Source organism: Eschrichtius robustus, chromosome X, assembly GCF_028021215.1.
Source record: "Eschrichtius robustus isolate mEscRob2 chromosome X, mEscRob2.pri, whole genome shotgun sequence".
NCBI classification, from domain to species: Eukaryota; Metazoa; Chordata; class Mammalia; order Artiodactyla; family Eschrichtiidae; genus Eschrichtius; species Eschrichtius robustus.
In genome coordinates this window covers 13,357,798-13,501,976 of record NC_090845.1, presented here as the reverse complement: position 1 = coordinate 13,501,976, position 144,179 = coordinate 13,357,798, and the positions used below count along the sequence as shown (strand labels likewise).

Here is a 144,179-nt window from a genome sequence, read left to right as displayed (position 1 = left end):
GGTCCTGCTACGAAACAGATGGCAGGGGAGCAGAACAGGCTACTCCACAATGTGCCACTTTGGCGTGTGAACTGTTTTGAGCTGGAGGCAATCAAGACCCAGCAGATTCAAGAAAAACTTTTACCTCTCCCTTAACTACCTAAAAGAATTTAAATAGGGGGCCTGGCCCAGAAAGAGAGCTACTACCAGAGATAACTTTTTATCTGAATGACCTATCTGTATGGCAGGGCAAACATCTGCCCTTCTTATCATCCTGTGAATTACACCCCTCCCCTTTTTATCAACTTTTTTTTTTTTTTTTTTTTTTTTGCCACACCACGTAGCTTGCGGGATCTTAGTTCCCCGATCAGGGATTGAACACGGGTCCTCCACAGTGAAAGTACGGAGTCCTAACCACTGGACTGCCAGGGAATTCCCGGCCCCCCTTCCCTTTGAAGCCTCAGGTTCCTATCCCATTCCTTAGCTTGGGATGGGCTATAAGCCTCAATTGCCTGACTTACCCTTGGGTCTCATTTTTTTTTATGGTGCTCCCTTACATACAAAATTAAATTTGTTTTTCTCCTGTTAATCTGTCATATGTCAATTTGATTCTTAGACCAGCCAAAGAACCTAGAAGGGAAGAAAGGAAAAATTTTCCATCCCTACAGCCATGGGGTAAGTGAGAGGGTTTAATGAAGAACTCTCTAGGGCAAGGTTAAGGTAAACCAAAAAGGAATGGTGCAGTGTCATGGGGTGAGCAACTCCCTGAAAACTGAGCTCTGGGAGAAGGGCGCCCAGGCACAAAAGCCATCATCAGTGCAAGAAGGTAGCTAATGGGGCTTCCCTGGTGGTGCAGTGGTTGAGAGTCCGCCTGCCAATGCAGGGGACACGGGTTCGAGCCCTGGTTTGGGAGGATCCCACATGCCGCGGAGCAACTGGGCCAGTGAGCCACAACTACTGAGCCTGCGCGTCTGGAGCCTGTGCTCCGCAACGGGAGAGGCCGCGACAGGGAGTGGCCCCCGCTTGCCGCAGCTGGAGAAAGCCCTCGCGCAGAGGCGAAGACCCAACACAGCCAAAGTAGATAAATAAATAAATTAATTTAAAAAAAGAGAAGGTAGCTAATGACAATCCATAAGGAGAGAAGGCGTGAGTCAGAATATATCACCCATCTCTCTCTACTACCCTCCTCCAATGTCCTGCTTGTGCTTCCCATTGCCAGAGGGTAAATGAGCCCAGTGATGAGGGCCACAGAGCAAGGCAAAGAAGCATCGGGAGTAAACCCAGAGGGGCAAACAGAGTAGCCAACGCAATCATTCAAAAATTATGAGTATATGCAAAGATTTAGCTACAAGGAAGTTCATCACAGCGTTTGTAAAAGCAAAAATATGGAAATGACCTAAATATTACATAGAGAAAATAATTATGTTACCCACATGAGGGCAGAGACAATCTTGCCTATTTTTGTATATAAAGTGCAGCAATTGGAATAATGCCTTGCATAGAAAATATTCCTTAAGCATTAAAAATGCTAGTGTAGGGGTATATTTATGGACATGGAAAGATGTTCATAATTCAACATTAAAAAACAGGTTACAAAATAATGTGGTAATGATCCCATTTTGTTTGATAGCTAGCTACATAGATAGATACGGGATGCAGGTTTGGAAAAACATACAAGGAGATGGTTATAATAATTAACGATGCTCTGAGGGAGACTGTGTTTTGTTTTGTTTGATTTGTTTTTATGCTTCATTTTCTGATATTCCTGTAATGAATACAAATTGCTTTTATAATAAGAAAATACAGCTTTTTTCAGTTTTGTTTATAAAACAGTGTTCATTTTCCTGGTGTCTTCCTTTCTCTTCCCTGTGTCATCTCTTGCTCCATAACCTTGAGAGTGGCAGCAGATGGCTGGGCAGGCATGTAGATCGAGGGGAAGGGAGGGAATCCCACCATATGGGAGTCATGACTCACAGCTTTCCCAGCTTGCGGAGCACCGAAGACCAAAATACAGAAGAGTGGTAGGGGCCTAGGAAAACCTCCTGTTCCCAAGGCTTAAACCCTAGGAAGCTGAGAATTATAGTACATGCTGAAGATGACTGAAAAGTATTTTTAAGCTGCATTGGAAGCAAGATGAACAAGCTGGGAAGAGCATCACTGCTAAGGAAAGATGTCACATTACCAGATAGCAGGGAGAAGAAGCAGTCAACTCCAATTTTGCTTTCATGTCAACCATAAATAAGGCTTTCTTCTCCTTTTCTCTTTCTTGGCCATCGTCATCATCACCGTCACCATCAACACCCCCATTATTCTTGTAACCTCCTCCAAAATCACTACCATTATCATCGTCCCCATTCCAGATAGTAAACTTCCTAAAAGCAGTAAAATATGCCTTACGCTTATATATACACTGGAACATTTAGCGCATGATTCTACATAGGATAAACACAAATTGAATTGACAAGGATGAAGGCACTCTTATCAAGTAAGCAGAAAACATGACGCTGGTAGGAAGAGTTGATATACTGCATGAAAATTTTATAAACTTTAGTGAGCCAGTATCGCAAAGGGCCAGAACTTTTTAATCACGTACACTTCCCACAGTATATTTACATGTGTTTAGTTATAAATTTTATACATGGTCTACCTTATTAAATATTTACATATAAAATAAAAATTTTAATGAAACCGGTAATATTTGTTTTCCACATCCCAATGGATCATTTTGGGGTTTACACACCCCACATGGGAGACCACTGTCTTAGACAACAGAATCAGAATCAAAAGTTTCTGAAGCAAATCTATGATGGTGGCTGTAACCAATAACAGGAGATTAAATATAGATGAAGGTCAAATGTTGCATCTGAATTCCCAAATTGAGCCCAAGTTGAGGAATTTAATATGCAGGTACACTCTTGTAATACTAAGACATCACCACCAGATGACTTCTAGGTCTAGTAATTGAAGATGGGTGGACTGAGCAATAAGCAGCATTTAAAGAAAAGCCAACCTTGACAATTAATCAAATGCACCAGATGGTGCCCCATTCTTGCTACTATCACTATTTAACATTGCTGTATTAAATTAGTGTGTTTTCTTTCTAGGGATTTCTTGAAACAAAATAAGGTTTCAGAGGATAGGAGCAATATGTGCCTGCTTCCATCACTTTTGGAAACTGCTTTGATACCAAGGCAACCAGAAATTCTCGTGTACCTGGGAGAGCCCTGCTTTTCATCCCTTTGGGACCAGCATCCCAGCTCTGGGTTGCTGGTTATTAACTGCAGCAGGAGGGGAGAAAGGAGGAGGCATCCTTACTAGTTCATCAGCGAGCGTGGTTTCCTTGAACAACTCCACCCAAATCTGAACGCTTATGTCATAACTTCAGGTCAAGTTATAGAAACTCTGTAGAAACTGCCACCCCCAAAAAGTGGGGTTGGGGCAACCAGAGTGTGTTCTGGGTAGAATAACCTTTGGGCCACAGTGGCTTTGTAGAAGGTTATGGTAGGACAGAGTAGAGAGAACAAAGGCTTTGGAGTCAGACAGATCTGGGATGGAATCCATCCACACTGCCTGTGTGACAATGGGCAAGCTACTGAACTTCTCTGTCACAAAAGGCAGTTAGTAAAATGCCGTAAGATTTTCTAGGCTTATTGTGAGCACTGGAAAGAATATTTATAGAGCATCAGGCACAGGATCCAAGCTCTCCATTCACTCAGCCATGCCTGTGGATGTGAATACCTGAGGCACTTATTAAAAATACAGATAAAAGTGAGAGAGTGGCATGGACATATATACACTACCAAACGTAAAATAGATAGCTAGTGGGAAGCAACCGCATAGCACAGGGAGATCAGCTCAGTGCTTTATGACCACCTAGAGGGGTGGGATAGGGAGGGTGGGAGGGAGGGAGACGCAAGAGGGAGGAGATATGGGGATATATGTATATGTATAGCTGATTCACTTTGTTATAAAGCAGAAACTAACACACCATTGTAAAGCAATTATACTCCAATAAAGATGTTAAAAAAAAAAAATACAGATATTTCTCCCCTAGAGTTTCAGATGTCACAAGCCCAGAGTGAACAAAGGATAAACCAGGGTGAATATTCCATAATTCCCTGCCTCTAGAGGAAACTTTATGTTTTAAGAAGTCCCCCTCGTCCCCCAGGTGATTATTATTGTCAAACAAGCTTAGGAATCCCCTCACCAACAGTTATTTACCATTGTTGTGCCCACTGCTGTGTCACTGCTATTTTGTTCCTCCCTGCCTACTCCAGTGTGCCGCCGTTATGGAGTCTGCCTACTTTCTTCCACCAAGGAAAATTCCCTGCATTTTCTACTCCACTTCCCTCCTCCCGCCCTCACTCCTCAGTCAACCTACTCTTTGCCATCTGTCGAGTTGGAAAGGCCTGAGTGGATGGATTCACGTGAAGGCTTTGAACTGAAAATGACTTACTTAGTTACGCAGGCCAGGGAGTTTTTCATAATAAGTGGCTTAAACTAGAGAGATTCATCCTAAATAATAGCAGTACTGGCCCGGTGGCAGACGTTTTGAGAAAAAGGATCTCTCAATTCCTGCCATGGCGTACTTGCTGATTCATCTGCATGTATGAAAGAATCACTGGAGAGCTCGTTAAAATGCAGATTCTGTTATTAGATACTGGATCTAAGGTGGGGCCCCAGATTCTGCATTTCTAACAAGCTCCTGGGTAAGCCGATGCTGGTGGTCTAAGGACATTCTGAATGTCAAGCAGTGGGTAATGGTGAAGAAAAGACCTACATCCCCAAAGGCTTGGAAATATACCAACACCTAGAGACTAATGTGATCATGAACGTCTAGAGTCTCTTAACTTAGGAAAGCACCAAGAGATAGGCCTGTTACCAGTACACACACACAACCCACAAACACCAAGTCAGAACTTTTCAACACCTTCAACAACTTAAAAATCATTACTTTCCATGAGGGAACATTTCCTCAGAGAAATGACAACTAAGAGCTCCAAAGTTTATCGTAAAAGCATTTTATGCAGTTATTTTAAAAATTACATCTCAACGTTCATAAGAGGTAAGTAGAGGTAAATGTGCTTGTTTTACACATGACAGACAATACAAGAACACCAAGATAACTGTTGACAGAGCCAGCCCTCCTGGAACAAAGAGATTTCCATTCACCTGTGTGGCACAGTCAGCTCCACAAACGTAAAAGGTTTTGAACATGTTCAACTGGCTTCTGCTGTTAACTTCCTGGAGGAAGTTAAAGCACAATGTGAAACAATAAAATACTGAATGTGAGAGCTGGGGACAATGGAGGACAGTCCTGGTGTTCTGGAATTTGAGCAGTAACCCATTTGTAAACCTGGAAGGTTTCTGCAAAGCGGCCACAGGCTGATCTAAAAGGTCACACGGTGCAAACTCCTTAAGTGCGATCATCTTTCGAGAAGACAAAGCTCCACCTTGGGTGTGTGAGAGTGATGCTTCTAGGGACACTGACATCCATGGTTACAAACATACCATTTGACTCTAAAGCTCCATACATTATCTTTTTTTTTAATTAATTAATTAATTGATTTATTTTTGGCTGCGTTGGGTCTCGCTGCTGCGCGCGGGCTTTCTCTAGTTGCGGCGAGCGGGGGCTACTCTTCATTGCGGTGCGCGGGCTTCTCATTGCGGTGGCTTCTCTTGTTGCGGAGCACGGGCTCTAGGCGCGCGGGCTTCAGTAGTTGTGGCGTGTGGGCTCAGTAGTTGTGGCTCATGCGCTCTAGAGCGCAGGCTCAGTAGTTGTAGCGCACGCGCTTAGTTGCTCCATGGCATGTGGGATCTTCCCGGACCAGGGCTCAAACCCACGTCCCCTGCATTGGCAGGCAGATTCTTAACCACTGCGCCACCAGGGAAGTCCCCATACACTATCTTGAAAAGCCAGCTTTGGCACTTGCACAGATCCAAAGCCTCTTCCTAGGGCAGCTGGAACTTTCTAGATCAACATGACAATGTTGGTTTACGACCTGTTTAGAACGGCCACCACTCACAAGAGGACCCCGGCTATGCCCCTGATCTGGAGCCCATATTGCCCCGTCCCCAGAAAGCTTTCCTCCTCTCCCGGGAAACCTGGGTTTTTAGCCTGCAGCTGCTGAGCTACCAGGCGGAGAAAAACAACATCAAGCAATGTCAGGCAGAAATTTTCACTGTGTCTGCAGTTCTGGTGGTACTGGTGGGAAGATAATATTATGTCAACCTTACACAGGGATAATCTTCTTTGTACGCTCCCACTCATTAGATTTTAACCTCTAGTGACTTTCTGAACTAGAAAAGACAAAGGAGGAGTAGCCTCTTTGCTGTTTAGGTTGGGATAATTGTGTAGTTTATCTCTGGTACTAAATGCATCACTCAGATTTATTTTTCTTTTGTGTTTTAGTTTTTGGTTGACCTATAACACACATACAGATAAGTGCACAAATCATTTTGTATGAACAGCTCAGCAAGTATTCACAAACTGATCACATCCTTTGAATCAGCACCCAAACAGGAACTGGAGCACTGGAGCATCCCAGAAGTCCCCTTTGTGCCCTCTTTCAGTCACTATATCCTCCCCCTCCCCAGGAATGGCTATCCTGACTTTTAATACTCTATAGTTTGGTGTATTTTCGAACTTTAAATAAAATTCTAAAAACTGACTTATTTTTGAAACATGAAATTAAAAGGTAATAATATTAATACCAAATTTGTTTAAGTTGGTTGTTTTCATGGTAATTTGAGAGTCCGAAAATTAAAGTGTCTCTTTTAGTCCATTCCAATTGCTATGGACTGGACTGTATCCCCCCAAAATTCATATGTTTAAGTCCTGACAACCAAAGTGACTGTATTTATAGATAGGGCTTTTAGAAGATAATTACGGTTAAATGAGGTCATAAGGGTGGAGCTCTGTATAGGACTGTGGCCTTATAAGAAGGGGAAGATCTCTTTCCCTCTCCCCTGTTAGAATACAGCAAGAAAACTACAGAAGGCTACCATCAACAAGCCAGGAAGAGAGGGCTCACAAGGATCCGAATCACCTGGCACCTTGATCTTGGACTTCCCACCCTCCAGAACTGTGAGAAATTAATTATTATTGTTTAAGCCACCCAGTCTGTGGTGTTTTGTTATGGCAGTCTGACCTAATACATCCATTTTCCTAAAAATGTATTTCACTCTTTTGAGTAGTAAGTTTATCACTGAAGACCAGCCTCTACATTTCAAAGTAATGCTTTTTTTTTTTTTTTTAGTTTTAAGAGAAGTTGGCACACAAAATTAAATTGCTACTGCCCAGTAAGAACACAAGGTTTATTAGATAAACATAAGGAGATCTATACGCTAAGTGCTGGGGTGCAAAGACAAAAAGGCAAGATCTCTCTCGTCCAGGAAATTCACACTTTACTTGGGAAGTTCAATCATTCCAAGCCAACGGCAGATATTAATGGCATCGCTGACATAGGTTTAGGTGCCCTGACTTTGAAGTAATGTAATAAAACCCTGTCCTTGCCACCACCTTTGAAATCAGGGTGGTAGCTGCAGTGCCTCACACTAAAAGTAGACATCCAACACATGTTGATTAAAGAGGTGGCTGGAGGATTTTGAAGTGTAGCTGGAGCAAGAGAGGTGCCAAGAGGTGGCTCTCTTTAATTAACACTCTGTTGGGAAGAATCAGGCTCCCGGTGGAATCACCCATAGTACCCAAAGGGAGTGCAGTGATCCTATTTGCAAGCCAGTGTGACGAGAAGTGTTTCCACTGAGTCATATTTTCAAAAGCCATCGTTTTCCCCTCCTGTAAACAAATGCCAATTAATGTGTAGGATGTGACTTTCTTAGAGTCGAATAAAAGTAACACAGCAACCAGGTGGTATGCAATGTGCCACTTGTGCTTTTTATTTACAAACCTATTGCATGCCACTTGTGTCGTCAGAGAAACAGGAAATAATTAGAAAGGTAGACTAATAGGGAAAATAAGATGTTTGTGATATCTGGGTCCTCCTCATAGCTCAAAAGGCACTGTTTGTTATACTGCATCCAAATATAAAACAAATGATCTGTCTCCAACATAAACTATTTAGACTGAACACCAGCCAAATGAAAGCAGCTGCCACTAGATTAAAAAGTCATTTTCTCAGCCAACTCAGATTAAAAAAGAAACATTTTATGAACATATTTCTTCAACTCAAGCAGATTTTTATTATTCTGTGTTTCAGCTGCACATAAAAATAAAAACAGCATCTCCTGGCGTGACCATTTGTCAGAAATTTAATTTCAGATAAACAGATGGTGCTAAACTAAAAATATTAGTAGGGTATCATCTGTAAAATTCAAATCATTTTAGTATGTGTTGTCTTTAGTCTTTTTTTTTAAACAAAGAAGTTTCTTTTTCTAAATTGATCACACCAAAATATAGCTCATATTCATTTTCAAGGGTCTTGAAGAAGGGTCTCTTATGTCCCCATCTCTAGGGGCTCTTGACAAGAAATAAACTTAGAATATACTGTTCCTTCTTCACTTCACGGCCTGGAGATAAATCTGGATAAAATTTTAAAGGCTACAAATTGAAGTTAGAATTCTCTTTACTGGTTGATTTACTTGCTATTCAAGACTTGGGCACATTTTGGGCAGCTGGGGGTCCAAGTTCTACACGACCAATGTCAGTGAAATGAAAGGAAACAGATAAAGGAGAAAAGGACTGGCACAGCAAATAGCTGAAAGACGACTTTCCCAACTTCCATTAGTTATTAAAACAAAAAATTAAAACAGTCCCTCCAACCGCTCAGTGAAAGTTCTACCCCAGGACCAATAGGCACAGCAACTCTGGGGACCAACCAAAGCTCTCACTGATTCGAAGCACAGATTGGATTAGAGTGCATTTCATTACGTACAGTCTTACCGCACAGCATATCAGGTCGAACCGCGTGAAATTGCCAATATTCAACCAGTTTTGACCAACATATATTTCAACCTAATACGGAGACTGCTTTCAAAGACCACTTCATTTCTAACCCTACCCCTAGTACAAATCAAGAACATTATTCAATATGTACCAAATCGCATAGGAGGTGCTTGGCCATTTTTGGCTGTTTCCTTGTACTTAGAAACCGATTCTTTTCCTCACTGGTCTAATCATATCTAATTCTCTAACACAACAGAGCTTTTTCACCAAGGCTGTGGACACCTTTGGAGTTTGTGCATAGGCTTCAGGGGGTCAGTGAAAACTTAGATATCGTATACATAATTGCGTGTGTATTTTGGAGTCGGGATTGGGCAAGAGAAGTGAGTCCACAATATTTACCAGCTTTAAGAGGAATGAGTGGGTCAAAATTGTTAGGTAGCTGCTCAAAAATCCTGCCTTTTCCCTGAAAACTCTAGCTTATGTTGATCTCACTCTGGAAGCAGTTCTGAAAGACTTAATGTACTTAAACATAAATTGGCTCACATGCTACTTGCTGGTTTGAGAAATAAATGTCTTCTCTTACAGATCAGATAGAAAGTTCCAAGAGGCATAGTTCTTTTATGCCTATTGTATCTCCCCTTAGTTTCTATCACAAGGGTTTAATCTTACAGGTTAATTAAGGTTTTTTGTTAACAAGTAACATGTATCATTGCTCCTTAAAATTATTAAAAAATTGAGTTTTCTAGTGAAAATTCATCTACCATCACATACTTCTACATTTCTATAGTTTACATTTGGACTTGCTTATTGTTCACAGGAATTATTTTATTTGTAAAAATAACAATAAAAATATATAAAAAATCATTATTCAAAAAAACATAATTAAGAGTGCAAATCTGATATCAAAAGTCGATTGCAATACACGGTAAAGTATGTAAAAATTTGAGTCTACTCCTGCTGCCACCAGCATCCATAATTATGAGTTACCTGGTTCAGATAAACAAACGGCTTTGATATTGTTTTTCTGAGAAACAGAAGAAGGCCAAGCCCTATTTGGAAATACATTGGTAGCCTTAAAGGGATTTAAAATACATATATATATAATTTTCCTGGATTTATACTACCTTAGATGAGTGATTCTTTTTTATTTTTATTTTTTTTTAATTTATATTTATTTTTGGCTGCGTTGGGTCTTTGTTGCTGTGCAGGGGCTTTTCTCTAGTTGCGGCGAGCAAGGGCTACTCTTCGTTGTGGTGCGCGGGCTTCTCATTGGGTGGCTCCTCTTGTTGCAGAGCACGGGCTCTAGGCGCACGGGCTTCAGTAGTTGTGGCACTCGGGCTCAGTAGTTGTGGCACAAGGGCTTAGTTGCTCCGCAGCATGTGGGATCTTCCCGGACCAGGTCTTGAACCCGTGTCCCCTACATTGGCAGGCAGATTCTTAACCACTGTGCCACCAGGGAAGCCCGATGAGTGATTCTTTAAGGCAAGTTTTCTCAACCTTGGTACTACTGGCATTTTGGACCAGATACTTGTTTGTGGTGGGGCTATCCTGTGCACTGTAGGGTATTTAACAGCATCCCTGGCCTCTACCCATGAAACGCCAGTGGTAAGCCCTCCTCCAGTTAGGACAACAGAATATATCTCCACTTACTGCTAAATGTTGGGAGGGGGCAAAATCACCCCCAGTTAGGACTTCAGAAGATTTCCTTAAGGTTTTTACTCAGTAGCCAACCTATCCCATGTGTTTCTCCTTACCTAATGAAGAGGAGAGCCTCGCTAGAAATAATAAGGTTTTTCCTCAAAGGTTTTGGGTTAGGGTTGCCGGATTTAGCAATTAAAAATAGAAGATGCCCAGTTAAATTTGAATTTCGGATAACAACGAATAATTTTTTAGTATAAATATGTCCCAAATATTGCACAGTGTTTAATCTGGCAAGCTTATTCCCAGTGAAGTACTAATAGAAATAAATGACTATAAATTGCTAGCTCCTGACAGGGGAAAAACAGGATTAAATAGTTACTGTGACTCTTTTCTACTCCAATGCTGTATTGAAGTGATGGGAACTAGGTTGTGTTGCAAATAAGTCATTTACTTGTTGTTTTTGCTGTTGTTGTCCTTTAAAAAAAAAAAGATAACATACTTCACAGTCAGCAAGTGACAGTGAAAACAGCACATACTTTGGAACCAGGCAGCTTTGAGTTGGAACTTGACAATGTCATTTTTGAAAGTGTGACCTTCGACAAGTTAACTTCTGAGTCTCCACTTCCTCTTTTATGAAAAAAAAAGTCCGGGGTTGGTGAGGGGATTATAATTCTGTTACTGAGTAGTTGTGTGAGTGTATGATGAAGTGAGGTAGCTTTTGAAAGATCAAGTGATTATACATAATGTTGCTGGCACTGGGCACTCTCTGGATGTGTGGGGCTGATGACCTAGGACTCTAGGAGGCTGTGGACAGGATGTTCTTCTGGCGCTGCACCTACCCCAGATGTAACCGCATAGGCTCCAGGCAGCACCTGCCCAGGGCAAAAGAGGAAGCCAAGGTTGCCCCTCACAGCCACCCATCACGCCTGACCAATAATAGCTCAACGACCCACTAGGGCTGGGGGGGGGGGGTCCTGTGAATAGGGCTGGGAGCAACAGTGAGCAGACAGGTGTGCAAAACCAAGGAAAAGAGAACCACAGCCTGACATTTGTAGGGCTATGGTGTTCAACTCCTAAAATGCTCTTCTCAAAAGAGCTTTTCACTCAAATTTTCCCCCTTGCAATTGGTCTGACAATGTAGAAAATATATGGAGCTTTTTTTTTTTTTAAAGATACTTCCCTATATCTCTATTTCTTCATCTGCAAAAGGAAGGGGTGGGGCAAGTGAACTCTAACATTCATTCCAAGTTTGAAAAATTATGTGATTCCTCCCTTCAAAGGCCCGGCTGAAGTCTCGGCTCCTCCTGAAGGGTTCTGCTCTGGAAATCCTGCCAGCACTAACCTCTCTCCCTTAGCTTTTACTGTCTCTACCATCCATTAAAGCAAACAATCTATCACAAGCTACTTCATATTTTAAAAGATTATATTACCTATATAATGTATACAGAATAATAAAACAAATATCTATGTATCCACTGCTCAATCTAAGAAATAATGTTACCAATGTTTTCAAGGTCCCATCTGCATCCCTTTCACTCCCAGCAGTAACCACTACCTTGAATTTTGTTAATTACGTATTCCCTTTTTACTACTCCCTTGCTTTTCTTAATAATATTACAACATATATATCTATCCCTAAAGAATATTTGTTTAGAGTTGCTTGCTTCTGAATGTTATATCTGTGTTTTCATACTTTATATTCTATATTCTGTGACTTCTTTTACTCACTAGCATATTCGTGAGACAGCCATGTTGATGGGTGAAATTGTAGTTCAACCATGATCACTGCTCTACCATATTCTATTCTGTGACTATATTACCATTTACTTATTCATTAGTCTGTCAATGGACTATTGGGTTGTTTTCAGTCTGCTGCTGTTTTGAATAATGCTGTGGTGGCCATTTTTTTCATGTTTCTTAGTGCACACAGACCAGGGTTTCTTTAGAGTATAGCAATAAGGCCATGGGGTAGGTGTATCTTCTCTTTTCTAGATGATGCCAAACTGTTTTCCAAAGGGGTTTACCAAGTCACATCCTCACCAGCAGCCTATCAGTTCTCCTTGCTGCATGTCTTCCACACTGGGTATTGTGAGGGCAAAAAAATTATTTTCTCTTACAGTGGGCAAAGAGACCATTCTCCCACCCACGCCTTTTCTTAGAGTACTTCGGAAAACTTAGGGACAGAGTGAATCTGAGCCCTTACTCTAACCTTTGGAACAGAGATAAATCTCTCTAGGGATTAAGCCGAGTCTCCAGTTTTTACAACAGAGTTATCTCCAAGGCCAGGACCAAACAGTCTCTAGATGTGTAAATAGGTGTACCTCCGGAATTAGCTAAGGGCTCTCTTGAGGGGTGGGTAGGAGACTTTCAGAAGGCACAGTCCTTTGTCTCTCTGGGAGATAAGAGAAGTCATTGTTCTTTCTTCTGCTGTGCTCTGTAAATTACATGAGATTTTGTCCTAACTTGTAGTCTCTTGCCTGGACCACCTGTGTCATGTGTTTTCTCTCTTCTATACTGGTACGGAGGGGGTCTTGCTGGCAGGATTGTTTTGTTTCTCCAACATATTATTCCTCCATCCATTATTAAAATAATTTTAAAATTTTTGGAATAAATTTAGATTTGCAGAAAAATTATAAAGATAGCATAGAGAGTTCCCATGCACCCCTGATTTTCACTCATTGGAAATTATTTAGTTTAATATCTAGTATCTTGTATTGCCTGCATATCATGTATATTATACATATATTATATTATATATTTGCTTATATGTATTTTTGTCTCTGTAAGGGTCTGGGCAAGGTGTTGCTCTATGTTTCAGTACTTACTATAAGACCTTAATTAAGTTTCTTTCCTAATAGTAACTGACCAAGGTAAAAATTCACCTCCTGAAGTCCAACGTTAGGTCGATGGTGATAGTGCAATTTCACTGAAGCAGGCTCACCAACCGAGCTTTGTGCACGGTTTAAAGAAGATAATTTCTGAATATTTTCAGGAGCAGCCTTAAGATTGTTTTTCTTGCTCTGGTTTTTTATTCCTAATATGTGTACAGCACTTACAATGCTTCACATGCTCACAGGAGATAAATTTGTCCTCAAACCTTGGACCTGGAAATGTGGCATTGGAGCAAATAATTGGCTTTCAAGATGACAAAACTATCTCTGAATCTCCACCTGCATCTCAGCTTTCATTGCATTCACACCAATTTCAGCATCTTCACTGGAGAAAAATGATGGAGGTATCTCTCCGGCAGGTCATGGGGAAAATACTTGCAGCTTCAAGGCACATCAGTCTGGTTAACTGCTTCAGTAGCTTTCAGCAAATAACTACCTTCTCTGCAAATAACCATTGGCTGCTAATAAGCCCTGCTATGTTGGTATCGTTACCTGCAAAATACAGAATTAAGGTTCCTTTGTCCAAGTAACATTTTTTAAAAATTCGTTAATGCTGCTTTTATATCTTGTTTGGCTTGCAGTTTGGAAAGCATCTTGCACACTGTTAGGGAAGGAGTTCTTATTTATTAAAAGCAACAATGAGTTAAATTAACACTTCCTCAACTTTAGTGATGCCCAAGGATTCTGATTTGGTAATTTGGGGTAGGACCCAAGAATTCACATTTTTAATGAGCTCCCAGGAGATGCAGCTGCTGGTGAGGGGCCCACACTTGGAACAGCTCTGAGTTAAATCATGACCTTGTCCCCGCCCACTGTCTTCAGCTGGGGGTCTGGTTTGCTGCAGGGGTGTCCGTCTGCTTTTCTTATTTTGCCAGTTTCTAAGCTTCTTTCCAAGGAAACCATTCAGTCCTCTATTTTTTTTTTAACAGCTTCATTGAGATATAATTCACATACCATATAATTCATCCACTTAAAGTGTACAATCCAACGGTTTTTAGTATATCCACAAAGTTATGCAACCATCATCATAATTTTAAAATATCTGCATCACCTCAAAAAGAAACTCTATATTCTTTAACTCTCACCTCCAACTCCCCCCAGCCCATGGCAACCACTAATCTACCTAATGTCCCTATGAATGTGCCCATTCTAGCCATGTCATAGAAACAGAGCCACACAGTCACCCTCTGTCCTTCAGTATTTTCTTGTCAGCAACACAGCAATATTTGTCACGACTAAACATGATTAGAAAAACAACTCCGTCGGGCACCATTCTTTAAGAGATGAGGCCCTGGGGACTTCCCTGGTGGTCCAGTGGTTAAGACTCCGTGCTTCCAATGCAGGGGGCCCGGGTTTGATCCCTGGTCAGGGAACTAGATACCGCATGCATGCCACAACTAAGATCCCTCATGCCACAACTAAGACCTGGCACAGCCAAATAAATAAATAAATATTTTTTTTAAAAAGAGAGAGATGAGGCCCTTGCGGATGACGTTTCTTCCTGAACAGGGTCATTGGCGTTAGTGGCAACGGTTATTTGGATTTTGAAGGTTTACTGCTGTGGTGGGATCTACTTATCTTACGTGGCCACCACCCCACCTTGTGAGAACGACTCATTCTTTCTTTTGGAGGACTCATCTTCACTGCTCCAACTGTGTGGTTTTAATGCCACTGCTAGCCATAATACCCTCCTCCCAGCTCCCATCACCCCGCCTCCTTAACCCACGTTATGGACTGAATTGAATGTTTGTGTCTGCCCAAAATTCAGATGTTGAAACACTAACCCCCACTGTGAGGGCATTAGGAGGCAGGGGCTTTCAGAGGTGATTAAGCCATGAGGTGGAGCCCTCATGAATGGGATTAGTGCTCTCATAATAGACGAGAGAGCTTGCCTCCTCTCTCTGCTCTGCACTACGTAAGGACACAGCAAGAAGGTGGCCATCTGTAAAGCAGAAAGAAGGCTCTCACCAGAACCCGACCATGATGGCACCCCAATCTCAGACCTCCCAGCCTTTAGAACTGTGAGAAATAAATGTTGCTTGAGCCACCCAGTATATAATATTCTGTTATAGCTGCTTGAGCTAAGACAACTCAATTCATAGGAGAGGGTATGTGACCCAAGCTTGCTCTGCCAGAGGCCTTCCCTGGACATTTTCAAATCAATCCTAAGGGAAGGGAACTGTGCTGGGAGGATATGAGCCCTTGGGCTGCCATCAACCAGTTTCAACATCCTGGTTGAGATGGGGAGGGAGTCAGAATCTTGAGGAGAGGGGGATCCAATCTTGTCCCGGAGGTTCTCAGGGCCACCGTGGTTCTTCTTGCTTCCCTAAGACTTGGTTTGTTCGTTCGGCCTCTATTCTAGAAGTATGGAATGGACCCCAGTCAGGCCTGAAGGCTCAGACCTAGCAACTCGTGGTAAATTCACCTTTAATGTCACCAGTCTCATGGCAAATGAGGGATGTACCTACTTCTTATATCTTCTATCCTCTTATATCTCTGTGTCTACTTCTTATATCTGGTGAGCAGGCAAGCAGGTACCCAGGCTCTCTCCAGTATGATTGAAAGGGACTAAGAGAGTAAAAAGACCCCAAGAGAAGAGAAGAGCAAAGTTCTCACTCTGTGCTCACTGTCCTTAAAGGGATCTTGGAGGAATCAGGATGCGAGCTGCGTCGTCTCCTGCTTTGTGAGGCTGTTGGGTGCAGCTCAGTTTCTGTATCTTTTGACATCAGAGGAAACATATTCCTTTAACCGTGTCTATGGGCATCTTTCCACCAATCGCATCACTGTCCCACTGAGACTCACTGTGCAATGAATTATCCCAAGATCATTCCAATAAATCCCTTTTAATCTAAAGTCCTTTTTGTTTGCTTTACCACCTGTTTTGAAAAGTTCCAACTATACAACTATTGATGCTAAGAAATTTAGTCATCACCCTGCTTATCTAAAGATAAGGCATTCATTACACTTTTGTGTAAGATGTGACTGTATGTAACTGTCAAGCTGAACATCAGGTACCGGCTACCAACCCCAGAGGAGGACTCCAAACACTTCTGCCTGTTGCGTGTTGGATTTGGGGTCGCCAAGTGAAACACAACACAGTCAAGCCCCAGATGGAATGGTGCTTTACCTACATAGAGAGGGGACAGAGCAAGATCAGCTTCGATGTGGGTGTTGGTCCCTCGTGGCCAGCAGGTCCCCAGGGCAGCCAACACGGTGCAACTGGCCTATGCACACCCCTCTTATGCTGCAAGAGGAGGACCCTGACCCTTCCCTGTAGAGTCTGAAATATTGAAAGCTGGGTGCATGCCTGTGGGCCGTTGACATACACACGTAAGCAGAATGAAGGAACACTCAGTGAGCATTAAACAGGGAAAGATATTTCACACAATGCAGAAAGCCCAGCACAGGCTGTGTGGGCCCTTTACCTCTTGGTGAGGAAGTGTTCCAGGCCCAAGGCCCTTTCTTATCTGGCTGAGCAGAGGGTCAAAAGATTGCCTCTTGACCCTGTCTTTCCCAACAACAACCATGTCCACTTGGAAACTGGCTTGCAAGGTATAGCCACCCCAACTCAAACAGAATTGGTTCACAGAACTGATAAAGTCCACTAGTAAGAGTCCCAGCTCCATTTATTTGTGACTCTTTCCTCTGCCTTCCTACACAATACTGTCACCATTTTAAGACTGGCATTCTTTATGGAAGCAAAATGGGTGCACACTTTGTCTCTCCTGACATTAAACTCTTCTCTACTTGGACAAACTCAGAAAAAAGGGGAAGGGATTAAGGCTGCCACTTGTTGTGAGAAACAATCTCAAAGTTTGCCATGTTGATCTGCGCTGTTTTGACTTAGTCTGATAATGGTTGAACTTCAATTGTACCAAGTACTGTCAATGAATGAACACAGCCCTGCCCCAAAGAAACTCAGTCTTCTAGTCAACACACAAATAGTTACTCTGAATATAATATTGAATGCTAATTTAAAGGTAACCCAAGAAACCCAGAAGAGGGTACTTAGCCTAACCTAGAGGGCTGTAAAGGCTCCCTAGTAAATATTTTACCTGCACTTTGAAGGTATTTCCACTTGGGACTTTAACTCCATGCAGACATTCGTGAGGGTAAGGACTGACCCCACAGTATCCACTTATCCTGGCAGGGACTAGCTCTCATGCCATCCTAAATCTGTTCCAGAAGAAGCCTTTGCATAATTGTATTTTAACTGGTTAGTGGTTTTCTTGTTTCCATTTTCAGCCAGTTGTTTGTTCTCTTCTTATATTCTCTTTCCTTAACTTCTGACAGTGTAACAATCCTATCCTGCCCTCCTCCATTTGTTCTAACAGCTCTCCACCCTCTCCACCTACATGTGAAAACTTAATTTTCATTTTCCAATGTATGGAGACACAGAAGTACTTTTCAGAGCAAGTCTGACAATACTGGGAAGGTGAGAACTGACATTTATTAAGCACCAACTATGTGCCAGAAACAAGAGTAGGCTTTTTTACACCCATTTAATTCTCAAAGAAGTCTGTGAGACAGATATAGTATCCCTGTTTTACAAATGAGGAAACCGAGGCCCAGAGAAGATATGTTACTCATAGAATGTTATACAGCTGCTTAGTGGAGGGGCCGAAATCTCTACTCAAGGCTATCTGATTCCAAAGTTTTTCCAAAGCTACGTTCTCTTCATTACCCAGTGATTTCAGTTTTGGCTGCAAGAAAAATCATCTGGAGAGTTAACACACACACACACACGCGCGCACACACGCACGCGCACGCACACACAAGCACACACGCGCACCCCAAGACCTTGGCCCCACTCCTAGAGATCCTTATTTTAAATGGGGGTGGGGCTCAGTATTTTCCTTCAAAGTTTCTTGGATGATTCTAATGAAAACCCAGGCTTAGAACAAATTGTACTAGAACATACTGCCTCCCAAACCATATCAATAAATTTCATGAAACCTAGCAGAGGCTGGAGAGCACTTCAATCTCAACAACTAAAAATAGCTAATAGTGGCACCAATACACAGTATTAAAGGAAACTCAGGGTAATCTCACCTAGGATGCTTCACCCATGCAAAGTGCTTATGATAGGCCTGGGACCAAGATAGACAGCACAAATCAGATCCCGGAAGCCTGCTCTTGACTTTGCTTCTGAGGCTGTGTATGATGGTTGTGTTCTCAGTACACACCGCAAATGCCCTGCCCCATGTGCCCTTGGCTGGGCCTGGGTTCACCTGCAGCTGCTGGGAAAGACAGCCTTGTACCTGCTGACAGCTCCGCACCTCCAGCAGCCACCCCTGTCTCTCTCCACCGCTGCCCCAAGGCTTCACTAGCACCTTCAGAGCTCGCTCAGCTGTGCAGGGCGTCTAGGTAGTGTCACGGATTTATCATCCCCAGGGAGCAGCCCTTAACCAATGAGGGACAGAAGCCTGTGGCTAAATACCTCCGCTTCCCATTCTCAGCGGGACGATTCAGAGGATGCTCAGTTCCCTTGAGCTTCATGTGCACACAGTTATAATACTCACAACTCACCCTTTTTGCTGACTTCTCCCTCGCCTGCCTAAAAGTCCCCCACTCCCTCACTTTATGCTTCCTGGGATCACCCCCTTAGTTTACTCCCTGTACCCGAATCCTAGTCTCAGGATCTGCTTTGGGAGAATCAGACTAGAATAACCTCCAGCCGCTTCATTTTAGCCTCAGATATAAATAAGCATTAGGCCGACAATGATACTAACTTATATATGAATATTACTCTACAGCTTACAAAGAGCTTTCACAAACACTCTCATTTTGATCACTAAAGGAGAACATTTCCTAACACCATCACAAGGGTTGGAGATGGATACAATTCTCTCTCATTTCTTGAGAGAAAAGTACACCATTATCATAATAAAGACAGGCATAGATTAATTTTTCCCTGTATGCATGCACTCTGCTGATTCTGAGTCTGCTAGTGGGTTCTTCATAAGAAAAATGGCCAATTTAAGCAAATATTAGAAATAATTCTATTGTTTTATACAGCGGATGCTCAAGCAATTAGTGCAACAATGTTAGTGTGGTTTTTTTTTAACTTTTATCGTGAATAGTCATTCATGCTTCATTATGTAAAATTATATGTTAAAAATGTGTGTTGTGGAAACATTTTTCACTGAGATAAATACACTTTAACATGGGTCACAGACTAGGGATAATGGAGAAATTCAACATTTTTTCTGTCTTCCTGTAAGTTAAATAAAAATGAGATAGAAAGGGGGAGATCATTGGGATTGCACCATAAAAAGTAACATACCTTTGCCATTTCTTTGCAACATACAAAAGATTCTGCTGAGTATTAGAGCTTACAGCAGTCTTAGCTATAGAAAACTTTAAATAAAATTGACTGGCTCAAGGAAAGGATACTATTATTTTGAGAATAAGAATGAGCAAAAATGCACAGCTCTCTCTCTGAGTCTAAATCCCTAATGAAATGGATAATCCTGCAGTAGAAGAATTCAATTTAAGCTATTATTGTCCCATCTGTGCTGAGTCAGGGCTGGCTACCTTGTACTTTTCTTCACAGAAAGTAGGTCTCCTTTACAGTAGAACTGCAATCTTTTTCTCTACTATTTGGACCTTTTTACTGCTGGTTGGATTTCTATTATTAGTATTTTAAGGAATTTTAAAGCATTTCCTTAAAAACAAGATTAGAAGTTTTAAGTTTATATGAGAGGTACCACATAAACCATGTAGGTAAGGTTCTTTTAGTTTTACATTTACCTTTACTTTTAGGTTTATATTTACTTTTCAAGAAAACCTAGAAGATTCCTTAAAATATCTAAGCTCTAACATCCACAACTGAAGCCTTGAACTTACGGAGTTTTTTTTCTTAATCCATTGGCCCCCAAAGAGAAGCTGGATTTGCTAGTGGCTGCATTTTTGACCTCCTCAGTATCATCACAGTTCCCCAAATACATAACAATTCCTGTTTTAGCCACCAATCCCTACTGGAACATTCCGTGTCAAAATGGGGAGACCAGTGGGTTGGGCTCGGTCTGTAGTCTAACATTTTTATTTTTGATAATAATAGTAGGGACATGTTCACATATTAATTAAGACAGTAGTAGTGTTCCTGATCATGACGCTAATTATTACTGCATGCTTAGGACAGACTGCAAAATAGTAAAATGTAAAAAGTACATATATTCACCCGTTTTCCTGTGCTAAATTAATATGACATTTATCTTGGGGGAAGTGGGAAGATGTAACGCTCTTTTTTTTTTTTTTTTTTTTTTTTTGGCCGTGCCGTGAAGCACGTGGGATCTTAGTTCCCCGACCAGGGATTGAACCTGCGCCCCCTGCATTGGAAGCACGGAGTCTTAACCACTGGACTACCAGGGAAGTCCCTGTAAAGATCTTTTCAACATTTTTCTTTGGAACTTTTCCTCTTTACCATTGGCTTTTGGATTGTAAATGGAAATCAGTTTTCTGGAAAAACTCGAAATGCATTCACATCTTCTTTGAGGCAGATTTTTATCTCAGAGGTGATTATTTATTAGCAGCATTCCAAAAGTGCTATCTATTGGGAATGACTGCCCTCATATGCACTTATTTTTATAACTTACCAAACACTAACATTCTAGTCTGCAAGTGACTTCAAGAGAAAAAAAAAGTGCTTGAAATGGATTGTACTGAAATTAATAGAGACTGCAATTTTGGTGTTTCCTAGCTGAGGACTGTCTGAGACTCAGTTTAGTTGTTTTAGAATCATCCAACGGCCCCACACTGACTTGAATTTTATGAGTGTTGCTCATGAAGATGTCATCTTATCCAGAGGAGGCATTTACATTTTACTCTGGGTTTTGGAACAATTCCTGCTTTTCTCTTTGCTAGGGTAGACATATTTTTGATACATGAATTTGTGAGGAGTCTGAAAAGTTTTAAGTAATCAGTTAACTTAAGTTCAAACACTACCACATAACACAGAATACTTGTTTGTGTTTTCAAACAGCAAATATTACTTTAAAATCATGCCTGCTGTAACGTTCAGATGAGTTTTCTTTCAACACTCGGAAACTATAATATTCTCGGATGTTTTATTTATCAGCTCCCTTTCTCCTACTGCTGTTTGCATGTTGAAGGAACAGTGCAAGACAAAAGATTTAAGTTTAACTCTGGTGAATGTTATAAATGGTGGTGACTGGAACTGGACCGGGGCACGGATATTCCTATGTCACTTCATGTAGATTTTTTTTCTGGGTCTGGCTAAGAGTTAGGTCCTTTGATATTAGCTAAAACTGTCAAAATAAAGTCAGTTGTGAAAAGTCAAGCCTTAGGAGGCATTCTTTATCTGAAAATCTGTAAGTATTATGCCCAGGCCCCCAGGAAATAATCTGGTGAACAAGACTTTGCAAGAGTAGATTCGAATTTTCTAATGCATGTTTCCCAGTTGGAAACAAATCACTTTTATTACCTTTTTCTTATTTTTCATCTGCAATTTGTGGACTCATAAATATTATACGCAGTTGAAAATTGAATGGAATTCTATGATTTACTTTTTCATAAATTTTTTAGAAAGTAATTGGCTTGTTCTTTGGTTCTCTCATGATATTGAAGGTGAAAAATATTATATAAGCATTTTGATGGATTTTGAGGTTTTAAAAAATTAATGGTGCGGAAGTTGACTCTGGAATAATACGGTTTCTGATTTGGTGTCTAAACTGTACTTTTTCTACCCCCACTCCCACCCTCATGTACTCACTCCGTTCCTTAACTGCATTATGTATGGCACCTGGAGGGGAAGGTGTTCAGTGAAAGCTGCTCCTAACAGAGGAGGAGAGAGATCAGTACATCAAGCAAAATATTTGGTAACCAGTGGTTTTTGAGTTTGCCGATTTAAATAGAAGGAGATGTATTATTGAAATTTTAACATTGATCTGTTATGGGATGTTGGAAATACATCCAGGCAATTTTAGTGCATTCCTTAGTAGGCTACCTGGGTAGCCTCTGGGTTCTTGTTAAGAGCACTAGTAGCTATTTTCATGTTGATTTTCCTTAAGCAGGCATTTATTCTTTCTAGCTTTTGTTACTCTTTGAAGGAAAAACTAAATCCTTAAAATTAATCCCGGGTTAAAAAAGATATATATATTAATGTGTTAACCGGCCTAGAAAAATCTCTGGTTTTTTTCCACAGGTGACCCATCTGACCCACTGATGTTACTCGCAAAAAAAAAAAAAAAAAAAAAAAAAATCACAAATAAATATTATCTGGTTAGGTTTTAACTCATCTTTCTGGTTTGCTTCAATCTTTTAAAACCCTGATTCTAAATTTGGTATCCCTTCCACTTGGGTGTCATCTGAAAATCTGATCAGTTTGCCATCTCAAGAGAGATGGATGGTCTGCTGGACGGGCCTGGGCCTTCCCTCAGGGAGCCTAGCGACATGCTGTCTCACAGGAAGGACCTCAAGGTATTCAGCTGAGAAAGATTTATGGTGTGCAAATTCCAGGTGCCTCACGTCCTAGATAAGGATGAGCCTCGCTTCAGCAAGGCCATTCCACTGACCATTAATCCAAGTTCTCCTAATTCCTGATGATGTGCTCCCGATCCAATGCCTCTTGCCCTTCTCAACTTCTCTAGAGGCACAGAGGAGCAGAGTCCTCCTGGAGCCAACCCTTGGTGCTTCCATCTGAACCCTGCCCCCAACACTTCCCATGGAAAGAGCAGCTGCTGTGGAAAACAGTTCAGTAGTTCCTCAAAAGGGTAAGGACAGAATTACCATATGGCCCGGCAATTCCACTCCTAGGTATATACCCAAAAGAATTAAGAACAGGTCTTCAAACAAAAATTGTCCACAAATGTTCAGAGTAGTACTATTCACAACAGCCCAAAGGTGGAAACAACCCTAATTTCCATCAACTGATGAATGGGTGAACAAAATCTGGTATATCCATAAAATGAAACATTAGTCAGCTATAAAAAGGAATGAAGAACGTTCCTGGTGGTCCAGTGGTTAACACTCCACACTTCCACTGCAGGGGGCACGGGTTCAAGCCCTGGGTGGGGAACTAAGATCCCACATGCCGCATGGTGCAGCCAAAAACTAGGAAAAAAAGAAAAAAAAAAAAAAGGAATGAAGTACTGATACAGGCCACAACATGGATGAACTTTGAAAACATTATGCTAGGTAAAAGAAGTCAGACAAAAAAGGCTGCATATTATATGATTCCATTTATATGAAACAACCAGAATAAGCAAATCCACAGACACAGAAAGCAGATTAGTGATTGCCAAGGAATGGGGGTAGGGGAAAATGGAGAATGAGAATGGGGGTTTCCTTTTGGGGTGATGAAAAAGTTCTGGAACTAGATAGTGGTGATAGTTGCACAACATTGTGAATGTACTTAATACCCCTGAATCGTATACTTCAAAATGGTTAAAATAGTAAATTTTATATTGTGTATTTTACCACCACAATAAAAAATAATAATAATAATAAAAAAGAACAAAGTGTATTTTACCACCACAATAAAAATAATAATAATAAAAAAGAACAAAGCCATCTAACAGGGTGACCATTCAGAGCATGTCCGTCCATCTTGTCTATGAGGGTACAAGACCTTGCCAAATACTTTGCAGAAATCTCTGTACACTATTTGTACCACATTACTTTGATCAACCGGCCTAATATCATTCGTGAAGGTACGACTAAAAGGAAATCTGATAACTTACGTGATATTCTTTGTGACCCCCACTATCCTAGCTCCTACAGCTCACTAAGTTCCTGTGTGGGTGCTTACAAATCATCCTTTGAGTACTGTAATCACCCAGGAGTAACATCAAGTACACTAGGCTGTTATTTTTGGCACTGTCTCCTTTTTCAGAATTAGGACACCCCTCCCCCACGCCCCTCCATTCCTCTGGTTTTTCTCCTCCTTCCCAACCATAGGCATTCAGGGTCTCATTTGTAAGTTTTCTCTGATGGTTTATCACATTCACCTGGGCCCAAATTCCAGCACTTACAGCCAATCCTCGCTGCACCTCGTGTGGTGGTGGTGGTGGTGTTCTTCTTGTTTTTATCTCACCTCTCACTACTCTCCTCTTCACTCACTTTACTCCAGCCACACTAGTCTCCTTCCAATTCCTTACATCAGATATGGCACGCTTCCTCATGCCAAGCTCTAAGATTTGGCACTCTCTGCTCTCTCTGCCTGGAAAGCTTACGCCCCAGGTTCCACTGGTTCATTCCCTCACTTTCTTCAACTCTGTGCTCAAATATCACTTTGCCAGAGAGGCCTCCCCTGACCAGTCTATCTGAAATAGCGGCCCCCAAGACCCCTCTCTGCCATTTCTCTCTCTCACTGTTTACCACCTTCTGACCTATTTGTTTATCTGCTTATTGTGTGTCTCCCACTGTCACTCTCTTCCCTCACCTCGCCACCTGACAGATTTATGTGTTTATATTTGGGTTGTCTGCCTCTCCTGCAATATCATGGGGGCTCAGTATTATTTATTTAATAAATCAAGATTGGCCTTCAACTCTCCCCTGACCTGTTCAGTCCATCAACCAGGAGTTATTGAGCAATCTTTATATGCCAGGCACTGTGTTAAGTCTCTGAGCTACGGAAAATGAAAAGACATGGTTCCTGCTTGTAAGTGGCCTCTGGACTAGTCAGAGTAGGTCACAGGAGAGGCCACGATCTAGGGAATGTCAAGGAGTCCTCACTGAAGAGGTGAAAAAGGCTGAGGTTTTCTGAAGGCCAACGAAGGTTTCCACAGGTGTTCGAAGTCATCATTGAGGTGGGAGAGAACATAGCTCGTTCAAAGAACTTTAATATTCTGAGGCTGGAGCCCCAGAGGCAGGGGAGAGAAGGGTAGCACGTATCATCACCTGATTATTTGTTTATTGTTTATCTGCCCCCACTCTCTTCCCCTTAGTTCTTGGGCTTATCACCTCCTGAGCAAGCCCCAAGGGCCTGACCCTGAAAGGCCACCGCACACAGTTTGACACCTGCAGGTGATGGAGCATGTGGTCAAGAAGACAGAAAGGGGAAAGGAGGCCTGGAGCCCAGCAGCTATGCTGTTTGTACAAAGCCCTCATTATTCCTGCTTGCAGACGGCTGTAGTACTTAAGAAAGCTGCCAAGTCAGATTAAACTCAATCAAGAATGTAGAATACGGGTCTTAGGTTCAACAGACAGAACTACTGGTGAGGGAGTCATTGCTATACAAAAGCCTCCCTGTTTCAGTGTAGGCTGGAGCAGGGCAGTGTTCAGGGAAAGGCTGGGTAACCAACCCAGCATGTAATTGAGTCTGTTCTTTTCTCTGTTCTACTAATGATTCATTAAGCAGAGTGTACTGCTCACTGTGATCCAGACTCATGACTTCAAATCAAACAGAGGAGGCCAATTTCTGCAAAGTACAGGAAGGAAACAATCAGTGCCCTGGGCTTGGTTAGGGCAGGCTACAGAGGCAGGAACCCTGCAACTGCTTTGCTCTGGGCAAGGCATTTTGGGAAAACTATAGCTTCTTCCTACAGAATGGGTTGTAGAAAAAGTTGAGGCTAATAATAAAGACACGCCTTGGACTTGGTTACCATCACACAAATTTTTTTTTCACAAACCTATAAATAATTAGGAAGTTAGGACATTTTAGCTATAGTTAAAGAATTATGTTAGGGAAAGAAACAGACAACTGGCACTAAATTTTTTAAAATAGAAATATTATACTGTTAAGAAATTACTTTACTGTTACTTTAAGGGAAGCTGAGGATTATCGGAAAACTACTGTGTGATGAATTAATAATAATATTCACATTCCATGGTATACCTACTATGAACTAAGCATTATGATAGGTTATTAGCATACTTTATTTCATCTTCAAAATAACTTCCTGAAATATACATATATTAATAACCTCATTTAAGAGATGAGGAAACCATGGTTCTGAAAGATTAAGCAAGCTGACTATGGTACCCAGAAAAGCCAGGATTTAAAGCCTGAGTCTGTCTGGCTTGGAAGGGCAAGTTTTATGGTTTGTATGTTGCCCTGAAAAGCTCTTCCAGCTTTTGTGGCAAACATCAAGTACCTTCCAAATCAAAGTCCTATTGGAGAGAGACTAGGATAAGAATTAGGAAAGTATTTTTACTTAATGTGAATTTGCAATGATGGAAATCATAGTAGGGAGGTGCAGTTTCCTTAGCAGTAAAAACACATGATTCTTCACTCTTAAATTAGGAGATATCCACAAGCAAAAAGAAAGCACTTGAAGGAGAGAAATCACCTCAATTCAAGGTTAAATCATGAATATAAATGAGGTATAAAATAAGAAAGCATCTTCATGAGAAACCCAGAGAAGCTTCAAGAAAAGACCCTCTTCGTTGAGTCCCTGTGTGTTGGGCATTATGGGGTAGATCCAAAGCAAATTCCAGACACTGGCCTTCTATCCCATTTGTGCCTGACTATTCTAGACTTCTGACATATAAATCAGGAAACATTTCATTTCTGTTTAAGGTGGAGAGAAACAACACCAATACGCATACCCACAAATCCCAAAACAACAGCTGCCCTTGAAGTGGGATTTTCTGGATCCCCAAATTGAAAAAAGCCTTAAGGTTCTGAGTGTCCAGCCCTTCACATAGCAGAGGAGTCCCCTCTGCCATGTCATTTGTTTGAACATCTCCAACAACCGGGCGCTCACCTACTTTGATTCGACTCCTAATTATTAGTAGTTACTTGTTTATATTTTATCTGAAATCTACCACCCCAGTAACTTTCATCCGTTGATGCTCATTTTCCTCTTGGAACTAAACAGAATTCTGTCTTATGTCCCATCTCTTTCAATGCTGTAAGAGAGCCATCCTTTTGCCCCTAAATATTTTACTCCCAAGCTAACCATCCTCACTCATTTCGGCTGTTGCTCATATGCCATGATTTACAGCACTCTATGATATGACTCCTATGAAGGAGTTGAAGTTGGTCTATGTCCCTCATGAAATATATTTCCCAGAATTGAACATAATAAATCAAAGTATAGTAAGATTGATTATCAAAAGCACAGAACAGTCAGAATGCTATGGATATATTTCTAATTAAACAGCCCAAGATTCCTTTGGGTTCTTTTTTCTTCTTTTGTTTTATAGCCTTATCATGCTCTTGGCTCTTATTGCCTTCAGGCCACTAACATCCCCAAGGCTTCTTTTCTACATGCTGCTATTTAGCAAGTTCTCCTTATATCCTTAACTTTGGTTCCAAGGACAGAACACTAAAACTTGTCCTATTTAAATTTCATTTTAACAGAGATGACCACTTATGCATTTATTTACATATTTATCCTGCCTTTTTGCAAAAGATACTAGCTGATACATCATCCCTGGGCCAATGCCAGTTTGGAATCTGCTTTGTCATCTGATTTATTCACAATCCCTCCCAGACTCTTGTTCTCTATACACTGATACCCAGGTCCACTTAGCCCATATTCAGGTTACTTAAAAAGGACCATGCTAGGAAAGCAACCCTGGTGGAAGCAGATCTTCAACAAAATTTGCCAGATTTGACAGAGATTCATTAATCAGCATTCTTAGGATAGAATGATTATGCTGCTAAATTATCCTATCATCCATCCAGTTTCTCCATCTTCTCAGCAAGGATGCCATGAAAGTGTTTGAAAAATGCCTTGCACAGAAGCACAGAAACTCTATGTCTGCAGGATTCCTTTGATCTACTAGCCTAATAAACATATAACAAAAGAAACCAAAGCCTGTCTGTCAGGCTGTCTCTTCTCAGTGAATTCGTGCTGGCTTCTTTAAGGATCACCTCCTCTCTCTCTGGGAGTTCACACACCACCCATTTGATATTCTTAATAGAGAATCAACATTTGCATCATCTACCTTCTCCCCATTTTTGAAAACCAAGACATATGCCCATCTCCTGTCTTCAAGAAGCACTTCTATTTCTAATCTATGGGAAAAATAGATTACAGATGATATTTTAAGGATCTCTTTAAAAAATTGTTTTCATATTCTCAGATATGACTTGTCCCAACCTGAAGACTTGCATTCTTTTAGCTTACATCCTTGGAATGGGAGTGATGGTGGTAGGGGGAGAGAACAGTTTCCCTGAAGAATGGGGGTACTGTTTTTAGAAGGAGTGAGGGATGCTGGGCAAACAAAAGAGATTCCACTGCAGCAGTGAACCTTCAAATTCAAATATACTTCAGCAAGCCTCAGTTCTCTCTAGCTTGTCTTTCTTGCATTAGTGTTACAGCTCTGTGCTGTTCTTGTGGTTTGAGTCTTTGATTGCTACCTCCCTCTTCCCAGGTTTTTATGTGTCCTTTACATTCTAAGCTCCTTAGAGAGACTTAGCCTCTCTCGCCAGCACATTTAGTCTCTTGGATTACTTCCTCCACTATTATTAATAAGAGGCTCTAGTCCGTTCATACAGACAACAGTCCCTTCTGCTTATTTGTAATTGACATTTCCTGGAAGTTGATGCATTTATTCAGTTTTATTGCTTTTAGTAGGCCCTGATCCCATTTTCGCAGTTTCTGTTACTAACGTGGTTGAAAAAAAATTAACCAAAGACCAGAGAAGATAAAGCCGTCGAGGGCTTCTGAGGTCAATAAGCTAGAAAATAAATTATTCCATTATCAGGATGAAAACTGAATCCTCGCATTAACCTTCCTAATTGCTTGCTTACCTTGTTTTCATACTTTCTAAGTGAACAGGAACAAAGCCACTTGCTGCTGTTCTCATTAACACTAATGATCAATAAGTGGAAAAAATTTTTTTTGCTGATTCTTATATTTTGTTCAACATTATGTAGGCTTAATTTAGAGCTTATTAGGGCATTGCCAGTTTTGCTCATTATCTCCTCTATAAGATGAATATGTTTCTTAGGCAAGCAGTTAACATGAAGCAACAATGACTGACTCAGTTTTTGTCATTAAGCAAGGCTTTCAGTTATGTTTACTGCTGGGGGTGGGGAGGGAAGAAGCAAGCATGAGCATTTAATATTGACTTATTTTAGATACTCCCAAGAAAAGGACAAGACGTACTTTACAACAATTTCGGCGCTGAATGTCAATGACCAGAGCTGACTTGGTATACAAGGGAAGTGTTTGCCTTGCATCCTCCCCTAAACTCTTTTGAGGTTCTTTCCAGCCATTAAAATAGTGCTCTGAAATGAAATTCCGATGCCTGCTACAACATGGATGATGAACCTTGAAAACACTATGCTAAGTGAAGAAAGCCATATACAAAGGACCACCTATGATATGCTTCCATTTATATAGAACGGCCAGAATAGGTAAATCTATAGACAGAAAGCAGATCAGTGGGGGAATTCCCTGGTGGTCCAGTGGTTAGGACTCGGCGCTTTCCCTGCCGTGGCCCAGGTTCAGTCCCTGGTCCGGAAACTAAGATCCCTCAAGCCTTACGGTGCGGCCAAAAAAACCCCCCCAAAAAACAAAAAACCAAACAAAAAAAGAAAGCATATCAGTGGCTGCCAGGGGCTGGGGGATGGGGAGATTGGAAGTGATGACTAAGGTGTGTGGGGTTTCTTTTTGGAGTGAGGAAAATGCTCTGAAATTGACTGTGGTGATGGTTGCACAACTCTGTGAATACACTAAAAGCCACTGAACTGTACACTATAAATGGGTGAACTGTGTGTCATGTGAATTACATCTTAATAAACCTTTTTTTTTTTTAAAATCACACCCTACTCCTCCTGCTGCCATTATATACCACTCCCTCTTTCTTTGGAGTCTTCAGCAACTGGGTCACTGTCACCTTTTCCATCAGGTCCTGCTACCATCCCGAATGACTCTGACATCCACATAGATGACCCACTACTCAACACCCAAGCGAGTCCCTTCCTGGGTCTGCTCCAGTGACCTTCCTCTCCTTTCTACTCGACCATCACTCCGCCCTTATTTGTTGCATTCCCCACCCAACCTCCCACTCCCCCACCTCTGAAACAATGCCGTCACAGGTCCCTCTCAGAACACGACTCCCAACACTTCCAGCTGGCTCTAATTCTAATCTGGCCCTGGTGGGCGTAGGGTTCTCCTCTTCCTCCACCTCATCACTTTGCCTCCTTCTGCTCTATCATATCAGCATCCACCACCTCCCTCCTGCCCTGAAACTCCCTGCTTTCACCACCACGGCTCTCCTTGTCTGGCTTGAATTCCACCACTTTGGTGTCTCATCCTTCTATCTCAGCCGTCTGGCAAATCTCAACCCTCCACCAATGCACCTATTTCCAGAATGACCCAGCCACAGTTCTAGTCTCCACTGCACACTCAGTGCCCTCAGTGATCCGTTCATATTGCGCCAGAAGCCTCTCTCCAGTTCTCCAAGGTTTCTAGGAGAAACCTGCTTCATGTTTCTCAACCCATCTCCACCTCCCTCTTCACGCCCAGCAGATAATCTTCCCTCCGCCTCTATGTCAGAGAGGAAGAAGCTGCTTCCCTAGCACCAAACTATGTGCTTGCCTACATCCTTTCTTCCTCCCCCACCATTCACTGGTCTGAGCAAAATGGAAGAAAAGCCCCTTTTCTTATTTAGCCTCTACTGTGTCTGGCTTACATCACCTCCTCACTACTCAGTGTCCTTGTAGGACTGAGTATTTAACTCCTTTCCCCCATATCTTCAACCTCTTCCCCTCTACTGACTCCTAGCTTGTCTCTCCCTCCTTAAGCAACAGCAGCACCTCCAACTTGATGCCACACCCCCCTCTCCAGCTCTCTCTCTTTCCTCCTCTTTAAATACAAACCTCGGGGCTTCCCTGGTGGCGCAGTGGTTAAGAATCCACCTGCCAATGCAGGGGACACGGGTTCGAGCCCTGGTCTGGGAAGATCCCACGTGCCGCGGAGCAACTAAGCCCGTGCTCCACAACAAGAGAAGCCACCACAATGTGAAGCCTGCGCACCGCAACAAAGAGTAGCCCCCGCTCTCTGCAACTAGAGAAAGCCCGCGCACAGCAACAAAGACCCAACGCAGCCAAAAATAAATAAATAAATAAATAAATTTATTTAAAAAATATATATACATTCCAACCTGCTGCAGTGTTCCTCCCAGAAAACAAAAAACTACATTCCATAGCCAGGCTTCTGGTTGTGATGTAGATTCCAACAATCAGGTGCACCTATGCGAGATTTGGAAGGGGGAAGTGATAGATCATGAAGAGGGTGCCTCACCTCTGCTATTTCTGCTGATGAGCATGGTTACGGAAGCATCTGGCTTTCAGTGGCAGTTGTAGAGGGAGTCCAATGTCCAGTCTCTAGCCACATGAGTGAAAAGAAGGAGCACCCATGGCATCCACTTTGCTGGCAGCAGAATCCTGATTTCTTGATCACAGCAGAGGAGGTATAGGCTTGAAGCCAGCAGTTATGAAGACAGCTTCTTAGCATTCCAGCTCACTGATCATGGCAGACACAGCGGCTCCCTGGCAGTCAAGTTCTGCAGTGTTATTCTGGAAGGTTTTCCTGGAAACTCAGCCTAGATTTTGCTCTTCCAATCATTTTTAGACTGCTTTTGTTTATATTAGTTAGAACGGTTTATTTTATCTGCAACTAAACTCGGACTACAGTATATCCTGCAGTTAACCACATTTCACCCTGAGTGATTTTTCTGAAACTCTAAAACTCAAATCCAATAATGGCACTGCCCTTGCTTAAAATCTTTCAGTGTCCCCCAATATCTTTATATAAAGCCCAAATGTTTTAATCTTGTGAAAAGGTCCTGTATAACCTGGTCCTCTTATTCTCTGCAGACTTATCTTTACCCAGGTACTCTCTGACCACACTGACCTTCTATTCAGGTCCTTCAGAGAGTCACACACTCATCTCTTTACCTTTGTACGTGCTACTCTCCCTGTGCGGAACACTCTTGCCCAACTCACTTGTTTTGTTTTGTTTTGCAATTTTGGCCTAAAGTCTGTGTCTTCCAGGGACCCTTCTCAGACTCTACCACCTATCACGATCACCGAAACTCTGGGTTAGGCCCTCTCCTATATGCTCCCTTAGCACCCTGGCCTTCCCCCTTTTGAAACACTTTACGTTACTGTATAGGGATTGCCAGTTGTAAACTGTGCCCTTCTGCCCTTATACCATATGCACCTGGCAGAAGGTTCCATGTCTAAGTTGTTCTCTATTTTATCCCCAGTACCCAATGAGTACCTGGCCCAGACATAGGCATACAAATTGAAGTAATAAAGAAACTGAAACATTCTAAGCAGAGGGTCTAATCTCTATTGGATTTATGTTTCAGAAAAAACACTCAGGTGGCCACATGCAGAAGGAATTGTAGTAATGGGATCAGATGGAGGGGAGGGGCTGAGACAGAAAGTCCAGTTTGTTGGTCTGACCTAGAGCAATATTAGTGGGGATGGAAAGGAGGAGATTACTTCGTATGCTATGGTAGGGGGAGGGAAGCAGAAAAACTGATAACACTCAAGAAGCAATGCGACAGGGGTTTATTAATTTTTCTTTTGGCGTCAAAGTAATTAACATTTCAAAGTAACATTTTCTGAGCGTCTACTCTATGCCAAGTATTGGATTAGGTTCTGTGATAGAAAGATTAGTAAAATACTTTCCCAATCCTGCAGATCGCAAGGGTTTCAGTCCACTAGTGGAGACACAAATACTCTAGTACCAGGCTGAGAGATAAGAGAAAGAAATGAAGAATTTCTTTATTTCTTCATTATGTTTTGAGGGGCTGTGGGTGTGTGGTTTTTCAGTTTATTTGTTTGTTTTTGTCTAAAGATAATGGGCTAGTAGTTTATGGGCGACAGACAGTGGACTATGGTGGGAAAACACTGGCTGGAGACAGAACACAGGGCTCTTAGTTCCTCATCTACCACTAATGAGGTAGTATGATATTGAGCAATTTGTTTACTTCTCTGGGGCTTAATTTCCTTATTTGTAAAATGAAGTTTTTGAGTGAAATCACCTTTAAACATCTATTATTTTATGTATTTGTTATATTTAAAATGTGTGCATTATTTCTAAAAGTTTTTCAAATCATTCAATTAAAATGTCTGTGTATTCTAAATAGTGCTTTAGGATAAATGTTTTAACTTTGTCCTATATTATTTAGAAGACAAGGATATAATCTGATCATAAATCAACTGTCATCTTTGGTTTCTTGGTTCTAAGAAACTGACATCATCCACTTTTGACAATTAGGGATAGTTCGCCAGAATATGCTCCCCCCGCAACCCCCATTTCCTTGGCTCTTTCATCCACATGATTTTTAAAATTTTGCATTATCTACTGCCTGGTATAAATGCTATGTTTTGCCAGAGGAATGTAAAGCTAATGAAAAATCTCAAATCAGTCTTTCCTGCCCCTTTGATAGATGAGTAGTTTTAAATTCTGGACTCAGATCGTATGAGGATTCTCTTTAAATTTCAACGGAAAGGAGACACAAGAAGGAGCACAAAAAGCAGGTTTAGAATCGAGACAAAGAGCTAGCCACTTGAAAATGCACCGCTCTACCCATCACTATGGCTCCCTCTCTTCGTAAGGAAGTGTGTAACAGCTTGCAAGGATGGCCAGTAATACTAACAGTTGTAACAGATGAACCCGGAAAAATTACTGGCTTAATACAAAGTTATTTCTCATTCACTTAAAGTACAATTGGTGGTAGGAATGATGATGGTGGTAGTGGCATGCGTGTCTGCTCCACGCAGTCATTCAGGAACCCAGGCTGACAGACACTCAGCCATCTTCAAAACCCTACTTCCAAGGACACCTGGATGTGTCAACATCCAGAGGGCAAAAGCAGGGTTGAGGAGGGAGGGAGGGAAGAGGCTTTCCTGTGGAGGGTTTTCTGGGCCCAGCCTGACAGCACTTCCATCCACATTTCATAGCCTGATCTCAGCTCCATGGGCACACCTAACCACAGGGGTGGCTGAGGAACAGGGTCTAGCCACATGTCAGGGAAGAGAAAGGGCAGATTTTGATTACTACGTAGTGGTTTCTGCCTTATCCAGGGATATGGATTCTGTCTACCTGGTCTCTCTCAACTCTCTCCTTTCCACCTCATGTCTATAATCGCTAACAAAGTATTCAGAGGTGATTCCTACTTGGCATAAGTAGTTGGAAAAAATTTTAGAGTAGTGATATTCATCATGTAAGCATCTGATTTTTATGGTGCAACCTTCAAGTTTCTCTAAGTACTCTAATCTCTAACTTAGACTATTACAGTACATTAGTTTGTACAGGGCACACCACGATCATAGGCCACTATGGGTTGTGCATATAGACTGAACTTCAGGTTCATATAACTGAGACTATTACTCTCCCAATGGTATCAGACTTAATGAGGTCAGCAATAAAAAAATTCAGATCTCAAGTTTCCTTTAGATCATTTGTCTGGGAAAATTATATCACAATTACTGGCTTTGAGAACTTTCCTGTTATATGTCATAGTTTTTTTTGGTATAGAGCAGTGGTTCTCAAAGTGTGGTCCCAAGACCAGCAGCATAAGCACCACCTGGGAACTTCTTAGAAATACAACTCTGACCATAAAACTCCTAGAAGAAAACATAGGCAAAACATTCTCTGACATAAACCATAGCAATGTTTTTTTAGGTCAGTCTCCTGATGAAAAAGAAATAAAAGCAAAAATAAACAAATGGGACCTAATCAAACTTAGAAGCTTTTGCACAGTAAAGGAAACCATCAACAAAATGAAAAGAAAACCTATGGAAATGGAGAAAATATTTGCAAAAGATGTGACAAACAAGAGATTAATTTCCAAAATATACAAACAGCTCATATAGCTCAATATCAAAAAAACAAACAACCCAATAAAAAAATGGGCAGAAGACCTAAATAAACACTTCTCCAAAGAAGACATACAGATGGACAACAGGCACATGAAAAGATGCTCAACATTGTTAGTTATTAGAGAAATGCAAATCAAAACGACAATGAGCTACCACCTCACACTGGTCAGAATGGCCATCATTAAAAAGTCTACAAATAACAAATGCTGGAAAGGGTGTGCAGAAAAGGGAACCAACCCTCTTACACTGTTGGTGGGAATGTAAGTTGGTGCAGCCACTATGGAGAACAGTACGGAGGTTCCTTAAAAAACTAAAAATAGAGTTACCATATGATCCAGCAATCCCACTCCTGGGCATATATCCAGAAAAGACAAGAACTCTAATTTGAAAAGATACATGCACCCTTATGTTCACAGCAGCACTATTAACAATAGCCAAGACATGGAAATAACCTGTGTCCGTTGACAGACAAACGGATAAAGAAGATGTGGTGTATATGTATATAAATACACACACACACACACACACACACACACACACACACGAGAATATTACTCAGCCATAGAAAGAATGAAATAATGCCATTTGCAGCAACATGGATGGACCTAGAGATTATCATACTAAGTGAAGTAAGTCAGACAGAGAAACACAAATATCATATATCACATATATGTGGAATCTAGAAAAATGATACAAATGAACTTATTTACAGAACAGAAACAGGCTCACAGGTATAGAAAACAAACTTATGGTTACCAAAGGGGAAAAGTGGGGGAACGGATAAATTAGGAACTCGTGATTAACAGATAGGCACTACTATATATAAAATAGATAAACAATACCTACAATGGAAAAGAATCTGAAAAAGAATGTATATATTCTGAATCACTTTGTTGTATACCAGAAACTAACACAACATTGTAAAACAACTATACTTCAATTAAAAAAAAGAAATGCAATTATCTGGCCTCACACCAGACGTGCTAAATCAGAAACTCTGGGGGTGGGGCCCAGCCATCTTGTGTTTTCACAAGTCCCCTAAAGAATATCCTAGAACCACTAGTCTAGTTGAGTTAGATTACTGCTGAAACATCTCATTTTAAGGACCAGGTCAAAAGAAAATTATTTGAAATTGTTTTGTTGAAAACATAGCAAATCTCTCTCTAATACTGCTGTGAATTAAGAGTGTTGTGGAAAACTGACAGAATGAAAAGACTGCTAAGAGCCCTGGGAGGTCATTAGGGCAAATAGTTTCCAGAGGTGTCAGTCACAGACATCTAAGGTTCTATGAAGCATCTCTAGGGGTTTCCTAAAAGAAAATGTATTCATATGTTTGATTGGTGACTGCTCCCCTGACCATCCAGAGTTTGTTGCCAAAAGACATGGAATTTTTTGTCAGGAGAAATAGTTTTGGAGCTTTAGGACAGAGTCAACATCTTACTCGTCTTTGTATCTCCATTACCTTCCACAGTGCCCAGCACAGAGCAAACACATAATAAACATTTATGTTAATAAATGAATGAATTGGGACTTCCCTGGTGGCGCAGCAGTTAAGAATCCGCCTGCCAATGCAGGGGACACGGATTTGAGTCCTGGTCCGGGAAGATCCCACATGCCGCAGAGCAACTAAGCCCGTGCGCCACAACTACTGAGCCTGCGCTCTAGAGCCTGAGGCCACAACTACTGAAGCCCATGTGCCCAGAGCCCATGCTCCACAATGAGAGAAGCCACCGCAATGAGAAGCCCACAAACCGCAACAAAGAGGAGCCCCTGCTCGCCGCAACTAGAGAAAGCCCACGCGCAGCAACGAAGACCCAAAACAGCCAAAAAAAATGAATGAATGAATGGATGGAATAGTCATCTCATGGATCTCGGTTCTAAATAACTTCCACTAATATTCCAGAATCACTTTGAAAAAAATCCCGTTTGGATAGTTTAGTCTAGTTACTTTGAAGAATACTGACTGCCTCATGTATGTGGCCAGTCTTTTCAGCAGTTAAGGATTTTACCTATCAAATATTAAGAATGCCTCCAACTCCAACTCCTCTGAGAGAAAACCAAACATATGAAGATAAGTGCTTGTTCCATTTCTTGAAATGTCTATCAAATATCTCCATTGCTGCATGTTAACCTTTTCAGTGACTAACTCAGGGTTTCTCAACCTCGGCACTATTGACATTTTGGGCTGGATAAATCTCTGTCATGGAAGCTATTCTGTACATTGCAGCCGCATCACCAACTCTTCCCCCACCCCCGCCCCCCTGCCCCACTGTGACAACCCAAATGTCTCCAGACACTGCCAAGTGTCCCCTGGTGGGGGATAAAATTGCCCAGCTTGAGAATCACTGCTTTAACCCAATATTAAAAGGAGAAGAGGGGCTTCCCTGGTGGCGCAGTGGTTGAGAATCTGCCTGCCAATGCAGGGGACACGGGTTCGAGCCCTGGTCTGGGAAGATCCCACATGCCGCGGAGCGACTGGGCCCGTGAGCCACAATTACTGAGCCTGCGCGTCTGGAGCCTGTGCTCCGCAACAAGAGAGGCCGCGACAGCGAGAGGCCCGCGCACCGCGATGAAGAGTGGCCCCCGCTCGCCGCAACTAGAGAAAGCCCTCGCACAGAAACGAAGACCCAACACAGCCATAAATAAATAAATAAATAAATAAATAAAATATTTAAAAAAAAAAAATAAATAAAAATAAAAGGAGAAGAGTCATTCTCCTGCATTTTATTCAAAGCTATGGAAACAGGCCTCAAGAAAGAACGTATGCTCCACATTTCCCTTTAGCTCATTGTTGAGGACGTCAGCAGTGACAGCTCTATCTGTTTGAAATGATTTGGTTCACAAATCCTCATTATTTTAGGCCAGTTTTCTCCTTGGAACAACTTTATCTTAGAAGATGCAAATTCTCAAACTCTGAGCATCTTTTTTACACTTACTGTGATCTTCTACAATGATTCAGCACTGAATTTCATTACAAGACATTTTTATTTAATAAATTTTAAATAATATATAGACTGGCTAAAGGAACACTGTACAAATCCTTAATACAGTGTTAGCACTAACAGAATTTTTATCTACTTCATTACAATATTTAAAAAAATTATCTAAGTAAAACCTACAATAAAATAAAATGTAATAATAACCTTTATTACATCCTACCTCAAGATTCTGCCTCTGGAAAGAAAGTCTTCATTGTATCTGGAATTTACTTCTTGGTATTGAAAGAATATGCTAATAATTCTATTTCTTGATTCATGTTGGATCGCATCTATTTTCTTACTGTTACCGCATGAGGATTTAGCATTATTTCAACATCCCCTCATGTCTGTCCTCCATATTCTCAAGATAAACATACTACAATTTTTTCTTAAATCGTCAGTGTTTAATCATGAGCCAATAGTGTACCCTGACATCCTCGCTGACATCCTCACGCTACTGTCCCCTCCCCTATTGTCCATGTGGGTCTATACTTTAAACATTCCTCTTCTTTTTTTTTCATTTAATGGCATTTTGAGAGGGAGAGGAGATAAAAGCATATAGTCATCACACATTTAACAGGAAACTAAAATTATTTTTGAAAACTTATAAAAGACTACATATAAAGTCTCAAAATTTTACTGTTAAAAGGTAGAATCTCTACTTTACCCTCACCTCTTGCATTTAGCACAAATAAAAGCTAGGCACTTTTGTTGTTGTTGTTTAAGAAACAAGTGATGTTAAATAGACTTACTCTGATCATTTTGCAATATATATATAAATATTGAACCATTATGTTGTACACCTGAAACTAATGTTATATGTCAATTATATCTCAATAAAAACGTAAATAAAAGAAAAGGCAGGTTACCAGAAAGACTTCAATTCTTCCCCTTCTGTACACTTGGGACACAGTTACCATTCCTATTTCATGATAAATCTGTTCTTCTCTCTTCTGACCTTGCCGAATTTTCCTTTATCTATCTGGGACATTGAAACCTGGGAAACATCTGGCAGCCGTGCACCATGAAACTACATGTTCTTGTTCCATGAGAAACGGTACTGTAATAAATGTTTCCTGTATCCAAAAAAAAAAAGTATAAAATCTGATTTTTAGTTTTTCATAAAAAATAATTTTTGCACCATCAATCAATAACAACCAAGAAATCAGGACCACCCAGATAAAAAAAGCAGAGGACTAAAAAAAGAGACCCTATTAACATGACAGATGAAGAAGATACCAGGTGAGAAGAATCAGCTATATAACAAAGCCCACAATTTGGAAATTGTGGGAACCAAAGTCAAACAGTTAATTACCAACAAAGACAATAACAGTGGTTCTTTTGTCTTTCACGGTGAATGTACAATAAGCTCTTAATACCAGGACTGGGAAATAAACCATCTATAATCTACTGAAAAAGACCATCTGCTTCTATAAATTTTGTTCTTATACACTTGCCAAAAGAAGAGAACATATTAACAAAATAATGGGCCCTGCACTGTTAATTGCTAGGTCGTTTGCAGTTGTGCTGTTGCTATTAGAATTTAATAAGCCATTCCTTCTGCTAAATTAATAAGCAGCCAAGATTATGTAATAGCTGCTTTCAGCTGCTAATTATTTTTCCCATAATTCCCTTCCCTCCCTCCCCCCAAACTCCACCTTTTCTTGGCTAGGAATACCAGAGACTGCCAATATGTCATCAGCAAGTCTCCCGTCCTCGTTTTCAGAACCACAGACCAACATCAGGAGCATAACCAATGAGCTTAAACTTGGAGGTAGTTATCTCAGGAATCTTGAGGACATGAGTTTTGTACAGAAAAAGAGAAAAGCAGCATTTGGATTCAGAGGGCGAGTTTTCATTACATAGTATTAGATCTGTCTTTGACTGGCTAATGGCATCTGTTTTGTGTAGTAAGGGAGAAATGGGGCATTAACATGTGCCTCTGGGGCAGGATTGGTCCCGTTGCTGAAATTTGGGCAGGGGGCCTAAAGACCTACAGAAAGCCAGCTCTGTGCTTTGTGTTGACCACTTCTTTAATACTACAGTATACGTTTAGCATACACGCTGGTAGGAAATTTTCCAAGCAGCATAGCAGCGTTTAAAAGGGAAGGTATTGTATATTTTTATTTTGCCAAAGAAGGGCATTGAAAAATGCCCCCAAGTTCCTATTATATACTATCTTAGTTTTATAGACATTTTAACACACACAAAAAGAACACAATCCCTAATAAAGGATTCCTTTAGATTGATTAAATTTAGCTTCCTGAAAAACTTAGCATCTCTTTTTCCCTTTGGGCCGTTAAAAAATTCGGGCGACTATGCTTGGGAACCTCTGCAAAAAGGGCATAGCTTAACAAAAGCAATTTTCTAGCATCCTTTGTAAGAACCGAGGTGACTGGGATAACGAATAGCATTCGACATGAGAAACCCGTGGCTGTTCAAGCAAGGTCACTTAATCCCGTGGGGCTCCCCTTTCTTCATCTGTAAAAGATGAGTAGGACTGGATGATTCATCCATTCTTTCATTCAAAAAAATATGTATATCCATTATGTGCTAGACACAATGCTCAGCACTATGGTTCTTAACAAATCTACAATTTTATAATCCTTATCTATCAGCTCACATTTATTAGTGGTGTTATATACTAGGCAGTGAACTAGGTTGGGATGCAAAATGAAGAAAATTCAAGATGTGCTAATGGGCATATGGATGAAAGAGGGATTCCTTCTTACAGGGTTTGAGGGTGAGGCTTCATAGGAGCTGTGACATTTGAGAGCAAGGGCATGCCAGGCAGAGCAAGTCGTCGACAAGACTAAACTGGAACCCAAGCGGATGTGGGGGAGGAGAGGGGAGACTCCGTGTGAAAGAAGCGGGATCTTGAAATGAGGTGCTTCTAGGCTTTTCAGATGAGAATGGACAGTAACTCCTCAGGTCCGCAGCACTGAGGATGGACGAGGCAAGCCCCGGGAAGAGACACTTGCACAGCTTGGGGCGAAAAGGTGTCTAGGGCTGTAGCAATGCGATGGGAAGAAGGGGTCGGATTCCGGACAGTTTTGAGGCAAAGTAATTGTAAAGAGCACTCTAAACGCGTGCACGAGCTCCAAGAAAGAGCTGACTTGTTTTCCTCAGAGTTGCAGCACACCCTCTCTCCCCTCAACAACATCACCAGCTATTACACCGCCCCGTCCCACCCTCTTGGGGCACGGAAAGTTATCCGAGCTCGAATGTGGTTCTTGGCAGTCCTGATCTTCCCTGCCCCGCATAGCAGGGTCAACAAAGGGCACCGCGAAACACTACCTTCTCACCACAAAACAGCCAAGACAGCTGCGCGCGCGTCCCGGTGGCACACTCAGGAGTGCGCAGGCGCGCCGGCCCCGGCAGCGGCCGCTTCCGGGTCACGTGGCCTGGCTTCCTGTTCGGACCACCCCTCTTGGTAGAGACGCGGCCAATCGGCTTCCTCGGACTGGGCGGTCACCTGAGCTGTCTCCGGTGCCGTTGGCAACAGCCGAGCTGCATCCCGCGCACCGCCCAGCCCGCCCCTCTGCTCGCCACAGCCAGGGCTCCTCCCCCGTCCGGCCCACGGGGCGGGGTCTGTCGGCTCGCCCTCCCCTCGCCGCCTAAGCCTTCACTCCGCGAACCGGGTCCTCTCCCCACAGCAACACGGCTTCTCTTCCTCAGCTCAGCGACAGGGGCTTCCCCTTAGCCGCCGCCGCCGCCGGCCGAGCCCCGCCGCGCCTGCGGCCCGCAGCCGCCGTAAGTCCCGGGAGGCGAGCGGGGGCGCCGGGGACGGGGAGCGGGGAGGGAGGATCGGGCGAGCCCCCCGCTGCCCCACGAGCGCCCCGACGACCCCACCCTGCGTCCGCCCGCCCGGCCCGCCACTGGGGCACCGTGCCTCGAAACTCACTTCTCTTCGCGTCCGCGCCCCTCTCCACTCGGCGCCGCGCCCCAGGATGCGGGGGCCAGTCTTGGACGCTGCGGCGGCCCCGCGGCACCTGTGGTTCGGGAATCGCCTCAAGTTTTGCGGGGCATTTGCGGGCGGGGTCGGCGGCCGGGGGCGGCGGCGACCGAGGACCCTTGGCTCCCCCTGCGCGGCGGCGGTTGCCATTGTCTGCCCCGCTCCTTGCCTGTCACCTTGCCCGGGCTCGATCGGTCAGTGATGGAGTGCGGCCCCCCGTGGGGCGGCGGGCAGGCATCGGAGACGGCCGGACCGAGGAACGCTGGCCCCGAGCCCGTTCCGCGGCCGAGCCCATTGTTTTTAATACCAATCTCCAGGAATTGAGGTGCCCTGTGATTTGTGGCAAAATCAGAGCGTTGGTTTTTAACTAGAGGAAAGGAATACTTGTCCCATGTTAACATATAATTTATTTTCAAGAGAGTGAATTATTTATTCGTCATATAAAGTGGTGGGGGGGGGAGGTGGCGGAGCCTGCTATAGACTCCCTTGAGTCCTTGAGTTCCGAAAGCAAACCCCCAGCCCTCCTGGTCATCGAGATCCGGGAATACGGGTCTGTTCTTTTCCAAGTTCTGCTAACGGGTTTGCATGAAACGTTGTCCAGTTTATGCTTTACTTGCTGTCCCCTTCTAATGCCGCTATCTTAACAGGACTTCTATGTGAGGCACTTTGACATCAATAAACGAATACTGTCCGTTTATTTCGTGCCAGGCATCCTTTTTAAGTGAGGTGTTTTCAGCCAATTTAAACTTTAATAAAGTTAAATTGTCGCATCGTAAATTTGTAAATATCTTGATGCCTGTTTGGATTATTACAAAAAGCGGCAATGATTTCTTAGCGAAATTTAGGGCCCATTTTATTCAAATTGATTGTATAAATTCCCCCACCCCATGTTCAAATTCGGCATGGTGTGGTGAATATTAAGAGTCAGGCTGAATCTTACTTGCAGTAACTAGTACTGGAACGTAGAATAGTTAAAAGAAAAAATATGTATATCTCCGAATTCTACCTTTAAATTACCTTTGTAGAAACAGTGCTTATCTGTTTACAGTTGAGAAGACCAGTTGAATTATTATACAAGAAGGTTTCCTTAAAAACTAAACATGTAGACTAATCATCATTTACAGATTCCAAATAAATATATACAAAATAGTTTGTGTAAAATACACTAGAATTCAGCATCCGCTCCATCTGTAGATGCTATGTTTTTTATCGTTTTAAATGAAGTATTTCGTGTAATGTATGAATGTGTGTAGCTCTTATTTTGGCTTTTTAAAGGTTTTATTCTCTTAGGTAAAATTATATTAACTCACTTTATTGTGTGTATATTTATGGTGGAATTTTTAAAATGAGATGAGAAGGGATACTTAAATCAGGCTTTTATTAAGAAAAATGCATTTATGGGATTTTTTTTTGGTTTATATTTTAGATCTTTTGTTTTGCTTAAAATATGTAAACATAAACTGAAAGAGCATTCTAAGTTATAGCAGTCTGTCTACAAGTAATTCGGTCTGGAACTAGGACAGCTTGTTCTGTTTAGGGTGAAAAATAGTAGATCTGTTTCTCTCAAATGCATCTAAACCAGTTGATGTCAACAATTCTCTTCTGATGCATATACATACATTCCTATAGCACAGGTACACAATAGTTTCTTAAATTGCAAGAATTATCTTTCTTTTTCATCAGAATTTTCACTTCACCTGTTTTTGTCCTCCTGTCCCGCACCCCCCCCCCCCCGCAACTTACATGGAACAGGGTGGGGTGGGAGGATTTGCATCTGGTGGGAAGATCTTTCTATAAGAATTTCCTTCTATTTTAACTGGCATAGAAATATTGATGGCTACTCATCATTTGTTAGCTAAACGCCCTGTCCCCCAAAGCTTCTCTGTGCAGCATGTCATCTTAACCTTAACTTTATTGAATCAAAGTATTGCCTGTAATCTTGGTTCTGTTTATCTTAACAGATGCAGTTTATGTTGCTTTTTAGTCGTCAGGGAAAGCTTCGACTGCAGAAATGGTACGTCCCATTATCAGACAAAGAGAAGAAAAAGATCACAAGAGAACTTGTTCAAACCGTTTTAGCACGGAAACCTAAAATGTGCAGCTTTCTTGAGTGGCGAGATCTGAAGATTGTTTACAAAAGGTATATTTTTATTTATCAGGAAGGTGAAATAGAATCAAATGTTAGATCATTTATAATGTGGAAATTGCAGACTTTTGAGGGATGACATTTATAAATAATGATTAATAAAGATATAGATGAAATAGTCTTAAGGTAAAGCTTTGTATTTTTAAGATAACTGCTGTTTTGATTGATTACCCAGGCTAAAATGTTAAAATCATGGAAATCTTTTTACACGAAATTATGTAACTGAAGGCATAAATGATACTTCATGTTTAATCATCTTTTTAGGAAATTTGAAAGAATTCATTTCTTTGAAGGGGAAAATAAGATCAGTGTTTTAAATTGTGTGAGTAATTCTCTGAATTTAGATAAGCATTTACCCTCCACCACCACCTTCTCCCCACAAATCTGTAAAGTAATGACTGATATTTGACATGCCTTTTAATCTGACTTTTAGGATCTCTTACTCACTTATAAACACCTTGGATACATAGACCATTTTAGTCATAGATGTAAAAACTGGATATATACAGGATTTGTTCGTTAGGGCTTATTAATTTGAAGTACACTTGTTGCTGTGGTGGAGGTGTGATTATAGCTGGTAGATAGATAATTTTGCCAAGAACAGACTTTTAAAATTTTGATGTTGCAAAATGACTCATAGGTTGGCTTTGAACACTAAGCTTTTTAAAAAATGCTATACATCTTTATTAATATCTGAAACTTTTTAATACCTTAAAATAAACTTCTCAAGATTGTTCTAATCAGGTTAAAATAAATATAATTACTTTGTTTCTTCCCCATTTCTGTTCCCTTACAAATAATTTACTGAATTTAAGATAAGAACATTCATGCATATAAAAATTCTTTCTTGTGAGGGATGTGCAGGGAACTGACTGTATGGGCTGCGAGGGGGGTCAAAGAGAAACCTAGGTTTTCTCTCAGTTTTCCTTTATTCCACTCCAATATGAGTGGGGTTTGTGGGGGAGATGGTAGAGGAAGTCATGAAGGTTATAGGACATCTAGAACTTTAAAAATACCATAGACTCCTCTTTAGAGTAGAATGAATATTAGTCATCTTTGGGTGATTTTGTATCCAGTGTTTGGTTTAGTATTTGTTGAGAAAAATCATAGCATTTTAGAGCTGGGAGATGTTTTAGAGTAATCTAGTCAAGTGATTTTTTTTTTTTTAAAAAAAAAGCTTTTTGCCCCAAGGATAGAACCTTAAATGAAACAAGTGGAAGTGGAGGTGCTCGTGTGAAATCAGGACTGTATCTCAACTCATTTGGCTTCCACCCTCTCTGTAGATGGTTCCTGAGTTTGAAAACCACTACTGTTGATCAAACTTCAGCTTTATAAAAAATGAGAATTTGGGAGAAGTGACTTGTCCAAGGTCAGTTGCTAGTGACTGCCATAGTGGTCAGAACTCAAATCTTAAGCCTGGAGGCAAGGGTTTTAAACTGGGATGAATAGAAAATTTGCATTTCTTTAAAGATCCTGTAGTTGGAGAATGGGTGGGGGAGGGCTGAGACTGGCACCTGAGGGATCTGTTAGGAGGCTGCCTCATCCAGCAGTCCTGAAGGAAGACCTCTGCTGTGGGCTCGCAGGTGGAAGAGCTGTTCCCGAGGTAAGTTTGGTAAGACTTGGTCACCGCTAGAAGCAGGGAGGGCAGTGAAAGAAGGGGAGGAGGGGGGTTATTCCACACTTCTGGTTCAGTTGATGGGGTAAATGGTGAAGTAGAAGGTTGACTTTGAGGGGCCTGTGTGACTTCCATTTGGAGATGCCTAGTTTTCTCAGGGTGGGCATAGGCATGGAAGTCTGGGGGAAAATTAGGCATAAAGCGTTAGATCACCAGCATTCAAGCAGCAGGCAAAGGATAAGTATAAGGTCAGTCACATTGGGGAAGGGGGGAGAGTTTCAAAAATAAGGCCACCAGTGCCAAAGCTCACGTGAAGGTCAACTAAAGTGAAGAATATTAGATTTTACAGTGAGCATTTCACAAAATGCCCTTCATCAGAACATTTTCAGTGGAATAGTAGAGACAGAACTCTCGAAGAAATGGGGCAAAGTGTGAAGAGGTGGAGACAATAAAACAGCAGGTGTAGACTATTTGGGGGAGCTTTGCTACGAAGGACAGAAGAGGTGATAACCACCTGTAGACAGGAGTGGGGGACAGGGTTAGAAAATGACATAAGAGACTTAAGCTTATTTCTAGATAGGGGAAGGAGTCCCCCGTGTGGAGGAGGAAAATACAAGCAAGGGAATCAGTCCCAGGAATCAAGATTCCTGTAGCTGAAGGAGATGGCCTGTCAAAAGAAAAGAAGGCACTAGTTGGTGCTCTGTGCACAGCATTCAGCCCATCCATGCTGGGCCACCTCTGTTAAAGGCTGTAAAGGGTAATCTCACCTGACTCTGATATTTACATCAAGCGCCTATAAATAAAGGTGCACTAAAAAAAAAACCAGCTTTACTGAGATGAAATTCACATAAAAAGTTAGAATTTATAATCAGTTTTCCTCTGCATTTCCCCATTTCATACTGAAAACTCATCTAGGGTACTTAAGGACATATTTTTTGTAGCTATGAACAGGTGATTTTTTTTCCCTAGACCAGCTGGAAGAGGAGACCTTTTAAGCAAACAAATTACCGCTTAGCTGCTGAGAAATTCTGAACTAGCACTTTTGCTGTTCATATCACCAAGTGATCTTTATGTCTGCCTTCCTCAAGTTGCCTCATCCACATTCTTCATCCCTGAGCCTTTCATTGCAGTTGCCCCTCTTGGGGAGGGAGAGGTGAGAGGGGAGTAAGGCTCAGACTGAAAATCTGGGGACTTGAGTTCTTTTCCCTTGGCCATTAGCTAGTTTTGTGACTTTGAGCAAGTCATTTTGCCTTTGTTTCCTCATCTCTAAAATAAATGCTCTTGAAGATCCCGTGAACACAGAAAACACTGTATGCGTTTTTGATTCCTATTTTGTGCAGCATGTTATGGATTAAAGTCTTAAAATTAATTCAAAAATACACACCTACCAATTACGAGCTTCAGAATTTGTTGAAGAGTACTGTATTGATTTTCTTTACTAGCAAAAGAATATTTAATGACATAGCAGTAGAATATTGAGAACGGTTTGGTTACAGTCACCCACAGTCAGCTGATATTTAGCTGACTGGGGAGAAGTCATGTGTTGTGAATATAAGAATAGGCACCTTCAGATGTTCTCTGAGTGCTAGTAATTAGAGTAAGCCTTAATCTACTCTGCTAAAAATAACCAAACATACCTTTCTTCTTACTAGTCTATTAATTTTACTTCAGATTTAGACTTACAAATACATACTAAGAGAACAAAATGAGCTCATTATTGAATTTTTTAAAACCACTTGGTTCTGAAAATAGGGAGTATACCTCAGGTTCTCCTGGTAATCTTTTACTAAATCAGGATAACAATTTTTATTTCTCTCTCTCTTCAAAGCACGCAAAATATTGCTTTGAATATGTTTTAATTTTTGCCAGTTGCAGGATTACTTTATTTAGCACAGTTCTGGGCCATAGTTTTTAATATAAAACTCAGGCTCTGGAGTCAAATCACTGTTCTGGAAGATTACTCAATTAAGCCTGAGTCTCCTGTAAATGCAAATAATAACGGTATCTCTCTGGAAGGGTTTTTTTGAGGATTAAAATGGTAAATTATGCCAATGCCTTAGGTAACATTTAGTGCCTTACTCAGAGTGAGGACTCAATAAATGTTACCTGTTATTATGCTTCTGTTTCTTTCTTCCTTAAGCCTTCTGAAAAGAGGTGCCTTCTTATAACCCTGATAACTGGATGCTCACCTACAGTGAAGAATTCATTTAATTTGATATTAAAGTAATATTTCCGAATGACTCGTATAATCTAGGACCTTTGACTAGTGTTTAAATGCTGTTTACTTGTAAGTAAAAAGTAGTACTGTGGATGAGGAGCGAGGATGGTGTAAGCATTAGATTGCTTAACAGTAGCATTGAAGAAATCTTGAAATTTAAAAAACAAATTAAATTTACCTGACGTTGCCTATTAGTAAATTCTTTCTAATGGAATTATTTAGCACTCTGTTCATAGCAGCTAGTCATGTCTGGTTTTTATCTACCAAATTTTTAATGTCAGCCCCTTTAATCTTTAGTTTCTTAATTCAGAGAATCTTATGTGTCATTTGTATCAGTTTTCCCAAATTTAAGACTATTTGAGGAGCATGGGTTAGGGAGGATGGAAGGTTGGAATATCCCATTGCTTTTTAAAGCGATAAACAAAACATAGGATAGTGCTGGGAAAGAGAGGAAGCACTTTGTTGGTAAGGTTGGAGGTAGTGCCTGTTATGTCCTTTATGATAATAAATGAATGTGTTTGAATGCCTTCTCTCTAAGACTGCAGGGGACCCACCATTTAAAATAACTTGGTGAGGGACTTCCCTGGTGGCGCAGTGGTTAAGAATCCGCCTGCCAATGCAGGAGACACGGGTTCGAGCCCTGGTCCGGGAAGATCCCATATGCCGTGGAGCAACTAAGCCCGTGTGCCACAACTACAGAGCCTGCGCTCTAGAGCCCGCGAGCCACAACTACTGAGCCCACGGGCCACAACTACTGAAGCCCGCACGCCTAGAGCGCGTGCTCCGCAACAAGAGAAGCCACTGCAATGAGAAGCCCGCGCACCGCAACGAAGAGTAGCCCCACCCCGCTCACCCCAACTAGAGAAAGCCCACGCACAGCAACGAAGACCCAACGCAGCCAAAAAATAAATAAATTAATAAATAAATAAATTTATTTTTAAAAATAAATAAAATAACCTAGTGAATGTAGAAATCAGGTGGAATGGACATGGCAAAAAGTGTAAGTGTATGACAAGGGAGTCAGTGTGGTGGAGTGGAAAAGGCCTGGAGTTAAGGGTCTGAAGATCAGATTTCTTGTCACAGTACAACCACTTGGCAGGCCCTTGTACTCTTGGGCCTCTTTTTTTTCCTTCCGTAATGAAGGATGATGCTGCTTACTGTTGGAAAAATCAAATAAGAGGAAATGTTTTTAATAATATTGAAATTTTAATAGAGTGTTATGAAAATACTAGTTATTCTCATACTGAAGAGCAGCAATTCCTTGAATTTCAAAACTGAGGTTGTGTGTGTGTGTGTTTGTATGTTATTTTACATTAATGCTATGAGCAGTAATTGCCCATTGTGTTTTCTAAAAATCACTTAAATGCTCCTCTGTGAAAATTACAATGGCAACTGAGACTTGTTTAGAATGTCTTAGGTTTTCATTTTGTTTCTTTTCAAAAGCCTTAAATACATTTAAACCCTTTGAAAATATTCTTTTAACCCTCCTCAAAGGACTTGGTTAGGTCATCCTTCGTTATGTATGCCTCAAGGTTGTGGCTTCCTTGGATTAAGGATAACCTAGTCCCATGTGCTAGAATCCTAGTTTGGAGAATATGAGTTTTCCAACCTTCTTATACCTTCTTCAAGGGTAAATAACCCGCGCTTTAATTTAACAGGGTAGAACTTGGAAAATTTGAGGACATGTCTCAGTTTCCCCTGTTCTCTTCCTCTAACGTCTATGATTACTTGGAACTGTTGTTTTTTTCTTGAGGTTTATTCCATAATCCTATAAACCTCCTTTAAAAATAATTCTGTGCTGTTAGAAGTCAAGATAGTAGTTACCTTTGGGGCTGGGAGGCTGTGACCAGGAGAGGTTAGGAGAGGGGCTTCAGGGGTTCAATAATAATTCTGTTTCTTGGTGCAGGTGCTGGTACACAAGTATGTTCACTTTGAAACTCATCAGGCTGTACATTTATGACTTGTGTTCTTCTCTGTGTGTATATTACACTTCAGTAAAATGTTCCAGAACGTTGACTTAACGTTGACAGCATCTTCAATAAGTCCTTCAGTTGGAGAGTTTATTTTCTTCCCTGTTTACTAGTGGTTTGAAATAGTCACACAGCACACTTTGTTTTAAGTAAACTTGAGAACAACCTGGGTCAGCTGTGTTTTAGAATATTCATAGAAAGGAGCCTGAATGGAAGAAGAGCAAAATAAGTAACTCTTTCTAGATGGTGTGATTTTTTTTTTCTTTTTTGCTTGCCTGTACTTTTCAAAATTTCTTTTTTGTACATTTATTACTTTTATAGTCTAGGAGAAAAATAGTCTACTGTTGTAAAGAAATAAATTGTATAAGCATGACATCTTTCACAATAGGATATGAAAATGTATTTTAGAAAACATGATTATAGGGTAAGTTTTTTTCTACATCTGTTTTTTGTTACAGATATGCCAGTCTGTATTTTTGCTGTGCTATTGAGGATCAGGACAATGAACTAATTACCCTGGAAATAATTCATCGTTACGTGGAATTACTTGACAAGTATTTTGGCAGTGTGAGTAGTATTTTGTTTTAGGAAACTGAATGCCACAGTGCTTTTTTTTTTTTAACCTTTTCTGTAACAAGTTTATTATTTGATTATCTTGGGGATTCTGAGTATTTGACAGTAACTGTGGGAGAGGGAAGGAATGACTGTTTATTGTCAGTGTGCCTAGTGAGTTAACTGCCAGAATTGCTTGACCCCACAGACCTACTCATTTAATTATGCTGGTGAGAACGAGGTTTAAAATAGTGAAATAGAAAGGGGTCCAACTGCAAAGATTAATATACTGGAAGTGCTTAGTATAGAATTTAGATTTGGTTAGCAGTTACAATCATATTACCCAGAAATATGTATTTCAAAAGATCAGTCTTTATGAGTAGAAAATTATTAAGTTGCCCATGTTAGGAGCTTGCAGAGTCTGGTCTTTCTTAGCCTGTAGGCATTAAGATTGATTCCCTCTGGTCAGATTTTACTGACTACCTGATAGTAGGTAAGTAGGTAAGTATCTTTTACTTTCTTCGGTTTTATTTATTTATTTATTTATTTTTGCTTTTCAGGTGTGTGAACTTGATATCATCTTTAATTTTGAGAAGGCTTATTTTATTTTGGATGAGTTTCTTTTGGGAGGAGAAGTTCAGGAAACATCCAAGAAAAATGTCCTTAAAGCAATTGAGCAGGCTGATCTACTGCAGGAGGTAAGCTACTCAGAGTTCTCTTGACTAGACACTAGCATGTTTTGCTCTTATAGCGAAGTCTCAGTCATCTTCCCTCATTCTTACAGTTTCAGAAATTACTCTGAAGCATGCTTGGCATGTAGTGTCCATGTGCAGTTTATTGATTGGAATATGTGTCAGCCACATCAACTCAGTTATCGGTGGATGGGTTGTTTACTTTGGAGGTGATCTGGAGATGGCCCATTTTGGGACCCCAAAACACCCGAGTCCAAACATTTAGAGGACAGACTACTTTAAGATGGGAAAAGTAACAGTAATTTGAGAACTCTCTGTCCATTGTTCTGAATTACTTAAGATAACCCCTTTTCTCACTAGTGTGTACAATGAGGAGTTGACTGTGAGATTATGGCATTTTCATTCCAAGTTGGTTCATATTTTCACCTCATGTCCATTAAGTGCAAATGTAGCCAAGCAAATGATAGTGTTATAATTATACTTTTTGTAGAATCCTCTAGTTTTGTGTTAGCAAAACTAACTAAAAAGTATTTCTATTTCTCTATGCTTTTCTTAAATAGCAAACCATGTTCTGTTAAACAGCTACATTCTTGTCTTGCCTTGATATCACAAGAACCATTGATAAAACCCCTTTCCCTTTCTAACTTCCACAGTTGTCTTGGGTTAATTGTATACTTGATACTTCTGTACCTTCAATTTCTGAGGTTAAAAATTTCATAGATAAGGCTACCTTTTCCTAAAAACTTAATGATACATTAATTCAGGTACCTAGTTGAATTATGCTTTAGTCATAATTGTGGTTTTATTCAAATAGAAAGTTTATAGCATGAGGAGAAGGAGCTAGTCGATATAAAAAAATGTAATTTTTTCATTATGGTAATTGTCTTTTTTATTATTAAAGGAGGCTTTAAATCAGAGTAAATCTTTTTCTTCATTATAACTTCTTAACTGTTGGCCTCAGTCAGGAGAGTGGGGAGCTCTCGGTAATCCCTCTGCATCAGTCACTGGCTAGGTCAGTTGTGGGGATTGTTTGAAGTTGGGATGACATCATCTGGAGCATACATAAATTAAATATGAGACAGTGCTTTGTACATTTAATTATCTTGAGTTACCAAAACAGGGGTTAAGGTGCCTGCAAAAGTGAAGTATTTTGTTGACAGCCCTAATGGCATCTGCTGTTCAGTAGTGAAATGAGCACAGCCCTTTTTCCATGTGTGTATGGTTTGCCACAGTTGTTTATTAATTGATTGCATACATGTCATTCGAAGATTTTTTTTTTTTTAATGTCAGATGTGCCGACTACAAGCTCATATTCTACTGTTGTAAAATTGCTTTAAAGTTAGCACCTCCTTATTCTGCTGTTCACTAACCAGACTTCTAAAAATTAGGTCAAGACCAGGGTCAGAAATTGGGAATTTTTCTTTTTTTTCTTTTTTTTTTGGCCGCGCCATGCAGCACGTGGGATCTTAGTTCCCCGACCAGGGATCAAACCCATGTCCCCTGCATTGAAAGTGCAGTCTTAACCCCTGGATTGCCAGTGCAGTCTGGGAATTTTTCCTTCCCTTGATCACTTTTATATTTCATTATTATGGAACTATATTCGGTTCTATCAGATCCTGGTATTTCCTCCAAGTTCTTCATCATTTCCTGATTAATTACATTTGCCTTGAAACATTTCTAAAGTTGTTGAAGTTCAGCTTTTAATTTTAATATTTTTTTCTGGAGAGTAATGTTTAGGGCATTGACGTCTCTTGTGTCTGGATTGTTTTTTAAACTCTACTGGGAAATCGCTATACACTTTACAATATGACATATGCTAAATTTACTTTATAGCATGTATTGAGTAATATACTAGAGGATCCAGAAGTTATTACAAGTACATGTTTGTTTGTAAGTGTGTATGTGTGTGTGTATCTCCCCTATAAAAGTATTTTAATAAGAAGTAATGTCTCTTTTTTTGAAGTACTATTTTTATATCTCTAATTGGGAAAAGTAGGAATGGAGAGAGAAGCATAGGATGTCCTTAGTTCCATGTAAAATTCTCCTTATCCCATCTCACCCTAGTTTAAAAAAAAAAACCTGACTACTGTTAATTACAGTTCCTTGTCTTTAGAAGAGAGCTTTGGCCCTATTTCTCATCTGTGACTACCTTTACATTGTTTTGTACATAAACCAAATTGATACTATATTAAGACATTTTCTATTCAATGGTCCAAGTGAACCATCTTTCTTAATTTAGCCATTCAGGTCTTGAGGAGGCAGAACGTGGCTGGTCCATTCTGAATTTAGAGTGAGGTTAAGGCCTTTATGAAACCAAGCTAAAGTTTGTATGGGGCAGTTAAGCTTCATTCAGGTTATTCTGTTCAGGTTAACTTGTTTATTCAGGTTATTCACCAACATACTGTCATAAGAAATCCAGGATGATAAGATGTTTGTTTCCTACAATAGAGTCATTTATATGTTGATACATGATACAAGTTTACATCTCTGGGAGAGTATTTGAATATTATGTTCATAAAATAGGTGATAGAATAAGATGAGAAAAAGCATTCCACAAACTGCTAAAAAAGATTTGTCTGGGCACCATGATAGCAAAAAAGAACTATGATGATAGCTAATGCTTATCGAGCACTTAGATGTGAGGCATCCTATGCTAATCATCAGGATTTCCTGAGAAGGGGTCATGAGAGCCTTTTTAACCAAAGAAGAAACAGAGGCTCTCGAGGCTCGGTGAAGTTCCAATGACTGGTCCTAGGTAGCAGTTGGCAAAACCAGGATTGTAAACCCAGATCTGCTAGACTCCAGAGCTGTATGAAATCTTAACCACTGTGCTCTGTCCGCCCCAACCCCCATTTGTGTATTTTCTTGGTATGTTTTAAACATTCTGTTTTAGACACCAACTTCTGTATGTCTCAGTAATATAGTAAAGAAATTCATAATTCTCCTGGAGGTTTCTCTATGTTGAACAAAGTAGGTTTCCTAAGACTGATGCTATCCTTTACTTTTTAGACTGGAAATTTTCATTGTCCAAGTTATCAATAGTTGGAATTTATTAATTGGATATATAGATATAAACAGTATTTTTCAAATAATTTCTTGTTGGATTTATCAAAATGCCTAGATCTATAGTAGCGTTTTTGGTCTTAAAATTTAGGGTATAATATTCACTTAGTCTATGTCATGAAATGATTTTGTTTCCAAAATTGTAAATATAGCTGTAAAAACACTTATCTAAATGCAGTCTTAAATTTGTAGAAGTCCTAATTAATTGATTTTAATCTAGTTTTTCATATATTGTGATTTTTTTTTTTTTTTTCTTTTTCTATTTGGTGTCAGGTCTTTTACTTGAGTTGATTTTTTCTAAACACCAAAGATGACTTTGAATTTATATTGAAAATATCTGTTGGCTTAAAGATATATGCAAATCACAAAATAATTTTGGTTTTAATCCTTTTTTAATCTGTGAAATACACATTTCTATCCTTAAAAATGTTTATTTTCTTTAGAAAAATTTCTTTAAAATGTCCCTTTTACTCAATTTGTGTAAATGTCATGTAGTTTGTTTAGGTAGTCCTTCATTTAATAGGCAAACAGGGTTAGAAAGTCAGTGCATAAAGTAGATTTTCTATTAGCATTTTATAGTCAGTAATGAGAACATAACATAAATGTGTATCTGAATAATAATTACTAAAATATCAGATATTGTGATTAAATAATAAAGATGTCTTATTTTACTTAATTACTTGGTAAGGAAGGGTTACAATTTTGATATTTCTAGACCGAACTCTATGTTAATTCCTTTTGGTATTCTGTTGTATGAATACATAATTAGATTTGGGGGTAAAGCCCAGAAAAATTGGTCTGTTATCCAATTTTTAACGTTTGACCGTTGGAATTTAAAACATATTTTCTTAACATGCCACTCGTACTTAACTTGATTCTTAAATTATTAAAGTGCAACATGCTGAGATTACTAAATTGACATTTTTTTTTGCAATACTTGGAACATTTTCCCCAGCACCAATTAAATACTTATTTTAAGCTAGATTTTTTTTGGAGGGGAGGGCATGGGGAAGCAGTACAGTTGGGTTTACTTTATAAACATTACATATGATGACAAAGGAAATATAGAGTGCATTTTCTTTGTGAAGTCAGGCACTTACCGGTTTTTCTCTGCTCCTTAATTTTATAGAGCCAGAATGAAGAATGGGGAGGTTTGTCTGAGGATATCTTATGATAAAGAGCAGTCTAAGGCTTTAGTCCCTTTGACCCCCACCTTATTTATTGGTAACTACTAAATTTACCATTTTCGTGGCATGGATAAAATGGGGTGTTATGCCAAAACTGTTGCACGTGAGATGATTTCAAGTCCTTGCTTGATCTGTGAAGATCAAATAGTTAAATACTGGGTGTTGGGCTTTAACCCTCAGCGGTAGATGCATGATGGTGTTGATCAGCGCTTTGAGATGTGTCAACCTTTTTTTTTATACTAACAGCATCATTTTCAAATTCGTGGGGGTTTTCCTTTTGAGCTTTGTTTGCTGTTGGTATTGTTTCTCACTAAAGTAATCTGAGAAATGAAAAATAAGTGAGGTACCAAAAGCAAGCATTACACTCATGAATTTGCTTCTACTTCAAGGTGGTCCACTTTATGAATAGATTTATTGGATTTACAGTTGTTAATTTGCCTCATCTAGAAAGTGGTGCTCTATGGAGAATTAGTGCTGCTAAAATTGATTTGTTTTAGTGCTGGGCCTGCATGATACATCTTAGTACTATACAACATCTTTGTGGAAGTAGTAATTAATAAATGTCTTGGACTGCATAAAAATGGAAAGGTAAGACTCTTAGGAGAAAAAGTGATTTCTTTAAAAATGAATCTTTTGTAACTTAAAAGTATTTTAAGTAAGTAAGTACTTATTGAAGTATTTAATAACATGCCTTTTAATAAGTTTGGGGTTTTTTAAAATTAAAATCTTGCTAATTAAGAATATTTGGACTTTGGGCAACGTAGTCAAACTCAAGAATATCTTACATTGTTTTAAAACAGATGCTTTAAAATACATACAGTAATATAACAGCAAAAAGCATTTTGATAAAAATCCTCGTAGGATTGGCTTTAATAAGACAAGCTCCTGTAATTCCTTTGTAATTACCACTGTTTATATTAAAACCTTTAAGCCTAAACCTTCTTCTTTTCAATTGGGTAAAAGTTAACAAGGCTATATAGTCTTTTACGCCAGCATATTTTAATTTTTTATGAGTAAACTTGATTGGGGTCTGCTAGACCAAATTCTGGATAAGTGAGGTTTAGTTACATTAATGCTTGAAATAGAAAATACAGAAGGGTAGATACAGAGAAAACAGAAGGCGGAACAAATCTTGCCTTTCACTTTGCATTTAATAAGAAACAATTTGGTCAATGCCCTTGGTCACTGGTTTTTAGGTTGTAATCATTTTGCTCTGTGTTTGTTTTTTGAGCTCTTCTTCTTTGTTTGCTTTTCAGAATTTTGAGGATTTCCCCCTTGCTGTTTCATTTTAATTCATTTTGAGTCCACTGTTGCTACTCTGGTCTGTTTGTAATAATGAAAAGTGGGAATAACTTAAAATATTCAGTAACTGTAAATCTGATTTTCAAAAGTATTTGACAAGAAGCCACAGTAATAAATGCAATTTTATATCACAATAGTTACATACACATAAACCAAAAAAATTTTTGGTTAAATAATATATACTTACTCATATTTCTTATTTTATAGTCTCATGTTTTCTATTCTATTCTTCTTTTTTTCAATGCTGGTCCTGATCCACTAAGTTGATTGCATGAGCCCTAGGATTGGGACCTGCACAGGGACCTGCAAAGAGCATATTCCTAGCTGGTGGTGCTGGTTTTATGTGTTTATTTATTTATTTATTAATTGAAGTAAGTTGACCTGATTTTTTTCTTTAAAAAGTACTTTCTGAAAAATTGCAGGGTTTGAGTTCTTTTTTCCCCTATTGAGACATTCTTTTTTCTTTTGTTGTTTCCTCTGCTGTCCTTTTTTTTTTCTTAATAAAAATTCCCATTATAGGAAAATTAACAAATACAGGCAAGCACATGAGAACATAATCTTACCCACCAACCAGAGACAATTTATTCTGGTTCTCAACTAGGTTTGGGGGTGGGGCAGTTGTGCCTCCTCAGGGGACATTGGGCAATGTCTGAACACACTTTTGATTGGCACTACTAGCCATGAGGTGCTACTGGCATCTGGTAGGTAAAGATCAAGGACGCGCTGTTAAACAACCAGCAGTGCCCAGAACAGCCCTCTCAGAATAAGAAATTATCCGGCCTCAAGTGTCAACAGTGCCAAGGTCCAGAAACCCTGGTTTAATTTAACATCATGTAACATATAAAAATTTCATTTATAGATTCCATTTACATTTATGGACTGCTACATCTTTTCAATATAATGTATAGTCCAGATTATAAATGACTGGCTAAAAATGAATCAAAAGTAGAAGGGGAAAAAAACCCCTAAAAATTGTGAAAGAAGGAGAAATGTGCTCAAGTAAATGGCTATAAGAATCACCTCTGTGATCCACCAAAATTACTTTTACTTGATAACCAGAGATAACCCGTAGCAAAACTTATGGGATGTCACTATATAATTTAATTTCCTCAACAACAACCAAATCTGTTAACATCTATTAAGGTAATTGAGTTTTTGCCTGAAAACAGAATTGAGCATACCCTGCAGGCAGTTAGAACACTTGAATTTTCTGCTTATTTCCCTATCCACCTTAGGGATTTGATAATTCCTTAAGAGAGAAATAGTTTAAATGACCAGAATTTACATATATAGACTTATGTTGTACCTATAGACATTTTTGTTGTTTTTCTTTTATACCCTATTAGCGTTAAAGAATTTACTTAGTAAAGATATTTAGAGTTTGAATATTTGAAATTCAGTGATTCCAAGAAATCTTTTCTATTTTGAAAACTCTGATTAAATTTAGGGCATTTCAAGTTATGATCCAAATGGAAGAACAGGGCAAATACAATACAACTACCCTAAAATGTGCTTAAAACTATTTCTTTATAGTTTAAAGTTATATTAGCTAAGTTAATTATTCTGCTTCTTTATTAAAAAAGTATAATTAACTGCCAGAGAAAGTAATTTCTCTTTACTATTTTATCACTAACGGGTTTTAGAGCAGGGTTTTAGGAAATGTAGTTAAAGTTTTCCTCATTATTATTTTTAAGGCAAATGTAATAGAAGTAGACCAACAGCACAACAGAATAAGACAGCAGGAGATATGAATAAGTAATCCATAGATGAAAGAAAAAACACATGGTCCTTTGACTAAGGGAATGTAAATTAAAATATCAATTAGCCTTTTTTTTTTTTTTTTTTTGGTTTCTTGGATTGGCAAAGAAGAATTGTTTGCTTCTTATGAACACATAAATTTGTATTCCATTTTGAAGGGTTAGTTTAGTGATATCTATTAACAGTTAAATGTGTACACCTTTGCCCCATTAGTTATACTTGAAGGAATTTTATCCAACAGAAATATACAAATGCAGCAAGACACATGCTCAGTATAATATTGAGCTATTGGAACCTAACCAAATGTCCATCAATGGGAAATAGGTTAAGAAAATTATAGTACAACCATACATGAAACTGTTAACCTGGCTTTGAAAGAAATGAGATCAATTTCTATGTAATGATATGGAAAGATACTCATCAAGTAAGAAAAGATCTAGGAGCAGGACATTAACTTAACAGTATTACCTCTGAAGATATTTGAGGTCCCTCCCTCCTGTTTTCTATAAGTGTAAAACATGTATTTTAAGTATAATTTTTTTAATTTATAAATTTTTTAAAAAGACAAAATGCTGCTCCGTGAATAGAAGACTACATTGTGTTGTTCCTTTAGGTGAAACTAGAGTAGAATTTGCTAAAAAGAAAGTTTCAGCAGGTAAAGTGAAGCACTTATGTTCTCTTGGCCATTTTGGACACTAACCATCTGGAGCAACCATATTGCTCTTGCCACATTGCTAACTTAATGTAAAAAAAAAAATCACTCGATTTTCCTAGTGCCTCACAAGTGCTTTTGTAATAAGACACCATGAGCCCTTTCATCTAAAAGGTACCTTATAAAGTGCTCTCTTTTTATTCATTGCTAAAAAGAGATCTTAGTGCATTTGGATACTCTGCAGCCCTTTGGTCTTTAGCTCAAGGAATAGAGTTCCAGAGTTGAGAATAAGGACTTTGCCACAGTATTCAGTGAGGGGCAATAAAAAGGACCATTGTATTCTAGAACATGAAGGACAAAGGATACAGTTCAAGGAATAAGTGAAGCCCCTTCAAGAAAAACTGGAGTAGAGCAGTAACTTCAAATTACACTTCCTTATATATATTTTTTATTAAATGTACATTATTTTCTCTTTGACTACATAGTGTACCAGAAAGAAAAATCAGGACACTAGGTTTTCAGTTTTGGATCCAATATCACTAGTTTACTTAAGCACTTCTCATCTCAACAAGACTTAAGCCTTCAGATAATTACTTGCTTACCAGTTTTCATTATAGTTTATCAGATCATTTTACTTTTGAGTCATTGGCCTAGTATAGTGAATATCTGGGAATTTTTAAGGTAATGAGGTTTGTCTTGTCTTAGGAACGTAGGTGGTTTTGAGAACAGGTGTAACTTAATTCCTTTCTGCTGTGTTTGTTCTACACTTCCCACTACATCTGGTCCTTTTTGTAGGGGATTAAGAAAAAGATTATTCTTAGTATGGAGGAAAGTTGAACATGCATGTATACTGAGGAGAGGAGCTAATGGAGAGAGCGATGAAAAACAGGAATGGCATAATGGGAAAAGTATATGCAGAGGGTGAATAGGAATGGAATCAAAAGCATTGGTCCTGAGTAAGATGAGTCTTCTCCCTCCTCTGTTTTGAGGAGATGAACGGGTTAAAGCTGTAATTTTTTTTTTTTTCCTCATGAGTTGGATGAGTTGAGAAACTGCATCTAGAGGAGAGCTGCAGGGACTGAGGAGAAAGAAGAGGTAGATAACTTGAGGAAAATGTTGAGGGTTTGGAATAGATTTGCCCAGGATTAAAGGCCCATTTCAGATTGAAAATAGTAAATATCTTATCTTTATTTAAAAAAATAGGTCTCCAAAGAATCTGTACTAAGGGCAACTTGTGGTTTATATTTGTGTAATACAACTTGATTAAATTTTTTTTCTCACTATTTTCATTCTGGTCTTTATTCCCACACAATCTAAATCACTGACATTTCAGTGTATTAAACTCAGTTTGCTAGGCAGTAGAAGACAGCAGGTCTAATTCTGCACAGGACTATAAAGTCTGTGTATTGTAACAGACTTCACTCTCACCCTCCCCAATTCTTAATTAATATAATTATTCCATGACTCATAAAATGTACTGGTGGTAAGAAGGCCCAGAATACTGGAGTTATATTTAATCCACTATAATGTTTTCCTCGTATATAAGAGAAAAAATAACTTGGTTAATTATGGGCATATCTGTCATTTAGCTAAAAATCAACCTTAAATGTTAAATGGTCATTAAGGCATTTATTTATAGCACAACTTTCTCAGCCCTTAGCAGTTTAAACTGGGCAAGTACTTAAAACGTGTTATAGCAACTTAAAAGTGGTAAAAGAATACATTTTTTTTTTTTTTTAATTTAAAAAAAAATTTTTTTATTATTTTTGGCTGTGTTGGGTCTTCTTTGCTGCGCGCGGGCTTTCTCTAGATGCGGCTAGCGGGGGCTCTCTTCGTTGCGGTCCGCGGGCTTCTCATCGCGGTGGCGTCTCTTGTTGCGGAGCACAGGCTCTAGGCGCACGGGCTTCAGTAGTTGTGGCACGCGGGCTCAGTAGTTGTGGCTCGCGGGCTCTAGAGCCCAGGCTCAGTAGTTGTGGCGCACGGGCTTAGTTGCTCCGCGGCATGTGGGATCTTCCCGGGCCAGGGCTTGAACCTGTCCCCTGCATTGGCAGGCGGGTTCTTAACCACTGCGCCACCAGGGAAGCCCAATACACTTATTTTTGTGGGTTTTAGAGTTGTTTTCTTCTTGAAGAATGTTTTTCCGGTGAGGAGGTTTTTGCCCTTTGAAGAGTATTCTTCTCAATTGATTGGATGGTAAGTTCTTAAGTACAGTAATATGGATCTTTGTTATAAAGAATAGTTTGGCTTTATCAACTCTTTTCTTTCCTAAAGGGTATTAAAGGTCTGTCAGAAATGCCTGGGGCAGTCACGGTTGAGATTGCTCCTATAGAATTGTTTGTTCTCTTTCATAGTTAAGTCTCCTCTGGGGAGGAACCGCTGTGTACTCAGCCCTATTTGGGAAACTACCTTTTTCTTTTCTTTTAATTGTTGGTTTTCACATGGTGTGATATAAAATTAAGAGAGAAAACAAAAATATAAAAAGCTGTAATATAAAGGCTCAAAGTACTGGTATTATTTAGGTGAAAGGTTATTTGATAGACTTAAATTTTTCTTGTTCTCTCTCCAGAAAACAGAACATGTATCACAGCAAGAGTTTCGTTGGGTGTAAGAAAGCATACTAGAATATGTGCTGGAGTACTTACATGCATCAAAATGTAGTAGGATATATAAATTCCGTTTGTAATTATAATTTTGTCAAGTTTGTTGTTTATAGTTTAGCATTACCTGAAAAGTTTAATTACATTAAATCCCAAGGGATAGTCCCAATTATTTCATTTAACTGATATTTTCATAGGGAATTTTGCTCTGATGATGATCTATCATTGGAGCTTATAATTTATTTTTTTTACACAGCGAATATTGAAATAGGTTCAGAGTTCATTGACCAAAAAACTATTAATACCATTGATACCGAAATCGAATTCCCTCATGAAAATGAAGCATTTAGGGGTTCAATTTATTATTAATATTATTTTAGCTTGCTGCTTCATTCCACAATATTCTGAGTGGGAGAAAAAAAGCAATTATATCTTTAAACTGTTTAGGAATTATCTGAGGATTAAAATTTAACTGGCTTTTTTCCTCAGACACTTTTGTATTTAATGGTTATTATTTAAGTATAAGGTATCTGTTACATATTTTATTGAAACAGTTTACATGAGTTTGTAGCCTAACATTTCAAAGTGCCAAGTTGAATAAATATTAAGTTGAGGATATCTTAAAAGCACTCAAATAAGCAGTTTTAAACTTTTTTGAGTCACAAGCCTTTTGGAGGGGTATAATCGCTTTGAGAATCTGATGGGCCGTGGGCCCTCTTCTCAGGAAAATCTGTACCTAATTTTGTCTCTAGTTTCAGGGAGTTTTTGGAGTCCCTAGACATTAATCTCTTCTGTGCACTCTAGGGTCAGTTTAAAACTTCACCTCAGGTTACCTTGTTGATGTGAGAAACATCCTTTTAGGTACATTTATAGAGAGAAGGCATAGACATTTAACAGATCTATTTGGAGAGTCCTTTAAAATCTATCTTGAGGATTATTTTAAAAGTAATATCCTTAGTCCCAAGGGCATATAGTCTTTGGAATTTTTTTTTTAAGCTAAGTGAACCATTGAAAAAACCTCTATTGCTACCAAATGGGTGACTACTTTTCTCCTTTTTTCTTGGGAAAGATTTTCCTTTAGGATCTGTAAAAGTTCATGGTCATTCTGGGATGTAATGATTTTCATTAAGGGATTAAATTCCTTTGCTTCGTGTGGTAAAATCCTGATGAACTTGAACACTGGCGGGAGGGAGTATTCTAACTGGATTTTGAGTTAACTCAGCATTTACCAGATGACTTATACTGAAAAATCTTTTCAGAGTATTTTTAGTAAATACAGTGCTTTCAGATTTTGTAGGACATATAGGTCATCATTTAGATTATCATTATATACAGTAAAGTTATAAAAGATGAATCTGAACTCCTGGGCATTGTTTAGAAGTTAAATATTCAGCCATGAACCAAAATTCTAAAAACAAACCAATTCTAAGTTTCAATTAAGATTTCTTTACTGTGCACTAAACATTCTAGAAATCTGATTGTGTCTATGTCAGTTTGTATACTGTGTGTAAGAATATATGCATTTCTTTTGTAGCCACGTCATGAATATTTTAATGTCCCTGTGTACTAAATGACTACTCATCATCGTGTATGCAGAATTTCACAGAGGAAATAGAGAGCTGATATGCTCATGAAAGAAAATATCCTGAGCTTGGTGACTGATTATCTTGTATAATAATAATAGAACATTTCAGAACCATTACCTTTATAATTGTAATAATTTTTCTGTTTTCATCCTCTTTTCTATTTTATTTTCATTCTATATGTGATCTTGATATAGCTTTTCCTGCTTCCAGCTGGTTTAATTTCTTCTTGAAAAAATATGACCTATGACCATTTTGAGTAATGTTTCATCTTAAGCACGTGCATGTCATCATTTATGAACCATCTGTGATTAATCGTGTAAGAGGAATACCTAGCAATTGTTAAAATGTTTACCAAAGAAAATATAGCTGAAACGCTAGGGCAGAATAAGCAATGCCATAATATAGTGTGGTTTGGTCTTCAAACGTTGGCGGGGGGCGGGGGGAGCTATATTTAGGGTGATTATATTATAGTCTATATGAGCAAACGTTTTCTAATGTATCACATAAAAGTGTATTTGGAAATAATACAAGAAAGTAAAATCTGTACTATTATATAATATTTAAGGTAAAACATTCACAGTTTCTAAGAAATTTATAATGCCACAATTATTGGATCACATTTGTGCTGTACAATATCAAACAGTCCGTTTAAGAACTATCAGAAAGCTATGTCAGAAAAGTCTCTTCTGCAATATCTATTGTTCAATAGTAAGTAATCCTTTCAAAGTATTAATATGGGCTTTATTTTATATAGTTAAGATTCTTATATTGCTTAAATACTAATATTTTACTAGTTATGGTTTTATAATTGTCTGCATTTAGATACTTAATGATTTGTTAAATATGGTTTTATATTTCTGAATATGAAAACCTTTAATATTGATCATTTTTGTGTATACTTTTAATAAAACATGCAACATATATTATTATAAAGGGGAAATTACCAAATAATTCATTATGTCTAGAGAGTTTAAAGCCCGAGTTAAGTAACTTATCATTAAACAATACATTCAAAAGATGCTCAAACTGATTTACCATTGAAAGAAGACCTGTGAAAATGTGTATAAGGCAGGTATGCAGATCAGTTGTTTCCATTCTCACTGTACTACATGACATTTGAAGCACCTGGGTGGGCGGTCAAATGAGAAATTTAGCATTATACATTGATAGCATTGGGAAACATTGGTCTTCCGTTTCCATTATTTTCCTCTATCCCTCCCCCAGCCCTGCAACATGTCATTCATGTGGTTTTTTTTTTTTTTTTTTGGCATTTAAAAGTAACTTTATTAAAGTTCAGGATAGCTGTTTATACACAGTTTGATGTAATAGGCTACCAACAGCCACCACTCGCAGCACATCACTGAGCTCGCCGCGTCGCTTCTGGGCTAAGGCTCAGCGCTGCGGCACTGGCCGGGCTTGCATTCATGTGGTTTTAATGCTGCATAAATATGCACTGTCTCATGCCTGTTTGCTTTGGATGCTGTGTGCCCACCTGTAACAAGATGTTGCTTCTTTTGTTATTTGTATACAGCTGCTTGCTTTAAACTAGTAGATTCTGAAATACCTTTCCTTGCATGTCTAAAATAAAAGTATTGCATGTACTTTGTCTCATGTGAATGACTTTTTTCTTCTCCATCCTTTTGATAAATAATATATTTCATATTTTAATTTTTCCAGGTAATTATTTTAAATTGTCTTTTAAAAATAACAAAATTTACTAGTTTAACCATTTTTAAGTGTACTGTTCAGTAGTGTTCAGTATGTTCACATTGTTGTGCAGCAGATCTCCAGAAGTTTTTTATCTTGCAAAACTGAAACTCTGTACCCATTATACACAACTATTCCCCACTTCCCCTCCCCTCAGCCCTTGGTAACCAACCACCTTTCTACTTTCTGTTTCTATGGCTATTACTAATTCAGATAATGGTTTTTCTAGGTAATTTTGAGCTACAATTTCAGTGTGAACATGTGAAAATTAATTTTATATTATAAATACAACTGATTAAAAAACTCGTAACGTACGGTTTGTATAAGTCTCAAAGGAAGAAAATGTGTAAATGATTCTTTGAAATTAGGCCTTTCAGAAAGGACAGATACTTTAAATAATGCATATTTGAGAAGCAACGTGGTTCTCTTCAAGAAATGCTATATAAGATTGCAGGCAGTGAACACATAGGGGAAGTCTGACCAGCTCCAGGGAATAGGATAGGGGGACATTTTTACATGGATAAGCTAAGAATGTTAACTATAGAATTCAATGTAGGCACCCTCTAATAAATACATTAAAGGTTATATGATGTTTTAAAAATTATTTAACATTAAATGGAAATGATTCTTTTTAAATAGTCCCCTTTATTTAATATGTATGTGATTCAGATGTCAGTCTTGCAGTGTATTTAATGTTTAAGGCTAAACATTATAAATGAAAGAGATTGGCTTACATCATTCTTGGGAGTGTTGCATCACTTCCATTAAACTTTCTTTTAAAGCTATATCATGAAAACTCTGAGACATACAAATAGAATAGTATAAGGAACTGTCATGTACACATCACTCAGCTCCAACAACCATCAACTCAATGCTAGTTTCATAAATCACCACCCCACCCTGCCTTTTTTTTTTCCACCCCGCCTTTTTTGCCTATTTTACAGCAAGCCCTAGACATCCTATCATTTCATCTTTAATACTTCACTATGTATCCCTAAGAGATGAGTACCACACCCCCCAAAATTAATAGTAATTCCTAATATCTTATGCGTGGTTGGTTTTTTTTTCCTAATTGTCTGAAAAATGCATTTTTATAATCGGTTTGTTAGAGCCAGATTCCAAACAAGGCTCACATTTTATCTGGTCTCTTTAAGTCTCTCTTAATCTTTAACAACTCCTCTGCTTTTACCCTCCTTTGCCTTTTTTGTTAAACTGAGTCCCCTATGCTGTAGAATTTCCTCCATTCTGTATCTGGCAGATTATAATGGTGATGTTTAACTTGTTTTCTTATCCTCCATGTATATTTAGGTCTGTAGCCTGGTTAGGTTGAGGTTCAATTTGGAGGGGGGGAGGGGGGCAAGAATACTTCATGAAAAATAGTCTTTTTTCACCAAAGCTGACTTTTACTCATTTTTCATTAATACACAAACATACTAAAAGGTCATCATATGAACTTTATATATAGAGCTGGTTTATAGTAAGGCTAAATACCTTCATTTAGATTTCAGTTGAGTAATGTATCAGCTAACATTTTTTGAGCACTTTCTGTGAATCAGGCACTAAGCCTTATCTCCCTTAATCTCTACATATGAAGGTAAGTACTATGATCCTTGTTTTCATAGTACAAGGAATAAGGAAACAGACCAAAGAGTTTAAATAATTAAGATTATTTCATGTAGTGCTTTACATACAATTAAATCTAACGTATGGATTTATGGTTCAATTAATTTTTCTTTTGTTTTGTGCTGTACCACAATTAGGATGCAAAAGTAAGTTATTTGGGTACAAAAATTGTTTTCCTCTGTTAAAATCTAGTATGCCTTTTAATTACAAACTTGTTGCTAGGAATACCTGAAATTTGACCTACTTGGTCCTTTTTTATTTTGTGCCGTGCAAAATTAGACACTTTGGGAAAACTTTTAATTTTTTTCTAGTATGCCTGCTTTGTTTAGTCTTCTTTTGACATTTAAAAATGAGTATTGGTTGTTACATAGAACAAAAGGCACTTTTGTCCCAGATCCCAGAGCATTCTTTCTGTATGTTGCTTCCACTGAAACCATTGGTTGCTCTGGGGAGGTCTGGGAAGGTGAGTTTCTGCAGCCTTGCTGCTGGGGACATTTAAGTCCAAAACTGAGTAAAAACTCAGAGAAGAATAAATACATATGACTTGAAAAAAGAGCAGGGGAAACAAAATATGTGAAGAATGGGGAGAACTCAGGGGGGTTTCCCTGGTCTTTATTTAGGGGAGGTTTTGAATTTTAACACTAAGGTAACTTACCTTTCCTGTAGAAATGTCGGGTAGCTGTGGGTTTGCACTGCGTTTGCAGTGGGCTTGACTGCTTTTTGTGTTACAGCAATGGAGCCCAGCACAATTGGTAGGTAATCAGTAGGTATTTAATGCATGCTGAAAATATCCTCCTGTGGTCTCTGATGTTTGGGGCACAAATTGCTAAATAAGCACTGGCTCTCCATAGAAGTGCCCATACTGCTGAACTGCTTGCCTTCAGCATTCTCTGAAACTTGCACGCCCTTCCGTGTCAATTTCACATTCTCAAGCCTCCCCGGATCTGCTTACCAAGAGTCTCACATTTTCCCTCCACAGGAAGCTGAAACCCCACGTAGCGTTCTTGAAGAAATTGGACTGACATAACTCTCCTCCCCTGTTGATGACTTCTTGTGGCATTTCACACACTGTAGATGGTCACTGCCTTCATGTCCATGTTAGCTAATGGTGTAAGATGACGTCTTGTCAGTATTACTGTTCTGCTAAGCTGCTTCATTCAGGCCTACACGATCTTTTTTTAAAGGGAACTTTGGTTAATCAAGTGATAAGGGACTTAAATATGAATTAGAACGAATGCAGGAAAAGAAAGGTACTTTTTCTGGCTATTTTAAAGTTTATAGATCTGTTTCTCTTGAATAGATTATTATCATTACCTTGATTATGTGTATCTATGAACATGACACAATCAGGCAATATACATTTATTAATTACTGTCTTTGGCAAAAAAATTAAATTATGTGAAACCTGGTTTTATGAAACCAAAGACTAGTGCATTTCAGTATATATGCAAATAAAGGGAATTGACATGTCACATATCAAATGAATAAAAATTTCACTCTATGTTGAAACTTTAGGAAAAAAACAAATGTATACCAAAGACCCTTATTAGAAACTAAACACCTTAAAACAAAGGGAATACACAAAAGACTAATGGAATGATGCTGTTTTACACTAAAAATTATTTCTTAGGCATTCCAGACCTGGGACGAGGAACAGAGATCAGCTGTTTCATAATAGTAAGCACGTTATTTTTAAGGCCAAGGAACATTTGACTCCTGAGCTAAGTTTCTTGTTGTCATAATCATTTAGTCACTTAGTTGTATTGTTTTTGATGCCCCCAAAATAAAATGGAAATGTTGACTTACCAGGGATTCTTAATAACAGTATGTTATGGAAAATGTTTTACTCCCTTCACAAAGTGTTGCATAAGTCATTGTTTAAAGCACGAATATTCCTTCCAGGGTGCTTGTTACAGCCAAATTTATTTTACTCCCCTATTGCTTCCCTCCACTTAGAAGTGCAGCAAACTTTAGGGCAGCTTCCGTCCCTTCTGTGGCACTGCCTAGTTACTGGAAGTGATAAATATAAAAACAGATACCACCTTTCATATGAAAGTGTGAGCTGAATGAGGTAAAATGGCACTAGTGGGCTCTATATTTTTTAAGGCTATACAGTTGTTTCAATGTCACTTTTATACATACTTCTATGTATGTAAACATGTCTTCACGGTTTACACTTTCATTTGTATCTGCTGGGCTGGATTAAGCTTTGTTGTGATTGTGACCAATATTCAGGCCACGTGAGCACGTCTTATCACATCGCCAATTAGTTGTAATAAATGTTCAATGTACACCACTGTCGTGTGTTTTTATCTGTCTCTTTCCAAAAGTTTGTCAAATTATGAAGAGCTGCTGAAGGAAGAATTTAAAGAAAAAATTTTTTGAGTAAAATGTTGAAAATTCACCCACGTTTGAACGTGGTGGTGGTTAAAAGCACACACAAGATAAATGGCGGAAGATTTAAGGAGTCTTCATGTACTTCAAGCTCATTAAAAAATAATATGGAGTCCATGCTACTGAGAGCTTATCTACACATTTATTTTCAATCAATAAATACTGCTTTTAAAACCTTGATGCAGTTGACTTTTCTCTTTCTGAATGAGCAACTCGGATCACTCCAGGTAATCAAAGGTATTCTAAATCAACTGGAGTCCCCCTCCAACTAACTGGAGGTGCTAGCACACTTGCTGATATGGACGGCTATGTGCCAACTACTGCCTAGTATAAGTAGCAAATCAAAATTTTGGTTATCATGATAGTTAAGGGACTGCCTATTAACTACAGATAGGAAATGTTACATACAAAAATGTGGATGTTTTTTTTTTAAGTATACTCTTTGATTTCTGGAAAAAATAGGAAAACAATGAAATGAGGATATTTAAGATCAAGGAAACAGCTACCATCAAACGAATTTGCTAGTCTGCTAAAAATAGATATATGTGCGATTAAAAGAAAAGGATACGTGTAGGTTTAAAGAGCCTCCAACATGCAGCTATCTCTTCACTGAAAACAGGCATATGGCCTTCTGCTGGCAATGTAGAGTTGGAATTTTTGAATCATAAATAGTAATCAAATTGTAAGTTTAAAAAACGCATTAATAAGTCTAAGTTCAAGATGGACATTTATCAGGATAATGACCCAGTCAGTGGTTTAAAAACTACTTCCTTCCATCCCTCTCATACTACCCATTAACACTTGAGGGAAAAGTCACCAACATCTCTACCTTGAGGACAAGCTGGTGTTCATCTCGTTTTTTCCTCCATGAGCTATTAAGATGAATATTCAGCTTTGAATGCCCACATTTAATTGTGTATGTCTTGGCTGTATTTAGAAAAGGACTGAAAAATTTTGAATTTAGTGAGAATTATTCAGCATTTGTGAATCCAGTAGATACTTACAGAAAATTTTCAATCATTTTTAGGGTAGAGGCATTTAAATTCTGGAACAAATCAAATTTTCTTTTACTTTCTTTTTTTTGGCCGCACCACATGGCCTGTGGGATCTTAGTTCCTCGACCAGGGATTGAACCCCGGCTCATGGCAGTGAAAGCGCTGAGTCCTAACCACTGGACCGCCGGAGAATTCCCACAAATCAATTTCTAAAGTAAAATGTAGGGGCTTCCCTGGTGGCGCAGTGGTTGAGAGTCTGCCTGCCAATGCAGGGGACACGGGTTCGAGCCCTGGTCTGGGAGGATCCCACATGCCGCGGAGCGACTGGGCCCGTGAGCCACAGCTGCTGAGCCTGAGCGTCTGGAGCCTCTGCTCCGCAACAGGAGAGGCCGCGATGGTGAGAGGCCCGCGCACCGCGATGAAGAGTGGCCCCCACTCTCCGCAACTGGAGAAAGCCCTCGCACAGAAACGAAGACCCAACACAGCCAAAAATAAAAAAATAATAAATAAAGTAAAATGTATTCTGGACCACATAATTCCTTTCCTTTAGACTACAGATTAAAGAACTTTCATTTTCCACAGATACCACTCAGAAATCCCAAGCTTGAAGAAATTTCTTTTCCTATTTCTGTTAAACTATTTTGTGCATCCTTAAGTCCTTATTTTCAAGTCTCAAGTTGCCAAATGCCACATACTCAGAAACTCGAGATCTCCAGTACGGCAATGGAGAGGAGATTACTAAGAAAATAAAAAATTTATAAGGAAGTATGAGAGCATCTTCTTTTTTATGATCTGAAACCTAAGAATGATATTTTGTCTCAAGCTTTTTATTTATTTTTTTGGCCATGCAGGGTATCTTAGTTCTCCAACCAGGGATCGAACCTAGGCCCTTGGCAGTGAGAGCATGGAGTCCTAAGCACTGGACCACCAGGGAAGTCCCTAATTTTTTTTTCAAGCAAGTTTCTCTGACCACTCTTTTTTACCAGAATTGCTTTTAACACCAGGCATATTCAGTAGCAACGAACTCTGTAACACTGTAAAAAAGACGAACATCCTAACGGAAAACTATGGGGTAGGAGGGAGGGGAAAAAAATTGACTCCACCCTTTAGTACTTTAAGAAAGTGAATTTTAAAGTAAAAAAGCTATTCGGCTATTAACATGTAAAAAATCCAACAATTATTAATAATTTGGGGCAACCAACCAAACTTATTGCCCATTAAATACAGAAAAAAGTGTTTGGCTTAGCCAATATGTACAGAGATGAATAAACACATAAAATTTACCAAACCGGCAAAGGTTACAGTAATTTGCTGCAGGAACAGCAAAATTTATTGTTGACGGTAAATTTTTTGGTAGTCTTTATGGAGGGCAATCTGGAAAGACTTCTGTATTCATATTTCTTGATGTAATTTATCCTAGGGAAATGACCAGTAATGTATGAAAGTATTTAAGGAAATCCACCACAGGACTGTTTATAGCACAGGATTCTTTAATAGTGCAAAACTTAAAATAACTTAAAAATCCAACAATAGGGATACTGTTGAATAAACTGATAGATCCACACTATGCAGTGAGTAAAAATAACAGTAACACTAGGGCTTGATGGAATAGGACAATGTTTGGTGTGAAAAAAAGCATATTCAACTGCAGCCATATGTTATCTTTGTGTAAAAAAAATGTGTACACACCCATACTCCCATAAGAGAGAAAAAGACTTAAAGCAATGCTCCAGTGTTAATTGGTTATCTTTAAGGGTCAGGATTATAAATAATTTGTGTTGTATACATTTTACGTTTTCTAGGTTTTCTATAGTAAGCAAAATGATTACCAGAGAATAAAAGTATTTTTAAATAGGGTTCCAGGCTACATAGGCTTTTGCCAGACTTGCTAACCCACATGAGCTGAGAGCCCTCTCTCCAACTACGCAGCCCCCATAACAAATAAGGTGTACAATCACTGAAGGACATGGTAAGTTTATTTGGATTTGGGACTCTGCAGAGTTCAGTCTCGGCTCCCCGACGTCCTCCTGCCGCGGCTCCTGGACCTGGAGGAGCTCCGGCTGCGGCTCCGGCGGCTGCGGCTGCCCCGGCCACGGCTGCGGCCCCTTTTTCTTCCTCTGCTTCGGGAACTGTGCCTCTCCCGGCTTTTGGACGTGTGCTTGTGAGATTTCTTGCCCCCGTGGCTCCTCCTCCTCCTCCTCCTCCTCCTCTCGGCCTCCCCGTTCCTCTTGTAGGAGTGGGCCGGCCCGGGGCTCCTCCTCCTCCTCCGTGGCCTACTGTAGTAGTCGTCGTGGCGGCCCAGCCGCTCCCTCCTCTCTGAGTTCTTACTGAAGCAGGAGCCAGTCCGATCCGGAGACAGGTACATGTCTCGATTCGCTTCCCAAAATTCATTGTTGGGATTTCTGAACACGTGAAGAAAGTTGCAGTGTTTCCCTCTTGGACACTGCTGTATTTCAAATAAACCTGCAGTGGCACAGTGAGGAAACGGCATTTACTGCTGGCACCTCATCCTTTTCAGAAGGTACATTTCTGATGTTCGCTTGTGATAGGACTATTTTCTCCTTACGTACATTGATGTCATAGTTTGGGTTCCCCGAATTTCAAAAATATTCAATGCTCTAACAAAGGGCACTGTGAAAAGTAACAGATCAGAACTTTTAATTAACCAGAATGCCCCGTTCCCCTACTGGATTATGGTGTGGAGTGCAACCGAACCAATGGCGACCACGTTATTTTTTCTAGGGTTTTACCATCCTGCTGACTGACAATGTAGATCCCTAATTAACACTGAAGAACCAGCCCTGGGAGTCCCCCTGGCAACATGCTTTGAGGGCACGGTGGTGGGAGGACCAAAGCACTGACCAAAAGAAAGAACCTATTATAAGTAAAAGATCCTGTATTTTCTTATACTTCAAGATGATAAACACTGGCCTAATGCTTTAAATTTACCAGGTGCTTTTAACATGGAAGATTTTTGTCAAAGGTGAAATCTACTTGAACAATTTAGAGATCTTTTGGGGATTTTCAAACTTTTTTAAAAGCGGTAAATTCCCTAAATATGTAAAAGAGTTAAAAGTGAAATACCTCCATACCACACACTATATACAAAAAGTCAGTCAACATGGATCAGAGTCCTAAACGTAAGCTATGAAACTATAAAACTCTTTGAGGAAAACATACAAGTAAATCTTCGTGACATGGGGTAAGCAATGGATTCTTAGATATGGCACCAAAAGCACAAGCAAAAAAAGAAAAAAATAGAAAAATCGGACTGCCTCAAAATTAAAAATTTTTGTGCTTCAAAGGACAACATCAGTGTGAAAAGATAACCCACATAATGGGAGAAAATATTTGCAAATCATATCTGCGATAAGGGACCTGTCTGTAGAATATCTCAAGAACTCTTACAACTCAGTAAGACATATAACCTAATGAAAAATGGGCAAAGCATCTGAACAGACATCTGTCCAAAGATGATATACAGTGGCCAATAATCCAATAATAAGGACACGACAAAATGCTCATTAGTTACTAGGAAAAATAAAGCTGTTATTTAAAAAATAACAAGTGAAATAAATAGTCTCCTGCTTTGGGGGAGTCAAAGTCACACTCAGAAGCGCCTCACTGAAATGGAGAAAAGAGACCCATCTCTTACAGCACCCCAGTCTTTAAATCAGGCATAATGGTTCTTCTGGTTTGCCAAAGCAAGGAATTCTAAATTCCTTTTTTTTCTCCCTTCAAATAAATGTTTTTTAAGTGAGAGCATCCATTAAGACCGGGTTGCCAAAGATTCAGACTTTATAGATTTTGAAATAAGAGGTTTTAAGCAGGTGAGTATAAAGCAAAGCAAAGCAAAGCAAAGGGTAAGGGGAAGTGGTCCCCTAAGGCACGGGCAGCTCCTCTCGTAGCTCCCGGAACACTTCAATAAGAAATGGTTCAGCGAAGCCCATCTGATAGAAATCAAAACAGAACGAGCCCTTCAAAATTGCCAGCTACTCAAAGGGCTGACTCATTTCCTGATTTGGCAGCCACTGCCTGATGAGTCAGCCCGACTGAATGTGCCCTGACCAGGTTCTACAGCTATAATCAATCTTTATGACACAAAAGCTTGTATTGCAATAAGGCAGGAAGTGTCATAGGTAATGTTTTAGGTGGCAAAGATGACAGAAGGTTCATTAGGGATAAAGATGGGGAAAAAAACCAGCTCAAGTGAGGAGCCAATGAATAGAAAACACTTCTGAGACTGCAATCAGGAGACGGTGTCCCTGATAGACACAACTTCTCAGGCTTCCTGCAGAGCCCAGGACTTCGAGCACCAACTTTGTCACCTATACATTGTGACCCCAGTCACCTCATCCATAAAGTGACCCACAAGGTCGGTTACAGGTCTAAAATGTGATGTACTTTATATAATGATCTCTGCTCATCTACCAGGTGAGGCAAAAGCTGTGCTTCACACCTTTAAAAGGTTGGTTTTTTTCCTAAGACCATCCCTTTATATGACAGTGGAACAGTGGGGAAAAAAGTCATATTGTATTTTACCACAAATTGCCATTTTCCATCGGGTCACTGGGCAGAATTCGCACTGAAGCTGTCGTCCTGCGTACCACCGTCCATTAAACAGAGCAAGGGCTGCTTGGCATTCTTCTTCCCTTTAAACCACAAATTAAAGGATGCACTTTAGAGTAACTTTCTAATATGCAAATTAACCCTATTGTTAATTAACCCTTGTATTTGTTTACTGTAGGACCACCTAGTTCACTGCTTTTGTGCTACCTAGGGAGTCCTCATTACAGCATTCAAGGTCCTGAAGCTCACAATTTATTCAGGAACCCTTTTGTTTTTTAGTTTTTTTTTACTAACCCTCCCAGAGGTTTTGATACAAGGAAATCGACTTGAGTCAAAGCTTCTTAAACCAAAAGATTGGACCATTAAAAATGCAGAAGTGTTTTCCATTGTCAGTGCCTGTTCCTTCTCAGCTCAGATCGCTGTCCTTCCTATTATGCAATTCAATGGTTAATTTATCCCATTAGCCATGGCGGCACAGGCAAACAGCAAGAGGAGCAGAAACAATACACTAACTGCTTGCTCTCTTAGCGGGCCAAATGCACACCGAAATTATTTGGGGTTCTCTATTCTAGTTACCCCTTTTCAGTTTGTGTTTTAATTTTAAAATTATATAAGTAAAAAATTAACTATATTGCAAAAAATTTAAAACTCTCTAAGTATACGAAGAATGAAATACAAATGTATAATTTTCTAATCCCGTCCATATTTCTAGGTCAGCTCTTAATATATACACTTTTAAAAATACCATGCATATGAAAGCTATGTATTCAGTGGAAAAATCCCAGACGTCAATGTAATCACAACACTATATTGTGACAAACGTGAAGATGTTTATGTTCAGAATACTTACGATTGATATTGAACATACACATTGCCCCTCAGATGAGGTTCCCAGTTGCAGCTGACCTAAGGAGCAATGAAGAATTGCATCATTAAAAAACAAACAGGGCTTCCCTGGTGGCGCAGTGGTTGAGAGTCTGCCTGCCAATGCAGGGGACACGGGTTCGAGCCCTGGTCCGGGAAGATCCCACATGCCGCGGAGCAACTAGGCCTGTGAGCCACAACTACTGAGCCTGCGCGTCTGGAGCCTGTGCTCCGCGACGAGAGAGGCCGCGATAGTGAGAGGCCCGCGCACCGCGATGAAGAGCGGCCCCCACTTGCCGCAACTAGAGAAAGCCCTCGCACAGAAACGAAGACCCAACACAGCCATAAATAAATAAATTAAAAAAAAAAAAAAACAAGACGAAAACCTAAGGAAAAGAAGCCCTCCAGTCATCAAATGCATTTTTTGTCCAGGCCAACATCACCAAAAGTTGTTATCAATCAAATATTCCAAAATTAAGATACTACCCCACTCTCACGTCTATTTAAGGCATACTTCAGCAGATAGTAGTGCTGCAGGCCCCAAATACCTGATCCCTGTTGATCCTGACTTTTTTGTCCAAAGATATGAAATATTTCACACGTGCATAAAGATACAGAGACTATTTTAAAAAAAGAAAAAAAAATACAGAGACTAGAAATCAGCCCCTATATACACCACCCAGATTTAACACTAACATTTTCCATTTTTGACTGAGAATGTTTAAATACATAAAACATGAAAGACCCAGTTGAAGCCTTTCCATCCTATTCTTCTCCCTCCTCCACCACATAGGTGAACACTATCCTGAGGTTGGGTGTATCCTTCACATTCCAAACACACACACACACACACACACACACACACACACACACCCCTATCTACACAGACACGACACCCACAGCCATACATACACACAGACAGGCATATACACATATATCATATGTGTGCCATAAAATATATACATATATTATGTACAGACATACAAAGAAGTGTATGTCTGTTATGCACATATGGGTATACACATATTTATGTACATATATGCTAAGAAGCACGTATATATATTGATAAACAATATACAGTATGGCTTTGTACATTTTAAAATTTTATATAAATAATATTTATTTCACATCCTTTTTTCAAGATGTAATCATGTAAACTTAATGACTCATTTTAAACTACTGAATACTGGCTATATCAAATTATCAAATTTATTTATCCACTCCTCTAATGATGCATATCCAAGGTGCTTCCAATTTTTCATCGACAAACAGCGATGCAGTCAGCATGCCTGAATGCATCTCTGGGCAGTAGGACTTTGTCTAGTGTGCATGACCGGAAGTAGTATGCTGATTTGTAGGTTCCATGTACTTTCAACCTCACTAGGTACTGACAAACTGCTCTCTAAAGTGGTTTTACTAATTTACACAACCTCGCCCATGCTTGATATTAGAATTCATAATTTTTTTCCCGATGGGTATGAATAACATCTCATTTTAATATGCACTGTTCCCATTACTAGTGAGGTTGAACATTGACCATTTGTCTTAAAAAATGACAAATCTGATTTCGTTTTACATAACGGTATAAAAAGGTCCTCAAATATTCATACTAATGTTTAGCATTTCTTTTCAAAATGAATCTATCAATATAATTTTACAACTTAGTTGCAGAGTATTTTTATTAGAGCATCCCAAGAGAGGCAGGATGCGTACTGACTGACAGTACTGACTGACACCATCCTTAGAAGGAAGACTGGGGTGGGGGGGTTTCCCTAGTGGCGCAGTGGTTAAGAATCCGCCTACCAAGGCAGGGGACACGGGTTCGAGCCCTGGTCCAGGAAGATCCCACATGCTGTGGAGCAACTAAGCCCGTGCGCCACAACTACTGAGCCTGTGCTCTAGAGCCCACGAGCCACAACTACTGAGCCCGCGCACCTACAGCCCGTGCTCCGCAACAAGAGAAGCCACTGCAACAAGAAGCCCACGCACCACAACGAAGAGTAGCCCCCGCTCACTGCAACTAGAGAAAGCCTGTGCGCAGCAACAAAGGCCAACGCAGCCAAAAATAAAATAAATAAATAGATAAATTTATAAAAAAAAAAGAAGGAAGACTGGGGACTTCCCTGGTGGGCCAGTGGTTAAGACTTCGCCTTCCGCCTTCCAATGCAGGGGGTGCGGGTTTGATCCCTGGTCAGGGAGCTAAGATCCCACATGCCTCTCGAAATCTTTAAAAAAAAAAAAGAGAGAGAGAGAGAGAGAAGGAAGACTGAAAGGCCTCAGGAGGCCACGTCAGCCGCACCAGGGCCCTTAGAGATCATTTAAGCCCGTGGTTCCCAAAGACCTGGTATTAATTTTCCATGATGAATTTGATGTTTTGGAAATTTTTCTACTAAAAATTTATTAAACAGCTTTCCATTTATAACTGCCAATGTGATTAGCATGAGCCTGGCTGACAGAATTCTCAACAAAAGGAAAAAAAAAAACCCATGGTTAGTAGGTACGGCCTGTCGCAGATAATGGGGGTGATTTCCATTAAGCAGCCTGAGGTGCTGCAAGCAGCTCCAGCACTAACTTCCCAGAAGCAGTATGATGTAGGGACCCCATGAGGGAAAACACTGATGTAGTCCAGTCCTCGCCCTTTCGGGATGAGGAAAAGGCACAAAGAGGCAAAGAGCCCACGGCTAGTCACCACACCAGCTCCTCAGCGGTGCTTCTCACGTGGCACCGAGTCGTCTGTGGCCAGGCACTTAGAAGTACTGTGAAGACGGGAAAGTGCATGCAACAGAAAGAAAAGGTAAAGGGGAAAGAGAAATTCTGAAAGAATTTTTTAAAATCTTGAAATCAGTAGAAAGAAGGATAGCCTTGAATTTCACGAGGGCCGCAGTTACTCTGTTTCTTGGCTATTCCAACTTTCCACTGTCATTTCCAACTAGCAGAAAAAACTCACAGCTTAATTCCTATCTCTTTCCAAATTATGGGCCATTTCCCCCATCCTAACATAACAAAATCATTCAGGTTCGGATCTGATCAAATCGCAGACAGCAGGAGGCTTCACCGTGTTACGATTTGACCACTGGGCCCAGGAGCAGCAGCCATTACACCTGACTTCACGCTTGCTTTAAGGAATGTTTTAAAATAACTCTGTAATCTGAACACTTCTTTTACCCCCTATGCTGCATCACAAACCATGACTCTGGGAACACTATGTTCCGTATTGAGAGTATCCAGTGAATAAAAACAAAGTAAAAACAAGAAAGGAAAAGGAATCAAGGTTTATGTTCTTGGGTAGCTCCAGAAGAAAGAACGTGCACCTTGGGTGGAAGCTGCAAGCAGGCACCATCAACACAATACAGTAACAACAAATCAACCACCTCGGTAGGTGGAGTAAGTAGAGGATTGTCACACTCTGCTCTCCATGGCTCTAGGGGAGACCGACCACGGGAGGGAGGCCATTCCGCATCATACGCAGCCCCTAAGTGAACGCTTGGATACCTATCTGCAGAGGACCTTATGCAGAGAATTCACAGGCTGCAAAAGAATGGGACCATAAAGGTACTGAATGGATGCAATATCTTTTCCCATCAAAACCTCAGAACCCAGGAAATGTCATGCTAGTACCTGTTTAAGATTTCAAGTAGTACCTCTACCGTATTGGCAATGAGGTGGATGGAGAGGGAGAGAAAAGAATTAACATTTCCTTGCAACATGACGCCAGGCCCTGCACCACAGCACACGTCCCACCCAGGCGGAGAGCCTGTGCCCTCGCTTTCCCATCCCATCCGGTGCTTCAGAGGGAGGCGAACTAGTCCCGTCCTCCACACGCACTGCATGTGCCCACCTTGAACTGGACCACTTTCCCCACGTTCTTGAACTCGGGGAGCACGTCGTCATAGAAGTCCAGGAACTGCTGGTAGGTTTCCTCTTCGCTGTACTCCAGGCTTGCGTCGGGGTCATAGTCGTCCCTTCTGCACTGCTCCATCCCAAATGTCATAAACATGCTTTTAATAAGAAGGGTGGGACTTGATGCCGGGAAATTGTGCTTACGTGAACACCTGCGTATGAAGGAAAAACTTCAGCATTCCAATGGTGAGAAATTACACATAAAAGGCTTGCTTTAAACTGTGAGATAAAGACTGAAGCAACTTAGCTGTTTCAACTGAACTATAAGATGATAAACCCCATTCAGACTTTAAATTTCAACACTTAAAACTGTTCTAAGGGCTTCCCTGGTGGTGCAGTGGTTAAGAATCCACCTGCCAATGCAGGGGACACGGGTTCGAGCCCTGGTCTGGGAAGATCCCACATGCCGTGGAGCAACTACGCCCGTGCACCACAACTACTGAGCCTGCGCTCTAGAGCCCGCAAGCCACAACTACTGAGCCCACGTGCCACAACTACTGAAGCCCGCACGCCAAGAGCCCGAGCTCCACAACAAGAGAAGCCACCGCAATGAGAAGCCCGTGCACCGCAACGAAGAGTAGCCCCCACTCGCTGCTACTAGAGAAGGCCCGCGCGCAGCAACAAAGACCCAACGCAACCAAAAATAAAAAAAAAATTAAATAAATAAATTTATTAAAAAAATAGTATCCAGCATTTAAAAAAAAAAAAAAACTGTTCTAAAACTGACCAATATATTGGCTCTCATTAAAATGTAAGGTCAGGAATTATTTCCAAGTTCAGATGCCATTCAGCTGCCTTTTACTGAAGTTCAGGAAGCCTTACACATGTGGAAGCACAGGGAAAGAGGAGATGCGTGGGCATGACGGACCGTGATGAAAGGCTCACAGACACCGAGCATGGGACTCCGGACAAGGTGAGAACAGTGCAATCCTGGTTCCATACAATCGCCAACAAACCCGACACTTAGAGAACGGTATTTTGAGAGTTTCAGCTAAATGGAACGCATTTCATAGTTTTCATGGCATTTTTATATTCTTTTTCTGATCCTTGCAACCTGTTAGGACAGCCAGGGCTAGTATTTTCTCCACTTTGAAAGAAAGAAAGTGAGGCCTAGAGAAGCACACGTACCCAGGTCACATGGCTGGGGAGAGAAGATCCCAGAGATCCGAGCTAATCGACAGTCTACTTACTGCCTGTGTGTTATATGATGTGCTAAATGTAAGGAATTTGTCTTTAATGAAGGAGGTTAACCGTTGTGAAGAACAATTTTCTTTTCATAGCTTAAACTGAACCGGGTTTAACTGAGTAATTTTTTTAAAAAATCTTTTATATGAGTTTACTTTCTTATTTACTTCCTTCTCCTCAAGTAAAATGAAGGGAAAAAATGCAGCTTAAGATTCCAAATCGTCAAAATTTTCCTGATTAAATTTCTAGTTTAAAAATTAGTTAAAACAAAAAAAATTAGTTAAAACAAAAATTTTAGAAAAAAATCCCCAGAACTTTGGAAGAAAAAAAGTTGAAAAACAAGGCAGGTGTCAGAAAAATACAATGGCCCTGAAATGAATAAATGTTTAACTCATGCTCACTTTCCATTGTCTGTAACATACATCTGTACACCTAGTGAGACAATGCACACAGAATGCCCCGCATACACCATGCCCAGCTCAGAAACGTGCAATCTGTGTTCATTAAAGTGAAATTTTCTATTTTTCAAAGGACCCTCCTAGATTATTCAGTCAGAGACCTTGTAATGAGATCCATCTTCCCAAGGACAAATACCCACAGAAAAAAGAACGAGGATTCAACCTGGTTGGCAGTGTTAGCAGAACCAGAATTTTACAAGTATGAAGCACATACAGAATTAAAGGAGAAACCAATTTAACAAGGTTAAAATTCTCATGGGATTATCATATCTGAATGAACTTGGCTCTAGTACCCAGGATGTCAAGTGAACATCTGTGAGTTTTGGAACAGTGCCAAAGTCCCCATCTAGGGAAAAATCCCACTTGGCCTAGAGATAGTCCATATAATCTGAGTGTATTTAAGGCCAGCCCTACAGGTTCTACTGAAAAGTCAGCTAAGACAAGAGATATTTGGGAAGGCAGTCTAAAGTTGTGGTACCAAACCCATGTGATTCTCAGAATCACCTGGGAAGAACTGAGATTTCTCAGGTCCTCCCCTAGACCATCTGTTCAGACCTCAAAGAGTGGGGAACCCATGTTTTCAGAGTAACTCCCCACCTGGTCCTGAAGGTTAGCCATGTTTGGGGACTCCTGGTTTAGGCCATGCTATTTACTCAGATCCTTGAATCCAGTAAGACTGCCACAAAATCATGTAGTTGGACATTACCTTAACCAAAGGACAGCCAATAAATGGCATGGGTCTCCAAGTGCCCCCTCAGGTAGAGCTAACTGCCTATGCCTCTTTTTCTTTTTTCAGGGGAGCACTCCAGGCACCCACTACCTTTGTCCTTTATCGAATCAAGCTACATGCTAAAGGTAGGCTGTGATTATTTACCGAAGGTCTTTGTGAGAAATATTCTCATGAAAATTACATATGCAACTGTTAATAAACCATCTATCAAAGTTACTGCCCACCTTCCTACTCAATGTCTTTATACAGTATTCCATGGGAGGAACATTTACACTCTGATGCCTGGAAAAGCTTTGTCTTTCCAGAGATCCCACTCATTTCCTTTTTGGTAAGAACTACATAGCTCATTTCTGCCTGGGATGGATACAACTCCAAAGCCAAATGTACGTTCACAGTAACTCACTTTCTTCTCCTTTCCTTGCTTTCAATTTCTTTTATTTTATTAAACTTAGTGTAGTAGATTGTGAGCCTTCTTTATTTTATTTTTTACAAATTTATTTATTTATTTACTTTTGGCTGTGCTGGTTCTTCGTTGCTGTGTGCGGGCTTTCTCTTGTTGCGGTGAGCGGGGGCTACTCTTTGTTGCGGTGCGCTGGCTTCTCATTGCGGTGGCTTCTCTTGTTGCGGAGCACGGGCTCTAGGCGTGCAGGCTTCAGTAGTTGTGGCACGTGGCCTCAGTAGTTGTGCCTTGCGGGCTCTAGAGCTAAGGCTCAGTAGTTGTGGCGCACGGGCTTAGTTGCTCCGCGGCACGTGGGACCTTCCCAGGCCAGGGATCTAACCCGTGTCCCCTGCATTGGCAGGCGGATTCTTAACCACTGTGCCACCAGGGAAGCCCTGTGAGCCTTCTTTAAGTCACTTCTGGAAACAAGTGGGGTATAAATAACTACTCTGATTAATAAGTTTTACTTTTCATCAGTGATTATGTTCTTTTAGGACCAAAAAAAAAAAAAAAAAAAAATTGAACTCCCCTCAAAGCTGTGACTCCAAGTGCAGAAAGGTTCTAGAATCAAACTCGTACTAATTACAAAAACAAAGCAACCAAAGAAATGCTTAGCTATGGGAGTGCTTGATGATGTGACAGACCTTAACAGAAAAGAACAGTTGTATGATCTGGAGCAAGTCACTGGGGCTCTCTGTGAAAGGGCAGCAGTATCTTTGTTTGAAGGGATGGTGCTGGAGTTTGTAACTGCTGGTTTCATGGAATCTTATTTCACAACTGATCACTTGAATCATGCAAATACCCAAATCGCTCTCATACTTTTTTTTTGATAGTTGTGATGGTGAAATTTCGCATGCCTGTGAATATATTAAGAAAGGTTCACAAACTAATCTGACCACCGTCAGTATTTCCTTGAAATGGCTCTCAGGGATGGGTTTTGAGAGCCTGACAGTCCATTCCCCTTTTCACAAAGAAGTACTGTCAACTGATTTCCTGGAACCACTTAGGACATCTCCCCTTCTCTCACTTATGCCCAACAGAAGACTCCAGAATCCGATGACCACAAGTCTTCACATTTAGGGAAATGTTAGAGACATATCATAATTGAGGACTCCTGCAGCTGGGAGACCTTACATACAATTTGGTTCAATCCCCCACCCCTACCCCACCTCCGCCAATGCAAAGGTGAACTCACATTGAGTCTCAACTGTCTTTCAAAGGTAATTCACTGTACATTTTTTCTTTGGTGGGGGATGTTTTACATCAATCAATTATTACTATTTTGATGAAATCAAACATACATTTGGGAAACACTTCTAAGGATACGAAGGGGGGTAAAGCCTTTCTCCCCTCCTTAGTTCCCAGTTCCTCAAGAGGAGACTTTCACTATTGGCCGGATCCTGTGAATCCTTTCACAGATATTCTGGGCATATACAATCCCAGCTATAAAATATAAGAGGAGTCACAAATCCTACATTAGTGACTCTCAATCCTGGGCACATCAGAAACACCTGAGCACGTTTCAGAAATTCGGGTGCCCAAGTCTCAGAAACTCTGATTTACTCAATTTGAGGTAGGAAATAATTTTTTTCAAGCTTTCTAAATGATTCTAGTGTGCATCCAGGGTTGAGAACCACTGTTCTTAAAAAATGTAAAATGATGTGAGGGCTTAAATTAAAAAAGAAAGAGAAAGCTAGAGAAGGATCATATTTTCAAAGAAGGAAATAAAACAGCATGGATAATTTTATGAATAAAATAAACATGAGAGACAACACACAGTTTCTCATTAAATACATATGAATTTGCCTATTCATATCCCTTTTTATGATGAATAGGACACTAAGATATAATTAGATCTTTTCTTCTGCAGAATGAAAAGTAATAATTAGATTTTGCCTCAGATGGATTTATTCACCATTATGAATTATTTAGCTACTTCAAGCTGTTCATTCATAAACAAGCCAAATTATAAAACTCACCATTGCCTGGCATACAGTTGGTATTTAAATATTTGCTAAATGAATGAAAACATCAACACTTAGTTTTCCACATGAATGTCCTGTTTTAAAATCATTGATCCAAAAGAGGGAGGGAACCAGAGTGTCTCAGAGAATAAGGGCAACAGTAACAAAATGAAAATACGAGCAAACACTCAGAACTTGCCATGGGCCTGCCACGTTCTCCCTGCTTTCCCTGCATTCACTCACAACCGCCTTAGAAGAGGGGTACTGCTTTTAATCCCCATTTTACAGGTGAGGGAACTAAGGCACAGAGGGCTTAAGTAACTTTCCCACCTTGACAGCCGCTAAAGCCAGATGTTGAACCTGGTGTCTGTTCCTGAATCAGAGCAGACTGAGAACGCACATTAGAATTTTCCTCTACTCGCTCGGATCCTGTCTTTCACAGATATCCCTTTGGGCATGCCAGTTTTTAAAGCCTCTTTTGCGTACAGTGTTTGCCATTCAAAAAATAAAGCCAGACTGCTCCAGTCTTTTGAAATAGATTATCTCCCCATCCCAGTTGTCCCATGTGGACTAATACAAGTGCAGGAAGAAAATAAAAGCAAAAGGTCTTCAGATAGCTGTGGGAGGAATGCAAAGGAAGCCCTGCCAGAGAACTGGACTAAGCCCGCCCACAGAAGAGGTATGGGGTGTGGAGGGAGCAGGGGATGCTCAGCTGGGGGAACTGGAGCAGCAGCAAGAATGCAGCAGACGCCTGCCTGTGAACATTTCAAACTCCAGCCCGTGCCAACTCAAAAACCTCAACATTTTGAGTCACTTAACTCTGACACAATAAAGCAAAACTGGTTACCTGTCTCCAAATCTGCAAGCTCCTGTTTTACTGTAGAATGGACAATTGGCTCGATCTTTTTCCATTATTCTTAATTCCATGGGTGGTTCTGGGTTTTGCCATGTGGTGCCATTTTCCAACTGTTAAAAATAACCATGACTTTACTTGGTGTTAAAAATCCATGAAGAAGTAAATGTTTAAAAGGTATTCAAATATTTTGGTCAAAAATAAAAACAGATTCATGTAAGAATATACACATTCAAGCTGTGTCACACAATCTAGACTCTACAAACAACTGTCGTGAGACAGGGGCTATATGTCTCTCCTGGCTCCCAGTCACTGCCCATCATCAGGCATCACTATGGCTACCAGGAGCAGTCACCCAGGCTTCCCTTCTGTCCATCCATTCCAAAAAGGGTCGAAGGACTTCTTAGCGAACCACCCCGTGAGAGCAATCTAAGTTACTGCGAATCAAGTTAAACCATCCATCTGGGCGTAAGAGTGTGTGATGCTGGTTACACACACTTTAAGGACTATAAACAAGTCCAGTCCACCAGGGTGATCTTTGCTTTTGTTCATCAGTTCAATTTTGTTGTTGCTGCTGTACAAAGCACAGAGCCACACGGGTGATTCCCACATTCAGACAGGATCTAAGTAGCTTACCACGAAATTAACATTATTGGAAGTATTGTTTTTAAAGAAATGTTCATCGGTCTCAAATTCTTAATGAAAGGTTTTGAAAATACCTCATTTTCAGCCTGCTCCAGCATCTTCTGCACAGCTTCCTACAAATGGTGCAAACATAGGACTAATGAAAACCTCAAAGTCAGGTAAGTCACATCTGGTTTCTCTGGTTAAGAATCTCATGTGTCACAATTTTAAAAAAACTTACGCACACAAAAGGCTTCAGGTTCTAATTTGCTTTCTACAGCACAGATCTTCTGAAAAGCTTTCAAAAGACATATAGCTGAGAATCTTCATTCAACTAGGACATTTAACAGCACACATTGCAAAACACAGTCTTCTAATAATTTCAGTAATAGTATTTAGTAGATTTGAACATATATTCCACATTCTAGTTTTTAAGATGAGGTATTAGTGAATATCATAAAAGACAATGCTAGCTGAAACATCACAGACATTTAACAGACGCTACATTATGACATGAACAGCAGCAACTGGGATTGATGAAAAATCTCAAACTTTCCGATAAGGCGAAGTCAGTCCTGCAATATGCCAGTAAATTTTGACCTCCTTGGCATTTAAATAAGTTTTAAATTATGTTCGACAGACTTCTCTTCCCTAGCTCCTTAAAGCATTACATAGAAGACTCATATGTCTAGCTGGTTACTTGATTAACTCTTCCTGGCCACGTTAAGGGTCCGCAGTAACTTAACGTGCTCAAAACGAACTTTACTCTTCCCTACCCTTCGCCCATCTAAATGCCCCATCTCAGTAAACGGTGTTGCCATCTGACCACCTGCTCAAACTAAAAAGCTAGAAGTATGACTTGAATTCCCTTCCCCGTCCATTCAGCCTACCAGCTAGGGTTCCGCTGACTGTGCCGCGACTCACCCCAGATCTCTGTACTTCTCTGTATTAAGCAGTACTGACATCCAAACCACCATCACGTCCTGTCTGCAACAGCAGCCTTCTAACTGGTCACCATATATCCACTCTTAACTCCTTGGTCACCACTCCCCACCCCCACCCCCCATTCTATACACAAAAGTTAGAATGATCTGTTAAAGGTAAAGATATAAATTAGATGAAGTCACTCCCTGATTAAAAACCCTTTAATGGCTTCCCATGACACTTTAGGTAAAATCCTAACTCCTCCTTCCCACCCAGGAGGCCTTACATGAATGACCCTGCCTACCCTCCTGACTTCCTCCCCACCCCTGCCGCTCTTTCCTTTGGTCTCTAGGATTCAGGCGCCCTGACCTCCTTTCAGCTGCATGCTCAAGGCCTCCCCCCTCTGCCTGGAGCCCTTCTCTCTGAGATCTCTGCATTCAGGCGTCAGCTCACACATCGGCTCCTCCTTGGAGAAGTCTTCCTTGACAGGCAATCGAAAGAAGTACTTTCCTACCCCAATCACTCTGTCACATGACATTCTGCTTTCTTTCTTTTTTTTTTCTAATGCTTTATTCCTTTATACCACTTAACATTACCTTAGAGCACTTAAAATGATCTTTTTTGCTTGCTTATATTCAGTTCCGCCATCTAGAAACCGAACTCAGTGAGTACAGATCTTTTTCGCTGCCCTATCTCCAACCCCCAGAGAAGCATCTAGCTCACAGGAGAAACACAGAATGCAGATCCCTTTATATATGCTTAGAATCGACTTCATTTTACCCACTTCTCCTTAATGTCTCACCAGACTTCCTTTGAAACAAAAGCGTTAGCTTTTATCTGGTGCCAGAAAGACCTCAATTGAAGAACATTCCACTGTTAAAATGGGAATTTATTACTCTCTGTTAAAAAAATGACAAGCTCCAAACAATTTTCCTGCCCCCTAAAAACTTAGCATGATCTTGCCTCATCTGGAAAGCAGTACTCAAATAAGGGTGTTTAAAATTTGCACTGGAATTAACTGATGGCCTGAGACAAAAGAAACAAAGGTTGCTTCTATCCCATCATGACCAGGATGTAAACAAATGCATTTTTCCCCATGATCTGGTGATTACCCAGTTTTATGCTATTCAAACATAGCATTATCACAGAAAAGATACATCCTGATGAATCAGGCAAGGAAAGATGAGCTGTGATATCTTTAAATAAATACACTGTTAAGGAGCAGCAGCAAAATAGACCAAAGCAATCTTTAAAAACAATCCTGGAAGATATAGAAGACATATACATATACCTTATAGATTCTTTTTTTGTGTGTGAGCAACTATAGGTTAGCTACAATTGCCTTTATAGCACAAGTTAGAAAGGAAGTCAAGATTTAATAACAAAAAAGATTTCCTCATCCCTCAACATTTGAGTTTCTGACTTCTTTCAACCTATTAGTTCTTGCCGACACGTCCAAAGCAGTGAAGTCTCTTATGAATCAAACAAAGGTGGAAACTATACAAAATAGTATTCTCTAAGTAAGTCAACCCATATACAACAAAACCTCCGAAGAACACCATTTGCTCTAGAGTGGTACAAAGTGTAAGGCAGGGGCCAGCTGCCTGTTTTTCATCAATAAAACAGTAAGGTTTTATTAGAACGTGGCCACACCCTTCATTTTCGTGTTACCTATGGCTGCTTTCACGGGACACTGGCCGAGTTGGACGTTTTCAACAAAGACCGTACAGACCATAGAGCCTAAAATGTTTACTCTGGCTCTTTACAGAAAAAGTTGGCCAATCCCTGGTATAGAGAGTAAGATAGGCAGAGTTGAAGAAAAACCTTCATTTAAGGCGTCTGCCACAGCACCCACCCAAAGAAGAGCATCATAAGGAAACGCTAGTGTATATCCAAACTAAAAACATGACTCTTTCTAAAGAAAAAACCAAGTCCCAACCTGACATGCCTATAGCTTACCCTTCAAGCCCAGCACCCGCCCCATCCGCTCACTAAGAGGATACGCATTGCGTTCATCCTCCTGTGACGGGAATCACCTCTCTTTCTTTCTTCTCCTGTAGCTTCTGCTGCTCCTCTTCTCTCTCTTTTCTCTGCTGTTCTTCCCATTCTTCCTTTAACTTTCTCTTTACGGAGGAAAAAAGAAAGAAGAAAGGTAATTTTTTTTCAGACTCGCTTTTTTACAACATTTCACACATGGGGCAAATGAATGAAAAACTTTAACACTGGTAAAATGGATAATATCCGGATTTTTAAAGTTCAAGGTATGTAACTCAATGAGACTCGTTTTGGTTAACTGGTTATCTGATTAATACCATACCTCTTCTTCTTCCTGCCGTTTTCTAGCTGCCTCTTCCTTTTCCTTCCTTATTCTGAATTCTTCTTGCGCCTTCTGTTCCCGCAGCAACCACTCCTCATGTAATTTTTGCCTATTGATGTAACGACGTGATCAAATAAAAGGAATGGGCGCTAATCTACAAATACATCCACACACATATATGATAGCAAATGACATTTTGGGAATGATGAAAGTATCATGAAAGATATTTTCTAGAAAGCAGTTAAGTGGGGGTAAGAGGATCAGGAGATGATTAGTGATATTGGAAAAGCACTACATTTTAGCAACTATCCTCCTAGAGGGTGACAGCATAAAATCACTACTTCTACGTTTCCTATCTGTAACATCTTTACACAAAACAATGACACTCTAGCTTTCCCTTTAGGTTGACCACAGTGATGTGTAGGTGCCAATAAAGTGAGTAACATCCAGCTTTTCACATTCAGAAAGTATTACCCTTCCTGTTCTATGCATTTTGAAAGTGCCCATCGCAGGACTGCAGCACGATAAAAACCTGGCATCTCCTGCTGTAAACCCTTGGACTGCTACTCTTTACAGTTGAGAGACTCCTGTGGTTTGCCCCAAGCACCTAACTGCTGAGAGAAGAAAAATAGAACTACATCGTGATCGTGTCCTTAAAATAAAGAAAGCTACAGGTTTTAAGAAAAGATGACAAGGAGTTACAAAAACAGATTAGTGGGTGTCTAGTTTATTTTTAGAAATGACCAATTATAAAGAGTGATCTTATCTTAAAATGGTGTCTCAGATATCCAATACCACAAGCTTACAACTTAAAGATGGGTTATATTTCAAAAGTTTATTAGCCGATTAAGTGTTTAAAACCTAGACTGCATTTTCCCACTGAATTTGTAAAAGGAAAATGAAATATGAGAAATTGTTCTATATTACTTCAGGGACATTAGGAGTTAAATAAGGTTTTATGTCTAGTCTGGGGACCCAACCACAATTTCAAATACTTGATGGGAAAAAGTATTCCATTTCCAACTACAGATTCTAGGAACCCATCTTTTAGCCATAGTAGAGACTGGCATGTTGCATATGTCAACGTTCCTGTGTATGTCATAGAGTATATGTAGATGTTTCAGTGTGCAGAACTCTGATTCATGAATCTTTTGAGGAAGATATTCATTGTAAATAAACTGAACCAAAGTGTATATATACTTAAGACCACAAAAAAGTAAAATGTTACAAACTTTAAAACTTAATAACTTGGATATAATACTGAGAACTCTAGAACTCTGAGCACATAACTCTGTCAACCCCCTGCACTAAGAGACTTGAGCAAACTCTAGCATGGCTTTTAGCAGCATAAGGCTGTGTCCCTAGGATGACCCCATCACCTCCCACCCCCCAAGACACATTAAAATGCCTGCCTGAGAAAACTCAATGCTGCCTAGAAAATGGACTGTTTGCTCTAGCCAACACCTGATAATAGGCCTCTGCCTTCCCTCTCCTAGAGCATTACTCAAAAGGGCTCGTAATTATGAATATGTGTCTCTTACAGCTCATAAGGGTCTCTCTCAAGGGCCTGAGAGCCATTCCTGGGAAATGCAGTCATTAAGAAGGATGAGGCCTCTGGCTCCCAGTCTCTGTGGGAGGATAAAGCCCTAACTTCCCTAACTGCCCACTAACGAACACAGCTTCCTGGTCACCTTCACAGGGACCAACTCCTGGTACTGTTCACTTTCCTCATTCTCCCTTTTAAAAGCCCAGATCGCCTCTGCACAAACCAGAATGGAGCTCAACTCTTCCCCTACTGTCAGGAGTTACTGAATAAAGTCTGTTCCTGCACTTTAACTAATGTCCGGCTCTGTTTACCTTTGACACTATACACCTGCTTTTAAGTAGTACATAAAGCCATTCAGTATTTTCAAATAATTTTCCTGCTTTTCAACAATAAAGTATTATGCAACTCGTATAGGAATAAACAAAAATCAAGGGAACACAGAGACACGTGTATGTGATTTAAAAGAAGCATCTAAGTAAATGGGAAAGCAAAAAAAATGACTTCCCTATTTCATGCTGTACATATCATCTTTATCATTACAGAAATCTCTAGTAGTAAGAACAACCAGAGATATTACAGCACCTCCTATCTGCTCACACTACGTTAAGCGCTATACACTTACCACCTCATTAATCTCATTTAATCTCCCCAATTCTATGCTGTAGGTACTATGATTGATGTTTTTTTTTTTTTTTGGCTGCATCATGCAGCATGGGAGATCTTAGTTCTCCAACCAGGGATCAAACCCGTGCCCCCTGCAGTGGAAGCGTGGAGTCCTAACCACTAGACCACCAGGGAAGTCCCTGTTTATGCCCATATTTAAGGCGAGGAAATTGAAGCTTAGAGAGATTAAGCAACTTGAACACAGCTAGTAAGTAGCAGGGCCAGGACTGCAATGCAGATCTGGCTGAATCCAACTCCCTGTTCCCAATCATTACTACTTTTTTTTTTTTCTTTTCAGCATTTTGATATTTCCACCTATTTACGTGCTTAGGTGGGTAACAGGAATTAATTACAAGAAAAGAAGCAACATTTCCAGTGAACACACTAAATAGGTAGACAGGATCTATAAAGTTTTTTCTCCTTTAAAAAATTATTTATTTATTTTTTATTGTGGCAAAGTATACATACCATAAAATTTACCATTTTAACCAGTTAAGTGTACAGTCGAGTAGCATTAAGCAGATTCATATTATCGTGTACCACTTGGGGAAAAAAAAATAAACTACCCCCTGAAAAATACCAAAAGAGAAAAAGAGCAGAATATTTTTGTCATCTTGGGATGGGGGCGGCCTTTTGAAGTCAGACATCAAGGCCAGATATCATGATGAAATTGATGACATGGAGATCAAATTATGTGAGTAACACCATAAGCCAACTTAGGACTGATGACAAATGAGAAAAATATACATCACACACATGACAGATAAAGGATTAATATCCTTAATCAAGTAATAACATTGCTTACACAACAAACTTTAAAAAAAATGAATCCCAAAAGAGAAAGGTGCAAGACCTAAGCAAGCTACAAATAGATAATATATAAAAAGATGCTCAATCCTACTAATTAAGAAGTGTACACTTGAACTCTTCTCAATACTCTGTAATGGCCTATATGGGAAAATAATCTAAAAAAGAGTGGATATATGTATATGTATAACTGATACACTTTGCTGTACAGCAGAAACTAATGCAACATTGTAAATCAACTATAATAAAAAAATTTTTTTAAATGTACATTTGAAACAATGAAATATAACTTTTCACTAAAGGAGTTTTAAGAATTGATAATGCCTAGTGTGAGTGAAGGTGCGGAGAGATGGGCACCTTGATTCACTCTTGGAAAGGCTGCAAACTGCAATCTGGATGCCCTTTCTACCTGCCCACCTACCTTTTACGTGTACTTCTCCTCTAGGCATTTTCCTAAGGAAATAATAGGACAATTACCATGGATTTATAATCATGGATACTCACTGCAACTTTTTTATAATAGTAAAAAGCCTGAATGTAAAATAATAATAAATTAATAGTAAATAAGAGTGAATTAATAGTATATGGTAAGTGAATGTTATTTAATAGTAAATAACCTGAATGTCCATCAGTAGAGAACTATAAATTATGAACAGAAAATAAATTATGCCAGTCATACAATGGATACTGTGTTGCTATTGAAATGGTTGAATTAGATCTCTGCACCAACACTGAAATAAATGTCCTATATAGCGAAAAAAGCAATTTATAGAAAAATATGTATAAATATCATCCCATGATAGAAATATACATATACAGTACATCTACAGTTTCTTTCTTACCTTCTTACTGGGGCTATCTTTGGTGTGTTGAGTTTATTGAAGCCCTTTCACTGTTTACACTTCTTAATTATTTGGATTTTTTTTCAAAAACATTTACCAATGAGGAAAAAGAGTGAATAATACTTTTTTTTTTTTTTTAAAGACAATATCTTTTTTCAGCCCATCAGCTAGAGGTTTAAACAGTTTATCCAGGGTATTTTATAAGACCTATTTTGTATAAGATTGTATAAAGAAGACCCGTCCTAGTTAGTGAAGACTTAGGATATTCAAGTAAAATAACTGGGTTCGCAGGAAGTGCTTCAATCAGTGCTGACCTCTCTCTCTCCAACAGCCTCTCTTCTTCTCGTCGTTGTTCTTCAATAAAAGCATCCGCTGCTGTCTCCTCCTCCTCTTCCTTCTGTGAGAGTCCTGAAGGAATGTAAATGTTTTAGTATACTATCTGTATATTACAAAACCTTGGTCAATAATTCAGGAAAAAAATTATATACAATTTTTCATCTTTACAATTATGGTACAAACCTGTTTTTAAAACTTTCTAATAATAAAGGGCCCCAATCGCCCAAATTGGAACAACGTGAACATTGAAAAGAACGATAATGGTAGTAGATAACACATTAAACTTAAAAAATGTATTGATGGTTCCATAGTGATACCCCAAAAGATGGTGAGGTGTGGGAGGGAACATCCACCTGTATAGAAGAATGGGAACTGAAAAATGTAGAAAGACTTAAGTAGAAAAGTCCTCACTTCTGCACCCCACTGTAGGAAGAGGATATTTATTTGGGAAGAGGATATTTATTTACACTATCTCAAAATATCAGCCCTCAGATGAGTACTAATTACAAAGGCAGAAACATCTTTTACAATGGAGCCATCTGATTGGCAACACTTAGACCACACTTTGCATCATTAGGAGTGGAACAACTTGACATGAGAGGCCCCCTGATGTATGCAACGAGAGCTATACAGCATCAGCTTTGTAGTATTTTGCTATAGAGTGTAACCTGAAGCTAATCAGGAGAAGACAGACTAATCTAGAATGCAGGGCATTCCACAAGACAACTGGCTTGAGCTTTTCAAAATAATCAAACTTGAATTGGGAAAGTTTAAATATGGCCTATATATCATATTACTGAAATAATGTTCCTTTATTTGTTTACTATTATGGTCCTTATTCTTAAGAGGTGCAGGCTGAAGTATTTAGGGGTAAGGGGTATGTATATGCAATTGATATGCAAAGGGTTCAGAAAAAATTTGTACATATGTATGTATCTATCTATCTATATAGAGAGAGAAAGTAAGGCAAAATGTTAACAATTGACAAATCTAGGCGAAAGGTTCATGGATGTTTATTGAATCATTTTTTCAACTTTCTGTACAATGGACCATTTTCAAAATAAAAACATGGGAAAATAAGTTTTAATATAATAAAAATTTATATCCTCTTCTACTCAGAATTTAAATTTGAGGAAAAAAAAGGAGGAAAACTGAAGTGATCTTAAGGAAATATAACAGAAGATCTCAGGCTAAAAGGAAAAAGATATTGTCTGTCACATATATTAAGTATAGGTCTAACCAAAGGCTCACCCAGTCCTAGATAATCACAATACAGCTGACTCTTGAACAATGCAGTGGTTAATGGGCACTGGCCCTCCACGCAGTTGAAAATCCATGTATAACTTAGAGTCGGCTCTCCACATCCATGGTTCCTCTGTATCTGTGGTTCTGCATCCTTGGATTCAACCAACTGCAGACCATGTAGTACAACAGTATTTACTATTGAAAAAAATCCACATATAAGTGGACCTGCGCAGTTCAAAACCCATGTTGTTTAAGGGTCAAGTGTGTATCTAACTGTATTACACATGTAACTGTATATGGAATCATGCTACAATTTTGCAACTTGCTTTTTATCCTTCATGTTACCTTAATTTCTGATAATGCAGCTCGTTTCAGATTATTTCAAGTACAACTGGGGGCTAAAGAGGCTACCTGTAATAGAGAGGTTGATACTCCAGAAATTTCTACCAATCACTTGCCAACTCACTCTTATAGCAATTCTTACAGAATATTTCTATATTCTAGCCTTCTGGGTAATGTTTGCCCATCCAACATGTGCTACAACCCACAGCAGTATTTGGTAGACCACAGTATTCATGAAGCACCACTAAGTAAAGAACTGTGAGTTGGAGTAGGCCAAAGCAGGAGCAGCCATCCAGAGACAAGCGCTTAGTCTTGGATCTGCCATTAGCCATATATAATCACGAGCAGACCAGCGAGCTGCATCCTTCAATTGACTAAACTGCCAAAGCACACATCCACCTGCCTATTCACAGAGGCTCACTCCAAATGCACTTTACAAAGTTAAAGGGGAATAAAAAAATCAATGAAATATGTTGGATTTAAAATATGTAAAGAAAACGAAGACTTTTAAAAAGTGGGGGCATGTTACAAGAAAACAGGTTAACAAAGTAAGGAAGCTGAAAACTTTAAGGAGGGTGGGGAATCACTAAGGGCATCAATAACGCCAACCTAACCTGTTTTTCCTTTTATCCCTGATGCTTTATCCTGCCTCTAGCGGGCCAGTTTTGAACGAATGAAAAAGAGATGCTAATACAGGCTGCAGGGCAACGCACTGCCCCTTCCATTCTAAATATCCCAAGTATTGCTGCTGAAACAGTTACAGGGTAACTCCAATGGTAAGTAAAACCTCCATGGCTATTTTCTCAAGGCCTGAGAATCCTGGTTCCTTGAGTCTGTGGACTTCAAGAATTGACTAGGATAATTTAACAGGTATATTCTGGCTAATGTGGATGGTAACCATTATAACTCAGTACTCCTGCGTGATTTCAGTGCTTCCATCTGCATTTATAACTACACTATACAACTTTACAACTAAGTTCATTAAACAGGTAGGTTTAATATACAAATGTTAGATTCTGCCATGAAGGCCAAATGACACCACCACCAGTACAGATGAAGGTTCCACAGTATTTTAATAGGAAAAAAAAAGTGATAAGTAACCACAGGGCAACAGTAGTAGTGGCATTCCAAACTCCACTCAGTACCATATTCACGTTGTGAGCGTGTATTTCCCATCATCCCTAACATTACATTAATGTAGATATGGGGACTTCCCTGGCGGTCCAGTGGTTAAGACTCTGAGCTTCCACTGCAGGGGACGTTGGTTCAATCCTGGTCAGGGAACTAAGACCTCACATTTTACGACTTGCAGCCAAAAAAAAAAAAAAAATAGGTAGATATGAATTTTACTGGATGTATAATTGTATAATTTCACTTGGTTTTGTGATTTGTAAGTATATTGCTTTATAAGTCAAGTAAGTTTCACAACTAATTTTATGCATATATATTTAAATAATGTCAACAAGGGGTCTCTCATGTTAGTGAAGTTTAAGAAAAACTTGCAAAGTGTCTAAAACCCTCGACTGCCGCTGGTTTACAAAGAAAAATATTCACCGAATACTTACTATGTGCAAAGGCTGTGCTAGCTGCTATAATTCGTAATGCCTGCACCTGTAATATTAGATGCTTCATAAATACTTAACACGTAATCAGTGGGTGATGATTCACCGTGACTTCCCCCCCCCCCACCCTTGACTACGTTAACATTGTTTCTGACATGGGTCTAACACAACTTTTTGAGAGGCCGTGGCCACAGCAATTCTTTTTCGGATACGGTACTTGGCTTCCTTCTGACACTGGGGCCTCAAGTTAGGACGGGAGTCGTGGGAGCAGTTTCATACACAGAAAACAGGATGAGTCCATTACCTGAGTCTCTCAGTCGAGCGAGTTCCTGCCGACGTTTCTTTCGTTTCTCCTTCTTCAGGGCGGCCCTGTACTTTTTGTGGCTGGAAAAGCAAGACACAAACACACTCCAGCGTCAGTGGCCGCACCTGCAACGCTGCCTAAGCCTCCCCGCTCCTCCGCGCCCAGTGACAGGAACTCGTTTGGGTGCTCGAAAGTGAAACCTTGCTTCCCGTGTTTTAATTACAGAGCATGCTTTTACCATCACCTCGCCATCCCATGCGCAGACGGCAGGCCTTCTCCATCCCATCACCTGTACCCTTCCTCGCCTCCCTGAGCCTACAGATGCCCGCGGACAGTCCGGGGCGCGTCCAGGGAAGGGATCGAGCTGCCGCGGTGGCTCATCTGCTTCGCCCAGCTCCCCTTGCCTTCCTGCCTGCATAGCCTTCATCCCAGCCTCGGTCCGCTCCGTCCCCTTTTGTTGTCAGCGTATCTCCCCCAACCCAGCTCACCTTAGTTTCTCCGGGATCACCATTTTCTCGGGCGCCGCCATCTTGCCAGCACAGCCACGCCCCGTAAGAGTCGGCCGGAAAGGGCGGGCTTGAGGGCGTGCGCAGCCGCGCGCGGTCGCAGTCGCTGCGCGGCCTCTCGGGCTAGAGGGGGCGGGAGCATGTCTCCCCCGCCTGGCTGACCAAAGACGGACGACGGGAGGTAGGTAGCTCGTCTTCCAAAATCCTGCACAAGTAAATGTCTCCTTCTCGAAAAATCCTCTGGGGCTCCTAACCCGTCTTGTAAGTAATTCTTCCCTCCTAGCGCTTCCCCAGTGCGTTAGCACTCCCTCTCCCCACCTCATTTTTGGTGTCTTGTGGCCAAGAAGTTAAAAGTCACACCTCCCCTTTTCTCCTCGTCCATTCACAAAGCCTCATCTCACACAAGCTGCTCGCCTTGCTTTCCAGTCCGAGGCTCTGCCTCCTTCCATGGTTCCACCTATCAACGCCTCAGACAAAGCTCCATACGCCGCCCCCTTCCAGTCACACCTGCTGGCTCTATAGGCAAAATTAACTACCGAGGCTGCAGAGGTGCAACCTCTACTCCCAAGGAATTTACAATCTAGAGGCAGAGAAGGACCAATTCATAGATTAGATAATATGGTACAGGCAACTAAGATTACTTAACATAGTCCGCCTGGAGATTCAGGGAGAGCTTTCTGATGCCTGAGTTGTTTTGAAGGCATACGACCTTTACTCAGGTGGAGAGGGTGGTAATGGAATTGCAGGTAAACCAGCATAAGCAAAGGCATTAAGAGGTGAAACAAGGTGGGATCTGCCAGAACCGCGAGAATTTTGGCCATCGAATATAAAGGGCAATTTGAAAGTTTCAAGGAATACAGAGGTATTCCTTGAATACCGCTGGGGCTAGGTTGTGGAGGAGGAGGCCCATTCCAAGAAGCCTTAACTATGCTCTGTAGGGAACAGAGAACCGTTGCAAGATTTTAAGTTGAGGCTTGTTGTGATCATATTTGTGTTTTAGGTAAATTACTCTGGTTTGCAATATAAAGGGTACAGCCGGAATAACGCAATCTAGGTGAGAGGTGACAAGGAATTAAACTGGGGCAACTAGAGTAAGGGACTGAGAAAGCAAAATAAACCCTGCTAATAATTAGACTGTGATTTACACATACAAGGCCAGGGACAAGACCAAGAAAAAAGTGTTTCTCCCAAGGACACGTTGCGACTGCAAAAGGATTAACAACCCCCATCATTTGATAATTGGATAACTTCCCTGGCTTACCTTTTTCCCTCTCTCCTCCAAATCAAAATTACTGAGATACCCAATTACCAGGCTGCCTGTTTCCCTAGTCCCTCCTTGAAATCATTCAGCAGAAGCCCAAACTCTTCATAAACTGCCCTACTCCCTCTTACAAAGACACTTGCAGTAACAAGCTTCCAAGTGGACCTTGTCCAGCTCAGTGCATCGGTAATTAGGGACATAGACTTTGGAATTGGATGGACTGGGAAACTCAAGCCTTGGCTCTCTGATCTTGAGTAAATTCCTAATTTTTTTTTTTTTTTTTTCTGGCCGAGTCCTAACCACTGGACTGCCAGGGAACTCCCAGTTCCTAATGTTTAGTCTTCAGTTTTCTCATCTGTAAAAATCAAGGGAATGCTATATGTTGGCATAGTGCCTGGCAATAGTTAGTGTCCCCAAAACTTTATCTGTTATTAACGGCAGCAGCAGCGTGAAAACTTCCCAACCCGCTCAAGAGTGGGTTAGGTACTTGTCCTGCGGGTGCTCCCAGCACAAGTATTTCACCTTTTATAACACCTGTCACACTATACTGTACTTTGTTGCCTTCATAAGACTGCATCTGGCACTAAATCTTAAACTTCTTGAAGGTGGAGACTTGGCAGTTATGGCCTCTAACTAGAGAATGCCCTGGGTGGCACAAAATATAGCTGTGCAAATCTCCAGTTTTGCTGGTTCCTGTGACCAGGACTTATGCTGAGAATTGCTGCCATTCTGAAAGCATCAGTGTTTGGGTTGCTGTAACATTTCTTATGAATCAGACCAGACTTTCATGTCAGAATAACTACGAATGTCTTCTAGGAAGATACTTCTAATTAAAAAAGGATACAGATTTCGATTTTATTCTGATTTAGAAATGAATGCAAATCTCCTTTTATAGGAGTTAGATGTTTATCTTCAACAGTTAACCGCTGCATTCATTTTCATGAATAAGCTTAAATTGCTCAAGTTAATTTCATTACAGAAGTTACTCTAAAAGCCAATTCCATTTCCAAACTACAGTTACCGTCATTTGAATTCGATAAATCATAAGATAAAAATAAGGTATGTAAAAATGTAATGCAAAGATACATTCTATGATATTCTGATAAATAGAACAAATTTATCTTTATTCTGCAATGTAACATGTATTTTCTATTTTTCTTGGTGCCTGAAGTACAACATCTACTTATTCTCAAATATGTATGTTTTGGTTTATTCCCTCTCTATGGGAAAAGGCCTAAACTTTTGTCTTATTTTGTCAGTAGAAAATAGCTGAGTGTTCTTAAAAAGTTAAAGAAAATATTTTACTCATATAAATGATGTAATAGATAATGCTATTACTAAATATGAGGGTTTTTTTGGTTTTTTTTTTTTTTCTGGCCGCGGCATGCTGGATCTTAGTTCTCGGACCAGGGATCAAACCCGTGTCCCCTGCAGTGGGAGTGTGGAGTCTTAACCACTGGACCACCAGGGAAGTCCCTAAATATGAGTCTTAGTTATTATAAAGTGACCAAAGAATGATCCATAAATGTATTTTTCATTTATTGCAAGCATAAAGGGAGAGCAAGAAATGTCTACTCTCTGGATGCCAGGTTGGAACTCTTTCAATTAATTTGTTTTTTTTCTTTCTCTAGTAGGACAGTGGTACTAGGACTCACTGAATGGTCAATGCAGAAATTCTCAGGAAAGAACATTTCATTTCTCACCTACCATTAATTTCAGTATTAATCACCAGATTTATTCAAGGACATACAGTGGGGTCTCAAGTCCTCTCCAACACTCATTGCTATGCCAAAGGCTTTATATATTTTCTAGATTACAGTTATCACTTAAAATAGCAAGATAAGATACTTATAAATGCATATTAATATGAAAATGCATGCAAATCTATATTTGTACAACTGATTAAAAGTTTTCTTTGGAGCAGGGAACTATCCAGTGGTAGTTATTCTTTATTCAGTTCTTTATTCAATCAATTCTTATTCAGTTATTAGTGAATAAAGTTATTCTACATTCAGTAAGTATTCTTATTGATTCTTTTGTCTAGTGATAAGCTCAAAGCAACACAACTGCTGGAATGGTGGCAGAGTTGATATCCCCACCTAGAACCCAAACCAAAGTACCATTTTCGAAGAGTAGGTTGAATTTGATAAGCAGGGATCAAAATGTACACAGGGACAAGTGTCTTAGTCTGTTTGGGCTGCCATAACAATATACCATAGACTGGATGGCTTATAAATAACAGGAATTTATTTCTCACAGTTCTAGAGGCTGGGAAGTCCACGATCAAGGTGCTGGCAGATGGCAGATTCAGTGTCTGGTGAGTACTTCCTTACTGATTCATAGATGCCCATCTTCTCTCTGTGTCCTCACATGGTGGAAGGGCTGAGAGAGCTCTGTGTGGTCTCTTTTGTAAGGGCACTAACCCCATCATGAGGGCTCCAACCTCATGACCTAGTCACCTCCCAAAGGCCCCACCTTCTAATAGCATCACATTGGGGGTTACATTTCAACACAGGAACTTTGGGGGGATACAAACATTCAGTTCCTAACAACAAGAATGCATTACTATTTACATGTAAAGTAGCCAGTATTGTTAATATGTACTAATTACATGGTAAAATTGAGCTTATTTGCTTAATTGAACTGTATCCATTTTGATCAATAAAATTTTGCATAAAAGAACTTAAAGTTGAATTAAAAAGACAATAAAACATTAAGTAGAATAGGTATCAAAAGTTGAGTCTTCTAGTGAACAGAAAAATACCTAAAGTGATTACAATACTGTATTTTTGCTAATATTGTGCCAAAAGAATGTGTCCCGCCAGTGAGCAAGGGAAAGACATCTTCCTAAACTTTTTTGAGGTGGATGCCTGGTTTTAGAATAGCCAACCTCACCCTAACCCATGTAGCCCTGGGAAAGGAGAAAGGGGCTAGAAGCTTGCCCTACTGATGATGTCAGCAGATTGTGCACTGGTTCCATAGAAATTGGTGAGCTGAGGAGCAGTGGGTGGATCTTTCCATTCCTGCCTCTCTAGTAAATCCCTCATGAGTTTTCCAGTCACTTTCTGATCTCATGTTGTCTCGCTAATTGTATAGACACCTTACATGCTCAAAAAAACTAATAGGAAGAAAAAGCCATTAAACAAATATTAATATTGTAAAGAAAGGGTTTTATTATATTATTTAATGAAGATAAGCAGCAATTTTAGTACAGAATTCTTTCTCAAGCCCTTTGACAGCCCTCAAGCCCATTTTCCCCCTTCATGTCTAGGAAGGCACAAGTAAAACACTTTTTGGAGGCAGAAAAGACATGAAAAGTTTCCCCTGAGGGTGTATCAGTAGCCAGGGAATTTACATCACCCCCTTGGGGGTCATCTGACTAAGGCATGGAAGAAACCACATCCCCAAGGCAGTTTCCATAACCTCTGCAGAGAAGATGACCAAGAATTTGTCATGCAAAGCAGGACATGGTTGAGAGTGAAAGAGGGTGCTGTTAATAACTATACCAGAACACCAGATGTAAGTTGATCAGGGGTGGCCAACAGGGACACACTCTATGAATACATCCTTTGTATCTCTGAGAGAGAAGGGCCAGTCAGGCATTCTGTGAGTCAATTTGGAAGACTCCCTGCAATTGAATTTTGCATTAAGAATTTGCAAGAGACCTAGGAGGGAAGCCTGTGTGCCCTGAAAAATGCATATCTTGTGTGTTTACCTTTTAAAGATAACTATGGTTTAAAACAGATAAAATATATAAAGTTAACATAACTTTTTCCCCATATTAATCTTTTAAAGAATTTTATTCATTTCCTAGAGCATATATGCTTCCCTTCTCCAGAGAAGGCATGCACTCTAGAAGCAATGCCTTTACCTCCTTTCTTTTTTAAGAGCAGAGATATGCCCCCAAACTTACCCATACAACTCCAACCCTATCTTTTTCCCTACTGAATTTATTAGTTATTTTTAATTGTGGTAAAATACACATTAAAATAAAATTTACCATCTTAACCTTTTTCAGTGTATAGTGCAGTAGTGTTAAGTATATTCATCCAACCTTATCTTGCAGATCGGATGACTAGCATACTAATGAAAGAAATATACTGGTAAATGTAGTATTGAATTTGAACACAGGCATAGGCAATTAAAAACGTTCCACGTATTTACAAGCAAGGGCAACAGTGGCATGGATTCCTCAGAATATGTAGAATTATCTAGGTTTTAGCCTATTTGACAGGTTTCTCTCCCTATTATAGCAAAAGTCTTCTAAATGTTTATTTATTTATTTTATTATTTATTTATTTTATTTTGGCTGCACCAGGTCTTAGTTGCGGCATGCGGCTTCTTAGTTGCGGCATGTGAACTCTTAGTTGTGGCATGCATGTGGGGTCTAGTTCCCTGAGCAGGGATCAAACCCAGGTGCCCTGCATTGGGGGCGTGGAGTCTTACCCACTGGACCATGAGGGAAATCCCTGCAAAAGTCTTCTAAACCACTGTATAAATTAGGAGATTTATGTTGATCACCTGCCTTGCACAGAACCTCAACTAATAAAGTTCAGATAGTTTTAAAGGGAAGTCAAGATAGTTCTGTCATTGTGGAAAATATTATTGTATTCTATGAAACAATGTACAAACAATTCAAAATAATACTATAAACCACAGACTATTATATTACTAGCCTTTTGAAAAGTATTTCTGTAAATGGATCATGAAAGAATTTTAAGTTCTAGGCACTTAAAGCTTTTTCTTTAAAATATTCTGCATATGCTTTCTATATGATCAAGCCTTTAAGTAAAACATCTGACTTTCAGAAATGCAAAAGGATTTCCGGATATAAGTAAACCCTTGTGTTTTTAGGATTACAAAATATTTTTTCTTTTTTTTTAAATAAATTTATTTTATTTTTATTTATTTTTGGCTGCGTTGGGTCTTTGTTGCTGCGCGCGGGTTTTCTCTAGTTGCAGCGAGCGGGGGCCACTCTTCGTTGCGGTCCATGGGCTTCTCATTGCAGTGTCTTCTCTTGTTGCGGAGCACGGGCTCTAGGCGGGCAGGCTTCAGTAGTTGTGGCACGCAAGCTCGGTAGCTGTGGCTCACGGGCTCTAGAGCACAGGCTCAGTAGTTGTGGTGCACGGGCTTAGTTGCTCCGCAGCATGTGGGATCTTCCCGGACCAGGGCTCGAACCCGTGTCCCCTGCCTTGGCAGGCGGATTCTTAACCACTGCGCCGCCAAGGAAGCTCACAAAATATTTTTTCTGTATTTTAAATTGATAGTAAGTAATCATATCCTGTATTAGTAATGACAAGTGAAAATCGAGGCAAATATACCCATTGAGAAGGCCTTATAAAAGAATACACATTCATGTTTTAAAATAAAATATACCTAAAACCATAGCCAATGCTCAGCCAAGAAGTACCAATCTGGGTCCTGTGGCTGTTTCTGAAAAGCCTGCATTCGGGATGGTCAGTGTCTGTGCCTTACCAGTTGTTAAATATTTTGATTATCATCCCTACTTATAACTCTGTAGAACCACCAATTGATAAACATATCAATAAAAAGACAGCTCAAAAATGTCACACATAAAAAGACATTACAATTACCAGCAGGTTGCTATAAGAGAAGTTTGTGTCTCTTGCTGGTACTTCAGTGATAAACATCATTATCAATAAAAGTAAGAATTTGTTTACCAAAGAGCTTCCCTCAAAGACTAAGGAGCGCTGCCATACCAAGAAAGGCACATCCATAATTATTAAATGCAGGCATTTAAAAGAGTCTAGTTAGCAACTTTTAAAGAACTAGTACATATTTAAGCAAGATACCACCTAGATAATGGCGTCTAAGGGGGTACTTGGCTGGTAGACGACTTGGGTTTTGCTTGTATGTTCAGCACATAGTCGTGAGGGAAGGATGAGCGGACAGTGCGGTTCAACAGGGGCTGAAGGGGGCGGAAGTTGTCCACCATTCTTTTCTCTTTCTCCCCCTCAGAAGTGAAGAGCAGGGTCCGAAATTGCTCAAGCTAGAAACAGAAACAGGAAGCATAAATAATTTCAATAGAAAAACAGCTTTACTTCATGAATAAATTACTTTCATTTTTACTACCCTGAAACATTCGTCTAAAATTGGATACAGAAGGAGAATTTACTTCTGGGCAGGAATCCCTTCACTGCTGGGCGGGGAATAAAATGTTGTGTGAGGAGAGTAGCAGGAGGTGGTGAAGCCAGCGAGGCACTTGGGATCCAAAGACTGGCGGTCAAAGGCCCTGTCCCCCACGTATTAGCCATGTGCCAAGTCCAAGTTACTTCATCTTTGGTTCTCAGAAACCTCATCTTTAAATGGGCAAAATAGCCAGGCTACAGGATAATAAAAAAAAGGCTTGATGCATATAGTAACAGTGCCAAAAATGTTTTGTTTTTTCAAAATTTAACTGAATCCTTAACATAAACAACGTAGTCTTGATTGCTTACCTCACCTGGGCATTGCGGACAAGGCAATGCGGGTGGAGGTCTTTACAGGCAGTGGGATGCCTCCTGCCAGCACTGTCCAATAGAACTCTCCACGGTGAAGGAAAGGTCCTATGCAGTGTTGATTACAGTAGCCACAAGCCACATATGGCTGGCTGCTGAGCGCTTGAAATGTGGCCATTGTGACCAAGAACTAAATTTTTAATTTAGTTTCAATTTAAATGTATTTATACTTAAACTTAAATGCCCACACGTGTCTTGTGGCTAAGGTACTGAACAGTGCAGCTCAGTATAAAAGGAGTGATCCCAAATCAAGGGCTTGTTTTCCAGTGTGGCAATAGCATCCATCAGTAGCCCCTTGGCTTTCTGAGCAACCATGTTATAGAACACTTGACTTCAAGCCAGCTGGAAAAGCTCTTCGTAGCATTTTTCCTCACTCAATCAGGCACACTGTAGCTACAGAGAGGACAGCCTAGGGCACAGCAGGCAAGCATGGGAAGATTTGTTTGGATTAAAGACTTCAGGCCGAGTAGACCAGGGACAAGCACCAAACACAGTGACCGTACTTGCAAATCACACATATACCCTCATTAATTAGGAACATGTCTGAGTAGTTTATTCTTATTTGGCTAATTGCAAAAGATTAGAAATAGCCCAGGTATCAATAATACATTTCATTGGAGCTATAAAATGGGCTAGTATATAGCCATTAAAAATGATATTGAAGATAATGTTTATCATCTATAAAATGTTCCACACATCACCGAGTGAAAAGAGCAACAAAATGGCATGTACAGAATGATTCCATTTTGTTCAAAAAATTATATATATTTATATAGATGAAAGAGCAGAAGGATTTATGTGTATCTGTATAAGTAAAAGACCAGAAGGATTTATCCAAACAGTGATTAACACTTAGTGGTAAGATTGTAGGTAACTAGGATTATTGATGACAGCTAACATTTTTTTCTTACTGAATTTTCTGTGTTGAAATTTCATTTGAAAAGTCCTCACATGGGCCACTGACCCTCTGATTTATTTATTTTATTTATTTATTTTTCAGTGTTATGTCAATTTTTAAATATGAAGGATAGTAGCGGAATAAATGTATAAGCCACCAAGCCCAGGTTTATGAGCAAACTCTGTATTCTGTCATTTGTTTATGGTGGTTTTCATGACACAGAATTTTTTAAAAAATTATTTAGTCTACCTTACCAGTTGCTATCTCTGTGACTTCTGGTTTTGATATATGGTTAGAAAAGCTTCCTCCATTTGGACGTATGAGAAGATTTTCCTATGCTTATCCTAGTACTTTTATGGCAGTATTTTTAACATTTAATATGTCTGGAATATATTCTTGTGTAAGGTTTGAATGGTCAATCCAACTTTTCACCCCCAAATGTCTGCTCGATTGTCCCCATCGCTCTTACTGAATAATCTCATCTTTCCCCCTCACTGGGCTGAGATGCAACCTTTATCATAAACTAAATTCTCGTACGTACTTGGACATATTTCTCAATCTACAGTTTTCATCCTATGATTGATCTCTTTATTTGTGTACCAGTACAGCACTATTTAACTATTGAGGCTTTATAACTTGGTTGATTTAATCATCTTTCATTTTCTCTTTCACAATTTTCCCTGGCTCTTTATTTATACTTTTCTTTTAACACATGAGGTTAGAAGTAGCATATCTATTTTAAAATCCTATTGGTATGGGCTTCCCTGGTGGTGCAGTGGTTAAGAATCCGCCTGCCAATGCAGGGGACACAGGTTCAAGCCCTGGTCTGGGAAGATCCCACGTGCCACAGAGCAACTAAGCCCGTGCGCCACAACTACTGAGCATGTGCTCTAGAGCCCGCAAGCCACAACTACTGAGCCCGCGTGCCACAACTACTGAAGCCCACGTGCCTAGAGCCCATGCTCTGCAACAAGAGAAGCCACCGCAAGGAGAAGTCCACACACCACAACGAAGAGTAGCCCCTGCTCGCCACAACTAGAGAAAGCCTGCATGCAGCAATGAAGACCCAACGCAGCCAAAAATAAAAAAAAAATTTTTTTAATAAATTTATATTAAAGAAATCCTATTGGTATATTTATTGGGATTACATCAAATTTATGAAGAATAAACAATTCATGGCCAATAACAACTTAAGGAGAATTGACATCACAGGTGTCTATGATGTCTTCCTATTCAATAACATGGACTGAATTTTATCAACTCAAGTCTTTTGTGTTCTTCAGAAATGTTTTAAGTTTTCTTGTTAAGCTGATTCCAAGGTATTTTGTATTTTTTTTTCCATTATAAACAGCATTCTTTCTTCCATTATGTCTTTTTTAAAAATTTATTTATTTTATTTATTTATTATTTTTGGCTGCATTGGGTCTTTGTTGCTGCGCGTGGGCTTTCTCTAGCTGCGGCGAGCGGGGGCTATTCTTTGTTGCAGTGCGCAGGCTTCTCACTGCAGTGGCTTCTCTTGTTGCAGAGCACGGGCTCTAGGCACACGGGCTTCAGTAGTTGTGGCTCGTGGGCTTCAGTAATTGTGGCTCACGGGCTCTAGAGCGCAGGCTCAGTAGTTGTGGCGCTCGGGCTTAGTTGCTCCGTGGCATGTGGGATCTTCCCAGACCAGGGCTCGAACCCGTGTCCCCTGCATTGGCAGGCGGATTCTTAACCACTGCGCCACCAGGGAAGCCCTCCATTATATCTTTTAACTGATTGTGATTTATACATGTCCAGTGTACTGATTTCTAGAAATTAATATTGTACTCCACTAATTACTGAATTATCTTTGCAGTAGTTCTTTTTATTGTTTCTCTCATTTATTTTTTCTTTTCTGGTCTAATTACATTGACTACTTCCAAAATATAACTTCAGTTAAAATTTAACATAGTAATACTCTTTTCCGTATTAAGCATACTATATACTTTAGAACTGAGATCAATCTCTTTTATCAAGTTAGGGAAGTCTCCATACATTCCTATTTTATTGAAAATTTTTTAAAAAACTGAATGTTGAATTTTGCTAGTGCTTTTTAAGAATCTATGGAAATGATTATTTTTAAAATATATTTAGATTCACTGATATGATGAATTAATATCATTCGTGATATTGAACCATCCTTGCATTACTGGAATAACTACTACTTGGACAAAATATATATTTCTTTTTTTTAAATTTTATTATTTATTTTTGGCTGCGCTGGGTCTTAGTTGTGGCATGCGGGATCTTTTTTTTCAGTTGCGGCATGTGGACTCTTAGTTGCAGCATGCGGACTCTTAGTTGAGGCCTGCATGCAGGATCTAGTTCCCTGACCAGGGATTGAACCCGGGCCCCCTGCATTGGGCGTGCGGAGTCTTACCACTGGACCACCAGGGAAGTCCCTTTTTTTTAAAAAAAAAATTGGAGTATAGTTGCCTTACACTGCTGTGTCAGTTTCTGCTATACAGCAACGTGAATCAGCCATATGTGTACATATATCCTCTCTTTTTTGGATTTCCTTCCCATTTAGGTCACCACAGAGGAATAAGTAGAGTTCCCTATGCTATACAATAGGTTCTTACAAAGTATATATTTCTTTTAACGTACTGCTGGCTTCTGTTTCTAAAATATTATTTTAGCTTTTTTTTTTGGCCATGCCGTGCAGCATTCGGGATCTTAGTTCCCCGACCAGGCATCGAATCCGTGCCCCCTGCATTGGGAGCGTGGAGTCTTAACCACTGGACTGCCAGGGAAGTCCCTATTTTAGCTTTTTAAAAAATATATCCTTCAGACATACCAGTCTGTAGATTTTTTTTTTTTTTGGTCTGATCTTTGGTGGGTGTTGGTGTCAGTTATCCTGGCTTCATAAAAAAGGTTCTGGAACCTTTTGTTCTTGTGAAAATGCTTTGTGATTAATTAAAATCCCATAAAGCAAGCATAAGCAAATATTATTGCAGTTCAGTTATGTTATGAATTAAATAGAATTTGTGTATTAACATAGTAATCACCACTTAGTTGCTAAGGAAAAAATAGACTCCAGGGTCAAAACAACTGACTTAAAATTTCTGGACAGACATTGTTGGGTTCTGCTTTTATCCTGAGGTTCCATAGCAAAATTCCCTTAAAGATTTTAAAGGGTGTGAGCACATCCATTTTCAGCCTTCATTCTTCCTTTTAAAAGGGTCTTGTTTATATAGAGATTCATATTTATATATAAAATATACAATGCATAAAACATATGTCATTGTCAAATATGGAAGTAAAAAGCTTATGTTTCCTAAGTTTTACCTCTTCTCTCTAGTTAATTTGAAGCATTTCCTAATTCATATCCAAATTAACACAAGATGTTAGCACATTTTAATAAAAATGTATGAGCATTACAAGACGTTAAAAACTGATGCCAAAGTTTGAGCCCAGCCTTGTTTTAAAGGGGCAGACTAGAATTTCCTTACATAGAAATGTGGAAAGAACGTACCTGATCATGATCAACCTCTATGGGCTGCTTCTTAATGATCCAAGTGACAGACTCAGAGAGTGGCGGGGTAGTCAGGGACCCTGAGTAGGTCCAGTAATCTGGGCAGGTAGGCATCAGACAGGAAGGGTCGAATGACCCAAATTCCACAAGCATGTCCTGGCCAAGAGAAGGGGTCATCGAGTTATCATTTTATGGTGAAAACCACTCAGGAATCAGATGATGTGGTGACGATTCTAGGGGAGTCTGAGGACCAGCAGCGGTCCAGATGAGCTCCAGGTATCTCCGGGCACCTTAGGACAGAATCATACCCATGCTTTGTTCCTGCAATTAACCATGTATTTCTGATAGTCCTCAGTGGGAACACAGCAAAAACCATTTTCTCCCTCCGTTCTAGTGAGCTTATAGCAGGTGGTCTCCTCTGAACTCTTTGGGAGGCATTAGGTGGTAGCTGGTGCATAAACAAGGAGGCTTTTCCTTTTCAAGAGAGACTAATAGAATTCACCTTTCTAAAATGCAGTGCAAATTAGGAGGAGACAGGATCCTGGACAGAGAGAGGGACAGAGGGGAACAGGGAGGGAGAGAGAGGAAAGGAGATGGGGGTGGGGTGGGGGTAGGGGAGGGAGGAGGAAAAGGAGGGAGATGGAGAGGGAGGGCAGGGTGGAGACAAAGGCAGGGAGGGGAGGGAAGACAGACTTCCAGAGAGCAGCCCCTCTGGGATTCTGAATATTGAACAATTAACCTTGACGGCTGGAAAGAGGTATCCACCCTGAAGGATGTGGGTAATTGTTCTGTAAAGCTGGACAAGCCAAGTTTCTGTCAGACTTTTCTGTGCTCCCTGCCTATGGGAGGGTAGCTAGAGCCCAGAAGGCTGCCCTGAGTGTTTGCACAAGGACTGAGAAGGAGCAGGGGTCGGGAGCAGAGGAGGGGACTCGTTATGTTCCTGAGTCCCTGAGTGCTCAGTGGCACGGCAGCCAAACCAGAGCAGTCCGTGCCCAACAACAGAATCACTTCTGTCCCCTGCAGGGTATTCCAGGGCCAGGGGCTCTCTCAGCACAAGCATCATAAAAGACAAGTTGTCTTAAAGGGCAGCTTTCAAAGAGAACCTTAATTACACTGAGGCGAATTACCTTTTCCCAATTCACAGTGCCTTGTTAGTGTCTCCGCTCTGAGACTGAGACATAAACTATATTTCAAGTGATTTAGGAAAAAAAATTACCTTGTGCTTAACTGATGGCAAAATATCCACCAATTTCTGTAGCTCTTTATGATACTTGCCTAGCTAAAGAAGCAATGAGAAAATATTAACAACAATTGACATCTCACTTTTGAAACTGCAACAGAATGAATTAAAATTAACCACCTGGTGATTATATAAAGACAAACCAACCACACTACCTAAGCTACAATTAAACTGGTAATTTAGAATGTTTTAAGCATCACTGAATTCAATTAGACACACAACAAATGAGCAGGCTGTTTGCTGACAGGGTCAGCGTGCCTGCAGGTGAAGGTGTCCTGCTCCACTTAAGCATCAGTTCTTCAATTAATACTTAAATTAATTAAAATTAAAAATTGTTCCACAAAGTAGCGACATTTCTTTTCTTTTCTTTTCTTTTTTTTTAGGAGCCACATTTCAAGTGCTCAGTTGCCACATGTGGCTTGTGACTGCTCTGTTGGACTGTGCATTTCTATACCATTTGAAATATATTCATAACAATCTTGTATTTTAAACATTGTCTCAATATTCTTAGAACTTAAAATTGCAGTGTTGTATCTTTTCATCCTAGGATACAACACATCACTTCAAGCTAGTAAGATTTTTTTTTTACCTTTAAAAATACTCCTATCACAGCCAAACCATTTTCTTCCAGTGCTGCATCCTCAAAGTTTTCAAATTTGACTGCATTCCAATGCACCAAGTGCAGCTGAAACACCATTAAAAGATGGTTTTACACATGACCATGTAGGATTGCTCCAAAACAGACAGCCTTATTCACATATGATATTTTACTGTGCTTCCTCACCAAAAATAAAGCCACTGAGAAAAGCACATGACAGTCTGGTGCAAAATGAGGTAGAATTAAAGAACAGGAAGAAATATATGCAGGAGCAGTAATTAATGCTACTTTGGAATAGAGGGATTTATTTGGGGGAGAAAATTTTATATACATATATCTGTGTATATCTCCAAGTGAATAACATTTCATTGAGGGAGCAACATTTGTCCATTCCCATCCTGATTTGCCTGAAACACTCATATCCAAAATCCATTTGCATCTAAAGGAGAGATGTTTATATTGAGAGAAATAGATTCTCCCTATGCGAACTAGGAGTTGAAGACAAATTTGTTCAAGGGATAACCAATTGAAATGTGTTTCTTTTTAAGGTAACATTTAAAACTAAATTAGGGGGAAAGTTGTGAAGAAAAAATTCTATTTCCTTTGGCTCCTTTTATTTCCCTACAAATCATTCCTTGTCCATCATTCATGAATCCTCACCTAGCCTCCCGAGTAACACCCTGAAGGTCATGTTTAACTTCTGCCTCTCCTCTCCTGAAGAGGACCCTGCCTCCAGGTCCTGTTGCTTTTATTTCCAAAATGCTTGTCCAAACTGCTTGTTAGGGACTTCCCCGGTGGCACAGTGGTTAAGAATCCGCCTGCCAATGCAGGGGACATGGGTTCGAGCCCTGGTCCGGGAAGATCCCACGTGCCGCAGAGCAACTAAGCCCGTGTGCCACAACTACTGAGCCCGTGTGCCACAACTACTGAAGCCCGCTTGCCTAGAGCCCGTGCTCCGCAACAAGAGAAGCCACCGCAATGAGAAGCCCGTGCGCAGCAACGAAAACCCAACGCAGCAAAAAATAAGTTAATTAATTTTAAAAAAAAAATGTTTGTTAAATCGTGCTCTTTTTCTCTATTTCTATTGCCACCGCTTTCATTTAGGCTCCTACCATTTCTCACTTGGGTTCATTTGGCCTGGTGGCCCTGCACTGTTGCCTGGGTTATTTCTTTAGGCTATCATCTGAGCCTAGCTTAGAATTCTGGAAGAATTCTGTTTCAGGATCTTAAGGTTGATTTCTGCTATATTATTTGAAATGAGGGCAGTTATCATTTTTACATGTATAAACTGGGAATAATCAAATATGCCCCCAAGAGAGCTACTTAGCATTTATAGGAATTACCTGATTCTTCCCGATGATTTCTTGGAACTAGAAACTCAGAACTATGCCCTATTCTCCACTGTTGTCACTGTTCCCAAACTTCTCAACTTACCTCTGCTGGGTAACATTTGCTGTCCACAGTATGCTCGGAGCCCCAGGCATCAACGGCCCCCCAGTGAAAATGGAACTGCTTTAATCGGTAGTTGTGTTCCAGGGGTCCTCCCTTGATCACTGAAATGAAATGGCACATCCAACAATTCAGGGGACAGTTTTTCATGTCGTGGAGGAATGTGGGGGAAAGGTGGAATCTGTGGGTGGACCTCTATATGAACTGTCTTAAATGGAGCACACTGTATCATATACCAGTGTTTATAAACTTGATTTCCACACAGTTAATACATGTGTAAGGGCGAGACCTGCACTCTGAATGGCACCAAGATTTAACTACACTCCAAGCTGCATACAGTTGTTAAAGGCCAATTCTTGCCTTAGTTTTATGTTCTATATTTACTGTGCCCAGTGTTTTTTATGCACAATAAAATGCAAATTTCTCTCAGCATATTTATCTAACCCAATCTCATAAAACTGAAATATGGGTACAAAAGATACTCTCTTTTTTATGCACCGATACTTTGCTTTTCAATTTTTGAAGATACTAGCGTTTCTTTTCCTTACATTGAAATGGAAAAGGAAATTTGCAAGTCAAAAATTATCACCCATCTCCCTTTAGACAGAGTGAACAATGTGAGTCACCCACACACTTTACCACTGGTCTCTGCTGTGCTGAATAATAAATACCTTTTGTTTAGACTAGAGTTTTCTGGAACTAGTGAAATCAGTACATGATAGGGGAAATACTCAGATACGAGTTTTGAAAGTCACCCTTCCTCAGGCTTTGGGTTGTGCTAATTTTTTTTTTTTTTTGCTTGAATTTGTTAAAGCATGTTGGTTCCTCATTTCTGCCATCTGATCAGACCCTGGCGATGTCTGTCCATGGTTAAACCATACAACAGCACGAAAACCTTCCATCTCATCTGTCTTAATGATTTTAGAGATTATTGCCTCATTAGTTGAATTTTATGTATGCAAATGATTGAGTACAGTCATCCTGAGGTCCAAATACACTGGATATGTCATGCAGTGGTCTACTGTATATCTTACCGGCTTTCATAAATATTTTACATCATTTCCTTTTTTGAAAAAAGAAGTTTTGTAAGAGGTGAGCAGAGATACCAATGACTACTTTTCTTTGAGGGGCAAGGGAAGTGCAGAGAATAATACCACATGATTCACTAAATTAATAGGAGGATGGTACGAAAGTGTAGTGAAATAAACATAAAATATCTTCCAAAAAATTCTTGTTTTTCTATGCCAGCTCCATATTGTGAGCATGACTTTGGCAAATGTTCAATATAATCTGTTGGAATGAAATTGAAGTTCTGGTCCCAAGTTAAGTGACCAGGGCAGAGGAGAGGGCCAGCATTTCCCTCCTATCCCCAGAAAAACACTGGCAACGTTTCCTGGACACTTACTGTGCGTCTCCTCCAAAGATGATGAGCAAAGCCGAGAGGAGATGTCACCTCTGGGTGGCTGCAAGGGTGGGGGGCAGAACTGGTCTTCAGGTGTGTTTTGATTCACCCACACAATACTAAACACATTTTTCAATTCATTGCCAACATTTAAAGCTGGCTGATTTCACATAAAAATCCACGTTTCCAACTTAATGAGATGCCTTGCCCATGTTGAGCACAGGCCTCCACCAGGTGATAAGAGGCTGGATGGGAGAAATGGCTGCCCCTTTAGATGGTCCCGCCAGTTCTTCACAGTGGCTACCGCTGCCATTTCTCTTAGACGCTCCCAGCCTGGCCTATTCTCATTACTTCTGCAGCACTGTAGGTACATCTGCGTCTGTGACCCCTGGGAGAGATGTGAGATACCAGGCATCTGACTTGGGCTCTTGCTAGCTAGAAAAATCATCACATCTCTATATGTGCTGTGCACTATACCTATATGAATTGTATGGGGGAGAGGGGAGACAGGGAGATAGTCTCCTGTATGATATGGTTAAGAGTATGCATTTTGCAGGAAAAGGACTTCAGTTTGAATTAACTGGCTTTGTGTCATTAGTCAGGAGTGTTAGCAGTTTCTAAGATGACTCCCAGTGATACCCAGTCTCCTGGTATTCACACCCTTGTGTAATCCCCTGCCCTGAGTGTGAACTGGACCTTGTGACTTGCATCTAAGGGCAAAAGTGATGGGATGTCACCTTTAAGATTAGTTTACAAGAACACACCGCTTTCCATCTTGCTTGCCCTCTCTGACTCTTCTTGCTTAACTTGCTCTCATGAAGCCAGTGGCCATGTTGTGAGCTGCCCTCTGGAGAGGCCCACTTGGCAAGGAAATGAGGGTGGCCCCTGGTCAACAGCGAGCAAGGAACTGAGGCCCTGGGAGAAACTGAACCTGCCAACAGCCACTTGAGTGAGTTTAGAAGAGGATCCTTTGCCAGAGGAGCCTTGAGATAAGACCCCAACCACAGCTGACACCTTGATCACAGCCCAATGAGAGACCCAGAGCAAGAGGACCCAGCTAAGCTGTGCCCAGATTCCGAGTCTCTGAGGGTGGTCTGCAGAACTCTGTGAATCGGCTCTTGCCTGTCTCAGGACTTCCTTGTCTGCCACTTCCTTCATGCACTTTACACAGAGTAACACCTAATACGAGCATCACACTGCCTCACACCTTCACCTCCACACGGGGCACCCAGGTGTCACCTCCATCAGGAAGCCTTCTCCCACCAGATCCCACTTCTCTCACAGCACTTAGCCCTCTTCATTAGCATCATCTTTTCCAGGGTCTGCCTCCCCACCACACTATAAGCTCCTTAAAGGCAGGGACCATCCCTTCCTCCTCTTTCCCATCCAGATACTAACCAGACCCGACCCTACTTAGCTTCTGAGATCAGACGAGATCGGGCATGGTCAGGGTGGTATGGCCGTAGACCCTTCTTCCTCTTTCTATTCTGAACACCGGGCATAGTGCCTGGCATTTAGTGGATCCTCCTTGAAACCAGGAACTAAAGAAATGCACTGTAAACTGTCTGTTGGGTTTGTTAATTGAAACATAATGGTGAATTCAGCAAGAGCGAGGAAGAGGGTGGGATCAGGCAGGGCAGGTGCATGGATGAGGGGCGGAAGTACAGTTGGCAAGAAACAGGGCATAGAAGGGAGACAGTGAATTAGAAAGCAGATCAGTCATAAGCTATATCAAATAAATATATGCTTATTTATTTGAGGTCACTGATATTTTGTTCTTTCTGTGCTTTAGGATGAGAAAAGCTTGGAAAAAATTAGATAACAAATATAAAACACCTAGCATAGAGTCAGGCTTCTAGTAAGCGATCTATGTAATGTTCACTCTCTTCTGTTGCCTTGAATGTGTAGGCGAAGGAGCTAGCAGAGAAAGGGCTGATGAAGGGAAAGGTAGTGCTCAGGACCCATGCAAATAAAAGCAAATGCAGGAAATGGGTGGGAAACTTGGGGTGATGGAAAAGTTCTAAAATTGGATTGTAGCGATAGTTGCACCACACTGTAAATTTACTGAAAATCATTACATTGTTCTTTTTCAAAACAAGTAAATGTAGGACCAAAAATAGGGAAGCAGAACTTAAAATATTTATGAGGGCATTCTTACTAGGGTCAGAGGTGATGCCCTTTAAAAGTGTAAAGTAAGTGGAACAAGGTGGGGGGCAGGACGCACCCTTAGGAGAACAGCGGGACTCTTCTCTTTAATGCCTAGTGACATTGTCGATGAGATTGATTTCAGAGGAGGTGATAATTTACAGGGATCATCCACAGGACTCAGCCCAAGCATAATTTAGTGCCCTTCCTCACAATATTTTGTATCCCTCACATGCACTCATTAAAATCAATAACTGTGTCCTATTCAGGGAGCCTAATGACAAAACAGTACCCAGCAGAGGGCAGTGGTATGAGGCGCTCACACCCCCTCTCTTATTATCCTCTCCTTTTCTGTAAAGTGGGTTGTGATGGCCCCTCTTTCATTCCTGATTTTAGTAATTTGCATCTTCTCTCTCTTTTTTTCTGTTGGTCCACCTAGCTAAAGGTTTGTCCATTTTATTGATCCTTCCCAAGAACCAACTTTTGATTTCATTGATTTCTGCTCTGTAATCCAACATAGGCATTTTCATCTATAAATTTCCCTCTAGACACTGCTTTAACTGCATCCCATAAGGTTTGGTATGTTTTGTTTTTGTCACATACTTTCCCCAGCCCCTTTCCTTGTATGCTTTATCCCCAGGTCTTTGTAAAGCACAGTGTAGCATCATTTCCTACTTTTTTTGAAATTTAGAGACATTGATATTTATTAGACCCTTTCTTTTCTAGAATTAGAATTGTTTCTTGCCTTTCTTCATTACTAGGATGTACTTCTTTTCCTTTTTCTTTATTTTTTTATGTTCATTTACTCTTTCTTCCTCTTTGAATGCTATTGATTATTTTGCAACAGCATGGAGAAATAGCAGTGAAGAATAAGCAGGAAATAGGAGGCAGTCACTGAAACGTGGAAGAAGAGAGAGAGAAAGTTAGGTACTTATTAAAGATTAATGGTATCCTAGGATAATTATTAAAGCATAATGAAAAAGGGCTGTTTATTTGGTCCTTCCTGACAAAATAAGTGGAGAATTAGCAACATCTGTACAATTTTTCTTGCATATTTTGTAAAAATAGTGTGACCGACTCATCTAGGGAAGGTAAGATCAAGGAATGATTTAGTTAGCTGTGTTTGGAGGTAGCTAAAGAACAATTATGAGGAAAATGTTGGTCACTCATTTTCCAAGTAAGATTGCCCAGGCAAATGGGTGGATAAGAATTCTTGAATCTATTATTCAAAAGAAAAAAAAATGACTAAAAAATAAAACAAAAAGCTATTTGCCTTGAATGATCTTGGGGATTAACTCACTTGGTTAAGAAACCCATTAAATAACTTGCCAAGATTTGCAACTCGATTAAAATATTGGCAACAGATAGTCCCTAGTCTGTCAAAGAAATTAGAAGTCTGACCATTATTTAGGATCCTCAGAAGAAAGGAAAAAATGTTGCCAGGGACCTAGATGGGACTGAGACTCATTAATCAAGAGGACTGCTGCGCATGCAGAGTGAACGAATGAGAGTTGGTGTTCTAATAGACTGGGTCTGCCCGTTCTTCTAGTTCTGGCAGGAGTAATGGTAGAGCTCAAAAGGGAGACGAGTAGAGCTCACCATAGTGCAAGATGGCCATCTGGAAAACAGGAATTTAGCTTGCTGTTTGGAAGATTTCTGGCATCCTTATACACAATGTAAATAGATACTGATGAATCTGGGAGGAAAAAGTAATTTCTTTTTAGTTTGAGAAATGAAAGTAAGATGTTTGGGGTTTGGGGGGCATGTCATACCATGGAGGAGAAAGAGGAAGATGGGGGATATAGAGAAACCTAAGCCCTTAAGGACAGACTTGAACACTTCCTGAATCACAGCAGAGAGGTGTGTCAGAGGGCAGAGAACCAGAGAGAGAGGAATCCCATTGGAGGAGCAGTCTGTTTGCAGTTGGGCCAGAGGGCCATACCTAAGTATCAGAGCATCACTAGAAGAAAGCAAAGAAAACCAAGATACAGTTGAGAATCCTAGACCCAGGATAAATACAGGAGTGAACACTTCCATTTATACTTTAAGATACACTTTTAACTTCATTCATTAACACTTTCATGGATGCATTTCTTCAACTTCATGAGAGGAATTCAAGTTTCTCAATCTCATCTCTATTGATATTTGAAGCTGGATAACTCTACGTGAATGCTGTGCATTGTATTGTAGGATCTTTAGCAGAGTTCCTGGTCTCGACCAACGAGATGCCAGTAGCACCACCACCCCCCAGTGTGACAACCAAAAAGGCCTATAGATGCTGCCAAGTTTCCCCACTCCCTGGGGAGAGAGGGGTAGCAAAATTGCCACTGATTGAGAACCATTCCTTAAGATACATTATTTCAAATAACAATTACATCAGACAGATTAGGACAATTTGATACTATCAAATTCGGTTTGAAAAAAAAAAAAAGAAACCTGCATAGAATTAATCACATTCTGTTTTCAATAGACACTAAAAGTTTCAGGTAAATTTTGAAATCATTAGATTAGTTTATATCTGGGTAGGCTAAAACAAAGATACAAAAGCAATATAATATTTGAATTTAAAAATCTCTTTTAAATTGTATTTCTTTTAAACTAGGTAACATTGTTTAACAAAATTAACAGAACACGAGTTTCCATTTTTCTTACATACCACTGGTCTTAACTAGTTAAGTCTATAACCTCATGCACACATTAGTATGCTTTTTGCCCCATTTCAAAGGTATTGTAATCTCATCAGTTAAATCTGATTAAATAATATTACTATCTAAATAAAAGTGTCTTGTAAAGTCAGCAAGCAGAGAAAATTAGTACATATGCAATACACATATGCAAAAGAAACTGCTAGCAGAGCTTTAATTTCATAGCCTATCTTTATATCACTTATAGACTCTATATAGAGAGATATATATGTTCACTAATAAAAAATACTACCTATACTGGAAGAAAACGTTCAAAAAAACCAGAAGGGACTTTTTCCATACATTATAAAAGTCAGTCCAGTGAGTCCCATGCCACTGCTAACAAAAGAGGTCCCCGCTCCCACGGAGGCCTTGCGATGTGGCCTGTGCTGAGATGAAACTGTCCCTTTAACTCCAGATGAGACCACAGACAGGTCTGGCTCTCACCTGACTTATCTGCAGAGTCTTCAAATTCCACGAGGAAAGAGTACCCATTATTCCAGACATGGAGGCAGGTGGTCGGGTCGTAAGAGATGGTGAGCGGTTTTAAGCCAGGATCGTAGACACTGTCCCTCCACCGGATGTTGATGGGCGACTGGCGGTCACCCCCCGGGACCAGGTCCACGCTCTCCCAGGGAGGTTGCACTAGGAGAAAGCACATCGGAGGCTGTCCTCGAGATGACACTAGCTGGAATCCCACTGGGGGGATGATATGGTCCCACGTAAGGGTGTATGCTGAGTTCACCTCTTATGTGAGCCAGCTGTGAGGATTAGGCAGCCATCCTGCAAAGCCTGGGTAGAATGTTAGCATTGCTAAGGTCCCTGGAGTCCTGTCACATGAATAGCTATGACACTGTGTATTAAGGTGTACACGCACACTCTGTCCCACACGGGTGCTGATGACATCACTGACGGTGACTTTTCTACCAAAGAGTCAAGCGCCGGGTCTTTGTGGCAAGTCCCTGATAAATCTCAGGAAACTTCTTATAACAAAGAAAGAGCTATCCACACATGATGGATAGAACCCACATGTATAATTCGGGTGGTCCAGCACGGGACCAACAGGAATCAGCACGGATGGGCAGAACCAAGACCAACAGGAGAGCTGGACAAAATATGAATCAAGATAAATCATTACCAACGACCCTCTGCACCTCACCCCACCACTGAGAACGAGTCTGAGGATTTGAGAAAGTGACAAGGCAGCTGCTGCCCAGTCAAACCCCCCTGTGCGTGGCAGGGTCACTGGCGCTCCACTTGTCATAAAAACAAGCTTGCCTCTGGTTGCCTCTTACAGAGGAGACGGTTCTCTTCCTGAGATAGCTGCCCAAAGCAGGATCTTAACCTTGGATTTTTGGGTATAAGTGCCCCAGCAGCATAGACACAGAGCGCTCCAAGGCAGTCTCTGGACCAGTGGTTCTCAAAGGAGGGAGCGATTCTGACCCCGGGGGACATTTGGCAATGTCTGGGGACACTCTCGGTGGTCAAAACTGGAGGAGGGTGCTACTGACATCTAGTGGGTAGAGGCCGGGGATGCAGCTAAACATCCTACGTATATAGGCTGGGCTTTCACAGGAAAGAATTACGTGGCCCCAAATATCATTAATGCCAAAGCTGAGAAATCTTGGTCTAGAGCAAAAAGCAATAGGCAAACTCAGGGCATTCCCTTTCCCCCCCCCCCCCACTCCCCGCTCAGTTTTTTCATATAATGCAGTAATCTCATCTCTAGAGAGGTCTGAACCCAACGTTTTGGGTTTTCTCCACTAGTGTAAAATAACTTCTGAACAACAAGAACTTACTTTAGAGAAGGAGGACTTTCTGTTTCAGAAATCTAAAATGAAAAATGCATATGAATTGGTACAATAGTCATATCGTTATCAGATTAGAATGCAAATTCCTTGCAGGGAGGAGCCATACCTCCCTCCCTTTTTTTTGTGCCCTGTAGCGCCCTACTGGATATATGCCCTTTGAGGATTGATTATCCAAATGCTATTGTTGGGATAAAAAGCTGTATTTGATTAATGTTTTTACATTGTTTTTTATTAAGTTTTATTGGCGTATGGTTGCTTTACAATGTTGTGTTAGCCTCCACTGCACAACAAAATCAATCAGCCATACTGATTAATTTTTAATTTGGTATTTTAAAACTTCCAGAAACCCCAAGAACAGCCATGATTCAGTCTTGAAGCTGCCCGCCGGCACAAAGAAACCTGACAACCTTGTCCGCTCTGAGATGCTCAGACTGAGGCTGAGGGTTTGAGCATTCACACCCTTCAAAACCAGCTCGTGAGGGTCTCGCAGGGAGACTCGGGGAGAAGGGAATAAGGAGCAGATCCCTAAGACGATGCCCTCTTTCACCCAAATCGTCCCCCACTTCATTCAGGAAATGGCCTAGAGTCTGCTCTCACCCACACAAACACCAGCCTGAGGAAACTGGGCCCGTTCCTTCAGCTGCTCTTTTATGGTCATAACGCTCCTGTCAATTTTTATGCGCCTCGGTTCACAAGTCCAGCTTCCAGGTTTTCTTTCCCCCACCCACCTCCCCCTTTAGGAACCCAGACCATCCCCCCCGCCAGGGAGCCCTTGGTCACTGTCCCCTTCGTGAAGCCCGCTTTTGCCCAGGGCTCGTTTTGCTAAAGATAAATTCACATTTTTGTTGTCTCCTCCCTTCCTCTTCCTCCATTTTAACAAAATACAGATTAAAATGATTTCTTGGTGATTACTCAGACTTCCCCTCAAAGTCAGAAGGTGATTACATGTTCTGACTAACGGAGCCTGCGTTTCCAGCTTCTTCTCGTGTGGGGAGAATGAAATAGAGAGAGTGATTCTGTCAACCATGGTTTAAGGGCACGACGTCACACTGTCGTTAGGAAGGTGTCATTAACAAAAGCCCTTTAGATTCCATGTGGTCGGCTTGGCTTTAGTTCTTGTTTACATGACTGGTCCTGGCTTTGATTTACTTCGCGCTTGCACCACCTATGGCTCCAGCCTGGGGCGGTGGGTACAGGGAAGGGGTCTCTTTTAGCCTTTGAAATGTGCAAAGCTCATTCCTGCCTTAGCCCCTCAGTTCCTGCTCCTTCTCCTCCTCAGAAGTCAGTTTCCCCTCATTGAGTTTCGGGCTGGCTCCTATTATATTTAGATATTGGGCTTGTCACTTCCTCAGTGAAATTTTCTCTGACTACCCTCTTATAATATGATCCTCTCTTCTTGTTTTTTAATCATAGCACTCTGATCTTTCCCCTCACAACATTTATTACGCAGGTGTAGTCATAATGATATGCATATGAAGGGTAGCACAATATGCCGCTGTAGGAGAGTAAAAGTAATTTCCCCTCAACCTTCTAGGTCCTTACCTGAGACCTCCCCGTAATCAAAAGACAGATTAACAGGAGAAAAAAAAATTAATTACCTACTTACTGATTGGAGCCCCCACAAAGATATGAGGCTCAAAAGTCAGGTGGGCGGTGGTGGCTTAAATACTATCCTGAGCTAAGAACTGGGACGGGTCTGGGCCTTCCGAGGGGAGGAAGGAATTTCACAGGAAGGTGAGAAAAGGAAATATATCCTAAACGAAGTTTAAAGAAAGTTCTCTCAGGTGAAAAAGTGATCTCTGGTAATAGCTCTCTTCCTGCTGCAGACCCCCTTTCTAATGTAAATGTACCTTGCAAAAAAACTGGTAATTTATACTCTGTTTCCAGAGCTTCTCTTGTGTCTGCAGTGTCTCAAAATAATCGGCTCAAAATAATCCATATGTCAAAGAGGCATATTTTGGGGTGGTGAAAGGGAGCCGAATATGCCACCCCCAAATACATCTCTTCGGCATAAGGATTATTTTGAGCTGATTGTTTTGAGAAACAGCAGACACAGGAGAAACCGTGGTAACAGAGTGGAAGTTACCTGTTTGTAAGGGAAATTTACGTTTACAGCGGAAATCTCCATTTGTAAGGGTGTCTTCCCTTCTGTACCAGGAAGAGGAGGATGACTAAATCACCAGAAACTCATCAGTGGAGAATGCAGGACTTAGATCTGCATAACAGCCTTACCCTTGTTCAATGTGCTTTTCCTGGTCACCTCCAATAATGCCCCTCCCCCAGCATCTTCTTTTCTTTTTAGCTGGAGCGGGTATTGAAGGTGGTATCTAGGGCCACCTGGAGCAGTTACTGTTTTCCTGGGTCTCTCCCGTGTCATCAAGGAGGTATACATGTTATTAAAGTCCTGTTTGCTTTTCTCCTGTTAATCTGCCTTATTCCCGAGGTCTCAGCCAGGAATCTAGAAGGGTAGAGGGAAAATTCGTTCTCCTCCCCTGCACAAATACGCTTAACTATCTGCCTCCCCCACTTCTGCTGTCCAGAACTGAGCTGCCTTTCAGTCACTTGCGGATTGAGTGTATGAGATAAAGAGCATCGCTGGGAAGGGTACATTCCCCTTTTATCTTTATTTCCTATTACCCTGCTCATCATCACATTATTTTTCCTTTAATCATCCTTCAAATTTGTCTCTTCCTTGCCTTGCCCGTGACCACCAGCCTAGTTTAGGCCTCTCCGCCCCGCACTTCATACCACATCCCTTGGTTGTTTCTCCTCCTCTCTCACTCCTCTCTACTCCATCTTCCCAAACTGGTCTTGACATCTTCTCCAACCACTCTGATCTTTCCTTCTTCAGAACTCACACTGCATTCACTCTCACACCATTTAGCACCCAGCCATTCCTCATGTAACGTGTATTTGCTTTATCTGCTCAAAGGGCCTGTGTCCTACACTTCTTCTACAGCCCAGGGCCAAATTTGGTACCAGGTACAAAGGAGGCACTGACTACTGCAAACAAGTCCATGCCAAGGCTCTCTACCCTTCCCTCACACTCACAGTCTCTCCAACCAGGCAAGCAGGTTTACCCCAGAACACCTGTGTTCAGGAGATCGCCTCTGCCTGTTTCTCTCTCATTTCTTAAAACCCTGCCAGGCTCTCAAGGTCAGTTCAAGCCCCTTCCCTAACAACCCCACACTATATTAAGCATCCCTTCATCTGCTGTTACTCTCTGGACCTGCACTGTCTAATATGGTAGCCACTCGCCCTGTGTGGCTAGTTTAAATTGAGATGTGCTGTAAAACACCTAGGGACTTTGAAGACTTAATACAAAACAAAGAATGTAAGATAGTTCATTTATAATTCTTATATTCACTTCATTTTAAAGTGACAAGATATATTTTGGATATACTGGGTTAAATAAAATATATTAGTAAAGTTAATTTCCCCTCTATACTGTATTTCACCTATATATTTGATATATTAGTAGAATTAATTTCACAAATGAATAAAATTTATTTCTTCTTTTTTTCCCCCAGTTGTTTGTTTTGTTTTTGGCCGCGCAGCAGGGCATGTGGGACCTTAGTTCCCGACTTGGGATCGAACCCGTGCCCCCTGCAGTGGAAGCGTGGAGTCTTAACCACTAGACCACCAGGAAAGTCCGTTTCCCCCCAGTTTTATTGAGATGTAATTGACATACTATTTGTTGTTTTTTAAATGTGGTTATCGGAAAATATAGAATTGCCTATATGGCTCGTATTTGTGGCTCACATCATTTATCTACTGGACATTGTTGCTCTATACTCTCGTTAGCCTTTTCTCCTATGCCTTACCCTGTACTATCCTTTTTCTTGAGATGTGCTATTTCCTCATGAAATTGAACACCATCCTAGCAGGCCTAGGGCTTATTGCAGTGATGGGATACACAGGGACCCTCCATGTGACTTTGTTGGGGATGGTCACAGAATCACAAACTGCCTTGTTAGAGCATCAGGGTTGTAAAAGGCACTTTGATGCTGAGCCCAGGTAACCACACCATCACGTGCAGTTACCAGTGCAGGAGACTTAAGGCCCACGTTTCCTGGTGGTCAGTTCAGGGCTATTTGTTAGTTCCTTGTAGCTGCAGATACTCCTGAGGTCGTTAAATAAATCCAAAGGGCTCTTAATCGGTCCATTGTTTCTCAAGATTACCTAACTGTTAATGAAAAGACTCAATCTGGGGCATCCTGAGTCTGGATTATCTGGCGATTATCAGATTTCTTTGTGAAGACATTGTAAAATAAGCTTTTTTTCATTTTTAAAAAAATTTATTTATTTATTTTTATTTTTGGCTGCATTGGGTCTTCGTTGCTGTGGGCAGGCTTTCTCTAGTTGCGGTGAGTGGGGGCTACTCTTCGTTGTCGTGCACGGGCTTCTCATGGCGGTGGCTTCTCTTGTTGCGGAGCACGGGCTCTAGGCGCACAGGCTTCAGTAGTTGTGGCTCGAGGGCTCAGTAGTTGTGGCTCGTGGGCTCTAGAGCGCAGGCTCAGTAGTTGTGGCGCACGGGCTTAGTTGCTCTGCAGCAAGTGGGATCTTCCCGGACCAGGGCTCGAACCCGTGTTCCCTGCATTGGCAGGCAGATTCTTAACCACTGTGCCACCAGGGAAGCCCAAAACAAGCTTTTTAATACTCTTATTCTCCAGGCTTTGTATCCTTCAAAATTAATTGAAGAAGTAACTGAACAACTTTCTAACACAGTTCAGTTATTATTAGATCAGTGCGGTAAAATAGAACTTTCTCTGATGATGGAAATGGCCAGTATGGTAAGTGCTAGGCGTTTGTGGCTCTAAAATTTTAATGAATTTTAATTTACTTGTGAATACCCATGTGGGTCTAGTGCCTACCTTTTATACAGCACCATTCTATTCCAATTTATCCTAAAAATAATTTTCTCTTCCTTCTAAAATCAGAGATCATGAACAACGTGAATCATTGGAATAATAGCAATTAATAAATATGTACCATTTCCATTCTAGATGATATTCTTTATATTTCATTCAATTAAGAATTAACATTATTACATTTATTTTCTTATGGTCTAAGGTCTCATGCTTAATTTTTAAAAGACTTTATTATTTAAGGTACAGTGATTTCCTATATACTGCCCATGCTCACACGTGCATAGCCTCCCCCATTATCAACATCCCCCGTCAGAGTGCTACTTTTATTGCAATTGACAAACCTACACTGACACATCAGAATCACCCAAAGTCCATAGTTGACATTGTGGTTCACTCTTGGTGTTGTACATTCTGTGGGTTTGGACAAATGTATAATGACATGTATCATTCATTATAGTATCATAAAGAGTATTTTCACTGCCCTACAAATCCTCTGTGCTCTGCCTGTTCATCCCTCCCTCCTCCCAATCCTTAACAACCACTGATCTTTATACTGTCTCCATAATTTTGCTTTTCCAGAATGTCATATAGTTGGGATTATATAGTATGTAGCCTTCTCAGATTGGCTTCTCTCACTTAGTATATGCATTTAAGTTGTCTCCATGTTTTTTCATGCTTTGATAGCTTTCTTATTAGTGCTGAATAATATTCCAGTGTTTGGATGTACCACTATTTATTTATCCATTCACATACTGAAGGACATCTTGGCTGCTTCCAATTTTGGCAATTATGAATAAAGCTGCTATAAACATCTGTGTGCAGGTTTTTGCGTGGACATGTTTTCAACAACTTTGGGTAGATACCAAGGAGTATTGATTGATGGATTGTATGGTAAGAGTATATTTAGTTTTGAAAGAAACTACCAAACTGTCTTCCAAAGTGGCTGTGCCATTTTACATTCCCACCAGCAGTAAATGAGAGTTCCTGTTGCTCCATATCCTTGTCAGCATTTGATGTTGTCAGGGTTCTGGATTTTGGCCATTCTAATAGGTGTGTTTTGATGTCTCATGATTATTTAACTTGGATTTTGCTGATGATATATGATGTGGAGCATCTTTTCATATGCTTATTTGCCATCTGTATGTCTTCTTTGATGAGGTGTCTGTTAAGGGCTTTGATCCATTTTTTAATTGGATTTTCTTACTGTTGAGTTTTGTTTTCCGATCTACTCTGACCCTAAATTTTTTTTATGTGACAATTAGGCTAAATTTCAGTAGATGATACATGAAGTGAAATTAATTTTTTCATCTTGGGTAACGGGTATAGGATTTTATCTTTATTTTATCATATTATCAGTCCGCAGGGTTAGGGCTGTCAACATTTACTGTGTGCAACTTGAGATCACAGCAAACAGCAGTTTAAGTTGACACCAGTGATTACCTGGGGAGGGGGACAGTGAAGGTAGAGCACAGGGCACAGGCCCCAGTGAAATGCTGCTTCTAAATTCGCCACAGCCTCCTTCTTCAGTCACTCCCTACTCTGCTCCCGGATCCTAAAAATGATCAGACATCTGAGGGAGGTGCTGAGCATATGACAGTGATGAAGATGGTGATGATGATAACAACTGTGGTTCTAGAGGTAGCTGCCAACACCAGGTTCTCACTGTGTGGCAGGCGCTAGCTAAGGACTTTGAACATTGTCTTTTCTAACCCTCAGCAATTTTGGGTCATCCTTGCTCACGAGTGTATACTGGGGTACTGAGCTTCCAGAAACAATGAGTACTGTCCTTACAGCTAAACAGATGAGGAACCAGGATATCCAAACAGGACGTGCTCAGTGGCCCAGGACAGCAAAGACCAAATATTATCCTGGGTGAAACAAGGAGGGACAGTATAAACACCAAAAGCAAAACCAAATCATGTCTGTCATCTGTATGTCTTAGTAACCTACAAACAAGAACATCTGATGTGGGAAATTAATCAAGGGAAGCCCCTCATCCCTAAGTCACTACCACTTTTTGTTTTTGTCAGCACCGAAAGGAGCAAACTAATCTATCTTTTTTTGGCTGCACCATGCGGCTTATATGATTTTAGTTCCCCAGCCAGGGATGGAACCCCGGCCCTCAGCAGTGAAAGCGTGGAGTCCTAACCACTGAAAGCCAGGGAATTTCCTAGGAGCAAACTATTCTAAAGACATGAGCATATTGGATTTTAGACCCTTAACTTTCAACTTTCTGTTAAAAAAAAACAACTTTCTATTAGTAACTAGATAAATATGACTACTTTTTTCCATTTTAAGCTTTAGACCACAAAGTGCCAGTGTTGAGAATAAGCCAGTCCGGGTAGGATGTGGGCCTGATGGTAGGAAGCCGCACCCAGCAACCAGAAATTTATTATGACTCAGACCAGTTCAGTTTAATGAGAACACAGTCAATATCGGAGGAAACAAAATAAACTTACAGTAAAAATATATTTATGAAGCAGTTTCAAGGCAATAGATTCAGCTAGATTAGCATTACTAATAAACTCCTTTTTTAATGTGCAAAATAGGGTCAAAGAGAGTAAACTCAAGGAGGAAAAGTTGAGAAAGCTAGAATCTGGAAGCAAACCAACACTGGAAAACTCTGTGTGAATTCACTGTGAATGGTGGAAATATATAACCATTTAGCAGGTATGCTTAACCATTTCATTAAACTCATGTCTCCACCAACACACACATTATCCTCTCCGATCGTCGCAGGGGTTCTGCACCAGGGTTATCTGGCCCCCGGGGGACACTTAGGGATGCCATGTGGCACCTGCAGTGCACAGTCCACCCCGGCAGCACAGGACGACCCACGCCCACGGCAGTAGCGCCGTGGCGTCAGGGAGGACCATCTGCTGCCTCACTTGATCTGCTGGGTTCACAGCGGAGCACTCACTGGCGAGCTGCTCGGCTAGAGGCAACTCTTCCGCAATTTGTAACGAGGGACGGAATAGTCCAGAGTATGAAGCTACTGAACTGCTTGCAAACATGGATATGCAAATTCCAGAATGTTCAGACTCACAGAAATAATTTGCAGTCCGTGGATCGATTTTAGTAAAAAGACAATTGCTAACAAAAAACAATAAAGAACAGGTTCAAAGTATTTGAAACTTGGGACTTCTTTGACCTATTTCTGCATGACATCATTTTAACAAGTTAAAATTGGTGAAGAAAACACCTTTCCACACGGTACCGTGGTAATCATTTCACAGTATGTACGTGTATCAAATCATCATGATGTACACCATAGACTTAGGTCAGTTATATCTCAATAAAGCTCGGGGAGAAAAAGGCTTTCCATATTTGAACAAATAGAGGAATAATGGGTTATCCTCACAGTTCTCAAGGCATCCAATCCCAGCCTGGAATGCCACTGACAACAGAGCTGCAGACACTCAACACACGTGACTGTTAGGAAACAACCAGGCTTCTGCTCTCTCCAGGCAGCCATGTACTCACAGGCTCCGTTCCGGGTTTTGTAAGTGCAGGTGTAGAGGCTGCAGGGCCTTGCTAGCATGGACCTCGGAATCTGGAACCTTCTCCACAGCGCCTTGCATGGAGAGGCTTGAAGAATGACCCTCAGGCGACTCATCATCACCATCTTTAGCTTGAAGTCTTGATCAGCTCCCAAGTAACTTGCAGGAACCTAATAACCCAGAGGCAAAAGGAGGACAGAGGAGGAAAAGCCTTAAACAATAGAGGTGGCCGATCCTGTGGAAAACATCATTCAGATTATTAGTATGGGGGAGGGGGAGGCCAAATGAGAGTCAGTCATTTATCCACTCTTATTCCTCAAACTCATTGGTCACCTCATTGGCAGGGTCCAGATGACTGACTCAGGCACCTTGCCTTTCCCTTAGGGTTACTAAATATTAGAGGTCCAGAGAAACGACTCTCTTCATCCACAAGAATGAAAGACTGTTTACAGTACGATTTCTTAAATTAAAAAACCAAAAATTTACTCCCTGAAATCCAGGTTAATAGTCCAGTGTGTTATTTATATATAAGGAGAAACCAAAGATTAAAGTTCCCTCCAGGGAGCCTGAATTAAAAAAAAAAAAAAAAATCAATCTGCATCTGGATTGCTAAAAAAAAAATATATCCTGCCAAAATAGTCATGAGCAGTTTTGAAATCTAAGCTTAAATATAATCTGTGACTCTTTGCCAGTTTTCTTTTTTATTAATTTAATTAATTTTTTAAAATTTTATTTATTTTTGGCTGCATCGGGTCTTCGTTGCTGCGCGCGGGCTTTCTCTAGTTGCAATGAGCAGGGCCTACTCTTCGTTGTGGTGTGCGGGCTTCTCATTGCGGAGCACGGGCTCTAGGCGCGTGGGCTTCAGTAGTTGTGGCACATGGGCTCGGAAGTTGTGGCTTGTGGGCTCTAGAGCGCAGGCTTGGTAGCTGTGGCACATGGTCATAGTTGCTCCACGGCATGTGGTATCTTCCCAGACCAGGGCTCGAACCCGTGTCCCCTGCATTGGCAGGCGGATTCTTAACCACTGCGCCACCAGGGAAGCCCTCTTTGCCAGTTTTAGGTGTAACACTCCGTCCCTTGATCATGGGGAAAATGGAGAAGGCTAATCCTGAACTAATCTACAAGTAGATTCAATTTGAATATTCATTTATGATTGCACTGACCTCTCTACCCCGCCCCCGCACATGCTCACAGTGAAAATCTCTGAAGACGATGCTTTCCAAGGCATTCACTAGAGTGTTCTGAAATTATGGTAATATTAATTTTGAATGCTTCTTCCCCACCAAACTCCTCCCACCCACCAATTTTGCTTATCCACTTTTCCTGAAAACTCCTATCCCTATACCAAGTGAGTAACCAAGGTCAGAAATGAAAAAAAAAATTTTTTTTTTGATTATACATTCACTCCACTCTAAATTTCAAACTCTTTAGAGTGATTACTTGAGATGCATTCAAACACTTGTTCAGGACACCGTGTGCCCTGGCCCTGCTGACCTCTCTGCCTCATGTTCACTTCACGCTCCTGCCTGCACACCAGCCACATGGACTTTGGTTCTTCCAATTCCTGATGCTCCCTCTAGCCTCAGGGCTTATGCAGATGCTCCTCCTTCCCTGGACCTCCCTGGTTAATTCCTATCCACCCTTTGATGATCATATCCAGTATTACTTCCTAGAAGCCCACCTTGACCATGCCCTCTCTTGGTGAGCCCAGCGCCTTCTTCTTGGTCGTGGTGCTTACTGCAGTTGAATTAAATAACTGATCACGAATCTACTTTGCATCTCCATCTCTCCAACATTAAAGCCCCATGGTAGTAGGGACCGCGTCTGTCTCCATCATGACTGCATCTTTTAGGGACATGGCGCCTGGCACACGATGGCTGCTTGATGACTATTAGTGGAATGACCCAAGGAGGCTTCGTTAGTGATGGAGAAGATGTTGATCCTAATTTCAAGAACTCAGAGCTATGAAGTGACTGCCACCATGTTCTCGGATGGTATTAAGGGTTTTTCCTTTTCCTAGATGCCATCGTCACCCATTTGTAGGGTTATTTATACTTCTGAAACACTTTTAAATGCTAGTCTTTTAAGAGGCGGGTCTCATATCCCTACGCGTAAAACCTGAAGGACCCCCAAAGTCCTGCCTGATCTGAAAGAGAAACCTTCCTGAATATGAACCTAACCTAGCCTCTCAGGTTGGGAATTCTGCCACTAAGCATCTTCACTTCAACATTTCTTTGCTCTAAACACTGTGTTGGGTGCTGGGATGTAGTAAAGATGAAGCAGATCATAAAAAGGAATGAAGTTCTGGTACATGCTGTAATGTGCTGAACCTTAAAAACATAATGCTAAGTGAAAGAAGCCAGACACAAAAGGTCACATATGGTATGATTTCATTCGTATGAAATATCAGAACAGGGAAATCTATAGAGACAGAAAGCAGGGGTTTGGCAGAGGGGGAAATGGGGAGCAACTGATTAATAGGTATGGGGTTTTCTTTTAGGGTGATATAATTGTTTTGGAAGTAGACAGAGGTGGTGGTTACACAACATTGGGAATGTACTAAATGCCCCCAAATTGTACACTTTATAATGGCTAATTTTGGGAATTCCCTGGTGGTCCAGTGGTTAGGACTCCATACTTCCACTGCAGGGGGCCTGGGTTCGATCCCTGGTCAGGGAACTGGAATCCCGCAGGCCACGTGGTGCGGCCAAAAAATAAAAAATAAAAAAATAAAAAAAATGGTTAATTTTATGTTATGCGAATTTTACCTCAATAAAATAATGCACATCATATGGGAAGGAAAACACACACCAAACCAGTTCTCAGCAGGTGTTGGTGCCTCCTTGGAGTCTGCCTTTTCCTGCCAAAGGAGGCCTCTCAGCAATTTGGCCTTGACTGGGGTGCAAAGGCACCAAAAGGGAAACTGAGGGGACAAGAAGACATGTCACTTACTGACCTGAACTTTATTCATTCATACTGTCTTTCCAAGAAGGGTGTTAGGTACAAAAAAAGCACATTATGACCCCAAGCGATGCGGAGCAAGGAGGCACACATTCTCATTTCATCCTCCCTCTGTTGATATACTTCACTGCTATTAATTAGCCATGAACTAGCTCTTCTCCCTGTACTGCTGCCCTTGACACTGCTAGCTCTGAGCTGGAGGAGAGGAGGCTGCACCCAAGGGAAAGGAGAGAAAATCACACCCGAGATGTGTCCAGTGAAAGCAGGAAGCAGAGTTACTTCCTATCACTACCCTGCAAGGCACAAGTAAGAACTCCAGACAGATCTCTTTATAACTAGCTCTCCACAAGCCGTGTGCCCACACAAGTATTGTAACATGAAGCACAGCGTGGTGAAAAGCCAGCCTTTCAGCCCAGGGCCATGCCCTCTGTTGTACATGTCACTTTGCCAATGAACGCACTGAACTAAGGGAGCGGGGATGCATGGTCGCCACATTAAAGGGGACTGATAGGGAGCTTGTGACTCCCAGGGGGGGCTCCTCCCCTGCAGGCCTAACTCCCTACCTGGGGTCTTAGGCCTGTGACACCTAAAGTATGTCTGCATTGCCAAAAGTTGTTTGATATTTTCAAACCAAGTTACAGTCACTTTTGTTTATAGTTTTATGTGTGTTTGTTTATATACATTTTTGGAGGGAGTAGGTATGCCAAAACGTACCTTATTTAAGATTTGAAAAGTCTGACACGATTTCAAATAGAGACTGGTAATGAACTTTCAAGGTACTATCTTGATAGTGCCTTGAACCAAATGAGTATCTCATTTTCAAATATCTTAATATTTGAAATATCATTAACTGAATTAACTGAGCAGCCTTAGAGAATGGACAATTGGCCACCTCAATTCAGAATCTATTTCTGCTTTTAAAACATTTTTTATTTTGGAAAACTTCAAACTTATAGAAACAGTGAAAATGCTGTAATAAAACCACCTATGTACCTAATACTTCATTTCAACAATTATCTGTTGGTGGCTAAGCAAGTTTTATTTATGCCCCGCCCCCCACTTCCCCTCCCTGGATTATTCTGAAGCAAATCTGAGACATCTTAGAAACTTATCCATGATTTTATTTTCCATAGGAAAATATCCTCCAAAATTCATAGTTTCTTCTCCATGAAAATTATCTGTATGAAATAGTCCTTGGTAATACTTTATTGACAGAATATGAAAACTATCAGGTTTTCAAACTTAAAAACATAGCACAAAAGCCCAGTAACAGGATACTTTCCCAGTGCCTACCTATCCCTTAATGTAAACACTTCACTTCTCTCTTGATATCTCCACTCTAATCTTGGATGAGCGCTCAGGTTCAGAACTTTATGCTTCTAACTTTATTTCTTTATTTCTTTATTTATTTGCGGTGCACGGGCTTCTCATTGCGGTGGCTTCTCTTGTTGCAGAGCTCAGGCTCTAGGTGCACGGGCTTCAGTAGTTGTGGCACGCGGGCTTCAGTAGTTGTGGCTCGCAGGCTCTAGAGCACAGGCTCAGTAGTTGTGGCTCACAGGCTTAGCTGCTCCGCGGCATGTGGGATCTTCCTGGACCAGGGCTCGAACCCGTGCCCCCTGCATTGGCCGGCGGATTCTTAACCACTGCGCCACCAGGGAATCCCTATGCTTCTAACTTATAAGACTATGTCCAGCAAGAAACAGCACAATTTATAATCGCAGATCAGCAGGGTAAAAGGATTATATGAACTGAAATGTTTAAGATTAAGACTTAAGGGACTTCCCTGGCAGTCCAATGGTTAAGACTCCACACTCCCAATGCAGGGGGCACGGGTCCAATCCCTGGTCGGGGAACTAAGATCCCCGCATGCCGTACAGCACGGCCAAAAACAAACAAAATAAAACAAAACAAAAAGATTAAGACTTAATGTACGCCCTCCAACTTATGCAAGAAAGAATCCAGAACCAGAGGAGCAGGAAAAACAGTTGTTCAGTAACACTGTACAAGAAGTTGACTCTTTCTGTGACTTCAAATGGTGTAAGGTCTGAGAAAAATCCCAGAAAATCCTGTTAAGTATTATGTAAATGGAAGTTATTATTACTCAAATTGAGTTTGCTAAAATGCTGCCCATGATATAAGTACAAAAATTAAGAAAATAGAAAGCAGTTTTAGATGATTTTTAATGTCATTTTTTTCTTTTTAAGACAGTATCGTCAAATAATTCCAACTAAATAGGATTCTCTCTGATAAAATCAATTTGTAAAATTTCAAAAATTGGTAAGAGATATGGGGAAACCTTGCCTTAATTCTGTGCTCCTTTCCATTGACTTCCATTCCTGAATTGAAGCAATAAGCGATTATCTTATGCAAAGCACTGTGCTGGCTTAAGATGAAAAAGTTGTGTTTTCTCCTTATTTTCACAAGCTTGCAATCTACATAGAAAAACTATTTAAACAAATAACTTCTCTTTTTTTAAGTTACCTTTTTTATTGTAGTAAAATAAACATATTTATCGTTTTAACCTTTTTAAAGTGTACAATTCAGGGGCATTAAATACATTCACAGTGTTGTGTAACCATCACCACTATCTATACCCAAAACTTTCTTATCATCCCCAATACAAACTCTGTACTTATTAAACAGTAACTCCCCATTCCTCCCCACCTCACAGCCCCCAGTACCTCTGTTCTACTTTCTGTCTCTGTGTATTTGCCTATTCTAGATATTTCATATAAGTGGAATCATACAGTATTTTTGTTCTGAGTCTGACTTATTTCACTTAGCATAATTAAACAAATACTTCTTAAAGTCAGATGTGATGACAGCGCTGACTTAATTCAATGAGAACGTAGAGGGCAGAGGTTCTAAGCTTCAGGAGGGGTAGCATCTGAACCATGGGTCAGAGGGGAGAGACAGTTTTAACAGGAGGCACAAAGGCAGAGAGATAGACAGGAATAATGTCAGGGGTGATTAGGACATTTAAGGGAGGGCAGGGGTGCTTAAGAGCCAAGGCCAGAGAGGACAACTGGGGTTGAAATGGGAAGAGCCTTGGGTTTGTTCAGTAATCAATCTCAGTGTCAGGGGAGGTGGGCAAACATGTGGAAAAGGACTCCTTTCTTGCTCACAATCTAGATGAAAGAAGAAACTTACTAATTTCCAGGAAGACAATGCCAAGTGTAAGGCACACTCAACAGAAGGGACATGCTGGTTTGTCCTTCAAAGGGAAGGTCGTGATAAGACAAGGCCAGAGGCATGCCTGATGGCTGAGGGAGTTGTACAGAAAAGTGGGCACGCACTTGGCCCTGCCTGTGGAGCTGTGGGGAGGTCTGAGTCCTGTTGACATGGCACCCGGAGAAGTCTGGGTAACTGATCCTTGGTCTAGCTCCACGGAGAGCCATCAGGAAAGCACTGAGGCCAGGGTGAGCTGACACTACAGGCTGGGGCTGACTGCCAGGGCCGTGGCCATGCCTTGGGGACTGCCCTGCACTCTGCAGTCATGCTGCCTGTGCACATTGCTGAGGCCGATGACACCTGGCCCGGAGGAAGTGTCTACTGCCCACTTTCAGACTGGCTCTCTAGGGCTAGGGGGACACGAGAGCTCCAGAGGACCTGAGCTCCATCACCCTCACTCTTGGTCATCTTCCCCATTGCCCACCCAGTGGTGGGCTGCATGTAGTGGCCTGGAGAGCTGAACCTCTGTCTGCCCCCTAAGGATGCTGCTGACCTCACTGCAGGGAGACACTGACTCTGAAGATTACCTTTTGTATTTTTAGACCAAAAAACCCCAAATCCTGTTTTTTGTAGCAAAGCCAAATGTATCTGAACTTCTCATCATCCCAAGTCTGCTGTGAATATTTTTTTAAGGTATTGGCTAAGTAGATACCCAGGGGACACAGCGGAAGGTAGAGCTGCATGGGGATTTGAGATTAATTCAGGGAATATGAATTTCCAAGAGACAAGAAGACTTTCAGATGTTATTCTGTGTGCATAGAATGAAGCACTGACAGTTTCTGATGACTCTGTCAGCTCAGCACAGGATGGATGGTAGTGGGCAAAGAGGGGAGCCAGGAAAGTCAGTGAGGAGGTGATTCCTTCAACCATCCTTCATTGAATCCATCACTCTTATTCTGTCATTCATCAGGACGCCAATCAAACATTTATTAACTGCTAGGCACTGTTTTAGGCTCATGAGGGGAATAAAACAAAGTCCCCAACCTTATAGAGTTTACATCCTAGTAGGGGCAGACAGACTAATTGAGTGGAGCAGGGTAAGGTAAATTTGGAGTGCCACAGGGGAGGGGGTATTGCATTTTAAATAAATTGCTCAGGAGAGGCCTTATTGAGAAGGTGATACTTGAGCAAAGGATTGAAGGAGGTGAAGGAATTAGTTATACGGCTCTCAGAAGAAAGGGTATTCCAGGCAGAGGGAAATGCCTGTGCAAAGACCCTGAGGTGCGAGCTTGTCTGGCACATTCAAGAGGCAGTGAGGTGGCCAATATGGCAGGAGTGGAGTGAAGCCAAAGTAAGGTAGTAGGAGATGAGGTCCAGAGGTAATGGATGCCAGATCAAGGAGAAATCTAGGCCATTGTAAAGGTTCCCCATTTTGGAGACAATGGAGATTCTGAAGTAGAGGAGGAGCGTAATCTGATTTACGTTCCTTAAAGATCATTCAGGGTGCCCTATTGGAAACTGACCAGGATGGAAGAAGGAAGCAGGGAGCCCATTCAGGATAATCCAGGGGCTGGAACTAAGGATGTCGCAGTGGACATGGTGAGAAGTGGTTGGGTACTGGATGTATCTTGGGGATACAGCCCGTAAGATGTGAATGAAAGCAGTCAAGGATGACTGGCAGATTCTTGGCCTAAACAACTGCAAGGATGGACTTGCCACGAACTGAGATGGGAAGACTATGTGTGGAAAAGGTTTTGGGTGGGAAATCAGCAGCTCAGATTTGGGCATGTGGAGTTTGAAATGAAATTCCAATAATCCAAGTGAGGGAATATGGTAGAATATTCTACCTCATGGTAGAACGAGGATGAACCCCTGAACAAAGAAACAGAACCCAGCACAGGAGCTGGCAGGGAGGGAAAGATGGCACTCTTACTGCTAATTCTGTTGGGTTTGAGGTGCCAAGGGGGCAGGTGAGAGGAAAGGTCTAGGGAGAGTTGGCAATGCAGCTCTGGTGCTCAGGAGAGGTTGTGAGGCTAGAGAGAGAAGGAAAATCCCCTCCCCCCAGGGGTAACAGGTGTATAGAGACTAACAAAATAGAGTGATTAAGGAGGCCAAGAGATGGAGAAGGAACAGTCAAAGGCAACCAAGGAAGGAACGGAGCATGGAAGGTCAGAGGCAAGGAGGGTTCCAGGGAAATCCTAATAGAAAGAAAATTTAGCTAATGCTAGGCTACAATACCTGTAGCTTTTAGCTTTATGCTGAAGCCAAAGGCCAATCCTCTCTGTTACATTAAAAGTTAGAATTTATTGAGAAGTGGTTATTTAAACTTACCCATGGGTGTTATAAAGCCCAAGCTAGTGAAACCACAAATGTTTAATTATCAAACATAATACGTAGCAGTGAACTACTAGCAGACATTACTGGATGTCACAGAAAATCTGTCCTTACTTAAGTCTGTCCTTAAAGATGGGACCATGGTTTGGAGGGGCCCCAGAAGAGCTACGTTTTCTGTACTGTATACCTTTGCTTTCACTAATTATTTATGTATGTCTTTGGATCTTACTAATACATCCCTTATCTGCTTTTTTGCAGACTTGGAAATGTGTCAGGAAAAAAAAAAAGATTCTGAAAGCCTTTAAAAAATCATGTATAAATCATGTATTTATTAAATGACAGTAGTTTGAACTCTGCCTGATTAAGCCATCTATATTATGCAAAACAGCAAAAAAAAAAAAAATACTGACTAAACGTTACAATTACATTGAAAAAAAAATTCCTTGATTCTCATCAAACTGACCTTTCCTTTTCTCACCTCCTGATTTCCAAAGGAAACAAGCCTTTTGCAATTCCCTGAAATGGAAATTAGAGGTTATGTTGCCATGTCTTGACTGAGAAAGCTGAACTTCTTCCTCTCAGCTTCTCTGAGAGCAGGATCCCAATCTGGGGTTCCCAAAGGTTTCAAAATACGTTTCTAGTAACGGCTTTGTGTGCTGCAGTTAACTACCCCAGTGTGGCCAATTGAGATGAAATGCATTTCCCTCCTTCCATCAGATTTCCAAAATTCATACTTACTCGTAATTTACTCAATCTTTATTGAGTTCTGTGAGCAGTCACAGCCTTTTGCCTGGCTCCAGGGACAACAGGTCAGGTGTGTACAGGCAGAGAGAATGGTCCCTGCTGCGCTTGGCCTTTTGGTGAATTTCAGTCCTGGTACTATGTAAAAATTGTCTGAGTAAAGGAGGAGGGCCCTAGATAGCTGAAAGGTTTTCCATTCCCAAAATGTGTAAGAACAGTGACTGTTCTGAGGGATGTGGAGAGGCAGACGAGGGATAGGATCTGGGGCAGCCTCCCTCACCAGAGAAATCTGCTACTCCTTTCCATATTCCAGCAAGGTTTTTAATAGCAGAGCGAAGATGGCCAGACTAGCAGTGAAGGAAGAAAGGGAAGGAGAAAGCAATGTGGTTTTCAGTGGCTGGGTGAGAACAAGCTCTATCCAAACTAAGGTGTGCACATTAACTTCTCGTATTTCTCAAACTTTCCCAGCGAAAATATGCCAGAGAGGAGGGCACTTATATTAACAAGCTGCACCAGCCTCAAGGCAGTAGCATTTAACACTGAATGCCACAGAGACTCACAGACATCAACAATGTTTGTATTTCTGAGGTTCTCTTCCAGTTCTGGGGCAGGGCACCAAAAAAAAAAAAGGCAAGAGAAATTTCGGGATGGAGAAGGCTCAGATTTGTCCACGTGACACAGCTGTGCTGCAGATCCCCTGCCCTGGGGGTGTTTGTGACTCCGTTCTCAGACCCAGGCATATTCCGAGGTGGTGAGTGGGCGGGGAGAAACACAATGAAGACCCAAGTCAGTCCCAGCTTGCCGCGCGCCTCTCAGATTTGTAGCTCTTATTCCAGTCTTCAGCTATTTCACAGCAGGTTGGACTTTTGAGTTATTCACATCCAACCACCCCTAGCAAAAACTCCCTCCTAAGGAACTGCCCTCACGCCCTGACAAATTCCCTGAGACAGCTGTTTACCCGTCGAGTGCAAATAATCCTAAAGGAGGTGCAGCCATCTGGTTGGTGACTCCCACAGTAGAAGAAGACGGCTGCGGGGAGGGAGGGAGAACGGGGGTGGGGGGGCGATGCCCTACTGGCCTCCGTAGTCCCCAGGCAGCTACTCGCAGGACCAACAGCTGTCTGGGCTCCGAGACCTGGCCTGCCCCCGCCATAGCCCCCACTCCACTCGGCTGCCCACCCTTACCTGAGCCTTCCCCCAGAGCACGATCCTTGCAGCTCGCTCCGGGACCCTCGGCAGGAGCCCTTGGCCCTCGTAGCTACGCCCCTATTATGACCACAGCCCAGACCACGCCCATGCCCCCCTAAGTCACGCCCTTCCAGACCTAGCCGGTCCCTGCCCTTTGGCCTGGCGCCAAAGTCACGCCCTTCTCTCCCGGACCACGTCCCTCCGGAGTTCCGCCTGGGCCAGCCTCTCCACCTTGGTTACGTCCCTGCGTTCCACTCTGGTCCCTCCCGTCAAGATGCGCTTAGCCCCTCACGCTACCCCCTTGGGGCAGGACTTTGTCGCGGGAATTCGAGGTCACGTGGGCGGCCCCACCTTGTCTCTAGAGAAACCCTCCCGGGCCCTGGGAACTGAGCTCTGGCAAAGTTTTGTCGGGTGAAATCAGACCGCAGGCTTAAAAAATTACTTTCCTGAGGTTTCTCCCATTTCCAAACATCCAAGACTAGATATACTGAGAGCAGGTGGCTCAGGGAAACGCAAACAGTGGACGGGTCTTGCAACCGTCATTCTCCCTCTAGTTTTCATGTCCACTTTATCCTAGTTTCTTTGACCCAGTTTTCATATCCTCTGAACTGGAATTACGGAACCGTGCTTTTTGCAGCCAGTTTTCACGTTCTTTAAGCCAGAACTGTCACCAGTGTTCCTTCTAGTCCCTCATCGGACCTTAAATGCTAGGCAGATAAATGGAGTCAGTAGAACTGTACTTCCTGATGTCTCCGGCTGATGACCTTTCCAGTGGGCTCTTGCTGTGTAGGGCCTGTCGAGACAGTATTACACTTAGACTCAAACTCTGGTTGCCACCCTGAGTGCGCTGAGATTATTCTGCTAGCCTCATTCTCTCCATTTGCAACTCTGGGTCCACAAGGAAAATGTGTAGAGGTTATAACCAGTTTTTCCACCCCTGTACAGAAATCTCAGATTCATTCATTCAAATCATATTTATTGAGTGCATGCTCCCTTGACAAATAAGCCTCAAGGAGCTTACAGTCAGAAGTTGTCCCAACTTGGATTTGGACATGACAAGAAACGAGGAGCAAGAGAAAGATGTGGCAAGAGGTTGATAGGTAGAAAAGGATTTGGTAATCACAGGTCTTCCTGATTTGATTAGTAGGAATATTTTGAGTGGCAAACATAGGAAGCCACTTTTATAGGACTTAGTACACTTCTTTACACAATAAATTCTCAAATCTTCATTGAAACCCTGTTTGCATGTGTAGAAAGATAACATTTCCACTTCTTAGCAGTAAGATTTGCTGCTTTTATTTCTTCATATGCCAACAATAAAGATTTTATGATAGCATATTTGGTTACTTTTTCTTCTCTTCCCACCCTCCATTGCATTTCTGGCTTGAAGATAGTGGGAATATTCAACATGTTGTGCTAGAAGGAACACAGAGAAAAGAACACTTTCAACAGAACTCACCCTGACCCCGAGAACGCTGCCTCATTTATAAAATGTTTCAACTGTTAGTCATTTTTGCCTGGAAAATGAACTCACAGAAATTGGCCCAAATGCAGCCTGTACATATTAATGAGTTGATTTTGTACAGTTAGTTCTACCTTACCTTCTTCCACAAATGATTTGAAGCACCTTACCAAAATATAGACGTTACTGGATAAACGAAATAGTGGAAGGAGCCAGGGAAAGGGGAATTTAATGGAAGGAGAATAATGCAGCTGATGATAAGATTAGCATTTAAGTGAATAAGCCATCAGATCCAAAATAATTGTTTAAGATGGGCCAGAGATTTGCCCCCAAGCTTATGAATGGCAATAGAAAAGAGGAAATAGCTATCATTTTAAGGTCTTCCAGTGTTCATACGATAAAAATCAACCTTTTGTTCTTTTAGAAACACAGTTTTGCTTGAATTTTAGTCCTGGGAGAAATCCCATTTCTTCAGTGTAGATGTATAGATCTATACAGTATAGATGATGTAGTGACCTAAGTGGGAAATAAAGAGTTAAACACAGGTCCCCTCAATGTAAACTGTTGGCGCAATTACAAAGCACAGTGCATTAATCAGTTCTGTGAACCATCAAAAATTTTCTGTTCATCCAAGTACACAGGCCCTTAATGGTCTGGCTTAATCCAGGGTAGCAATTTGATAATTGTTCCCCAGGATGGCAAATAGGTTTCAACTCATACGTCAACTTTGAGCCATGTGTAGTGGCTGCTTAAATAACTGTGTTGACTTTCGTGGCTTTGTCTAGGCTCAGAAGGAAGAAGTTCTGTGATTGACTAGCAATGTCTGTCATGGGTGCAGAATGGGTGAGTGGCTGCACGCAAAACCCTATCTGGTGTCCCTGATTTGTAGAAAAGAGGTCTTGTATCCAGGGCTTTTGTGTAGTCACTCCAAATCAACAGTTCTTGTTATAGGGCTTTTGATAAATACCCGACAGTAGAGAGTTCACGGTCCCTATCTCACTCTATCCCATCCACACTGGCCTTCCCCTGTCCACTCCTATCTCAGAACATTTTCCTATGCTGTTCCATTGTTCAGACCATTCTTTGCTAGATTTACATGGCTGGCTTGTTCTCATCATTCAGTTCTCAGCTAAAATGCCATCTCTTTAGAGATGTCTCTCTTGGCAACCATATCTGAAGTTATATCCAGAGCCTCTCAATCTGTACTGGGTATAGGGATCACCTGGAGGTCTTGTTACAATGCAGACTCTGACTCAGTGGTTCTGGGGTGTGACCTGAGATTCTGCCTTTCAAGCAGTCTCCCAGGAGATGTAAACCTGCTGTTTACAAAAGACACCTTGAATAGTAGCCCCACCTCTCCCACTCTGTCACATTATCTGTTTCATTTTCTTCATGTTATATCTCACGATTTGAAATTATTTGTTTATCTGTTTGTATATTGGATTGTTTGTTGGTTGGTTGTTTACTAGAAAGTAAATTCCACGAGAGCAGAGACTTTGACAAGTTAGTTCAACTTTGTATTCCCAGCACTTAACACAGTACCTGGCACATCTGTGGATGCTCTTTAAATATTGCTAAATGAATGATGTTGTTCAAGATTCATTGATTCCTTTATCTCTTCAGTGCCTGCTTGTTGACTACTTCAGTGACTGCTTATTTATACACCAGGAACTAGATTATAAATGAAAAAAGGCAGTGCTGCTCAGGTGCCAGTCCATGAACTGCTAGTTACTGGTCTAAGCTGAGATAAGAAACTTGAACTAGAATGTAAATCTGATCTGTCACGAAGCACATTGTTTAGTTAGGATGACAGTTTTTTTTTTTTTTTCATAGCAAGACTTTATTGATGAAGGAAGCAATGAATTGTTTTCCCTTCTGGGGCAAGTTCCTCTTCTCATCCTAGTCTGGTAACAGTGTCTGAACTGGCACCTGCTGATGGGACATATTTTGAGTAGCATTGAGGAGAGAAATATATAGTATGTTATATGAAACTTACATATTTATAATTTTTCCATCTTCAGAAAACTCATAGGCAGGTAGAAATACACACTTAAAGACAGAATTACAAGATTTTTAGTCACTTGCTATAATAAATAATTGTGTGAGAGAACAGAGACTTGTGAGAGAGAATGAACACTTTTTTGACAGACAGAATTGCAGGAGAAAATGGGGACTTGTGGGATAGAATAGAAAATTATGGGAGAAAATGGATAATTATAGAAGGGAATGGAGAAGTGTGGGAGAGAATGGGGAAATTTGTGAGTAAAAGAAGAATTGTGGGAGAAAAATAATTGTGGCATAGAAAAGACTGATGGGAGAAAGAATTCTGGGAGGGAGTGAAAGATTGTGGGCAAGAACAGAGAATTGTGGGAGAGACAAGGATTTTAGGAGACAGGGTGTGATGGTTAATTTTATGTGTCAGCTTGGTTGGGCTACAGTGCTCAGTGCTCAGTGCTCAGTGTTGGTCAAAAATTATTCTGGGGCTTCCCTGGTAGCGCAGTGGTTGAGAATCTGCCTGCCAATGCAGGGGACACGGGTTCGAGCCCTGGTCTGGGAAGATCCCACATGCTGCGGAGCAACTAAGCCCGTGAGCCACAACTACTGAGCCTGCGCATCTGGAGCCTGTGCTCCGCAACAAGAGAGGCCGCGATAGTGAGAGGCCCGCGCACCGCGATGAAGAGTGGCGCCCGCTTGCCGCAACTAGAGAAAGCCTGCGCACAGCAATGAAGACCCAACGCAGCCAAAAATAAATTAATTAATTTTTAAAAAACCGCAATGATTATACTAATAGATGCTGAAAAGGCAGTTGTTAAAATTCAACAGAAATTATTATTACTATTATTTTTTTAAATAAATTTATTTATTTTTGGCTGTGTTGGGTCTTCGTTGCCACATGCGGGCTTTCTCTAGTTGCGGTGAGCAGGTGCTACTCTTCGTTGCGGTGTGCGGGCTTCTCTTGTTGCAGAGCACGGGCTCTAGGCGCATGGGCTCAGTAGTTGTGGCTCACGGGCCCAGTTGCTCCGCGGCGTGTGCGATCCTCCCAGACCAGGGCCCGAACCCGTGTCCCCTGCGTTGGCAGGCAGATTCTCAACCACTGCGCCACCAAGGAAGCCCCTTGATACATTTTTATATTATAATATGATTACCACTGTAGCATTAGCTAATACCTCTATCTCGTCACATTATTATCATTTCTTTTTTGTGGTGAGAACAATTAAGATCTAATATCGTAGCAGCTTTGAAGTTTACAATGCAGTATCGTTGACTACAATCACTATGCTGTGCATTAGATTTCCAGAACTTA

At 40.6% G+C, this 144,179-nt stretch overlaps 3 protein-coding genes across 4 annotated transcripts; 1 reads left to right on the top strand and 2 right to left on the bottom strand.

The window, feature by feature from the left end:
* Positions 1-41,825: 41,825 nt before the first annotated feature.
* On the top strand, positions 41,826-69,354 carry AP1S2 (adaptor related protein complex 1 subunit sigma 2). 2 transcript variants are annotated; one of them, XM_068533035.1, is made up of 5 exons: positions 41,826-41,910; positions 44,074-44,252; positions 50,520-50,628; positions 51,174-51,311; positions 67,760-69,354. In XM_068533035.1, the coding sequence occupies exons 2-5, from the start codon at positions 44,074-44,076 to the stop codon at positions 67,805-67,807; spliced, it is 474 nt and encodes a 157-aa protein (XP_068389136.1). In that variant the 5' UTR covers positions 41,826-41,910; the 3' UTR covers positions 67,808-69,354. The 2 variants fall into 2 exon arrangements, with proteins under 2 accessions (XP_068389136.1, XP_068389137.1); XM_068533036.1 differs by lacking the exon at positions 67,760-69,354 and adding an exon at positions 63,399-63,636.
* A 2,728-nt stretch (positions 69,355-72,082) lies between these two features.
* On the bottom strand, positions 72,083-97,443 carry ZRSR2 (zinc finger CCCH-type, RNA binding motif and serine/arginine rich 2). Its single transcript, XM_068533602.1, has 11 exons — positions 97,132-97,443; positions 96,644-96,723; positions 93,169-93,262; positions 88,997-89,105; positions 88,716-88,802; positions 85,851-85,889; positions 85,126-85,244; positions 79,441-79,654; positions 75,589-75,644; positions 74,712-74,821; positions 72,083-72,632 (listed from the first exon to the last, which is right to left on the bottom strand). Exons 1-11 carry the CDS (start codon positions 97,170-97,172, stop codon positions 72,172-72,174), a joined length of 1,410 nt encoding a protein of 469 aa, XP_068389703.1. The 5' UTR covers positions 97,173-97,443; the 3' UTR covers positions 72,083-72,171.
* A 5,768-nt stretch (positions 97,444-103,211) lies between these two features.
* Positions 103,212-139,470, bottom strand: CA5B (carbonic anhydrase 5B). The gene is made up of 8 exons (XM_068533603.1): positions 139,411-139,470; positions 129,003-129,189; positions 119,285-119,482; positions 112,592-112,710; positions 111,149-111,244; positions 110,536-110,598; positions 109,320-109,475; positions 103,212-104,420 (listed from the first exon to the last, which is right to left on the bottom strand). Exons 2-8 carry the CDS (start codon positions 129,142-129,144, stop codon positions 104,241-104,243), a joined length of 954 nt encoding a protein of 317 aa, XP_068389704.1. The 5' UTR covers positions 129,145-129,189; positions 139,411-139,470; the 3' UTR covers positions 103,212-104,240.
* Between the last annotated feature and the right edge of the window lie 4,709 nt (positions 139,471-144,179).

Excerpts from the sequence above, each read along its gene's own strand:
- AP1S2 (XM_068533035.1), top strand. The coding sequence starts at position 44,074 with ATGCAGTTTATGTTGCTTTTTAGTCGTCAGGGAAAGCTTCGACTGCAG. Across the intron at positions 50,629-51,173 it reads TTGACAAGTATTTTGGCAGT|GTGTGTGAACTTGATATCAT; the intron begins GTGAGTAGTATT and ends TTTGCTTTTCAG. Across the intron at positions 51,312-67,759 it reads AGGCTGATCTACTGCAGGAG|GAAGCTGAAACCCCACGTAG; the intron begins GTAAGCTACTCA and ends TTCCCTCCACAG.
- ZRSR2 (XM_068533602.1), bottom strand. The coding sequence starts at position 97,172 with ATGGCGGCGCCCGAGAAAATGGTGATCCCGGAGAAACTAAG. Across the intron at positions 75,645-79,440 it reads GGAAAGTGGTCCAGTTCAAG|GTCAGCTGCAACTGGGAACC; the intron begins GTGGGCACATGC and ends ATTGCTCCTTAG. Across the intron at positions 72,633-74,711 it reads ATGGAAAATGGCAATTTGTG|GTTTATTTGAAATACAGCAG; the intron begins GTAAAATACAAT and ends GTGCCACTGCAG.
- CA5B (XM_068533603.1), bottom strand. The coding sequence starts at position 129,144 with ATGGTGATGATGAGTCGCCTGAGGGTCATTCTTCAAGCCTCTCCATGC. Across the intron at positions 110,599-111,148 it reads TGATAGGAGTATTTTTAAAG|CTAGGCAAGTATCATAAAGA; the intron begins GTAAAAAAAAAA and ends TTGCTTCTTTAG. Across the intron at positions 104,421-109,319 it reads TAGAGGTTGATCATGATCAG|CTTGAGCAATTTCGGACCCT; the intron begins GTACGTTCTTTC and ends TTCTGTTTCTAG.